This window comes from Harpia harpyja, chromosome 19, assembly GCF_026419915.1.
Source record: "Harpia harpyja isolate bHarHar1 chromosome 19, bHarHar1 primary haplotype, whole genome shotgun sequence".
Lineage (NCBI taxonomy): Eukaryota > Metazoa > Chordata > Aves > Accipitriformes > Accipitridae > Harpia > Harpia harpyja.
Window position 1 is genome coordinate 24,250,430 of NC_068958.1, and position 125,499 is coordinate 24,375,928.

A 125,499-nucleotide genomic window follows, 5' to 3' on the forward strand; every position below is an offset into this window, starting at 1 on the left:
CAACAGAACCAGTTTCTCCTGAGGTAAACTGAGAATTTCTCTTACGCAGAAGAAAAGTGACCTCCTCCTGGAGTTAGTATGTTTGCAACCTGCTGTGCATCATGTTAGGGAGCAACTGTAATGACAAGATACCTAACAAGAAAATGCCCTATCCAAAAGATCACATCTTGTATCTAGGAAATGATGAAAACCTCCAATTGTAATGATTAATGTATTAGAAATTATTAATAATTGAAGTAACTTGGTTTTTTTAAGAATGAAATTTTGCAAAATTAGTGGCTGTTATGGGGGCATGCATGAGCCCTGTGTGTGCTGCATCAACATAGGTATGTCAGAATTAGAATAGGAAGAACAAGGTAAGTGTTTTGTGTTTGGAGATACTGGCCTAATCAAGTGTTTCCAGATTCAATTCTTATGTCGTGTAGATATCTCCAAATAATACTATTGCAGCATTTTCTCTGCCCAGGAAATGAACATTATCCATTAACATTCAGACATGTCAATGTTAAGCAATCAAAATGTGAGAATTTTAAATTCTACCAAGAAAGCAGAATATTCAGTAATCAGACAGGGAGAACTCTGGGAAACAGTGACGTGAGGGTCCCCATGGCCTCTGTCCCTGATGACCCAGTTATTATTTGATTTATGTGGACTTGCAGCTGCCCTTGCTTCGACCCCAGAAAAGGCTGTGTGGGAAGTTTGTGTCTCAGAGCCGTAGCATTGCTCTGCAGAGTGTCTGGAGCCTAGTGTATGCACAGAAACTGATAAATAGGGAAAAGGCCCAGTTTGCTCCAGCTGGACTCAGAGCTAGGATCAGCGCTACAGCCCAGCGGACTCAACTCTGGAAGCAAGAAACTCTCTGGAACTACTGTAAGTATTTCATTTACTTCTCTGAATGCTCTGGGATTATAAATTGTTGCTCTAGCCATAAATCAATTTCCCATATGAAAATATTTCAGGCATTGGGCTTTTTTCTTCCCCGCTTTTTTTTTTCTTTCTTTTTAAATGGCTGACTAAATGAAAATAGAAAACATGCACTTTTGCTTAAATTCGGTATCCTACTGCCAGGAATTTGTTCCAACAGTACTTCATTTGACATAGAGAGTGAAGTAAAATGACTTTTAAATTCAATTATTTCCCTCCCTTCCCCAAAGTACCTGTAAAACTGTAAGTTTCAAACCACCTCTAACCTCTCATTTTACAATGTATAAAAATTATACCTTTGAAGTAATTATTCATGGGGTCACAATTCCAAAAGAAGATTTCAAGATAATTGCAACACAGTCCATTAGTGAAATAAGCCAATTCCTGTTATGGTTATTATATGAAAAGGAAGGAACACATTTAATGAGAAGTGGGGTTTCTTTGAACGGCAGCTTTGGGGAGCTTCCTGGCACATTAAAACTGGGAGAAACAGATAAAACCTTAATAATGCATATAAGCTGCATACAGGATTAATCAAGTGATCCTACAACTTCCCCTGCAAAATCATTCCAGAATTGCTTGAGTGAAACTGACTATATCACCTGCCATCGCACACAGTTGCCACCGATTGTGCTCAGTTAAAATTTTTTTCGGTTTTTGGTTTAAATTTCACAAATTAAAAAATTAAGCTATGCTTTCCAGAAGCAAAAACAGTACAGCAATTAACGCTGAGATTGAAATGTGGTATCTAGTTCCACTACATGATCATTAACATGCCACAAGGTATGTTAAATAAACGTTAAAGACCTTCAGCTTAAGTTCCTAAAATTCCCTATAAACAAGAAATTTCCCTATGACTCAACTGTCAAAATATTTACGATAGCAGTTAAAGCACTGCAAATACCTCTTAAAGAGTTCCCTGGAGCCTCTTCTACAAGAAGTATGTTTTGCATCTTAATAAAATTGATAATTTAAGTTGAGGATATGTTACTTTATGATATGGTATTTTATAGCAATAGAAATTATAAAACCAACATATTTTACCATAAATAACAATAAATAGATGTACAGTATGTATTCTAGTCTGAATGTGTACATTCTACTAAGCGACTGGTTTGTGATTCTACTTTACTTTTCTCAATGGCTTCTTTTTTTCTTTAATGGCTTCCATCTTTGATAAATTGAAGTCTTTCAGTTAGGACTAAAAACTGAATGTTGCTGAATTTCTTTATTAGATGGATAACCAACCCCTTGAATCAACATACATTCCAGTTTATATTGAACGTTATTAGTTCAGAAGACCGATTACTGTCAAAACCAAGCCTGTAAAAGCGCAACATTTTCAAGCGTGCTTAAGCAACCTAGAGTCTAGGTCACATCATCTTCTGGGGGAAAAAAAAATTATTAAAATCTCCTGCTTGTAGAGGCTTTTAAAATTAAAACCAAACAAACACCACCCCCACCCCCAATGATGAGGATTTCACACATGAAAATACCCAGCAGAAATAGCACCTCAGAAGTAACCGAGAAGAAGGAAAAGCAGGGAACAGCATGTGCCTTTATGCAGATGACATTTTCTTTCAGGTCAGTATGCCTGACTAAGGACTGAAGACTTTCATCCTAACTGTGTTACTGCTTGTGATTCTATGAAACAAGTTATTAAAAAATTCACCTTCTTTTTTTTTTCAGTTATTTCCACTTTTTAGGCTAAAGACCTTTATGCATCATCTCTGGGAATATATTTCTTTTTTTTTTGGCTTCCTTTTTAAAGCACACATACACAAAACATATGGCTATATTTTGAGTACCCAGAAAAGAGAAAAATGGGCACAAAATATTTTGGTTTGGGAATGGCATGACTATAAGTGCCCCAAACACCCAAAGCTCTTACTCCAATCTTATTTAAACTTTGTCCAAGTTATGTTTTGAAAATTACAAATGGGCATGTATGCTACATTCCATCAAGCATTCCACAGCTTCACAGTGTGTAGCTAAGCTTTATGTGCGTGCAGAATTGACTTGCCTGCATAGTAAAGGGTTAATGAATGTATGTGTGGGCTGAAGAAGTGTCCTTTAGGTCATGGTTCACTCCCATGAGGTGTGGGAGATGAGTGTGGGCTACTGAACTTTTGAAAGACCAGCATATAATGCATCACAAACTTTCAGCATCTCCAGAAGTTTGGAAGAGGCTTCCCTACTGCTGACTGACTCATATATATAGGGCAAGACAAAGGTTGTCACACATGACTACGACAGTCAATCTTATAAATAATCAAAACTTTCCTGTGCTAGAAAATTAAGTTCCTTCCTTACATTTCTTATTCTGTTCTTTACATTATTTGTTTCAAAAAGCCCAATGCTATTTTATGTCAGAAGAACAAGCTTGTTAATGCTAAATTCTCGAGTGTCAGAAAATGAAACAGTTAACATTCATGCACAGGCATGACCATTAAGTCTCATTTCAAGACAGTATAGCATTCCTCAAATAACGACAGGATTTGCTATTAATACTGTTATAACATTCTCTTAATTTAAGAGTTTCAATTTACAAAGTCTCATTCTAGGCTGAGAATTCTGTGGTTGCAACAGCTAAGTTTTATTAGCCATAAAAATCAGTAAGAAGGGCTAAATCCTCAAATCCATTCTCATACAATACCTAAGTTGAGGAAACTTTGCCTAATGAAAGTCTGCTTCCAAGATTTAGAATGTTTAATCAACTGACAACCTTGCGTTTGGTAATATGTACTTTATACTCCCAATATAGTATTTTTATCAGACTGGGTCAGTGTAATTTTATTTTAGCTTCTATTCTTCTATTATTTTTCTTTGAAGAAACTACTGGAATCCAGAAACACATTTCTTCAGCAAACACACATTTTTGGGGAAAAATGTGGACTTTGCCCAGGCCAAACTGATCTAACTGATAAAGACCTCATGATTCAGTGAGTCATTTCGCTCTCAAACAAATATTTACTAGCAGAGATAACAAAAAAAAATCAGCATTCCAGCCTCACTGCATCTTTTCACCTTCTGCTGACAACATGAAGAGAAAGTGTTCAGTTCCAAAGATATGTCCAGTTTGGGGGGAAGGGACGTGTGTCTTTCACAACATGACTTCAGTTCAGGTTCCCTGAAATGACAGATCCATTTTCTCAGCTGTAGCTAGGTATAGGTATTGCACAAAACCCAATGTGTGAGTCTTTAAGGAAGATCTTTAAATCCAATTTGCTGTAAATTCTGCAAGAGGCATATACAGAGAACCCCATTGCACACATAGGAGTTTGATTTGCTATACTTTCCAAATACTTGCCTTTTTCATCTTTTCTGTCCTTCCCGTCTGCTCAGGGAAAGCCTATGAATATAGTTCACTGGCAAACTGTCTTTAAAGTCCTTACTCAGTGGGCATCAGATACAACATACTTTTAACCAGTGACGCTCTCATACACTCCACACATGCAGAGGGACAAGGGGGCAAGGAAAAGCTTTCCTACTTACTTCTCTAACAACTACTCCGTTACCACGCAATTGCTAAGCAATACCAGAGATTGTCTATACACACACATAAACTCAAACCCAGCTCATGCTAGTGTCCATATAGACATTCTTTTTTTTCCTAAAACTCTTGCAAGTATTTTTAGAACACACTTTTTCACAACCTCTCTGTAAAGTCAAATTACTGAAAAATAAGGTAAGTTTTGAACTCAAAGCACAATAGCTATTCTGCACCAACTGTGTCACTGTGAGCTCTCAGTACACTTGTTACGGTGAATATCAAAGCATCCAACCAGGAGCCCAGGCTCCTTCAGTAATCAAGGGACAGGGAAAAGCTCTCTAGAGGGCAATACATCGTATATGAGATACTGATTTTTTTGGTCTTCACAGGATGCTTTGTACTCTTAAAGGAATACAGGGTCTTAAATCTGGAACCTAATGTAAGTTAGGCAGTGCTTAAGTGAGGCAAAGCTGACTTTACTGCATAAAAGAGTATTTATATGGGGAAGAAGAGATATTCTATGCTGGCCTTTCCTGACTATTTTCCTATATTTACTTGCTTGAAATCTGCATAAAAAGGGAATGAAGCAAATTCATGAAGCCCATCTTTGTGCTGAAACATAACATCCACCACATTCACATTAGTGCAAATGCCCTCTTTCTGAAAGGAGGTTTTTTCTATCCAGTGAAGCTTTTAATCTCTTCCTGAACTAGACAATTTACCAATGATTAGTCTGATTCCCCCACATGGTTTTGTGTAAAATTCGGAGCAAAACAGTTCTAAATATAACTTGGACACTTAGGAATGGACTCTATCCTGAATCGGTACTATTAAGACAATCAAACGTTTTGCAACCTCATTGAAAGTATTATGTAACTTTGCACATACCTCTGATTTTCTTATGATCTGCAAAGTGTTCCATGCTCTGGAGTTTTCTGGTTTTAGCTCTGTAGCTAAACCTACCCAGCAATTCTTTCTCACATGATGTTTCTCTTACTTTTCTACTTCTCTAGGTTGCCTTCTTAACAGTCTATCACAGAGCAAATTGAATGAAACAGTGCAGTTGGGAACAGAATATGGCAAATACATTTGTCACTGTACCTGATGGGTATTGTCTTCCTGAGCCCATACAGTATTATGGTGAGTAAAGCAAAATTTTTATATTATGAAAAAGCAGCATAGTAAAATTAGCATCTGTGAGAATTCCCATTATTTTCTTCATTTTAGTTTACCTTTACAAGCTCTTAGAAGCTACACATTTGTATATCAAGCCCATACTGAAAGTGCATTGAAATATATTAGCATGTTCTCATCCAGATTTTTGTACACAATGGGATTATGCTCACCGATCATTTCATATAAACATTACTGCTGCTGTCTCCCTTTGACTTGCATGAAGAAGATACAGGTTTTATTACAGTATTCCAGATACATTATAAATAGAAAGTGGTTATTCTATATCTTATATAACTATAATTGCAACAACTAATTTGATTCTGGATGAGTAAAAGCAGGACCCAAAGCCCATTAAGAAAAAGACCTCCAAACTGCTTAAAAAAAAACCCTTCCAATTTGTTTTTACAGAGATTTGAACAATCCCAAAGGAAGAATGAAACATGACGCATGTTTTGATGTTGCACAAGCTTTCTTCAGTACAGTTGTGTACATTTAAGGGGGGCTGGATAAAATTAAAATTCTACAGACAGGAAGGCAGGAAGAAGGTCTCTTCATAATTCTGTACCTACATTTTGGTAAAATAAAACTTCATAACTATAAAGGATTATATGTGGAAAAATACTAAATAAAACAAGCCTCTGCTTTTTACTCTACTGAATTTCAACTTTAAGACTCCTGTCACAGTAATTTTTACCACACTATAATTTCTGGACCATCTTTGTCAGACTCTTGTGCAACATTTTCAAAATTATGCCTGAAATATACATCAATAACAAACACTTCACTCATTAACAAATTCACTTACTTATGGGAAAATATTCTTCTGTATTATTAGTGGACAACTAATAAAAACAACCTTTAAGTGTAACATCTAAGGGTAGCTATATCATCAGTTGGCAAGTGATGTTCAATTATGTACTAATAAGGATCCAGCAGCGCGCACATGACATTGCCCAAACTGTTACCAAGCCATTTTTACTACATCTAAGATTTTACTTAAGAACACTACAGGTAGTACATTTAAAAAGAATGTGTCAGACTGCCCTTCTGAAAATGTGTTCCTCTAATATTTACGATTAAATATTTAATCTATAAAACATTTTAAAACTTTCAAGTAGCTGATGTCGAGATACTCCTCAGGTTTTTACTTCATTTTCAATTTCTTCTGTATCTAGATGTTTTACCGGAGCACATCAACTACCAGTTGCAAGACACCGATTTTCAGACTGCGCCTTACTGCCAATACTCAACCGTTCAAATTCCTCCTCCAGTATTACAGTCACAGCAGCCTTCCCAGTCCCAATACAGCACATACGGCCTGGACTCTCAGTACAGCGACGGGCAGTGTATCATCAGCAGCTGTGAATTAAGCAAACCCCCTTTCACAGCTCCCCACATGGATGATGGTGGATACCAAGTATTAAAACGGCCAAGATTAAGTCACTCCTCTTTGAGGCTGAAGGGACAGGAGGAGCTGTGTGTTGTTTGCGGTGACAAGGCCTCAGGCTACCACTACAATGCACTTACCTGCGAAGGCTGTAAAGGTGAGAGAACGGGCTGATCTGTGTCTTACCCAGGACCATGGCCCCACAGTGCTCAAAATAATGTTCCACACCTGTAATTTACACAAACAGATTTCATTATTTTTTAAGTTGACGTTTCTACAGAGGATTTTAATTTATTCAAGGAACGCTTTATCTAACATGCTTGCTCCAGATTCACATTTTTATAACATATTTTGAAGAAATGCTTTCATAGTGTGTATTTAATACAAGCATTTCATGCTTCTGATTTTTGCATTGATTATTCACTAGAATAGTGTCTGTTTAAATAGGTGCTGATTGTCTCATGATCATTTTTTATAGATTTACTTCAGTGTTATTAATTTTACTTATTATTAAAATAAAACCAAGTAATAATTATTTGCTACTTATATTTTAACTTGCTATATGGGAGCTGTCTTGATCAGGTAAGGAAAATAGCGATAATATTAGTCAGAAAGAACAAGACATAACTATGTTGTTAAAAAGCAAATTTAAAATCAAGGTAATGTTTCCACTGTAAAACAAACAAACAAACAAACAAAAACCCCAGAAGACACTTTAATTCTTTAAATCATTATGAGAAAAAGCTCCTTAGATTCCTTCAGTCATAACCTGATCCTTGTCTGTAGGCTTCTTTCGACGTAGCATAACCAAAAATGCAGTGTATCGATGCAAGAATGGTGGTCATTGTGAAATGGACATGTACATGCGAAGGAAGTGTCAGGAATGTCGCTTGAAGAAGTGTAAAGCTGTGGGAATGCTAGCAGAATGTAAGTTCTCCTTCCATGATGGCTACTTTACTAATCAACTCGGATAAAACCTTTCCAAAGTTAATCCCTTCTCCTCGTTAGAGCTAAATGGTATTGGTCTAAACTTCATTTAGCTGTAGGAAAATTTAACTTTGGAGTCTGTAGCACCTCTAGTATCTTCATCTGCAGAAACCACCAATGCTTGGGAAGTATCTCCTGAAGTTAAGAGGACTGCTGTTCAAAGACATTATGAGGAAAAAAAAGAAAGTACGAACGAGAGACAGCTAAATATCCTGAACCTTGACAGGACAGCAGTAAGCATATCAGATGTGCTTTTGTGTTTGGGGAAAAAAAAAAAAATCGCACAAGAGTTTTTCATGAAAAATTCTCACGCCTGTATGTCACAGAGCCACAAGCAAGATAACATAAGAAGACTGCAAACACTTAGGCCATTGGTGGATACTGAACACTAACTTGCCTCATGAATAACACATTGCCATATTCTCTAGGAAGCATAGTTTCTTATAGGTGATGGCTCCTGTGATGCAAGACTCGTGTTATCTATAACAATAATAAAAGTGATTATTTTAAATTGTAATTATTTGAAAATATACATATTGATATATGCTTCCATGCCTTGCAGGTTTGCTGACTGAAGTACAGTGCAAGTCAAAGCGACTCAGGAAGAATTTCAAACAGATGAGCAGTTTTCTTTGCAATGTAAAACTGGAAGATGAGGGACTGAATAGTAAGCATGTATCATCTACAACAAGATCTGGAAAAGTGGGATATTTTTCTGTTTAAAATATCTCTTTTTATCATTTATTTTTGCCCCAAGTAATTGTCACTTTATTGGTTTATTTTTTTAACAGATCCCAGAGAAGATGGAACTTACTCCAGGGGAACATCAGCTTCTTGACCACATTGTAGCAGCACACCAAAAATACACAATTCCCCTTGAGGAAGCAAAGAAGTTTGTACGTATACAGAACAATCAGCCTGCATTGCTAAGTTATTATTATCCTAAGCATTGTATCTTGGTTATATCAGATGTCTAAATTCTCTTTCATGCAGCTGCAAGAAACTGCAAGTCCTGAGGAAAGTTTTCTCCGTCTCTCCGAGACAGCAGTTGTCCATGTACAAGTGTTAGTGGATTTCACAAAAAGACTTCCAGGTAAGTTTCTTCCTTTGGGAAATATTACAGAATAGTGTGGTGCTTTTTTTTTTAAGAGGCAGAAAACATACTGATGGCATGAATCTGAGAAAAATACAGGCTTTAAGAAAACTCTCATTCAGCTGACTATTTTTAATTCCAACTCCAACATGAGGACAAGTTAGAAGCATTCACTTCAAAAGCTTGCTATGATTAGATTTCTTTTCCGTTTCTGACATGGAGTAGAGACATTTTCTGAAAGTACACGGGCTTCAAAATACCATCTAGAGTGAATTACTATTTCAACACATTCTCTGAAATCCAGTTCTGTTTGCAATTTATCATAATCATCAAAGAAAAAACCAGATGTTCCTTCAAAGGAAAAGGCAGCACAGAAGGGACTTAACCAGGTGCTCCTATTCGTATTTTCCTTTAATCAAGAACAAGGGAACATGCAATTAAGTTCACTGCATTTCAATGTAAAGTTGACAAAGTAACATTTGATAGGGAGGGTGATAATTTTTTCACTACTCTTTAAGTTGTAAGACTTATTGACAAAAGTCAATCAACATGTCTAAAGCAGATATTTGATGTAATTTAGCACTACTGTGGAACAGATCTGAAAGAATGGATAAGCTGTTTATTTTCTTAATGTTACATATCCTACTTTGATCAGAATTAAGACAAGAATAAGAAAGTTCCTTTGCTTTTGAATTATAAGTGCAGATAATGGGTTTGTCAAAAGATGAACTCAATTGCAAAAAAGATCAGGTATCAGTGAATAAGGAGAATATCCACAGTCACTAAGCAATGTAGCTAATTTATAAGGTATTAGGTCATGTGATATAAATCAGATATTAGGAAGAAATTTTCAATGAACTCTTGCTTAGTCCCAAAATTCTTACTTGTATCTTCCTGTGAATCATTCTAACACTGGACACTGACAACTGCACTTTGTTTGTTTGGTTTTTGTCTCAACTGCAAACTAGCAAGAAAGATCCCAATAGTCTTTGGTACATGCATCTTTTAACTATGGCTTCTCCTTTCCAGTAAAGGCATTTATTTAAAAAATCATTTTATCAACTCATGTTAGGGGCTTAAAGGCAGCCACAGCCTTCCTTGATTCTTAACATGTATCTTTCTCTGCAGGATTTGAAAGTTTAGCTAGTGAAGATCAGATCGCGCTGCTAAAAGGGTCAACAGTTGAGGCAATGTTTTTGCGTTCAGCCCAAATATATAACCAAAGGATTACTGAATGCCAGCCATCAACAAGTGAAAGTAAGTTTGACTAACAAGCTTTATATTAACACCAGTAGGAGGTTCTGCCATTTTGAAACAACTTCTATTCATTTTAATTAGCTGAATCTCAAACAATTTCCTATTCAAGCATAGTGGTACTTAAAATAGTACTGGTAATGCCTGCATACCTTCTATAGGCCTTTTTTTCAAACAGCATACAAAAAAATTAAAAAAAAAAAAAAAAGGAAATTAATTGGATCTCTGTTTTCCTCCCATTAGTTCCAAACAAAGAGCAACATTTTGGAGTGTTTGCACAAATTGTGGGGTGGATGGATAATATTAGCTATATTAATGACATATTATATATTGTGTCAAGTTTAACACAAGAGACTCTGACCAACAATAATGCAACCAATGAACTTGGTGCTGGATGACATAAAGTACAATTTTCTCTACCTGCATGGATCTGGGAAAAATTCACACATTTTCAGGTATATATCTGCAAAGCAGATGCAGACAAATATTTGAAGTCACATTAAGCTTGGCTGGGAACTGTCATCTGTCTTGTTCCAGGTCATGTAAGACTTTCTGATCATGGGACATGTTGTCACATTCAAAACCTTGATAAAAACAACATTTATTCCATGGAAATGTCTCACAATGAAGAGAGTCCAACTTCCACTACTACCACAGGTAATGGAGGTCTCCAAATCAAAACACTTGGGAGTCTTTTGCTTTGCTGGCACCCTGTTCTTAATCACACTGCACAACACGGTTGGTGTGGCCGCTGCTCATTCTTTTCCTCTTCCTCTGCCCCCCCTGGAGCTGCTTTGTTACATGCACAGACATTACATCCTCATGGAGGGAAGAGGTGGTGTTCATGTTTAATGGTTGGACTCGATGATCTCGAAGGTCTTTTCCAACCGAAATGATTCTATGTTTGCTTACATCCTAGGATAAAGCCTTGAGCTATATATATCAAAAGCTCCACCGTACAACTGCAATACAACTGTTGTTGCTACTTCAGAAATCAACATTGTTTTCACGATGTTTGCTATTTCACGCAATAGAACAGCCTGGAGCCTTTTAAGATTTGGACAAAGATGATTTGTAATAGCAGTGCTTGTTTCTGCATTGAAATAACATTCTGATTATTTCATTTCATTCTTAAGGTATAACCGAGGAGTTCATTACCGCACTGTTTTACTTCTACAGAAGCATGGGGGAACTGAAAGTGACTGAGACCGAGTATGCCCTGCTTGTGGCAACAACTGTGTTTTTTTCAGGTAAACTGGGAGGCGACTAGCTGTTAGGCGCGTTCCAGTACGAGCTTCCACTTGCCCCGGGCGCTGCCCGCCTCCGCCCGTCGAGCCCTCGGGTGCGGTAGCGCCCCGCGCCCGCGCCCGCCGGCCCCGCCCGCCCAACCGCCCCGCGTGCTCCCCGCAGCGCCCCTGCCCGCTAACCGCGCTCTCCCACAGACCGCCCGCTCCTGAGGAACAAGCGGCACGTGGAAGAACTGCAGGAGCCGCTCCTGGGCATCCTCTACAAGTACTCGAAGATCCACCACCCGGAGGACCCCCAGCATTTCGCCCGCCTTATCGGGCGCCTCACGGAACTGCGCACCCTCAACCACACCCACGCGGAGGTGCTGGTGACATGGAGAACAAAGGACCCCAGGCTGACCTCCCTCCTCTGCGAGATCTGGGATCTGCACTAGGCAACGCCGACCGTCGCGGCGACGCGGCGCCGTAGCGCAGCCGCGCTCTCCTGAGGCATGCTGCTCCGCCCCTGCGCGCGCCGCGCCCGCCGCCTCCCCTCCCGCCTCCGCCGCGCGCTTTTGCTTCCCGCCTTTTTGTCCTCCCTCAGCAGCCGGCGAGCTCGGGGCGTTAGCGTGCCCGTCGTGAGGTGTTGGCTCTGAGTCCTGCCCTTTTCTCCGAGGCCATGGAAAAAGAAAAACCGTTTAAACTGTTCGTGCCGCCGCGCCTGAGCGGTGGTCAGGTGTCTGCAGTCAAACCCCAGACGAGCACTCGGACAACGGGGCTGTGTCAGGTAAACGGTGCTGCCGCCTGCCTTGCCTTGTGTTACTCTGGAGGCGACGGCTGACGAGCGGGCGGCGGGGTGAGAGCGGTGGAAGAGGGCAGGGGCCCTTCCACGGGGACACGGGGGGGAGCGGTCCTGCCGGGTGGTCCCCAGGCAAAGTCCTGAACCTCCGTCCTGGAAAGCACGGGCATACGTGCGCGTGAAAGTGTGTGCGCTGACCTCGTTTTTCTGCAAACTGTTAAGATCGGTGCTGGGGGGGGGGGGAACATCTTGATTTTTAATTTCAAAGACTTGCTTTTTTCTATCAAACCCGAAGAGAATCATCTTCTCGAGCGCCTGCTATGTATTTTAACTGTACACCACCGATGATAAATATGTGTTTGATGGGGGTAAATCGAACAGTAAGTGGGAAGTACACCACTTAATACCTTTACTGGCTTTGATTTATTGGTCTCACCAGACCAAGTGTGCAGTGCAAACCTGTCGCTACGCTCTGAGTTATGTGAATTCAATAACATTTTTTCATGTTGAGGCTCCTTGTGAAATATGTTTAGATTCAAATGTGATATTCTGACAGCAGATGAGTTATGCTATTTACGAGGCAAATTTCTGTGACTTAAAACACCTTGTAAAATGAGATTTTCATGCTAAAACATTATCAGATGTGTTTTAGAAGTACTCTTGGGAATAAAGCAAAAAATAAATATCAAGTACTGGACTTGGAAAAAAAATCATTTTGCTTAATGAGTCCTTTACCATGCAACTGTGTATGAGCACGCAATAGCTAATAAGTTCCTGTCATCAAAAGCTTCCACTTTGGCCACAGTGTAGTCTACAAAGCAAGCTACAAAAGACCAACAGTTCCACAAGCCACTGTGAGGTAAGAAGCAAGCAAGAGAGTTCCAAAGCCATTACCAATACCTTAGGCTTTGAAAATTGTACATAGATGATTTATTAATGGAAAATTCTGTTTTCACATTAGCTGTACTTTTTTTTCTGGGTTTTATAATCCTTCATTACAAATCTACCCATAAGAAACTAATTTTTAAATTTGTACAGGGTTTTAACAAATGCCCAGATGATGATTTGAATTTGCCATTTGTAATGATGAGTACACCGAACCGTGGTGAAATCACTGATTCAGGTAAGAGTAAAATAAGCATTTACCTTGCACATTCTTTAAAATTTTTTAATACTGTCAACATTTTTCATGAGTAGTTTAACAATTTCATAGCTGTAACACTGTTAAATACAGTTCCACTGTTATTTTTTTAGAAATACATTGATCAAAATCTCTTCATATTTCAGATGCGATTTCACAGCAAGTAAAACTTTGCTCTGAGGTAGATGAAGAGGTCAGCTAAGTATAAACTCTGCATATCTGATTTCATAGGGCCTCTTAATTTGTTCCCAAAACACCATTCAGTAGATACTTCAGGGCTAAAGGAAGTAGTCAAAGGGAAGTAATAATTTTCTGTCTCCTGCTGAAAGCTGAATCACTTAGAGGAGATATTTGTGATTCAGTGAACGTGCCTGGAGATAAACCTTTAATATTAAGGTGATTTCCAAGGTGTTTGTTTTTGGGGTTTTTTGTTTGTTTTTTTTTTAAAGTGCCTGGGGAGTCTGGGAGTTTTAATCAGAGTAAGATTTAGGCACTTAAATATCTTTGTTAAACTGCTTCTGAATGGTCTGTTGAAAGGCAGAAGGATTGAAGTCAGAGTATTCTTTGGAAAATTGAAGCAGATTATCCCAATTGCCTTGTCTGGCTTTATTTTATCTATAAAACAATTAATTTAGTGGAGTGGTTTCCTCAGGCATTTTATTCCACTCATAGCATCTTTACCAACATTTTTCTCCTTTAGTATAACTCAGTAAAGCTGATTTTTTTTTTTTTTTTTTTTGCGGTAGCTTCCTGTGCTTCCCAGATACGAAATGCTGTTTGCTGCAACAAAATGGAACATGTTTCTTGCAGCCCTCCTAATGATTTTCATATCCCTGAGGACTAAACTTCTTTTAGCCCCAGCAGGTATTAAAGTACAGTCAGGAGTGGAGTAGTACCATGATGCTGCCAAAACAAGGATAGCGTTAGGTGATGTCATACCTAAAACAAACTGCAGAACTGCCATGTGGCCTACTGTACTATTCTTACCTGCCTAAACCACTGATCACGTGCTGCTTGTACAGTGCTTTAAAGATGTTTTAAGAGCACGAGGTTGGTTTTTCTTCCTGCTTTGTGTATGAGTTAACTGCAAAAACATACCGCAGGTAGTCTTGGAGAAGATATCTGAAGCTGCTTTTACTTAGCAGTATCTGTCAGAGTAAGAGGAGGGAAATGGTGTGAAGAACCTTGGAAGGAATCTTGGCTCTACTGATAATTCTAGCAAAACTTTTATTGACTTTCGGTGGAGTGCAGTTATCCATATCATTAAGACTATTTAGCAATGTCACTATATCTGAAGGCAGTGGGGTATTTTTCACTTGTGTTTGTGTAATGTCTGTTGATACACACACAGTGGATGCACAAAGATGTAAACTTTGGTTCCTGATCATATCTAAGCTTGTGTCACCATCTGTGAAAAAAAATTTACTCATGAGATATTCCTAAGAGATAAATAGGAATCTAAAACATTATTAATTAAATAGCATTTGAGATTAAATTGTGGAACCTGTTTTAATAGAATATAGAAACAATGAATGAGCTGTATTCAAAACTCTACAAAGAGGCTGAGAAGATCAAGCGGTGGAAACTAACTGTAGAATCAGAACTAAAGCAGAAAGAAAGAAAACTGCAAGAAAATAGAAAGATTATTGAAGCACAGCGTAAAGCCATTCAAGAATTGCAGGCCAGTATTGTACAATATACATTGAATATGTAAAGTAAAGAGAAAGTTCCTCCTGATTTAGTATGAAAATATTATTCATACAATTAAATATTAAAGAATGTTGCAGAGGTTGAAGACATTTTGAACTGTTCATGTGATGACTTCAAAGAAGCCATTTGTCTAGATACCGATGACCTATGGCTCTACTGTTACTAAAGGCAAAAGTAACATTTTGGTTTTTAAAAATGGTTTTCCTCTTTTTAACAACGTGCATTACATCTTTGTATTATTTACCCGCACACGGTACTGTGGGTATGCAGAAACCTGTTCAAGTCTGAATAAGTTTTCATCCTGGTGTGCATAAAGTATGCTCATGCATATTTCTGTATTCAACACATACAGGAAGTAGTGCACTCTGCTTTATCCCAGTTTCTTATCTAGCTGGTAGTGATGGACAGCTTTGTGACTGAAATTTTAAACAATTTATTGGTCCTTTTTTTTTTTTTTGCTGTTGCTTGTTTGTTTGCGCTGGCTTTGGTAACCTGAGTCATCTTTGACTGACTTTTGCCTTGAGAAAATGGTTATTCTGAGAACTGGTGTGCACTTGCAGTGGGTGAATGTATGTATGAATAACATACCTGCAAGTGTTTCAGTTGCTGGTAAATTATTGTTTATTATTATGTCTTTCATGCAAACTGTAACAAAAGATGGCTCAGCATGTAATATCAGATAAATGGATTTCTGTCTTCTGATGCAGAAAATTACTTTTTCATGTGAGATTTGAGAAGCGAAACTGTATTGCTAGTCTATATTTCAATAACAAGGTGGTTTTGTATTTGTTCCCTATGAAATTAGTTTGAAAATGAAAAACTAAGTTTAAAACTGGAAGATGAGATATGTGAAAATAAAGATCTCTTAAAAGAGTAAGTAATACAGTCAAATGTTTTTGTGACAATAATTAGGTTTTGTGCTGAGAACTGTATTAGTATGGGATATTGCACATAGCTGTTAAATTGTAAAGGTCATGGGGGCATTTACATTGTTACTACTGAGGTATGCAGAGTACCATGCATTCCTATGACAACATATTATGCTATTTTTTTCCCCTCTTTTAGAAACAGTGCTTCAAGGCATCTGTGTAATCTGCTCAAGGACACCTGTACTCACTTCACAGAGAAGTCCACCAAATGTAAATAGTATTTAAATTTTGATTTGCGAAAGTAAACGTACTTCTAGCCTTCTCTAAATTCACAAAGGAAAAAAGCTATCATTCTGTTCCAAATACATTCTCCTGTTGAGATAAACTGTATGTGGTTCTGCATCAGAGCAAAATCAGAAGTGAAGCCATAGGCCTAATACACGTATCTTTTGTAATGCTAAGTCCAGACGTTTTCTGAAGTCAGTATGATTGTTTGCTAAAAGGTTACAAGCCTGAGAGCTGTTTAGGTGTCTAAGCACTGATACAGGTTTAAGGCAGTGTAAGCAAACCTGATTAGCCACTGGCAGCCACTGCAGAGGAGTGCAGGTCTCCTGAAGTCTTGTCAGTCCATTGACGTTTTTCAGTCCCATCCAGATACCTTGAATATATTAAGACATATGTGGCAGCACTTCATGCCTGTGTTTAGCCAGTAGAATCTACTCTAGTTACCTTTCCCAGCTCTCTTTAACAAATTTCCAGAGATGGCATTATCCTGTTTGGAGCAGTTACAGGTTCGTGGGGAAAAAAGGTCCAAAGCCCAAGACACTATGAATAACTAGCATTCTTCTCACTAAATTGACCAAGCCAGGACAGCTGGATAACTTAATGAAGTTTAAATTCTTGAGGTTTTAAAGTATGTTCTTGACTTGGATTTTATGCTATATGAAAGTCAGAATTGTTACTATAATCTTTAAAATTTTACTAACTTGATCCCAGATACTTAAGAAGTGTCTGTTTCTTTTTAGCTTTGCTTCTACAAACACCTGTGTATAGATGTACTGTACTTTGATAGCTGTGTTTCTCACTGTTCTCTTCTATAATTATTTTCTTAGGGAAAAAAAGTATCAATTACAAAAATGAAAGAAGAAAGAAAAAGAGATGGAGTGTTGTTATAATTCTGTAATGACAGTTCTGGGGTGTCTCTGCTGATGGGAAGAAATTTAGTGCTAAAGCTTATATTACAGTTTTTCAAACACTAACATTTTTGATGAATTAATATTCAACAACACTAACACTGTCGAAATTAATAGAGTTATATAAATTGATCCAGAATTACACTATTCACAGAAAAAGTGAGATTGGGAAGGAAATTTGAAAAGCTTAGCTTCCTTGATGTTTCAATGGAATATACATTTTCTCCAGATTATATAACTTCTGGCACCCTGTTTCATAATGATTTTTTTAAATAAGAAAAGAGCCTATAATTCCTTTTTTAATTCATTATGCTGTTTAAGCGTAATGGCTTGGACAGCTGGCATTCTTTTTCAAAAGGAAAGCTATGGTACGTTCTTACTTTGATAGATGAACATGAAAGAGAAGAAACAAGACAACTATACGTGGAACTTAATAACAACGTTGAAGTAAGTGACGTAGCTTGTTAAGAGGCTCAAATGTGATCCAAGTGATATGGATATGTTGAGTTATCAGAGTTAGGTGTACATGTTGAGATGCTATTTGTACAAAGAACGTTCTCTGATAAAGTGATTAGAACCATCATGTGTGATGCAGGAAGTCGTGTTTTCAGTCCCTTTTCAAGAATTATTTTTGTATTGTACAGAGCACATTAATTGGACAAAATGCAGCAGTGTTTGGGACGTAGATTCATATGATCTGCTTAGTGTTAGGTGACTGCCATAACTTCTGTTGCCTTTTTGTACTCTGTTTCACCTATCTGGTGATTTAACAGAATGGCTGAGGTTGGAAGCATCCTCTGGAGAACATCTGTGAACTTCCCCTGATAAAAGCAGGGTCAACTAGAGCAGGTTGCATAGGGCTTCAGTCAGGTTTTGGGGTCAGGTATAGTAGGGTTATTCTATCAGATAATTTTATTTAATGTAAAGTGCAATATAAAATAAAGATGAACAAAAATAATGTATTTCAGTTTGGAGTGTGACACAGAATGAGAAAATTCATTATGGAAGCTGGTGATTTTGTGTGGAACAAGAAGTATAAGCTGTGGATATTCCTTGACTTAAAGTGGGGTTCTGCCTTTTTAATTTGTAAAAGAAGTGCAGTCTTGCCAAATTAATTAATTAATCGTATTTTTGTTATTAATTATTCCAGTGTGGAAGATAAGACCCTAGTATATTTATATATATAAAAGAGAAATGCGAGGCATCGTTTGGGAGTGATGAACTTGATATTGAGCAGAGTCAGGGAGTACATGGTATAACAGTTAAATGTTAATTATAGGTTGTTGTAGCAACTAAGAAAAGCACAACTCCTCCGTTGTGTTAGGCATCTACAAACATGGACCAGTGAAAATATTTTGTCCTAGAAATTGTTTAGATCTTGAGTACAGAAATTCTTAAACTTCGAACTTTGAATAATTATAATATTCTGTTAACTCAAAATATGTTTGTGCTCTGAATTTTATTTTCAACAAAATTTATCCTACCAATATGAATGAGTTTGCAATACTGTTTGTTTACAAATGATAAACGTAATTCTTCACTACTGAAAGTACTTAGTTTTATATGAACGTATATATGGAATTTTATTTTTAGAGAATGATAATGGCATTTGAAGAGCTTCGTGTGCAAGCAGAGAACACCAGATTGGAAATGTGTTTCAAGTGTGAGAATTCTCTTTATTCTGTTTATACTGCAGGCTTAACAATTTTGTACTTCATAGACTTTATTGCATGCAGTTTCAGGCCAGAAAGATAAGAAGTGCTAGAATGGTGAACAGTTAACACTGTGATAGTCTGGACACTCTTTTATTCATGCTACCTGCTGTTAAATGCCTGGGCCCTTTTATTGTTTTTCCACTGGATCAGATTTGGAACTTTATTGTTCAAGTAGTCACTCGAAGTCTAAGTTTTGTCTGTGAAGTACAGTCTAGAGATCACTACTTGTTTTATGTAGTTGGTTTATTTAAATGATAATGCACTAGTGTGGAGCTACAGAAATTTTAATTAAATATTTGCTTTATTTACATTACTGTGTGCCTATTTCATTTTTACATGTGCATTTCTGTTACTTTCTCATAACAAACTATTAAGTAATATATGGAATAATGGACTAATTCTGTGGAAAGCTGGCACAAAAATTATTTTGCCTGATTAGAAAATAATTTCAAACATGACCTCAATAATTACTCTTTAGAAAACAAATTTTACAGCTGTACAATTGTAAGCACTCTTAAACTGGAAATTGTATTTAACTTGGAGTATATTTTAGCTAGTATATTAACTATGGACATTACTGTATCTCAAAAGTAAAAGAAGAAGCAGAAAAAGCGGACAAGGCTGAAAAAGAGTGGAAACTGGAAGTCAGTATGAAGGAAAAACAGGTGTGTTCAGCTTTACAATCTAATAAGTACAGCTTTATTTTTGAAACAAGTCTTGCAGTTTTGTTAATATTTGAACTCTATTTTGCTTTCATGGCTTACTGATGTATCAGATGCAAGTAATAATTTTAGAAGTGCTTGGTGGTTTGTAAAATATTTGTATTTTGGAAGGATGGAAATTAATATTGCAAATTAACTTTTGATGGTGTGTTCCTTCTGTATTATTTATTTGGAATGAAATGTGAATAAGGCTGCTCTATCGTAACAAGGGGCATCTTAGTGACAGGATTTAAAAGCCCCGTCTAAACACTGAATACTCTTTCTGTTCTCTATGCATATGCTTGCCTTTATAAAGTGGCTTGTACAGAAGCATAAAATTAGCAAAGCAGTCATCACTCCTCATAGTGAAGAAAGGTATGGTTCATATCTGGTAAGAAGGAAGGTGGGAAGAAGTATTATAATGCGTATCAGACCACAGGCTGGTAAGAGAGTTTAGGAATCTGAGATTAGAGTAGGTTTTTTGTAGTGGTGATGAGGTAGCCATGACGGAAGACTGATTAAGTTGAAGAAATGAATTGTGATAAGGGTTTTTAGTTTGTAAGCAGGACTCTGAGAAGCTGAGCATCTGTCTGTATCTGGGAAGGTCAAGAGTTGTTGGTTTTCCTGAGGATGGATGTGACATTGCGAAGGGGCAAGGAGTGTTTCTGGGCATCAGTCAAAAGGACAAAAATAACAGCTGGAGCTGCATTTAGGTCAGATTCTGCAAAATTTAGTGATGTTCCAGTATCTTTAGTCTGTTGGAATTCATGTTTTGATTTTGAACTGAAGAGCTTTTTCATCCAGAGTAATATGACTTGATCAATACTTGGCTAAGACCGACCACCACATTTAACTTGAGTGACAGCAGTTCGTATGCTAATTATACATGGTGCACAAATGAAAATGGGAATCTGTCCTTTTTTCTAGACTTCATTATGATATTTTAATTTTGTTAGATTTCAGTTCTTACTGTACAGAGTGATGAAAAAGATGATATAATAAGAGACATCAAGACTCAGCTGCAGGAATCGAGAAATAAGATTGCTGACTTAGTAGAAGCAAAAAGTAAGAGTTCTCTCTGCTATGTTAAAATATAACTGGTTATAGAAGTATAGGAAACAGGATGATGATAATTTTAGCCTGTTATTAGTCAGCAGCAGACTGGGATCTTGCAGGCCATATTTCAGTTTGGAGTAGAAGCTGCTGATGTGGGATCAGGACTGGTAGTGTAATCTGCATATGTATAAAACCTAGGCCTCTATTTCATAATAAAGGTTTTCTCTTTAGGCTTAGGCTACACCCTGGTTTTGTATCGACATGACAGCTTCATCGCAAGGCGTTTTTCTTTTACTCTTCAATAAACTCTAGTGTGAACATGCTCTACTACTGTAAGAGTGTCATATACCCTGTCATTCCTTTTCTGTAACAGAAGTAAGTTTTACCAGGACACTGTATAACCCTGCCTCTGTTCCGAAGATTTTTCTGTTTCAGTTGGACTTCTATAGTAAACATGGCATGATAATAGATAAAAGTGTTTTTCCTGGCTACTGGATTGATCTATGGCATGATAATAGATAAAAGTGTTTTTCCTGGCTACTGGATTGATCTGTTTCAAATCAAGTTAGTGAAGGGTCTTCAAAGCATAATATTTGTTCAGTAGTCCATAAATAGTAGCTTTGTTCTGTGTTCAACAAAACATATTTTCACATCTTTGCCAAATAACCCCCCAAAATGTTACGGATTTTAAATGGAATCTTATTTGCAAATAGGCAAATGATTGACTGGGATTGGAAGTATAACTATTTTTGAAGGGTTCTTTTTCAAGGGTGAGTCAAGCAGTGAGTGCTTTTGAAGATTGCAAGGGGAAAATACATTGCTTGAATTTTTCAAACTTACAGTCAAGTGCCACTGAGGAAACTTACTTTTAAGAAACTTGATTTTCAGTATTTTTAAGCCATTTATATTACAGAATATTTAAAGTATATGATGCAAATACCTTTGTTCTTTAGAACTGAGGTAGCTTTCAGCCTCCACTTCCCTGGGAAGTGGGGATGAAGGTTTTAGTATCGTTTTTATGCCAGATACATATAAGTGGCTGCATTTTGTTAAATTCTATAAATATATGTAATTTTACATTTTGGTTACTGTTACTTAATAGGTTGAATAATCATCTCGGATGCTTTTTCCTTAACAATGACATGAATACATTATGTAGCTTGGTTAAGTTGTAGGAATGTATTTATCTGTAAAATAGAAATGCAAGCATTTTTTAGTAAATATCCTATTTTTCTTAAATGTAAGCATATATCTTTTTGCTTAGGACATGAAGGAGAAATGTTAAAGGAATCCCAGATCAATCAAGAACATTTGAGGGCAGAACTGGAAGAGGCCAAAGTTTCATTGCAAAAAACAGAGGTACAGCTTGCTTATAATTTTCCAGTATAAATAGATTAGATGAGTAATTGCATAAATAATTACTGATACTTCAGATATGAAACAGTTGTAGCTGTTTGTTGCAAAACATGTTTAGAAATTATATAATTTTTTTAAAGGTTACTCAAAAGAGCTTAGAAACCGAATTGCAGACTGCAGTGAAAGCATTAATTCAGGTCACTGGAGAAAAAGAAGCACAGGTGGAAGAATGTGAAAAAACTAAGGCTTTGCATGCATCCCTGATAGAGGAGTTTGAGACTTCTATTTCCAATTTGAAAAGCTTGCTGCAAAGAGAGCAAAATAGGTAAATTAAACAGTTTAAAGACAAAGAATGATCTTATAAGTAAAAAACCAGATTACCGAGCTGCTGGAAATAAAACCGAAACTTCATATGTGATCTGGTGTAATCACATATTTTTTGTAATCACTAATAACTTGTGTTGTTTTTTTTTTTTTTAAGTCCTTCACCTGTCTGGTTATTTGAATTATTAGCACTTGTAGATGTTTATGCTGTTTGGTTTTGTGTGGATGCAGCTCTTAACTAACAGAGCAGTAATCTCATTTGGTACTTGATGGTTCTTTATTAATAGAACATTTAGTGAGCAAGATATTCTTCCGTGTGTGATAATAGTACTGTTTAATACCGATGCCTATTATTAATGTATTTCAGGTTTTCTATAGTTTTAAAAATTATGTATTTGTCAAAGAACCTGACAGCAACTAAAATCAACCTTCCTAAAAATAAGAACAGAGCAGTAAAGACATGTTGTAATACATTATCACAACTGAGTTTTTCAAGAAACAGTGATTTTGGGGTACATGGCATTAAGGTGTCTTCTAAGTAGTTGCAGTTTATGACAAATCCAAGAACAAAGGGATATGAAGCTGAAATTTGTTTTTTTTGACACAGTGGTCTAAGTGCAGAGAATTTAATATAATTTTTTTCAGTTGTGCTGGTTGATACTGTCTATAAGAGAGTAAATTTTTATCCCCTCCCCCTGACTTTCATAATTCTATTTTTAAGAAATACAGATTTATGTATGTATATATTTGCTTACTTTTACGTCTGCTGTTCCGAAGTCGTAAAAGTGAAATTTGATACATGTTGCAGGCAGATACATCATCTGCCTGTTGAAAGGCAAATGTTCTTAAAATGCTTGTGGTTAAGACTTTGTCTTATTGTCTTTAAAGTTTCAAATGCAGAGCTTTGTACTAATACAATTTTTTTTTTTAATTACCATTTTCTTAGATTGGAGAAATATGAAGATGAGTCAAAGCTACTTACCTTGGAGCTGAGAAATAAGTCTGCTGAATTGGGTAAGGTTTGTAGAAAGAAGAAAATGAGCTAGGTAGTAATAAAAATGTTTTCTGCTGTTTTCTGAAAATGGACTGTCCCTATTGCTTGGAAAAATGGTTTTACAGTACCCTGAACCTGTCAGGAATGCCTAGATTTATTTTTACTCATCTTTACCCTTTTCTTTGGTAGTCATTGTAGCTGGCAACAGTCAAACAGCAGTGCTGTGCAGACCCCCAATAGTAAGACCATACATGCATGGCTTCTCCTGGAAGTCATTTTGGTTTCTCTGCACTCTTCCAATTAAGACTGATATAGCACTGCAGACCTGTTTGAGAGGTAGTGTTAGACTGCTGAACAGTAGATTCCAGGAGTGACTTCTGTAGCTTGTAGCAGAGATAACACACTTGCATTAAGCTTTCCTGCAGACCACTCTCCCCATGTCAGATGTAGAGTCACACTGACAGTGGTTAGCTTTAAATATTGCTTTGATATTGTGTGATTTCTAGATATGCACTGCTTAGCCCCCAGAGTAAGAGATCTATCTTTAGCACTGTTTTCCCAGTGTGCAGCATATGTCTCTAGTCCTGATACGATAGATGAGAAGTAGAATCTGATGTGCTTGTATGTATTGAGGGCATCTAAAGATAAGTGTTCAGAAGTTAACTGCTGATGCTTGTCTAGAACAAGGTGAGATGTGACCTGTGAGAATTCCAGAGCAAAAATGAGTTTAGTGTCCAGTACTTGCAAAAAATACCAGTAATGTGAATGTAGAAACACGTAGAAGACACTTTGAAGTTACTAATAAGTGGTTTCCTTTTTCAGCATATCCATGTGAATATCTTCAGCAGTCCAGAATTTTTTCTGGAAAAATGCAGATGTATCAATACTTGGAGATTACTCCATTCTTACAGTCCATGGTTTATTTGAAGCCATGATTGTGGAAAACATAATAGGCTCTGAATTTTATTTAAGACAAATTATTAGTTTCTCTTCAGATACATATTTGCTAATGTCTTTCTGAATCCTTTTTTCAACTCTACATTTAGATTAAGTCATAATTTAACTTTACAATTTCTGAGCTTAATCCAATAAGTTTTGAAAGTTGGGTACTGCAAAGGGATAAATGCTTTATACTGCCTGCTAAATATGTAAAATTATTTCTGTTCAATTAATTTTACATTACATGTGCTGTAGAAGAGATGACTAAACTAAAATGTGACAAAGAAATGCAACTTGAAGAGCTGTCAGAAACACTGGTAAATGTTCATTTTATTAGTCTCATGGCATTTACTTTTCATATGAAGTCTCTCTTGCTTTGTAAGTATCTTAAATGCCATATATAAACGCTGTCTAATCTGCCGTAATATTGCTACTAAACTTTCTTACCTGTCTTTTAGATGATTTTGGTGTTTTCTTTGAAGGTCTTGATTCTTTCCACCGTTTTTCTTGTTTTGCTTTACTTTGTTTTTGTTTTCCTTGTCAAGATTTCTGGTCATTTCCTTCTTCATTCACACCTATTCAAATGCCACTTCCTCTGGACATAAAGATTTTTAGTTATGCCTAGTAATCACTCTTTCCTCATTCTGAACCTTTCTGAAAAATACGGTTGGGTGGGGTTTTTTTGTGATGAACATTAGCTCAAACCTTGTGAGCACCACACATGTGACGTTTAAGGTTGAGGGATCAACTAATTTTCGACAGTAAAGATAATTCCTTGAGTGTCTAGCTTTCTTCATAATAATCTTCTAAAAATGAAGCCTTGTAAAGACTGCCCTCATTTTGGTGTTTAAAGGATAACCAAGCTTCTGACACCATCCAGAAAAGGCAGTGGAATTTGTGAAAAGGTTATGTGTGACAAAATGAGGAAACTAATAAGCAATTTCATAGGTTTATTACTTCACAAATCTGTTGTGATTATTTTGCTGGTTTCGGGGTATTAGTTATGGTGAGGTGTCCTCCATACTGCAGTGTTTGGTATCTAGAAAGCGTTGCGTACTGTGTCGATACATGTCCCTTTTCAGGGAAAACATTTAAGAGCCTGCAGTGTTCTTTTCTTACTTATAGGGAAGTTTCCCGAGGTAATTAGCTCTGGTCTCTGTGAACCCTACAGAACTGTGACAAAGGCCCATTTTCTGTTACAGAAGTCTAAGTTATATGAAGTATGATTTTAATACAGGATTATTGTAGTTATGATCTTGTATTTACAAGTCTAACAAGGAACTGCATCAGCTAAAGTAAGATAGTGTGAAACCAGGTTTGCATTTTACCACATATGTTTGTTCCTTAGATACAGTGCATTGAATTTTCTGAACTGAATTTCATTAATGTTCTTAAACAGGGAAAAGTTGAAGGACTTCTAGTGGAGAAGAAAGATCTTGAGGCTACTGTAGAAAATTTGCAGGAGAGAGAAAAAGAAATAAAAAATGTTCTCCAAATCAGAGAGGTCTGAATAAAGGGTGATAGTAACATGGTTTTATAAATATTTAAGTTGCACATTATCACTTGTATATAAGAACATAAGAAATATCACATAGTCAGACCAGTGCTTCACCCAATACACTGCTCTGCTCCTGATGATGACAGCAGAAGATACTATGTAGTAGAGGAGCCTGATCATTATTTATGGTCCATTCCCCTTACATTCCTACAGTAGCTGTATTAAGGATGTTTGAGGACACATCCCTGTCAGTTGCCTTTGCTATCGATATATGGACTTCTTCATGTTCACCTGTCTCATCTGTTTTTGAAACTCCTTATGCTATTTTCCTCCGTAGCCTTCTGTGATAAGAAATTCCAGAAGTTCATTATGTGCTGTGCTTAAAACCTAATCCCTCTCCCTTCCACCCTCCCTGCTGCTCCCCTGCCCATCAACCACCTGCCAGTGCCTGTGGTATCAGTGTATTGCCAGTTATTTGGAGTATTCAAAGCATTTATATATTATAAACTACATTACATTACAAGGCTTGCCTAATCTTGTAATCACAGCAAATTTCTGAGGGAAGAGTTTTGCTTTGTGGTTTGGGATGCATTCAAAATATGTGCTTATTCTATCATGTAGTACTGGAATTCACATATTACTGGAATTCTGTGATTTTGTTTGTTTTTTGGTTTTTTTGTTTATATAGGTGAATGCAAAAGCTTATGATGTCTGAAACAAATGTCTTTATTTAAAATAATGTCCAAGGAAAGCTAATTTTGTCAGTAATTTTGCAGACTAGTTAGTTAGACTTACCACAGAGGACACATTTAGCACTCATATCAGAGTTCAATATCTCACACTACTTCCACATCACACCAGAGAGATATAAAGATACAGTCTGGGTAATTTATGGCATGTGTGTTGTTTTGTTTCATCTTAAAGCTTTGTGTTGTCAGTTTATTTCTGATAGCTTTCATGACTTGTAGTCTACATACGTATACTCAGAATATTTTCTTTTTCTTCTGCAGAAAGAAATCCATGATTTGAAAGTACAACTGACTAGTACAGCTGAAAAGGAACAAAATTATTTAAAACAGCTTATGACACTGAATACAGATCTTGAGCGAGAGGCGTATGATCGTTTTTGAAAATACAGTATTAGTTTAATTTTTTTGTCTTACATAGAAATTTCTTAAATATACAATGAAATTATCTATGATTGTTTTCTAATGAAAATTTTGGACCTATGCACACAGTATGACATCTGTTACATACTTATATTTATAAATTACATTTACTGTATTTGTACATATGTAATTGTTCCATATCTCTGACTTAGTTGTGTTAACCTGAAGAGAAAGTTTCTGAATTCATTATTAACCCTGCTTTGAGCTGGATATTGAACTACATCGTCTTCAACAACCATTATATTTATATAAAAGTTGACTCCCATTTTCTTTCCTTCTTCTGTTGCCTTTTTGCATCACTGTAACTTTGCCACAAAGCTTAAATTTGTAGATACAGGCCTGGACTTTTTTCAGCATGAAATAACATTTTGTAACAGATAAATTTAACTTAAAAGGAAATTTCAAAATACATGTTCTGATTTCTCTTGACCATTTGTTTTAAATTAGGCTAAAGAATGAACAACTAACAGTGTATATCAATAAGCTTTTATTAGAAAAGGAACAAATAGCACAAGAGAAAAGTGGTATGGCTACAGAACTCAAGAAACTGCAAGAAAGTCACGAGGCAAGTTGTAAACTTCCAGCTGGTTTTAAAGGACAACACTCAATTTAAAATACAAATCATATGGTAAACTGCAATATGACATGGTTCTGTAGAGTATCTGAAGTATTTTTTGTGCGAATAAGGCAGGTCAAGATATTGCTTAAGATGTCTTCGAATTTTTTAAGATGTGACTTTGAATTTTATTCATTTTACTTATGTGGGTCTTTATTTAGGATAGTAGAAAAAAAGAAGAAAATGCAAAGCAGCTAGTTGAAAACCTGGAAGAAGCAAATGGCCAGCTAAGGCAAGTAAAAATAAATACTAATATACAATATTATTAAAGGAAGTAGACTCCATTCCTTCACAGTTAGTCTGAATGTTGTGTTCATATGCTGCTTTCTGTGATTTTTAGTTTAATGGGGTTTTTTAGGTTATATAGCTAAACAGAAACTATTTAGTATTGATGTTGGCCATGTAGAAGTTTCTACAAATTAGTGATACCAATTGTTACAGGAACCATTTTTGCCCTAGCTTCATATTACATACAGAGAGCGATCCTGTTCTGCATTAACATCTTAGATGTGAAGGAAATGAAAATAAGAAGTTAAAGGTTATGGATTAAATGTGAAAAGGTGAAACTGGTTAAATGTTACTCTCTGAAGTAGTCTATGTACCAACAACCCAATAGACAGACAGCCTTCCATGTTTCATAGATGCATTACGATATTACAGATTAGAATATACTTTACTCAGGTAAGGGGAACATCTTTCCATAATTACAAAAAAGTATATACAGGTCAGATATTAACTTACCAGTCACTTTGCATCATTTTAAGAACATTTCCATTGAACAGTGTATGAAGTTCTCATCAATATTAGCAGCTCTTTTTAGAAAATAAAGTATGGGTTTATTTAGCAGTAGTGAAAAGAAGGTAAAGTTATTAAGTAAATATTTACTAATGCTTGTTAACTTGGCATTTAGAAATGAACTGGAGTCTTTGAAGGAGAAGATGGTAAAGAACGGTGAAGAGATTAAAAGTAAACTGGATGAAAGAGAAGAAAATGTATGCCATATCATGTGCTTTATCATGAAAATATATAATATAACATGTAGGACAAAATCTAAATGTAAAACTTCTTTGTTTTTCTTTTCTTTTTCTTTTTCTGCAAAGCTCTACCTGGGGATGTAATCTCTTACAGAGGCTTTCTTCTTTCAGTGCTGCTACCAATTGAGTCAACACATGTACACATGGCTGAGCCCTTTTAAAATAAAAGACAAGGACCTTCACTGGGATGTTTACTCTTTACATGAAGGCTTAAAAGTCCAGATTTGTTAGATTTCAGGCAGAGAACCCTCTTTTTTTTAGCTTCTGTATACCCACTTAGTGACGGATGGGGTATGGATTAGCTTTCAATATGTAATATGAGTTTTAGTTTAAATATGTTCAAATATTTTTACTTTCTTACTGTAGTTTCAGAGCATACCTGTTTTTTTTTTTTAAATATCATAATGGATTTCAAAATTTTATTGTAGAAGTGAAATATTTACAATTATAATTCCAGGCTAAGAGTATTGAAAATGAAATTTCAAGAAAGGAAAAGCAGTTGAAGATTTTAGAAAATAAGGTATGAAAATTCATTTTTTGTCATGGACTGGGGAGAACTTCATACAAGGTTGGTTTTTTTTAAATTGCAAAGTTTTTTTTTTTTTTTTTTTTTCTTTTTTCCTCCTTCTTTCTAAACTCTACAACCACTGAGGAATTGGTTCATTGCTATTAATGTTGGTGACATTGGGCTAGCAAAATTCTTGTAGTACTTTACAGTTAAAACTCCGATCATTGTAACACGTTAGCATGTGTTTCAGTCCGATTAGAATTAATCAGACTCGTGCATATGCATGTTTAAGAACATTGACAGTAATCTCTAACACAGTGCGTAATTTTTTAGGAGTTTATTAATTAATGTTTGAAATATCTCTTTTAGTTGAATAATATAAAGAAACAGGTGGAAAATAAAACCAAATGTATTGAAGAGTTGCAACAGGAGGTATGTACAGTTTTTAAAATTCACAAATACATAAACCATGGTATTTTGTGGTAACTGTTACTTTTCAACAGTTTTTTTCTGATGTGATATCTTTAGATATTCCTATGTAACTTATAACATTTCCTTTCTTATCCTAACTCTGAGCAAATTAAGGAGTCACCTTTGGAATCACATGATTTGTAAAATTGTCCTTTACTTTTGAAAAATGCAATTACAGAAATAACGTCTTTAATAAACTTTTACTGTTTTCATTTAGAACATGGTATCATTGATATACTTGAAACAATGACCCATCTCAGTTTCCAACAGTAGAAAAGAATTGTGCATTAGGACAAATTGTTAATAATGGTACTGTAAAAATAAGTAACTTGTATTTTTTGTCATGACATCTGCACATTTTCTGTCAGCAGCATCTTAGTTTTTCTTCCCATTCTGCACCCTCTTTCGTTTTTCTCTGCTGTTGCCCATGAGGAATCTTTCATAAGGTCATGAAGTAATGGTATTATTAAAGTAAGTAGTTGAGCACTCTTGTTTGGAGAATCTGGAACCTGAACTGCGCAACAGAAAGAGAGTTATTTGCGTGCTGAAAGCTGGAATTTTGAAGACTCCGACCTACTTGATGCAGTTAAATCATTACATAATTCTATTAACTTATTAAAGTATAGTGTTTGTTCTACTTTATTTTAACAGAATAAGTTGCTGAAAAAGAAAATTACTGCAGAAAGCAAGAAAACAAGTATTTATGAAGGAAAGGTAGGTTTAAATAATTTCATGTACAAGATGAGGGTGAAGTACAAAGACTGAATGTTTTAAGTCCCAGTGTAACTAATCATAATACATGTTAAGCACATTTTTAACTGTTTTATGGATCCGGGAAACAGATTTTACAGGAACAAGCCCATAATTTTTGAAAGATGCTTCCATTTTTCATCATTGGACACTGACTGGGCTATCAGACATTTATAAGAGATAGACATCACATCTCAAGGAATTATGTTCCTAATCAGTCCCTTTCCTTTTTGGTTGATAGTGTATGGGACATTATTCAGTAATGCCACCCCATTGAAATAGAAAAGCATTTAAAATAAATGCATATATTATTCACTTTAGGCAGTTCTTTTACTGTGTTCTGCAATGGTAAGTCCCTGGTTAGAATATTGTGTCCAGTTCTGGGTACCACACTTCAAGAAAGATGTAGACTGTTTTGAGGGTATTCTTATGAGAAACTTAAAAAGAAGAATTATAACCAAAATGCACACTTGGGAGGAAAACATACCATAAACCAGTTAAAATCTTAAATAGATTTACAATGGTGGGAATAAGATCTCCATCTGTATCTTTTTTCGAAGAATTCACAGCACTTAGGGGACTGCTTAGGAATAGACTCTTCCTATTTGTTTCATACCAAATTCTCATGAGTATTAGCAGCTAAAAGGAATTAATCTTTTTTAGAACTAAATAAAAATCTGAAAATTAACTGTTTCTTCACTTCTTAATTGAAAAAAAATTTAATTGTAAAATTAGTACAGCCATACTGGTAAGTCTTAGGAGACTATCAGTTACTCTTCATTTTCTTACCTTGTATTCCACGCCAACAGTGCTAAAGAGCCTTTTGTACAAAAGGCGGAATAGTGTCAGAGCGCTAATGGATGGTTCCCTTATATTGGGATGATTTTTGTGATTGACTAGCCTTTAGCTTTAGGACCGTTTTATTGACTGGGGTGCACAAAACTGGTATGGGCTGTCTTTCCCATTGTAGTGTTGCCATTGTTTCTATGAGTATTTTTTAACTCACTTCAGGCCAAAGTTCAACTCTTTATGAAAAAAGCTGAGCATTAAATAGGGAACCGTTCAGTCATACACCTGAAAAGTAACGGAGTGATTCTGCTTGAAAATAAGAGGTAAAAAAACCCCAATCATTGGCATATTTATTCCTGAACAACTAACAGCAATAATTCTGCATTCTCAAAAGGTGAATAAATTACAGTTAGATATGGAAAATATGAACAAGCAACATAAGGAAACAGTTGACATCTATCAAAAAGACATTGAAACAAAAAAAGTAAATGAAAATAAACTTCATGAAGAGGTGAGAGTTGTTAATTTTTACTGCAGTGTTTAATTTTTTTTTTTTTCTGTGATGGTTTTATGAAGCTATATCGGCCAGAGCCCTTGCTCTTATGTAGCAGTCTCATCAACATAAATGGAACTTCTTGTGTATGCATGTGAGCAAAGCTTTAGTACATTAGATCCTTAAGTTCAAGTATTTGTATATATCTTTAAAAATAAGAACTGAGTTAACAATTCTTTTTGTCAAGATATTGTTCACAGAAATTCTGTTCTTGGTATAAATACAGCATAAGCAAATTAGATTATAACTTTTCCCGTATTAATATTTTCCTGCCCACCCTTTTTTTGATGGTAGTATCAAAAAATATTAGGGTCAAGCGCTTGAAATGGTCTTGTGGTTCGAAATGACACTTGTCTGCCATGGAAGAATAGAGGTACTTTTAATCTAGGTTTATTTGCCCATTTTAACAATATGTATAAAAGATGTAGGATTTGAAAAGCATCTTAAAAGCAAATGAGGACTACACTAAACGAGACTATATACACACTATATATGCACCCACAGGGGTGAGAAGAAATGAAACTAAGTTTTTTTTCTTAAATATATTGTTGTTAATTGTTCATGAATTAAATGAAACTTGTTACTAACAGTTAGAAAAGATGAGGTTGCTTGCTGATGAAGCAACAATAACACAGAGAGAAACTGATATCCGATGTCAACACAAGATAACTGAAATGGTGGCACTTATGGAAAAACACAAGGTAAAAGATTTTACTGATTTCTGTGATTTGCAATGTGTGATACTATGTTAAGTAAAAACCTTTCAAAACCAGAATATTATTAATTAGAAAGTGAAACTTCATAATAAAGACCCGAGTCTAGAAAAATGAAGTTGAACACATGCTTGACTTCTTATCATCTAAAAATAAATCCATCTTCAGATTTTGAAAACAGGCCTACTGGCAGATAAATTCCATTTTTCTAAATTTCTAGGATTTTATATTCAGGCTTCCTTTGATACCATCCTAAAGCACTGTTCTTCAGTATCAGTTTGGGCCTCTTTTTATGAGGAGATTACTTAGTGACCTTCAGCAGTTTAACTTAACATATTTTAATTTATGTTCCTTATTACTCTGTTTTGCAGTATATTTAGCAGATACCATTAATAAAAATATGGCAAGCTTTTATGTGCTGGAGCACATACCGCTGCCTAGAGATAAAGCATTCTCTGTCAGCCCACAAAATAATACTGCTTGTGCATTTTCTGTTTTACAGTTTCTGCTGTAGCATCAATGTTTGTTCATAGTGCTTTCTGAATCATCAGAAGAACCTTATTTGAAAAAAAAAGAATAATTTTTTTAAGACTAGGTAGATATATAATTATAATATTTAGTCAAATGTTTTGAGTTTTTTATTTTTTTTTTACACAGCGTGAATATGATAAAATGGTTGAAGAAAAAGATACAGAGTTAAAACTTTATAAAATAAAAGAGCAAGAGCAGTTATCATCAAAAAGATCATTGGTAAGTCATACTCTTTAGCACTAAATAATTAAATGGAGGGGCTGCTGTCCTTAAAGTATAATATAATTACAAATATATTAGACTTCTTCCTATTTAACACTTGGGGGGGTTAAGTGTCTGCTGTAGTGGGACTGAACAGTAAAGATCAACCCACTAATTTCTGTTTACTGTTACTTTCTTACAGATTTTATGATGTGCATTAAAAAAACCCAAATGTTTCTAAAAATAAATTGGAGTAGCTGTCCTTTTCTGTCTACTCTTTCTGATGGTGCATCATGTTTTAACCTCACTGTCTGAATAAGAAACTTTTGTATTAAATAGTTGGAGTCCACCCCCCACTGCCCTGTTCTCACAAGAGTTTTAAGTTCTTACCTTGAACAATTCTGGTCAAGTACCTGTTTCTTAGTAGTACTTCAGCTCTTTTTAAAACAGGCTAAAACAAAACTTAAGTTTAGAGTTGCATTGCTTTTTTTCTGCTCCCCCCCCCCCCGTCCCCAGCACCTTTCTGGGAAGCTTAGCTTTGAGAAATGTTTTGAGAGCCAAGATCCCCTCGAGACTTTCACAAAAGTGTAGTTCTACAGCATCTCCTTAAAATGCAGTGTTTTTTCTGACATTTCCCTTCACAGAATATTTCTTCACAGAGCTTTTTTTCAATTAGATTTTTTAATAGAAGGAGGAGTGACTCAAGTCTACATGTTTTGGTTTTGGTTTTTTAATTTGGTAACTGCTTCTTTGATCATCTGTATTCTAGTGATTGAATCATTCTGAAAATGAATTGTAGATACTGCTCAGCATGCTAACTTTATGGATAAGTTAGCTCAACTGAACAAATGAAATTTTATTTTGTTTATAATGAATAACCTTATTAATTAGTGTCTCATTTTGGACCGTTTTCTTTTTTCCAGGTTAAGCATAGTTAACCCTATCCTTTATCTAATTGTTTTTAGGAAAGTGAGCTGTCATGTTTGAAAAGCGAACTATCATCCCTTAAGGAACAACTTAAAGCAGAAATTGAAGAGAAGGTTTGTTTTTTTTTTTATTAAATGTAGCAGTACGGGTGACATGCTTGGCTTGGCCTTATGCACTATAATAATGACAGCTGTGAAGTGCACTTTTGATTCTAGGTCTTGCTCTCACTTGCTATCTGATTTCAAGAGCTTGATGCTCTCTGAAGTCATTATGTCTCATTTCTGGTGGTAGTGAATGTTTTGCATTACTCCTTAATTGGTAAGTACAAGGGAAGCAGGGAGAAATTGAAACACTATGAAGAACTGTCCAAGCTTGCAGGGATGATGTCAGGAAAGCCAAAGCCAATCTGGAGGTAAAACTGACGAGAGAAGTGAAGGGCAAGAAGAAAGGCTTCTACAGGACCTGCTGCTGAATGTGGCAGGAGTTCTGATGACAAAGGACAAGGAAAAGGCTGTTTTTCAATGGAAAGTCTGGAGAAAGGAAGACTTACCCTTGGTGGAGGAGGATCAGGTTAGGGATCTTTAAACAACCTGGACGTACGTAGTCCATGGGATCTGATGGGATACACACACAAGGGCTGAGGGAGGTGGCCAGTATCATTGCAAGGCCACTCTTGATTATCTTCGAAAGGTCGTGGTGACTGGCAGAGGTTCCTGAGGACTTGAAGAAAGCAAATGTCACGCTTAACTTCAAGAAGGGCAGGAAGGAGGATCTGATGAAACGTAGGCTAGTCAGCCTCACCTCAGTCCCTGGAAGGGTGATGGAACAAATAAGCCCAGAAACCATTTCCAAACATATGAAGGACAAGAAGGTGATTTCAAGTAGTCAGCATAGACTTAGATGAAGGGGCAATTGTGCTTAACCAACCTGATTGCCTTGTACGACTGACTTGGCAGATGAGGGGAGAACACTGGACGTTGTTTATCTCAGCCTTATTAAGGCTTCAACACTGTCTCTTGTAACAGCCTTCTAGGCAAACTGATAAAATATGGGCTAGGTGAGTGGACAGTAAAGTAAATTGAAAACTAGCTGGGCTAGTTTGAACTGCTGGGCTTATGGTTTGCAGTTAGTGTGGCACGAAGTCCCAGCAGAGGCCAGTCACTAGTGATGTATGCCTGGCGTTGATTCTGGGTCCAATACTGTTTAACATCTTCATTGATGACATAGATGATGGGCCAGAGTGCAGCCTCAGCAGATGATACAGAATTGGGAGAAATGGTTGAAACAGCAGGTGGTTATGCTGTCTTTCAGAGGGATCTGAACAGGCTGGAGACATGGGTGAACAGGAATCCCATCAGGTTTAACAGAGCGAAATGTGAAGTCCTGCACTGGGGAAGCAATAACTTTTAGAACCAGTACAGGTTATTTGCTGACAGGATTGAAAGCAGCTTTGCAGGAAAAGCCCCGGATTTCTGGTGAACAGCCAGTTGAACATGAGCCAGAAGTGCACTCAGTGTCTTAGGCTGCATTAGGAAGAGTGTTGCCAGCAGCTTGAGGGAGCTGATCCTTTTCCTATACTCAGCACTGGTGAGACCACATTTTGAGTATTATTGAAATAATGCTGGGCTGCCCAGTAGAAGACAGACAAGGGCATACTGGAGCAAATGCAGCGGAAGGCCAAGATCATTAAGGGATTGTAGCATCTGACAGAAAAGAGGGACTGAGAGAGCTAGGGTAGTTTAGCCTCAAGAAGGGAAAGCTCAGGGACGTATTATCACTGTATATAAATACCTGATGGCAGGGAGTAAAAAAGGTGGAGCTAGACTTTCTCAGTGGTATCCAGTGAAAGGACAAGACAATGGGAACAAAACAAAGTACAAGAAATAGCATTTAAACACAAGAAAAAACTCTTATTACTCTAAGGGAGATAAAACACAGGAACAGGTTGCCCAAAGAGGTTGTGGAGTCTCCATGCTTGGAGACATTCAAAACCCTGTTGGACACAGTCCTGATCAACATACTGTAGTTCCCTCTGCTGTGAACAGGGGTATTAGACTAGATGATCTCCAGAGGTCCATTCTAACCTTACCCGTTCTGTGATTTTGTGGTCGCTATATAGTATTTTTCAGCTGGCAACAGAAATGCAAAACAGAATTTAAAAGACAGCAAAGGAACATTTACTTCAATAAACAAGAATGCTTCTAGTTTCTTGCATGAAATAACAACTAGAAAATAGAGTTCTTTCTCTTTTAAATACAGCTGTGATAAAAATTGTATCCTGTTTTCTCATTAAAAAGGGATAGTATGTAGGTTCCTTAGCACAGATGGGAGAAGTTGTATAAGAAATGAAACTGCGAATACAAAAGTAATGTCTTTTGAATGTTGCAGTTTGACTAAATCTGAGTCATATATTTGTGTGAACTTTGTAACAGAGTATGATTGTGGACTGTGTTCTGTAATTACACCAAGAAGATTTTCAACTGAATTCAAATAAAATATTTACTTCCTATCACATAACTCTTTTTAGGAGAATCTTGCAAAAGAACCCCCCCAAAATACGGCTCCTGAAAATGAAAAGAAGCACAAGGTATCTTTAACCTTATCATTAATTATTTTTAGAATTTGTTAATATTTATACATATGCAATCTAATTGAAGTTCCATGATAAATTATGTAAACTTGAAAAAAGACATTGAAATGCTTTTAATTTAAACCTTTTTTTAATTCTAGAAAATACAAACTCATTTTTCTGAGACTCCTAAACCTCATTTAGATCTAGACTGTGAATCTATTAATGTAAAAAATAAAAAGTCTCCAAATGATATTCCTATAAAATTCAACATGATGGAAAAGAAAAAAATGCCTCCTTTGGTATCTGCAAAAAGTCCCTTGGGTAGTCCATCATTAAAGGTTTGTAATTCATAATAGTGAATTGTTCTTGGTTTATTTTTATGACTGTATTTCTTACTTCTCTGTAGATGCTTATTTATTTTTTGTTGTGATAAGCAGGGATTTAAAAGGTAGATGGCCACAAAAAAAAAAAATATTCCACAGCAATATTAGAAAGCAGCTTGTGTAAGAGCTCCCACTGTGTCATTTTTCTTGCTCAGTTACTTAATTTGGCTGTTACTGATCAGTAACAATTCCTGTCCTAGAGGGACTGAATTTACTGATGTCTCTAGAATTCTTTTACTTAGTCTTAAAAGTGTTGTCTGTTTGTAAAGGCACATTTTTCTCTGTGGAACAGAAAATATGTTGTGTAGCTGTAAAAATTATCGAAGTATTCCTGGCTGCTTCATCGTAACTGTAAAACCTTGTGCTTCTAGCCTGTCAGAAGCTCACGTGTGATGTTTATATCTTAACAACAGAAACAACTACCATTTTTATGTTATCCTTTCTAGAAAAGGATTGCATTGTTCCACTGCAGTGTTTCTGAAAAGTTTAACTTCTCGTGAAAGAACTATTTAAGTAAAAACAATCTTGTTCTTGATATCACTGTCGATGTCTTTCTGAAAGCTTTTTCCTGCAGTTTTGTTTGCGTTTTATTAAATGTTGGTTGTAGTCTGCATGTAGTGACTACAGTTCAGAATAACCTGAAATTCTGCTGCTAAGCATGAAGAAGTTAGATATAGTGTGCCATAAAACTCAGTTCTTCCACAGCTTCCTGTTCATTCTCCTTGTTTGGCAACAAAAAAAAGTTTGGGTTTTTTTTTTCCTTTGTTTGGGTCTTATCTTTCCATCCAAAATATGAAGCAAATTGTTTCACAGCATCTCTGTAGTGTCTTCCTGGATACTCGGTCTGTAAAGTGGGTTATGAATTTGGTTTTAGATTCTGTAATTACCACTGAAAATATAATTTTAAATGCTATCTTTTTCTTTCCCAGACATATATTATAAAGACTCCTCCAATACATAAACTGCAAAGTGAAAGCACAAATCTGCATTCAGAACAGTGCGTGAGGAAAAAGCAAAAAGTGCTTCTACAGCTAGATGCTCAGTCAGATAGCTCTGAACACAGTGACCTCCTGGTAAAAATCAGAGGACAAATTGTGTACTTAACAGTTCTTTATGCACACTGCTATAGCTAAGAATGTATATAAACCATGTGGGGTTCTGTATACAAGACAATATTTATGTATATATTTTTATTTCATTGGTTCTTTCTGGAATTCTATTTATATGTACATAATTAGTAACCATATGACAAACAGAGGACCACTATACAAAAATATATATTTTTATAATGATTTTTCACATTGTTTTTACTGAACTGTTGAGGCTTCATAGTTACATCTTAACTTTTTTTTTTTTTTTCCTCCATACTCTAATATTCCTAGGGGGAAAGAAAATATTTTTTTTTCATATGGTGTGATTAAGTAACTTTTTTATTTTTTATTTAAGAGCATAGTCTCAGAGGAAGAAATGTTTAAAAAATTGTACAAAGATTATCCTCAAGCTTCACAATTATATGCCATGACACCAAAAAAGGTACCTTAGCTTTTCTTCAGATCAGAACAAACAGTTAATCAAATTGGTTGTAGAAATTGATGGATGGCTTTATTTTTCTTTTTAGAAACCAACTTCATCAAACCTGAAAACTCCAGGCTCTGTACTAAAACTAACAACCATGAGAAAAATGCGCGAGGCCGGATGGACTGCAGTTTCTAAAATGGACAGGAAAAGAAAAATTAAAGAAGTTGAAAAGCTCTTCACTTAAAATGAAAAAATGACTAGTGCCCTAGCTTTATTTGGTTAGTACAACCACACTAGTAGTATTCTTTCAGAGTTAGTACATTGTTGCATTTTTCTGTCATACTCAGCATGTTTAATACTACATTCATTTTCTTTATATACATAAACTTTATAGATACGTAACTACATCTACCTGTAGAGCATTTGCTACATTTCATCCCCTACGCTATAAGAAGTCAGGAGACAAATTAGCCCATTTTAAAATTTTGGAATAAGTGTAACTACATAGAAAGCAGTTTCAAAAAGAAAAAAAAAAAGTCTGGCATTAAACCCACTATTTCTAAAGAAATTCAGTTTTGTTCTTTTAAATTTACTCTCTTTTTCTTAATACGTTATTCACAAAAGGATAGTATTTATTGAAAGAAAGACCAAAGCTGTTGAAATGCATGGACTTTTACCTGAAGTCATCTTGCTTTTTCATTCATTTTAAGTGTTATTAGAACTGTCTTTTTAGACTGGTTTTTTTTCAGTCGCTACTATTTGATATGTTAAAACAGTTTTGAAATTTTTAAAACTGAATTTTCAATAGAATTACATCAGTTTAAAAAGATTTCAGCTTGGTAAGGAATAACATATGCACATGTTTTAAGATTGTAAAAACAATGTTAAGATGTCATTAAATTGTTTATCTGAAACAGGAAGTGTGGGACCAAATGCTGTTCCTTTATGTGTTAGAACACAGATTTAAATCACCAGGCAGCCTTCCTAAGGACTAACAGCTTCCACCACATAAGTGTAACAGTAGTTTAGAACAACATATATTTCTGTGTTAATCCTTGATTAATCTTGGTTTCCCAAAAACAACAACCTGCTTCGGAGCCTAGAGATAACAAGAAAACTACAGTTACATCTTAAAATACTATGAAAAATCAAAATCCTGAATTCATCTGAAGTGGGTAGCAAAACATATGTATTTCATCTTTTTGTGTAGTAATTATATGTATAGGCTAGTAGTTTAGGTTCCTTATGCCTTATTGGTTGAGCAGTGATAATGATTTTGTTATTGTATGTAACTGACAAATATTCTCCAAAGATCTGAAAGAATATATGTTTTTTTCATCCATATCTGGAAATGGAATCTGTTATGCAAGCAAATTTTCTGAGAAGTTAGAATGACTTTTCTTGCTGGAAAGCTATTATTTCATATGTTTGCAGAATATTGAGGTTTTATAATATATCTGCTTAAATAGTGTAAATTAGACCAAATGCAGAACAGAGAAGCTTCTTATAACACACAAATTCCAGATGTCTGTTCTTCCAAGACAGATTATTTTACTGTAAGTAGCGTGAAAAAATCGTGCTAAGTCAGTTATTCTTCATTTCAGTTCGGGATGTTACTTACTAATATCTCCTCAGCTACTTTGCAGGGAGAAGAAAATGCAGTTACCAGAAGAGTAACATATATGTGCAGTTTGTCATTTATTTTAATAGGGGGTGGTGCTTTATACAAGATCTAAATACTTGCCAAGGTTTGTTACTTCAGTTCAAGTTGCCATATTTCTAATTTTGACTGTTGCTGCTGTGGATATCTTCAGCAGATATGTAGACTCGACTCCCAGGCCAGTTACTGAGCAATCAAAAATAAAAATTCCAGTTGTTTCTGAGCACAATGAGACTTCTACTATCTAGTCTTCTCAGCTATGGCTTACATACAGATCCATGAACTATAATTTTGCAATCTTGAAGTTAAGATTCAAAATCCACATCAAGCCTAGCCTACCCACATTCATAGCTTTGCTAATTCCAGAATATGTGTTATTTGAATGCCTTACTATAAAAAATAGGATTTAAATGATTGTTCATTGAGACTTTATATGAAAAATAAATGTTTTTTCCTGGTGTCTACCAAACATGATTTGCATTATAGTGGTATAGGTACAGTATCTGACATTGTAGAAGAAATGACAAGAAACTTAAGCAGTAAGAATTAGAAATGCTAATTAACTATTGTAAGTTTCTGCGTATCACAGTGAGTCTTGTAGTAATTAAAATGTCTTGAAGGTGGAGAAAAGTCTTTCCACTTGAACAGGTAAAAATTCAAGTCTCTACTGCCCACATCTAGAGTCAAATGGTAAGTAATCAGTTGGGACCTCATTATTTTCCAGTACTGTTGTGGCAGGGTTGTGAATCCATGGTACGTCATGTAGTCCTCTTGGTATCATGAGTGTGCCATGTGGTGTATTGTATAAATCATCTGCAAAATTACAAAAATACTGTTAGTACCACTATAGAGAGCTTACAGGGAAGTTAATCAACTAGGAAGGATGTAAAATCATATTTGCCTCATACTGTGCCTGTTTCTGTGAATGGACTGTATATAAAACTAAAAACATAAACAACTTTATGTTAGGTATTAATCCAGTTTGCATCAGAAGAGCAAATGAAAATTAATAAATGCATATGCTTTGGCTTGTGAATCCTTCAGGTAGCACACAATTCAAAAAAGTAAAAATTGAAAGCTACCAGTTAGCAGCTATTCATAGTAGTAAATATTGACGTTTTTATCTGTGGAATTTTATTGAAGTTTTAAAGGATATATTCTGACATTAGCCATTTTATTTGTTACTGGCTAGTCCCATTTACTACAAGTAGAGTTACATATATACACACACACACACATATATATATATATTAATATAAACATGCTTTATTTAAAAGTCAGCAAGGTAAGCTTACTTCCAAATGCCTTTTTCACAAGGTTTTAAAATTTATATTAACCTGTGCCAATAAATGTAGCTAACAAGTTATCAAACAGAATATTTCCTTTTTTCAATGTTATTTCCAGTGAAATACATATACATGATATATTTGTCACATTTCTTTTCACTCTGGGTCTTTACTAATCAATTCTAAGGAAGATGTGGCCTTCAGTGTCGGAGGTATAATATCTCTTCCAAGCAAGAATATAATTGATAATGACTGTGCAGACAGATACTGATTTATTACTTCTTTCAGTGGTGCAGCTGAGGACCTGCAGCTTCCAACAGGAAGTCTGTCAATATCAGGTTACCTTAACTTAAAGCAAGCATTTGGAAATGTTGGTATATATTACTACTTTGCTTCATAATATTGCTAACAGTTCTCCAGTTCCTTTTCTGTCAAATACTTCTTCAAGGAGGGTAAGCAATACTCTGGCCTACCACATCTGCTTTCTTTTTTCCTGTCATCCTTATTTACCATGTGTGCACTTGTATTTTTCTCTAGTACTTTAAATATTTTTACTTTTTTTCTAAGGCAGATCCTGTCACTTTCCTGCTCTCACCTCTTCACCCACCCCATTCACAGAACGGTATGTCCTAGTCCTTCAAACATTTATATCGTCATCAATTTCTTGGTACAGCTCTTCATCTGTACTGTGGCTTCAACTAAGACAAACAGGTCTGGCCCCAGCAATTCAAGGAAATGCTGCTGTCATGTGTAGTGACACCTGCCTGAAGCCTGGGTTGTATGATTTGGAGTCAGAGCTTCAAGGATGTTTACTGATATGGTTGTGAAAACTTGATTGCTTGGTTTCAGCGTTTCTGATGTTGTTTGACTCACAACTCTTTTAAATGATAAAAATGGAGGTGGCAGAGTGACCACTCTGAGCCAGCTTGAGCCTTGTGATATCTGAAGACTTCTTAGTGTAGTGAATGGTGTTACATGCAACGTGCCAGATGTGACATGCTTCTATCCATTCTGATCCTTTTGTATTCCAGCTGGTAGCTGCATTTTGCACCTTGGTTTGATTGACTTTAGCTGAAATACGGGATGCTATAAAACTTGTTGCTATTGTTTTTCCAGATCCATTCTGTGTCTTTGTTTGTATGGTCTCTTTTACAAGAAATACATAATCTTTGGCCTGAGCAAAGTACTTTGCCATAAGGTAACAACAAGAGAAGAGGATTAGAAAATGCATAGGTTGAATTCCATTCATTATATTGTCTCACTTTTCTTGTTCAGCAGCGGGTTTATTTGTTTAATCTGCTTTTTCCTCTTTTTCTGAATTGCCTTGGGAACAAATAATAGGATATTGAATTATGAGGTTTCTTTTCACTATTTCCAGTGGTTGTCAAATCAGACCTTACTCATCTTGAGCTTTTAGCCTCTTCCCTGACAACCTCAAGATCTGCAAGTCTGGTGGGGTTAGCAACTGAAACTAGAATTTAGAATTAAAACATTTTTGTCTTTGTGTTTTCTTTTAAAGTAAACGTTCTATTTAATTTCTCTATACATCCTGGGTTTTGATGAGAAGGATTAAATACCTAAAGTAGACTTCTGACTAAAGAGATATTTAAATAGAAACCCTATCCATTTGGATATATTTTAGAAAGAATATTAGAATTTACTTACTGGGTAACTGAGTCTATAGCCCTGGGTCTATAAATTGTAAAATGTATGTATTAAAAAAAAAAAAAAAAAAAAAAGGCACTGATTCCATTTAAATACTTATCTTGGCCATATGTTTAATGCCTGATCTCAAATTTCTGGTCCAGCTACTTGCTTTTAATTGAGAATTATTTTTTGTGTATGATAAGTAATAACTTTTTGCTACACCTGTTTGTTACAACAGCCTAAAACAAAGGCATAAGAGGGGAAAGTCTACAAACTTGAATTGAAAATTCAGTTCTAAGTCTGAGTAGACAAATAATGAGCATTTACCTATTCTAATGCTTGTCTTGGATCTCTCATAAAATATTCAAATGTCAAGTCACTATCATTTGTCCATCACGGCTTTATTAAGCACAGGAAGTTTCAGAACTGTTAGCTTGTTATTTCATTAGTAGGGAGTGTTGGGGCTTTACTCAAAAGTTGAATTTTTTAAATGAACGTTCCAACCCCTCTTACTACACAGTACTTACATTTAACTTCTATACTGGATAATACTGAGAGTTTCAGCAAGAGGGTCACACCTTGTGGTAGCACTGTATAAAGAAAGGCCTTCCCCCAGCAAGTGGTCCAAAAAAATATCTCTTTGGTCTGTTTTCTTTGTTGTTAAATGCACAGCATATTGTGGCAACAGTGGTTTTTATGTCATGAAAAGGAATACTCTAGAATTGTGAGAAAACTTGATACAATATTACAGGTATTACAAGTCAGACCACAAGGTTATTTTGAGAACTTGAGAAAACCCACATTTTGTATCTTACTTAAAAAAGAAGAATGTAACCACTTCCAGAATTTAAAACTACAGTAGGGGGTTAGTATGCAAGCACTACCAGGTACATTGTAATTGTCACTTGACACTACTGTTAGTTACTTCCACATGGTTTGTAAAAATCTGTTTTGGTAAAAGCTGCAAGAGCAGAGCGCGCAAAATAGAATGCGGAAAATAAGAACAAATCTTGAGAAAATCACACTTTCAGGACTCACCCAAGCTGACAAATGCAGGAGCATATAGACTCGCAGGTGGTACTGAGTAACAGTTCCAATGTCTGAGGATGTGCGTGTTTGTTCAGACTCTCCAATACCTCCCGGCAGGGCTGGGCGAAACACGGGAATGTCTCTATGGAAACCAGTGAAGTTGCACTGGGGTTAGAGATTAGTCAGTATACCCACACTAGTGCTGACCTCACCCCACTGAAACTAACTGGGTAATACAAGAGGAAGGGGAATGTTACATGTCGGCAGTTGCTAATCTTACTTCACAGTGGCTTTAAAAAGTAGCTTTTTCAGAATCGGACACTGTACTGGGAGGATTGCTTTAAACAGTATTCCCCAAGCATATGTAAGGAAGATATTAAAAACTTGATTAAAAAGATACATTAAAAAAATCCTCAGGTATGCGTGATTGATAGTTATTATAAAGCACAACTATTTCTAAAACAATAATATTCCTTTAGATTTCTAAACTAAAAGGATTTAAGAAAAAATACTGCTACAGGAGTTAAATGTCTCTAACTAGAAAAAAACCACTACGAATAACAGTGTTATTCCTTCCACCTTTCCTGTCCCAAGATATCAAAGTATTTAATTTAGTTTGCCTTGCTTCTACCAGGATTATCTTGACAGGGGAAGGGTTCATGAGGAAAAACAGTCTTCCCTTTTCCTTCCTTACAGCCACTTTAATTTTTAGTCGGAATCTGAGAGTGGCTTCCTCATTGGGAGGCATTCACTTTGGCAGGCTTCACAGTCTGCCATAGCTGTGGTAGACTCTTCTTTTTCAGGTGGGCATATGGGGTTGCCTAAGAGAGGAATGCATGTTGGGTAAGAGCAGCATCTGACAGGACTGCATGCCCAAAGCCTAAAAGGAGAAACAGAAACATACCCCAGTGTTCTTACTGAGCATATATAATTTAGCTTAAATTCTGATCTAAAAAAGTCAATTGTACACGCATAGTGTCAAGTCTCCATACCAGATCTTCATCAGTGAAGATCTTGTCTGATTACCTACTGACTACTTATCAGATTGCCAGTCAAATCAGGAAAACACTACAACCCTTAGAAACTGAAAAGTGTCTGTGACTTTTACCCCTTAGCATTGTTATGATACTGGGTGGGTATAGTCATTCATCCTTGATAATATTGCAGAAGGCTTCTGGCTTGTCCTTGTTGGTTGTTTGTTTGTTTTTTAGATTTTGTCCTCAGTGTAGCAATTGTATATCTTAGAATAACAGAAATATCTAGCACTTTCCAAAGAAATGAAACCAAATACAAAGTGGTCTATCATATGAGCCAAACAGCAAATAGGATTATGAAGTATTTTCAGACCATAAATGGAGATCATTATCATAGATATGCAACAAAGAGAATTGCTGTTTTAATCTGTGGTTGATAGGAAATGCTGCAGCTAATCCTAGGAAAGGAAGAGAAGAGCAGGCGTCTGTGAATCTATAAATTTAAGAGATGAGAGCTATGTTTCAAGCTATTACAGAGAGACTTGCAATAGACAGATAAGCTTTGAAAATTCAGCAGCCGCAGTCTGTTTAAATGCAAAACCTGGCAAAACACTTGTTTCTATGGCAGCATATTAGGATCTTATTTCCCTTTATCAGTGGAGGTCTGCAACAGGATGGGGTTGGAAGTAATTCCTCTACCAGAATACTAATCTTAGAAATCTGATTGGCTTTGTCTGTTTTTCATCAGCACAGCTTCTAATTCTCTGTTGTCTGCAAGCATGGACATGTTTTTATTTTAATATCCACAGTGCTATGTGCAGTGGAAACAGGAGTTACTCTGCTCTGTAAATTGACCTGCTTGTAAGATCACAGTTTTCATTGTGTTGTACTACTAACAGGGAAAGAGTGAGTAGGAATAACGTGTGATAACTTCTCATTGTTCCTACTTTTATCTTAGGTGTTGGTCAGTGACAGAGAATCCTATTAAATTACTTCTATACATAAGCTTCTGGTATGCACTGAATTTCTCCAGCCCATTACAGAGATTCCTGGGTAATGAACCCAATAATTTTATCATTACTAAATTCTGTTTACAGAGATAACTTAAAACACTTCTTGTAGAACATCAGCATACTGTCTTTCACTTAATGAAAGTGTAAAATAACTGATGTCAGTGAATGGATTGCTTTAGTCAACAGAAAGGTTAAAGATAAATAATTAACAGTGTAACTGGCTGTTCCAGAACACGGCTACAAAGCTGATGGCTGTAAAAGCACATTAAAAATTTCTGTCACTGAATAGTCTGCAGGTCAGCAAGGGGGCAACCAAAGAAATTGATCATAAGCATCAGACTTTTAACTATGGATTTTAGGAAACTGTATGAAAGAAGCCTTTGGCGCTCATAGATTGCCACACTGGACTTTGTTGTCCTGCCACAGCCTTTTGTCTTGCTGCTCCCAGTAGGTAGTGGGATCTTGCTCCCATCAAGTGTTCAGAGAAGTCAATAGTGAATGAACTCTGTGATCATATACAGAAGGACAATCAAGGAAAAGTTTTTCTACCATCTTAATAGTTTGTGTAAATTACTGAAGAGATGTGAATGTGTATATCACTCTGGTGATGTTTAGTGCATCTCTGACACAGATGGGCAGGCTAACAAGATGCCAGCAAAGAAGAGGTAGTAGGCAAGAGGTTCTGTGTCCATATCGGTGTGGAGCTAACCTGAGTATGAGCACCTTAGTCTCAAAGTCCGCTCAGACTAATTAACTGTGCTTCCAGATAAATGAATTTTCTTTCTTCATACTTGGTCAGATATTTCTGTAATGCACTGCAGTGTATTCAGAAGCTGGGTAAAAAAAGTTGCAGTGAATAAATGCACTGCTGAAATTATACTACTTGCTCCAGTGATTAGTAATTCCTGACATTCAGCATACACCACATTGGACTCTGCCTAATAGCTCTAAATCTTCACAACAGTAGGGCTCTGGACAGATGGAACTAAGGACATTGCATCTACGTAGTTGTCTTAACAACAAAATTTGTAATCACCTCAAAGAATGAAATCAGGTTTGTGTGGCATGACCTATTTTATGTAACACCATCTTGACAGGCATTAATTATGTTCTCATCCATTAATTCTTTATTGCTCAAATCCTGTATCAACTTTCTGTTATTTTACCTGATTTATCAGCGATAGATGTCAGGCTAGCTGGTTGAGAGTTACCTGGGTCAACATTCTCTCTTTAAATATTGGCATAGTATTAGCCCCTTTCTTAATGTTTTGAAATTTCCTCAGTATTCCAAGACTTGTTGAAATTAGCATTAGCTAGCTAATGATGTTGATTTAAAAATATTTATTCCTTATACAATTTATTTAATAATTTTTGTTGCAAATGTTTATGTTGGTTGTTCAGCCACTATATTTTCAAATGCACATGTACTTAGTGAAGATGTTGCGCTTATTCTGCATCAACAGCTTGTCTTCATCTAGTAATGTCCCTTGACATTACTGCTGGCCTCTGTCCTGACAGAAGTTTATTTCCTAGTCTCCAGCTTCCCATGCAAGTTTTCTACATTTTCTTACTTCTAACAGTGATTGTTGTTTGTTTTCCTTTTTTTCATTGCTATAGTTTTTATTGTTGCATTCTCTTTCTCATCCTCACTATGACAGACTTTCAAGCATTATTATAGTTCTTTTTTCTTCGCTATTGATGTTTGCAGACATTTCCCTAAATCTTGTTAAAGCAGATTCTTATTCTTTTTTTACCCTAATCTGAATTCCTCCCTGCCCCCCTCCCTGCCCTGTTACACCCATTTTTCTCAAATCAGAGAAATTAGCACTTTGAAGCAGCAAAGAATATATGCCTTCATACTCTGATCTGTCCTCTGCCTATGTTCTTACAGTGTATGCTGAGGACACTTTAAACCTGGATGTGGGGGTCTTCCTGTCAGGACCAGTGTATACACATATAGCTCCAACTGCCTAAAGCTGTGCTTGTAAATCACTGTGAAATCTTTAGAGAAAAGAATCAGCTGTACCTATTTCAGCTGTGCATGCAAGGGTCACATGCGATATTCTTGCTTTAGGAATGCTATTTTTTATTCTTATTTTGGGCACTTTTTGTCCTCTCCAGGATTTAGTTGTATGAGTTGTTTCCTTCTCCTTTCAGGATCATTGTCTCCTTTGAAATACTCTAAAGATTTTCCAAGAACGAACATTCTTTTCTGTCATTAAAGTTTTAAACCACCAAATCCATACGTATGTATGTAATGTGTATGCGTATATGTAATGTGTGTGTATATATATACACAGTATCTACATATGGGTGTGTGTATGTGTATACTCATATAGCCTGTATGTTTAACTGCATTTAAAATATGTCAGAAAAATATAGAGTTAAATAACATACTGGAGTAGTAGCAAAATAAGTGTTATACTTCTGTTGCTAAGTGTAGGTGGACAGATGTTACTGAGAGAACAATTAATACTCTGCTCATGTCCTTAAGCCAGAAAGAGCTATATTTAATTCCTGAGAAGTTATATGGTAGAAATTAACCCAGAATTAAAAACTCCCTGAAAACAGAAAGCATTTGGCTAGTCCTAATAGAACAAGAACTCTATCATGTTATCCAAAAAAACCCCTGGAGAATTAGTCCAGGACACAAAGCTGTGTGCAGCAGTCCAAAACCACAGGAAAAGGAGACAATATTACTCAGGAATTGGCTAAACACCAATCGGGACTGACTGGATCTCTCCTCCAACAGCCCAAAGTGACCATGTTTACCAGCTCAAACTCAACTTTATTATATTTCTTATGGCTACGTAAATCAAGAATGTGGTTGACCTGCACAAGACATACATCAGATTAAAGTCCAAATGGCATTTAGGTGATTAACTGAAAGGGTAGGTGTTAAAAGAGCAGCGGTGAATAAGCATAGTGAGAAGGCTGGCCGGACACTGATGAAGCAGTAGAGGACAGTGGCTTTGTTGACCCTTTCTTTTGTTCCTCCCAGGTGTTCCACAAAGCCCTAAAAGCAAGTGTTTTTTCCCCCCATCTGTGGACATCTCAGTTTCACTGGTGGTGGTGCAATATTTTGCTTCTCATTGTGCTACAAGGAGTAATTTCTTAAAAGTTTTTCAATTAGTCTTTCAGAGTGCGTTGCTTGTTACTTCAATATTTGCTTAGTAGGTTCAAGGCCAGATAATTAGTCAGTGTGTTTTGTTTGAGTAGATAAGTCAGGCTGTACCTAACCATACTGTAGAGCAGTTGCTTTGATTTGAGATATGTCACTTTATGTGTATAGCACTGCATCTCCCAGTTGTGCCTGCCTGGTAATAAGCAAACAGAGTGAACCAGACTTCATTAAACTTTTGCAAAACATAGGTGTAGAATTCATCATATGTGATTCAGGATGACTCCATTTCCATGTGTATTGGGTCTGGCTGAGATGGAGTTAATTCTCCCCACAGCAGGCCCTCCTAGTGCTGTGCTCTGTATTGGTAGCTAGAAAGGTGTTGATAACACACCAGTGTTTTGGCTGCTGCTGCACAGTGCTCACACAGCATCAAGGCTGTCTCTCCAGCATTTCCCCCTCCCTCACCAGCAGGGGTGGGGTTAAACCACGACACTATGCTAGCCTTCCTATCATGATGTTGCTGTCCTATGTAGCGATTAAATTCATCAATAATAACTTTTTTAAAGCAGTAGTTAGTTTAAAAGCCTGAGGAGAGAATGACTGTTAAAATAATTAGATTTCCAGCTCCAGTTTCCAGGTTAGGATATTATGGACACATTTGTTCCTATCACATTTGCTTTGTGGTTCAGTATGAATTTTCAATAGATGACTTTGCGATAAGAAAGCAGCAATTCAGATGCAATTATATAAGCAGTAAGATTAGGCTGGAGAGTATAAAGCACACACAGAGCTTGTGCTGGGTCACTGCTTCTCCCAGCTCAAGGCAGAATCAGGTTCCTGTAATAGGGAAGAATTCAGCTGACAAGAGGTTGGTCTTTCCAGACTTGCATTGTTGCAGCTACAGGGTAAACCAGACTGTGTAATGAATGACTTTTGCTATGGGAAACTGATAGCTGGAAGAGACTAGAGGGTGATGTCCATATGTTTGTAGACACTCATTTGAAGTTTGTAGTTTAGAGGCTACAGAGTAGACCCTGGAATTGTCTCGAAACTAATCAAAGCTTTGTTCTCGGGATCCCCTAGCAGGTCTGAGAAATGAGGTCAGCACAACAGACAGATAAAGTGGGAATTCATTGATTTGAACTCTTTGCTGATGTTCTTTATTGTAATTTGCTTGCATCTATTATTTAATTCTTGGCAGTATTCCCATTTCATCATGCCTCTAAGCCAACTGGAAAGTAAAAAATACAGTGTTATGCCTGATATGCACAGCTGTTTCTTTTTCTCTCTTGAACATTTTATAAGATGCTTTCTTGAGAAAATTATTTTTAAACCAGTGAGATTATTCTAGCATCTTTGGTTAATTCTAGAGCTCATGTTCTCTCACATATGTCACATTTTCAAATCCTTTAGCTCCTGTTATTTTTCTGTGTCGGCATTTCATCACTCATTAGTGAAAAGTTCCATGTAATATGCTTTAGTGGGGAAAAAATGAATTTGTTTTATGTTGTTAATGGCCTGTTTACCCTTCTTTTCTGTTTAGTGGTTAGTACTATTTCAATTAAAGGTCTAAGATTGGAAAGAAGTTGTCAGGCTGTAGCTAAAAAAGTTAAGATTACGTCTAGTCTGTGACTATCAATCATAACTGTTCTTGTCAAATTCTGAGAAAAGGGCTGGAAGGTACATATAATTTTACTTAGGGTTTGCTTTCTTTGTTTTTTTCCCCCATCTAGCATGAGTCCCTTCTTTGTGATGTCTCTCCTCTTTAGCCTGGCTTTCGGTCAAACAGCATCACTTTGTGCTCCTTCTGAGTATACAATCCATGTGGAGAAAAGGGAATGTGCCTACTGCCTGGCCATCAACACCACCATCTGCGCTGGATTTTGCATGACTCGGGTACAAGGCATTACTCTCTTTTAGGCAGTTGTTTCTATAATGGCCATCACTGCAAAACAAGTGCCTGTTCTCACTGGAAAATTGTGTGTAAATGATCCAATTGTAATAGTGTTTGTCACATACAGAAAAATCACACTATCATCATGTTTTCAAGTTAGCTTTTTGCAAAGGTATGGATGAGAAATGCCAAGCCTTCGGAACTACAGAGTTTATAATAACATCAGTGGCATAGCACAGAACTGACTGCTGCTGTCACTGCAGAGCCTCTGTATTCAGTTTGTGGGGTCAGGATGGAACAGGTGAGAAGCAGATTATATTTAGTCACTCTTACTTAATGTGAACAACTTGGGTAACATCTACTCCCACTACTGTTAAGACAGCTAGCTGTGGAGAATTTCTCACAAGTAGGCATGCCAAACATTATGCTTGAGCTTCGCTGTTGAACACAGCATTTTAAGTTCCACCTTGGTCAGCAGGTAGCCAATATGCATTACAAAGCACTGTTAGTGCTGTGAGCCAAGCAGATCAGTTAAAACCATATAAGCAAGGTGAACATCTATACCGCTGTAGAGAGCCCCAGTCACATGCAGATTCAAAATTACAGATCTGAACAGAAGTACGCTGAAAATATCAGAGCTAGTCTAAGTGTAAAGAGTTTTGCTTTCTGCACATTTGAGAAAACATCAAAGGAGGTCTTCTGACACTCATGTATGCTTCAGTGAAACAATGCATTTCTTTTTTCTTTGTAGGACAGCAATGGCAAGAAGCTGCTACTCAAAAGTGCTCTGTCCCAGAATGTGTGCACATACAAAGAGATGTTGTATCAAACAGCACTGATTCCGGGCTGTCCTCATCACACCATCCCTTACTATTCCTACCCTGTGGCTGTGAGCTGCAAGTGTGGTAAATGTAACACTGATTATAGTGACTGTGTTCATGAGAAGGTTAGGACAAACTATTGCACTAAACCACAGAAGCTTTGTAACATGTAAGCTTCCAACAGAATGTGGTCGAAATGTACCTCTCTGCTGACAACTAAACATAAATAAAAGTGCATTTCATAACAGGTTTGCAAGTTGGTGTGCACAAAGTTTTATTCTAAAGATGTATCACTAGTTACTTCAATTAACTGGATACTCTGTGACATGCACAAAGCAGAATCATAGGACTGCAGGTTGGTATTTAGAACCCACCTGTAATTTACTTTGGGGAAGAAGGAGAAATGACTATGTGTATGTATAAGCCTTTCCTCATAAATCTGAGGTATTTTGTGAAAAGATACTCAGACAAAACATTTGATATATTTCAGAGTTAAAAAAAAGCCAATGCATACTCTTAGTATTGAACATTTTAATTAGATTTAGATTTTGACATATACTTACAGCCTTCATATTAGCAATAGTATTTTTCCATATATGTAATGTTATGGTTTTTGAGGGCTCTAGCTTCAGTGTAGTTAACTGGGACTAAGCACATACAGTTTGCTTATCTACATGATAGATCTATGTCATCACCACTGTTGTCCAGACCTGTGTTCATTAGGCATACTTTTCATCTCTGCACTAGTGGAGTAAGTCTCTCTTTTCTATTGAAGTACATTGTTTGAAAAACTTCTATCTCCGTGAGCACTGAAGAATCAATGGAGCTTCAAATCTTGCTACTCCGTTCTGCAGAAGGGGAGTGTAATACCATCAAACTTAAAGTGAAACTCAGAAAAAACTCTTTTTCCCCACACAGGTCAGCTGGTCCCTTATGAGTGGGAAAGTGAGCTGAGCCCCCACCCTATGTGCTGAACATGCACAGGTGAGAAGTGCAGACCCAGGAACAAAGAAATAAATGTAAACTAACAGATGGGTTTTTTTTCACTGAGATTCCCATCCTCTCTGCCCCCCCCCCCAGTGCTATTGTTTCATTAGGCCTGATGACTCTGTGGCAAGCTATGATTGTACAAAACCAATCACTGAGAATGAGACCTAGTTTCCACCTGGTTTAAGTGATTCCAAAACAAAGTAGAAGAGTTTATAGAATCCAGTGACAGAGTTGCAGCTTTGCCCCTCACCTACAACGGGAGTAATGAAATCACAGTTTGATTAAATTGTCCCTGCTCAAGTAAATGTGACATCTGCTGATGCAGGAGTACTGTAGACAGGACAGCAAGACTACACTGAAGGCATGAACAGGGCTGACAAAACTCTCCATGCTTCCTTAACTGAGGAACAGCACTACCATTCTGCATGTCTTTGCAAATGCAGCCAGGGGAAAAAAAAAAAAAAGAAAAATCGAAATCTAAGTATATATATAAATTAAATGATAGTAAAAGGATTTTTAACAATATGTAACTATAAAAAAAACAAAACTATTTCAGAGCTAAGAATTTGCAGCTCTGTGCAGATGCACTAAAGGTTCAAAACCCCATTAAATATAATTTTCAGGTAATACATGCCACTAATGTGTTAAATCACTACCAAAAGCTTTGTCTTTTTTCACCCCTTCCCAGCCTTGTAAACTGGGTTACTTCACTATAGCTCTCTGTTAGTTGTTCAGTGATTGCAAATGTGTCTTTATGAAAAACAATTTTCACTTTTAAAGTGGAGTATTAAGTGGAACAGATTTATCCAGGGGTTCATATCAGGAGAGCAGCATTCATGCTTTTTCCATTATCCAGGCAGAGATTTGTTTTATTTTGGCAAGTAACAGACCCGAACAACCCCTAGAGCCAGGAAGATGAAGACTGACTTGCTATGCCCAGTTTGAACTGTCAACTATACTCAAAGATTGCCATTGTGCCCACAGAGAATTAACCTGCTGATAACCCTCAGAGCCACTGTATACCCAGCTGTTGGTATAGTTCTTTTATTTGTCTGTCTTTATGTTTATTTTTGCTTTCAGCGAAACCATAAGATGGCAAAAACCAATGACACACCTACTAACACACTCCTGCTTTTGTTGATATTAACATAAAGTTTCAGTTTTGATTGTGCAGGAGGGAAGCTGCATACATCTGCTACACATTCTTTGACTTTCTAAAATTCTCTTGTGTGTTACTTTAAACATCAGTATTTCTTCTTGGGAAAAGCCTCATGGTGCTGATAGGTGCCGATAGGTGCCAGTTAGACCTTAAAACTGTTTATCTACCTTCCCAAGAGTTTAACTTCATTACTTTATGCGGAGCAGCATGAGGTGCCATTCCATAGTTAAGCCCAGAGTCAAGCAGGGAACTATTGTGAAGAGTTCATTTTAGGGGTTGACTGTTAACAGCATCCAGAGACAACTACATAACCAGTTAGGAAAAATCCATAGGGCAGGGCTTTTTTTTAATAAATTTTTATAGTCTCCTATACTGTTCAGTGTGCAAACAAGGGAAAGTAGATGACAGAAAAAGGAACAGACCTAAGAGAAGCTGTAGTGGGTTGACCCTGGCTGGATGCCAGGTGCCCACCAAAGCTGCTCTATCACTCCCCCTTCTCGGCTGGACAGGGGGGAGAAAATATAACAAAAGGCTCGTGGGTCAAGATAAGGACAGTTTAATAAAGTGAGAGCCAAGGTCGCACGCGAAAGCGAAGAAAAACAAATGATATTATTCTCTACTTCCCATCAGCAGGCGATGTCTAGCCACTTTCTGGGAAGCAGGGCTTCAGTACGCGTGGTGGTTGCTCCGGAAGACAAAAATGCCCCCCCTTCCGTCTCCCTTTACTTAGCTTTTATATCTAAGCTGACGTCATATGGTATGGAATATCTGTTTGGTTAGTTTAGGTCAGCTGTCCTGGTTATGTCCCCTCCTGAGATCTTGCCCTGCCGCAGCCTGCCATTGGGGGGGGGGGGGGGCCAAAAATGTTGGAGAGACAGCCTTGATGCTGTGCCAGCACTGCTGAGCAGTAGCCAAAACACTGGTGTGTTATCAACACCTTTCTAGCTACTGATGCAGAGCACAGTGCTATGAGGGCTGCTATGGGGAGTATTAACTCCATCTCAGCCAGACCCAATACAGAAGCATATGTTAAGTTTACATAGCACTCCATAGTTAACAGATTAAAAGTATTAAAAAGAAAATAAGAAGTGTCCTATCTTGGCAAGATGGCCCTAAGACTCTTGTAATGTCCTTTAATGGCTTCTGTGTGCATGAACCCAGTTGCTAAGAGTGTGCCATTCTTCTGAGCACAGCAGGTTTGATGTTACGCACTTGAGTTAGCAGCAGGGTGATACCTACAAACTGTCAACCAGGTACTGAACAGCAGACTTTACTCACAAGGTACCGTGATGCTGAAATGAAGCAGAAAGTAACTTATTTCCTTACGTTTTCTCCTGAAAATCCAGTTCTTGCTCTTCCTCATCCCTCATTAAAGATGAAGCTCGAATATTTGATGTTCTTGCCACCATCCATAGCAGCATCTCCATTCACTCATGCAATCTCTTATGAAAAGTAGCAGTTACTAACCTGTACCTCACAGAGGTTAGGCACTAGCGCTCAAGACATTTATGGCCCGCTCTCCACCCTTTCTCATCTCAAGAATTCTCTCTGCCCCCCCCCCCCCAAGACCCATGTGCTGTGTACAAAAAATGACCTACATTGATTATGGCCCTCAAGCAATCAAAGGTACAACCTGAAACAATGCCAACTGCCAGAACACTTAGAGCCTTAAAGTTTTGCATAAAAGTGTAGAAATTAATTTTTAGCAGAAACATCAAATAATTAATATTTAGAAACAGATACTCGAACCAAACACATACTCTTTGAGGATGATAAATAAACGTTCAATTGCCACTATTCTAGTACCCTGTAACTGAATTGTCAACATCTCTGTGGGAAAGGTGATAATGACCTGGCATGTTTCAGCACCAATGTCCTACCACCATCTCTTTACATAGAATAAGCCCTTTCTAACATAGAGGGAGAAAAGACTATGAAATGGTAATATCATTCTTCTTTTGCAGCAGGAATCATAAAGACAAAATAATTTAGTTTGCCATGCTTGTCACATGTAACCTTATTCCCATGTACAGGAGCAAAGTCTAAACGGTAATTTCAGCCTACTGATACATTCACTATCCAGCTCTAATCCTACACTGTATTGCATCAGTTACAACCATGGCAGCACCTGTTTGTGCCACTATCATCTATTAAACAGGTTAATTAATCCCAACTCCATTCAAAGCATGAGAGAGAAATAAGTCAGTCTGGAAACATCTTTTCTGACCAACAAGATGAGTTTTTAATCTGATTACCAAAGTTTACTCAGATTGAAATGCAAAGCATATAATGACAGACAAGAAATTGTCAATATGTGGCAAACTATCAGATTCCTAGTTAATACTACGTACTCTGTTGTAAACTCATTACTGCTCATTTTTACAAAATTCTACTAACTTCCATTTTTAAATTAAATATTACATTGAGAAAGGCCATTAAGCTGAATCAAAGTGCTTAAAACAATTTAATCAAGCTAAAAATCAAAACTCTGACATATACAAAACATGAATGATCTAGAATATTAGAAAAGAAATGTTCCCATCTCTGGCAAAGAAGCATCTGAAATAGTAATCTCCTGTCAGCTTGACTGCATTCTCATGAGTTACCAGGGTCAAATTAACTGAGACCTGAAAATACTACTAAGATGCAAGATATATTTTTTTCTGTTTATGCAAATTCATTTTTAGAAATATGATTGTAGCTCCCAAGAAATTAGATTTTCCATTCACACTTTGCTTGAAATAGTAAATAAAGGAACCAGAATTCACAGGATACAAATAAGAAATCTAATTTTCTTAGAAAAATCTTGCTTTCGATTTTGCAGTTTTCATTAATGTTCCTGGAATCTGATACTCTGTATTCCAAACACCTTCATTTTATTTCAACTACAGCAAAGCCTCCGTGGAAGATGAAGGGAATCTGCTAGGTGGCCCTCCTTGAGCAGGGGGGTTGGACCAGGTGACCTTCAGAGGTTCCTTCCAACCTCAACCAATCTGCGATAATAGCAAAAGCTTTGTCCAAGTCAACTGCAATAATAAGCTGACAGCATTTGCGTGCTTGTCATGGATTCTACACAAGGCATGAACTGTAATTGTCATATGTATAATTTGGTGATAAAGAAATGCCTTTGCAGGCAAGGTTTGAAAATTTAAACTCTCTGAAAACACTGTTTACTATTAATACAAAATCCAGAGGATTTTGCAGAAACAGTAGGAACCCTCCTTCTGTAAGATATGCCCCTACACCTATGATTTAAACAATCCAGTTACAGCTAGATGTATACAAGACTACTTTTACAACTGTTGGACCAAGAGAGGTTAGTTTCAATTAAGATAACAAAAGACTTTCTGGTGGTGAGAAAGTCTGGTATTCCCCAGCCCCCAACAGAACTGCAAAAACCGTGTAGTGACAGGATGCAAAAGAGCTGGGGACTCCCAAGTTCTCAGCAAATAGCTGCAACATGAATTGCTACTCTCTGGTTTGTGAAAAGCATAGAGAATGACAGGAAAAAACGGGGAAGTAGGTATTTACCCAACAAAGCAGCAATTATGTTATCTAGTAAATGGCAAAGAAACAAAACCTTCAGCTTTAAGGTCAGACAGTGCCTTCTCAAGGTGTCTGAGCCTTTGAAAAGGGTATTTAGCACAGGAAAATTTAAGTCAGCTTACTATTAAACAGCACTTGCACTGAGCAAAATAAAAAAAGGGAACTAGGCCTACTTACAGTAATCAGCAGCACTGCAAAATTATCATAATGCTCCCTTATGGCTGGGACCGACAGATTTTCTTCAGTATGAACATAGGCATGCAAAAACCAACAGCCTACTTCTATGGTTAATGCCTACACAAAATCACTGAGAAGAAAATAACTAACGTGACTTCTTTTACACTTAAGAAAAATCCAAATTAAGACAGTTGGGTTGTGTTAACGCATCTATTTAAATACACATTTACACACCCACGGAGCACTTTGTCCCTTTGGCCTTTCAGCAGTATTTGTGTTCAACTTTAAGACCCTCGGGTCCAGTGATAGCAGCCTGTTGAGGTGAGGATTCCTTAGGGTCAGGTGTTTGTTTACATTTAATTTATCTTAAGATGCCTTTTCACACAACTAAGCAATGGATCTGCAGACAATCCTAACATCCTTACCTCTTCTCAACATCTTAATCCTGGTGACGAAGTCACAGAAAGCCTGGGAGCACAGAACACAAAGGAGGCTAGCAGGGGGCTGGGTCGATCGGAATCCGCACCGAGGCAGATTTGTCCTCTAAACATCATCGGCCTCCTCTTCAATACCGATACTATTGTCGCATTAAACGTTAGGCCTCTCTCACCTGGGAGAGGCTTGAAAACTGGGTCATCCTCTCTCTCCAGCTTCTTTGCTGCTAACCGGCTTACAGCCAAGGGCCTGGCCCCCGTTCGACTACCACTACCCGTAAGGAGGAGCACGGAAGCCCCGGGGCTCGGGGCCACGGGGGCCGGGGCGGCCGCTCCCCGCCGCGGCGGCCTGCTCCTCGCGGCCCAGCGCACACGGCCTCTACCGCAGGTGCCCAGCGGTGGCGATGCTGGGGTCGATTTTGAGACGCACAATCCCGAACGAGTGAACGACTCTCACACCGGGGAACGAGAATGCACCCGCACGGCCCGCGGCCTCCCTCCAGTTCGCCCGCAGAGACAAAACTCGCGGCCGGCCCCGGCGCTACGAGCCCGCGGGCAGCGCCGCCCAGGCGCCAGGGGGCGCCGCCGCGCAGCCCGTGCGCGGGGTCCCGCCTGCCTGCACCGCCCCCTGCGGTGTGGCGCGACCGCCAGGGCGGGCCCGCGAGCGCTCAGGAGGAGCGGCCTGAGGGGGGCGCGGCGGGGCGGGGCGGAACCCGGGCCCACCCTGCGCACGCAGCCGCCTCCTACCCGGCACCCGCTACGTCTTAGGGCCCGCCGGCTGCCTGGGCGCCCCGAGCAGCGGGCGCAGAGGCCCGCCGGCGCTCCTGCCTCGGTCGCAACTCTCCCGCCTTTCCCCACCCGCCGCCAGGACGAGGCACCGCCCGCGCGCTCGCGCGCACGGGCCGTAGCGCCAGTAGCCAATGCGGAGCGCGTACTGCCCGCCGTCCCTCCCCGGTGGGCGGGCCCGCTCCGCCGCGCGGGTCCCTGAGGTGAGCCGTGGCGGTGCGGCGGCAGCCGCCGGCTCGAGTCCTGTCCCGGTTGCCGGCGCGGGGCGTCGCCGGCCGAGGCCTGCTCCTTTACCGGAGCCCGCCCGTCCGCGGCCCCGCGCCGGGGCGATCACACCGCCGAGGGTGACGGGCGAGCTCCGGCCAGACTCGCCCCGCAGCCTGCGTTCGCGCCCCGGCCTTAGGAGCCCCTCGCCGGGCGGGGGGCCGCCCCGCGGGCCTTCGGCGGCGCCGCCGCCACCGAGTGACCGCCTGCCGCGGCGCACCGGGTGTCCCGAGCGCCAGGATGCCGAAGGTGAGGCGAAGGCAGCCCTGCCGCGGTGGGAGGGTCTCTGCTGGACGCCGCGGTTAGAGCTCAGCGCCCGGCCGGCCGCCCGGCGTGCCGCGCTCGCGGTGGCGGGGGGGGGGGGGGGTCGGGTCGGGTCGTCGCGGAAGGTCCCCAGCGTGAAATCCAGGAGTTTGTGGGGGGCTGGTTCTGACAGCGCACGCTGGAGGGCACGGAGACAAGCTCTCTCCGGTAGTCGTTTATTTCAGGTTATTTTTATTAGAAAGTTGTTTCAAATTCAAGACAGAAAAGGTGATAAAACGCCACTTCAGAACAGATTAGACTAAAGGGAAGTGAAAGCTGATTTCAGCAACAGAGTACGGTGGTTTTTTTCTCTCAAAGACAGCTGCCATAGAGGTAATTCTGCTACAGACTCTGCAGCATAAACCGATACGCCAGTTCTGTCCAAAATCAGAATTTGTGCTATAGAAGCAAATACATTGTATTGGAAGTGGTTTGTATTTTGGAGAACCTAGTGGCTGGAGCACCAATAGAGAGGAAGAAGTAAGATTGAAAAGCTTTATTTATGTACATTTTCTATGAACAGCATCTGATGCTGTTCATCAGTAGCCTCCAAAGGCTGTAAAATATAGCAGCTGAAGGCTTAAGATAACTCAATTTCTTTTTCAATACATATGAAATATATTTTGCTAAAAAAATATCACTTTCAGTATGAAGAAAAGTGAAATACAAATCTTCATTGTAGGGATATTACAGGGCTGTGCTTCATCAGCTCCTGTGCAATCTCTGCGAGAGATTAAAACTGGCTGAGGTTTTCCTGTAACAAATGAAGCTCCCACTGAAGTCAGTTACTTAGAAAAATTAGACAAGGGAAATGTGAATAATGATATTTAGAGATATAATAAGGGCATCAACAATTTACATCTTTCATGCTTTAGAACAAACTGTTTCACAGGAGAATAAGAACACGTGTGTGATGTGCTTTCAGAATTATCACCTGGAGGGATTTGATCTTTTGTCACTTTCCTCTGAAACAGGTACAAGGGACAGGACTAAATGGGTACTTCTGCTGACTTACACGGCAGTTACTATGTATCTGGTGCACACAAGCATCAGAGTTTGTTAATTAACTCCTGGCATGCAACTTTGGAGCATGAACTGTATTTGAGGAAGTTTAGATACTGGTTTGGATTTAGTTACCTTTGAAAAGCTTTCTTATTGAAGACATATGGTGTAGCTGCTTGGAAATTATTTTGTACTGCCGACAAAGATCAAAGATTTTGTGCTTTCAAGAGCTGAAACGAAAGAGCAGCAGCACAATAAACTGTGGGCACTATATATCTAGTTTGGATAGCCATAACCCCGCCTGTGACATCTAAGCATTTAAAAAAGGCTGCTCAAGCTAGTAAATGAAAATTGGAGTTGTTAACTAGCTATGATCTAAAAGCAACAGGAAAGAATTCTTACAGCTTCGACAGGGAAAGAACAGGTATATTTTCTGTCCCTTAATGAGTTAAAAAAGACTTTCAGTCACTAAGATGCAGAGAAAACTGCAAATATATTATGCACCTCACAACAGCAGACAACAGCAGGAAACAACAAAAGAGGCTGTATCTCTGGATTCTGTTAAAGGCACTAGTAGATGCATAACATTGATTTCCAGCTTAAATTATACCAATAACTTAGCTATTATTCTGTTCCTGATATGCAGTGCAAGTATCCCGTAAACCTAAATAGCAGTAAACCGTAGAGTATAGGCAGTGATTATGCTCAGGAAAAAAAATGCACTGTTCAGAAGAAGAAATAAAAACAAAAAACAAAAAACCAAACACAAATCCAAAACACTTCAGCAGAAAGTTAGGTTGTTCAAGTCTGAATTTATGGAAGGTTTCTTTGTGCCATTCTTCCCTGTTTTCATAAGGCACTTAGATGTTTTTGTACTTCTGGGGGAGTGGGGATCTGGGGAAGCAACAGAAGTTTCTGCAAGCTGCCTTTTTATTCAGTGCATCTCAAAAGCAGGAGTGGGCATCTTCCAACTTATTCAGGAAACAGTAAACAAATAAAGAAGTAAACTCTGGTCCTATCATTACATTCCGGTGCTACAGATTTGAGGAATTAAAACCAATTGTATGAAGATGTGTTTAAAATAAATAAAATACTGTCTTTACAAGGGGGAGTGTAACAGAAGGAAGTGGCTTTATTTGCAATAAATCTCTATCCCTCTAGGGCAATAATCTTGGAACCTGAACTACTGGCTTCCCTACTGTGCTATTCTTACTGGTTTTCCTGGAAAGCTGTCTCGCTCTGAATGGCAAAAATGACACTATACACAGGTTTCTTCTTGCTGTCAGTATTACCTTGGGAGAAAACACCCCAGTCATATACTATCCCATTATCTATTTAGAGCAGAACCAGTTGTAGGGTCAGTCTCAAGTATATCTGGGATCCAGGAAATTGCTTTGGCTATGTCGGTTGTCTGCTGTGAGAAACTTACTTCCTTAGTTTCAGCTTGAGACCCTTATGGATTTGCTGCTAGTGTCATTCTCCCAGTTGAGCCTTCCTTGGGAGCAGACAGCAGATTGGGGCCTTATTTCCTGGTCTGATGCTTGCAGAGTAAGGTCCCAGTTCCTACTTTTACACGGCATCCATAGCTAATCAGCTGTGAACAGAGTGATACAAGCCTAACTCTTCTTTGGTGTAGGATATAATGTCTCCCTGTCAGCTGGGTACCTGAAGCTAGGCCTGGAAACTGCTCAGTTGGCAGTGCCTGCTGCATACCCAGCATTTAGTGCACAGTTGTCTCAGTGTCACAGGTTGTGGTTGAACAATTTGTAAAGACAGCAAGATGTGTCAGTTAAATCAGTTACATGGAACAGCAACACTCTTTCCAATCCTGAAGTAACAGAAAAGTGATGGGAGTTTGAGTTTCTTTGGGAAATGAGAGATAAATATAACGAGAGATGTATATTCCACACAAACATGTGTACTCGAATGCACACGTTTTCTGAAATCCCATTTCTTTCCATTGTGTTTCAGTGGAATAAAGACCCCATGACTTGTAAATGCCAAGTCCTGTTAGACATCGTGGACTGTTTCAATGAGATAGATACATAGTTTAGCTGAACTTTTCCCCATCATGTATGGAACAACTGCATCAGAAATCTGAACCTAGTGATCATCAGAGAGACAGAGCTGCTATGTGGATATTGTTAGCAAAAAGCTGTTCTCTGAAATGGTGAATAATCTCGAGTAAGCCAAAAATTAAGAGATTCTGAGCCTTTGATGTAATTTATTTTCCCCTTCTGGGGACAACCTCTCTCCCTTCTAGGTTGTTTTAAAAGGAACATTCTCTTATGAATAAATATGACAAATAGAAAAATAAAAATATAGAAACAAACTATGTAAACGCAAGCCCTGAGGTATTTCAAGCACACAGTGTAATTTTTCTACCTGACATGCAATCTAAAGGTGCCAGTAAGAAAATTTACTTTATGGCTCTGTAAAAATGTCCCATCTTTCTTTCCTGCCTTACACCCGTAAGAAAAGGTGAGAGGTTGAGGTAAGAGCCCCATGGAAGCTGTGATAGTCACAGAAGCAGAAACAGAGGATATTAAAGTGCTGTGTGTCTTTCCCTGACCATTTTCACTCTTCGGTTGGCTTCCACAGGCCAGTTAGATTCTACAGAGTATCTGACAAAGCTGCTGCTTTTCTGGATATAGGCTCCGCTCCTGCACCAGCATATATATCATATAGAGTCTTGCAGGATAAAGGGACTTCTGAATAAAGATTTTTAGTGGCCCCTTTAACTCATAGATTTATTTATTGTGTGCATGTGTCTCAGGCTAGCTTGGGAAGCTTAAGCACACTTTGCACTGCAATCGCTCCCATATAACTGCATTATCTTGCCAGCTTCCCACCTCTTTCCCCCTCTTCCTTTAGCCTGGATCTCCTTGGACATGTTTCCTCCCCCAGAGCTTTCTGCATTTGCATGAAGGGTCCAGTCCTAAAAAAAAAAATCCAGTCTCTGCATGACAGTGAAGTCAATGGGTCTACTCACGTGAATTAAAGTTTGCTGGAGCAGGCCCTTAGGCATTATTTTTTTTTCTTAATAAAGTCCAATTTTATTAATTCTACTCTGTTTGGGCTTTGGGAAGAACAGCTACAAAATGGATCATAGGTCTTACTTTTTAAAATGGCATTTGTTCCTCCACTAATTCTTGGCAAAAGGGGCTCAATATGAAAGGGTTTCAAGCACTGTATACCTATGGGTGTGTGTACACTCTTGCATAGTGAGACTCTGGAATAATACGCATGCAAATATGTACACACAACATATTCCACTTGCACATACTTACCTAAACAAGGTACTGCATACACAGGTACCTGCTCATGTGCATATATATGTGTAAGGAGAGATATGCATGTGCTTACACAATGTCTATAGATGTGTAAACTCTTAATTCCACATATACAAACATTAAAAATCAAATTAGTCTTAGATGCACCTTTGCTTCTTTTCATTAAAAAGGACATTTTAAAACCCTTTTTTGTTCACTTCGGTTTTACTGTAACTAATACAATTCACCTGCTCACCTAATGGGATATTTTCCTCTCAGTATGTTAAAACACTAATTAAAATGCATTACAATTATTAAATTGGGTAGAAGAGCACTTCTTGTAAAGCTTAGTCTGGAACTCCTGGGACATAGTTGTGCAGTGAAAGTTTTAGATCATATCTCTTGTGTTACGGATCGCACAGCACAGAACCATGCTGAATATCATGCCAAAGATCTAGAAGAGAAGGGATGCAATTTAGGGATCCACTTACAAAACAGTTACAAAATAGTCTGCATGCCAGAACAATCTGAAGGTTCTTATGGCAGAGTAGCAAGTGACTGCTTCCATCTACAAACCCCAAGACATCAGGCAATTAACATAAAAGAGATTTCACTGATACTCAAAGCCAAGATTTTATCTGCTCACACTAGTTTCACTGTTCTTTTTTCTAAATGTTAAGGCCAGCGTAACAGCCTCAAACGTTAATAATATTAACATAAATTTCACTGACATCAGTAACTGTGACTATTGGTATTATGCCTAGTATTGCACCAAAATGAGTTCTGAGTTTCAGAATGCTTCTACATGGAATATTGTATACACACTTGAGTAAGAGCAGAGAATGATTCCAGAGGAACCAGGTTTCTGGAACTGGTGCTGAGCATTGTGATTTTACAGAGAAAGCTAAGCTCTTAACAGTTACTACTCAAGACCAAGACTATACATTAAATATAAAACTCTCTTCATGTTAGGGAGCTAGTTAACTAGAGGGAATGTTAAAAACAGAACAGTGGGTGATGCCAGAGTCTCCAGAAATTTCTTTTTTGCCACAAGTTGATTCTCCAAAGCAGTTAGCAGCTATCTCCTCAGGCCTTATTGCTAATGATGGGAGATGAGCAGTACTATGAGGCAGTTAAACCACTGAGTTCACATCCCCTCCCCACACACCTCCCTAAGCAAGGAGACAGCTAACCAGTCATACCCCATGAAGTGTCAGAAACAAGCACAGAAAAATGTACAGACATGTTTCTGCTGCTAAAGAGGTTATCATTTCATAACTTGTGCTGTATCTGAGGTGGGAAGCCATAGAAGAGATGTTCCTATTTCTAGTGTATGCTTGTTGAGCAATGAGGTTATTGGAACTCTGTCCCACCCATGTTGCTTTTCTGTATTTTTGAGTACACCTTCACGTTCTACACAAATCACAGGATTGTTTAATCCCCTTTACCCACGCCATGGTTTCTATTACATACATAAACCCTTCATCTGCTTTTAAGTGTCCACCCAAGTCCATGAACCTCCTGCTCTTCAGAGCAGCTTAAAGGTGTATTTCTTTACTAATATTCTGGCTCCTCATGCTGCTTCTGACTGCTGCTGGTTTCTTGAGTCTGAAGGAAGTCATGGCACATGCGTGCTGGAAAATGCTTTCTGTTAAAGCCTGTGCCTGACACAGACTGCCCATTCCTGCCACATCTTTGCAGCAGGGTGACATCTACTGGTCACAGCTCTGTCAGGAAGGAGCAGACCGTGGGAATACAACAGTCCACACTTGTGGGAGGAGGTGGACTGTAAGGACAGTTATCAATGCTTTGATGACACAATCCGATGAAACGGCTACCTGTAACTAGGTGCTATGTGTTTAGGAAAGAAATGCTGTTCTGAAAACTATGCAGTTTAAATCCTGTTCCTTTAACAAAATACATACTGATCACTGGATCTGTGACCTAGAAAATCTGTTTATAAACTATCCTTCAGATTGAACCAATGCTACAGCCAGCATTTTCCTGGAAAGCCATTTCTATGCAAAGGGCAGGTACTCTCTATTCCTTGTGAAATCTAAGGAATGGATGCTCAAAGGGCCTAAAACATCAGTCTGCAGTTGTTTTGGAATAGACGAAATGCTGCTACAACCTTTTGCTTTTCAGTTTGGTTCATGTGCACTTTGCTTTCCTATTATTACACCAAAATAAGGTTACCATTACTTTGGACCCTCTCTGAGGACACAAAATGAACTGGTAAAACGAAGTCATGCAAGTCTGCTTGCGCCGACATGGGCAATTCCCAGAGAGAGGACACTCTGAAAGTGGTAAGAATAGCTGCACCTTTGAGGAATCTCACCAGTTGCTGCAAAACACCTTCCACAAAGCTTTGAGTAAGGGACAGGGTACTGGGCTCAAATATAGATTTGAGAGTGAGAACATGGATTTACTCACTGTGATGCCAGCAATTGCAATTCCAACAATTCCAACTAAATGCAGATTAGCATCAATTACATTCTGGATTTCAACCAGGCAGTTCTATTAAAAACAAAATTGAAAGACTTTTACTCCTAGGAAAATATACTCCAACCAACTCTGTCAGCTGTTCTCACTAAACAACAGATAAACATGAAAAAATATTGCAGTCACTGTCCTAATTCTTGCATCTATGCCTTGTGTTTTGTTGGACAATTTTCACAGCATATTCCCTTTTCTCGTGAGACATCTGTACCTCTTGCTTGTACAGGCTGACACATACAAGTTATTTTCTTACAATCAGTTTTCCTGAAATTTAAAACCCTTTATATGATAGGCCATGCTAAATCAGGCAGTTTGGCCCTTCAGCTTGACATTGTACTCACAACCAGATTCCACAAAAGACAGAAATAACAGTATCCTTCTTAACACCAACAAAGTTTCTAGTCAGGAGTCTCCATGCGTGATTAAGGCAGGCACTTGCCAAAATTCAGCCTTCACAGGGCTTTTCATTTAGGATTCCTTTTCTGCTACATCCTTCCCACTTTTCAGATGATGTAATATTGTCTCAGCTACCATGGGATGCTACAAGCAGGCTTCAGAAATGAGGGTTGGGCATGTTTAATATGACCTCCAACTTATTTCTGCCTCCACTCTGCTCCATTTCATATGGAATTTCATGCTGGAATTTGCAAGGTAAAGAGGAAGCTCTTTCTTTCTTTTACTTATAGAATGTATCCAATTTTACTAAACAATTGACATGAAAAAGTGATTAGAACCACCAGAACAGAGGACACTTGCCTTTGGCATCTGGATATTCTCTGGACAGGGTAATCCCATTTGTTGTTCCATATTATCTTTACCACAGCATTGGAGCTAAATGAGAGAGAGAGAGAGAGAGGGAGAGATGAAGAATCGAAGAAGGGGAAACCATAGACTTGTTTCATACTGAAATTAGTTATTACTTTCATATTGAAAGTGAGACAATGAATAACCAAAAAAAAAAAAGAAACAATACAGATCAAGTTATAAATTTATTCCCTATACTAACTGCTACCTCTGGTAGAGTTCCAACTGCGTGGGCCAAAATTCTCAAAAATCGGTTTCAATTGTCTGAAGCCATAGCAAACAGACAAATTTGTATTAACAACAACTTCCAGAAGGGATTTTTATCACACTATCTCATAATAAAGCAAGCAAGTGGATTTTGGAAAAGCAGATCCCTGGCTTACAAGGAAACAGGAGTTGTTAAGGGGAGAAAGCAGAAAGTTCAAATAGCGCATACAGAATTATGGGCAACGCACGAAAGCTACAACAGAGAATGCTAGAATCTTTATTTCTGACAAAACATAGTGCCGGGTTTGGAGACAGTAATAAATCAGAGTGTTTCAGAGGGTTTGTTTTTCCTGTTTGCCTATCTCCCATAAAATGCTTGGAATTCCTCTTTGGGTCAGAAATAACAGCTATGGGAGAAGGACAAAAGGGTCTGAGGTTGTGAAATGTTTGTTCTAAAGAACGTGGGAATGCTGTAAGGAGCAACAAAGCTTGGGCTTGATCTCTGTGGGAGGCAGTGTAGATACAGGATGGACACAAATAGGATTCAGGAAGTCACAGGTTCTAATTCTGATTCAGACACTAACTTTTTGGGTGGCCTGAACTGAGTCACACATGTACTTTTGGTTCTTTACCTACTTGGTCCAGTCAGTGACAGGATCTGCCACACTGTCGGTCCTGGGACACGAGTCACAGTTTTTTCTCTGACAAATGCAAAGAGATTCAGACCTTTCTACCTCTCTCTGCATTTGTGAGTATTTATTCTTGGTTTTTAATATCCAAAAAGGCCGTAATAGTCATATCTTCTGCACAACAGAGACAAGAAGCATCAGCTGAAATTTAAAAGCCTGGCAATTTTCACTTTCAAAGTTACGGATTGCTTGGACTCTGAAAACCAGAATTCTGACAGAGCGATCAGGAAACTGGATTTTGAGCCTCTGGCTCCATTTTAAGTAACACTCAGTTCTATTCTTTCATACCTCAGTGGGAGGCATTCGGAATTTTAAAGGGTAATGTGACAGTAGAGTAGCAGTGCAAGGTATTAAAGTTCAGGAGAACTACTCACAGCCAAGTGGTAGTGATAGATAGTCCTGTTGACCTTCCCCCCTGGGTTTTTCATATAGTCATCATAAATGTCTTCATAGATTTTCTGTGCTTCCTGTATTGCCTGCAGAAATCAGACTTTCCAAGTGAGTGGCAAGTAAGTCTTACCCCCAGTCCAGTGCGGACTTCTAGCTTGTGTCATCAACTTCCAGAGCAGAAAATTATGCCTGTTAAACTGAGGTATCATGATTGGAAAGATAGGAGGTTTTGTGGCCTGCTGGCATTCAGAGGGACTCTGCATGGGTCAGTATGTACATATGCTGTATTCTGTGTTTTGGTTAAACACTGTTAGTTGAAGCTCAGCGCTTGAATTTGCTTGCCCTTTTCCCTAGCAATACCCTCTTACATAGTTCTACTTGATATTCCTTGTGGATGTAAGGTTGAACAACACCTACAGATTTTCTTTAATAGAGGGGGGCAAAAACTGCATCCCATTCTGGACTTGTGACAGCACAAGCTCTCATTGACTCCAGATAAGAATGTCAGAGAGTCTTCCTGGGAAAAGTCTCCTGGAAGGTTTCCTATGCAAGAGCCAGACTGTAGGTCAGTCGGCACTGGAATCCATAACTGCCCCATTCTTACATTAGAAGTTGCTTGCTACTTACCACTTTCTTGCCTATAAAGGCAAATACTCCAGCAGTGACCTCAGCCGCAAATATCACCAACAAGCAAGCAAAGAACTGCAGAGGAAGAAGAGAATCTTATATTAATGTACCTTGCAAAATTCTGCTTTATATGGACTGCCAGTCAGTCCCTCATCCTTGCCCAGGCCTTAACAGCCCACACAGTAACTGAAAGCAAGCTGGTAAGCAGGGTCTGTGACAAGGGCATCAAGTCAGATTTCTTGTAATATGGAAACAAAGGTGGAAATGGCAAAGATGTGGCTTAGATGGTAGCTTCAGAAAAGACAGAAGGTAATTCCAGGAAGTATATCACATGAGGCAAGCAATGGAACTTCTTCATGTATGGAAGCTCTGCAATAGGATGGTGGCTAGAGATGCTAAATTAGCCAGTAAAAGGACATAAGACATTTCAGGTCTTGCACAATAAAGATCTTTCCACTAATGACACAAAACATATGCTTTTGAATGATTTTCCTAAGCAAGCCCAGGCCCTTGTAACCTTTTACTTACTGCTCCAAGTAAGCACTGAGACTCCCGCGCTGCTCCACAGCACCCAAAAAATCCAACTGTGGTCATGAGAGCCCCTGCTCCCACCAATACATAGAGTCCTATGAAAAATCAGAATCAGAGAAGAATTTAAGGTTTCTCTTCCCAAAGTCTGCTACCTATTTTGTCAAAACCACGCATTTGTAAGTAACAATGGTCTCTGGCTCTCACAAAGAACACCTGTTACACAGAAAAGTTTCTCTTGCCCCAAAAGGAGACCAATGATTTCTTCAGAATTCTTGGAGAATTTCATGAAGACAAATGAGAAGACTTCTACCTCCCAAGTTTCCTGTCCCAAGGGCAGCTCGGTCCAGGAAAAACATACACCATACTATCCGAAACCACCTTATAACTCTTCAGTGAGGAATGTAAGGCAAAAAAAAATCCAACATTGCTAGAGGACTTATTTCTGTGAAACCTGGGACTGGAAATGTGCTGCACTGCTATGTAGGGGTGGAACTTAAAAAGCTACCTGGCAGCTATGCTCTGTCAGTTGCCTGGCAGCACATAAAAAGGGACATTTGAAGATCCTCAGGAAAGGTACAGGCACTACAGTGTGAAGTTCTTCTGAAATCAGTGCTTTGGCTGGGGAAAAAGCTGATTGCTATTGGAAAGAAGAGGATGATTGGGGGAACCCGTTGAAAGCTGTTAGAGGAAGTGAATGAAACAATGAATGGGCACCCTCTGGCAAAATAATGAGTAGGAAGAACAGCCTAGGGGAGGTCATAAGTTCAGCAATAGTCCTGAGCTTTGTCACTGCGGAGAATGGAAGCTTGTCTACACTTCAGTGATTTGGAGTGTGGCATCTTCCTTTTACGATAAGTAGGTGCTTTACTGCCTGCTGCGCAGGCATATTCCAGTGTCATTACTTTACTTTTTTTTTTCCTCCAACATACTGATGCGAGTGTCAGAATATGTGATATCAGCAGCTTTTAAAGGCTAGTATCAGTGCACTGTGATCAGAAGCCTTGGAAAAGAGTTGCCTGAAAATGGATAGAATCACAGAACCAGACAAATCACATCAGATATTAAGAAAAGGTGATTCTGTATGAAAGGAGTAGAGCGTCTAAAACTTAGAGGCCAAGAACCTTGCATGCATGGCCAACAAACACCATCTCATGGTGCATGCTGCCCTCATCTGAACTGCAGGATATCCTCCCACCACCTTATTTCAACAGGCAGAATCAGTGGTCCTGCAGCAGTCAGTGGCAACACTACGTTGTCCTCCTGTTCTGGACATGTGCAGTTAAGTGTTATGCAGTTACTGAATCGTTCAGGGGATTGCTCAGACACCTTAGCCAACCTCCTCCTGGGAGTGCATTGCTGAATGGACTTGAGGCTACTGGCACAAGGAGTTACCTGTGTGTAGACAAATCTAATGACATAAAGAACGAACAGCAAATAGTGGATTATCAGACTAAACACATTAAGAGGATAATGAAGCAATCTGGGGATGAGACTGCCAGCAAAGACCAGGCCTGAGACAACTGCAGAACATGGGAGATGTCAGTGTAGCCCCATACATATTTAAAGATCTCTAGGATCTCCAGCTATGTTCAGAACTTGACAGGACAAAAACTGTAGAGGTCAGGGGAATTGCATTCATCTCTGACACCTGTAAAGCTGCTAGAAACACTCACATTCAACAGGGTTGGTTTTTTTGTATGGGCTTTATCTAGGGCAAAAGGAAACCAGAGCACAGAATTTTTCATTCCTCACCGGTAAACTTAGATGCTTGATGATCTGTGCTTAGGCAATACATCTGTTCATGGGCAGTGTCAGTTCCCATCAGGCCACAACAACTGTGTTTGTGCCTTGTCTCTGGGTACCATGTCAGCCAAAGTACAACAGGCTCAGTGCAGTGCCTTGTAATTCTAGTCTTTGTCTTGTGTGGGCAACGTGGGAGACACACAGAAATCTGCCATGCCAATCCACTGCGAGAAAAAACAGCTTCATTTCCCTCATGCCGTTATGAGGAAACAGCGAAGCTACAGACTGTGCACACTAGAGGGCACAGAGAGCCTTGCTCCCAGCTTTGGCTACGCAAACTTTTAATGAGAACGTTTAGTATTCTCAATTACCAATTTAAACATTATTTTTAAATCTGACCCAAATCCTTAGGGTTAACAGAGCTGCTGGCATTTCCTGTTAGCAGACCTTGCATAACCTAGACTAGAAAGCCCTACAAATGACACTTTGCAATGATTGCTAGGAAAATGAAAAAATAAACTATCAATATATGAGTGCAGAGCATCAGCTACTCTGCCTCACAGATGCAGCCTGATTGGAGAAGGCAAACTGCTGCCTGCTGCCCATTCATTGGCACATCACTGTCCAGTCACTGTATATCAGCCAGATATCTATCGCAGCTCTTATGATCCTTCTCCCCTCCACCCTTCTTGCCCTGGTACCTTTCTTGTGTCAAGGATTGCTGCTGAGGAACACATTCTGCTAAACAGCAACAAAACAATTATAATTAATATGGCTTTGTCAGATCTGTGATGCTAGATATGTGGGATTTAGGGCAACCAAGTTGGTGAGGGGCCTGGAGCACAAGTCTTATGAGGAGCGGCTGAGGGAGCTGGGGCTGTTTAGTCTAGAGAAGAGGAGGCTGAGGGGAGACCTTATCGCTCTCTACAACTACCTGAAGGGGGGTTGTAGTGAGGTGGGTGCTGGTCTCTTCTGTCAGGTGGCTGGAGACAGGACGAGAGGAAAGGGCCTCAAGTTGAGGCAAGGGAGATTTAGGTTAGATATTAGGAAAAATTTTTTTACTGAGAGGGTTGTCAGACATTGGAATAGGCTGCCCAGGGAAGTGGTTGAGTCACGATCACTGGAGGTATGAGTAGACGGGGTACTTCAGGGTATGGTTTAGTGGGGATGGTTGATGGTTGGACTCGATGATCTTGAAGGTCTTTTCCAGCCTAAATGATTCTATGATTCTATGATTTGCTGCTGACTGTGCTGGCAGTTCATATTCTGTATTTTCTAGATTTTTAATATTCAGCATCTTGTGACTTACTAGGACTGAGCATTCTTAAAGCTAATACTTGTACACATATTCACACCATAGTGGTTTTTACTGAGGGAGGGACATACAAAGATATACCTGGCTCAGGAGAGAAAGGTCAGCCCTTTGTGAAAGATGAATTGGAAAAACCTAAAAACTCTCAGGTGCCGAACCTGCTGTTCAACTGCCAAACACCAAAACTGCCATTTCCTGAGATCTCCATGGTAACAAACAACGTGTAATTACAAAGATGTTTCCTGGACCCTTTTCTGCGTGTGACTCCGTTACTGCAATCCCTGTAATTAAGTATAAGGCAACTTAGCAGAGAGACTTTTTGATTAAGACAACTGGAAAGAAGTCTTCCCATTTCTTTTTGTTGCTTCCAGCTAGCAAAGGCAAAGCTCTCTGAGGCTCAGGGGTGAGACCACTTTCAGGAATTTGGATTTGCTTTTGTCTGAGAAACAGACTTAACATTTCACTTGCATGAGTCACAGCTAAACCGCTACCTCAATCAGAACTTCCCTTTTAAGGCATGTTACAGGAAGAACTCGCACCACTCACTAAACAAAGCTGAGCTTGCTGTGTGTCTGGCCCCACAACTGAGCCAGCCAAGAGTTTAAAACCACCTTCTTGCATCTTCTGTTCAGGAGAGTTCATTCCAGACTTTGTCCTTTCTGAGCCTGGGTCTAGTAGTTGCTGATACCAAGAGTGCTATTTCTAGATGGAAAATAATGACAACACTTAAAAAAAAAATCCACAAAATTAAAGATGTTTTTACTTGTCTACTATATATACACAGACATCTAATCTTTCACACAGGAATGAGGCACTGAAGAGTAGCTTGAAAAAAATTCAAAGGGACCAGGTTACTTCTCAGCTTGCACTGTGAAGTTTCCTAGCACCCAGATTCAGGTATGCTCAACTGGAAGATGATTTCCAGGCAGGGTATCAAAGCAATAGATTCAGAAACATCCTAGATGGTGTAAGTATGTAAGACAGGGAGCTAGTATTTCTTTTCCTAGTGGGCTATACACAGCAGTGTAGGCATGATCACCTCAAATTCTTAATAGGAATAGACCTAAACTGAAAAGTGAGACTCTCTAGAAAGAAAAAAGAAAAGGGTGACAATGTATGGCACTCCTTGGAATCATAGCCTTACCTAGAGACCTCATGCACTGATAGTCATCAAGTTAGCCCAGTTAGGATCAGCAAAGCAGAAAAAATCCAGAAATTTGGTGGTGTTAAATGTCATACATTGCTATGCAATAGTATCATGTGTCAGAAGAAACTAAGCTTCACTAGAGCCTGTTTGTTTCAAAAAAAGCAGGATGGAAAGTAAAAGCCTTAATCAGCTTCTATTCATAAGTGCTTCCACTGTAAAATACAAAGCCTTGGCATGGCCTCCAATTTGGCATCTACAGCACAGCAGAGAAACAAAAAAAGACGCTTGGTTTATAGTCACAAAATGGAACACATTTGATAACTAGAAACTGACACAAAAAAGTTCACTACAATTCTCAGCATGGCAAAAAGAAGTGTACAAGTCGGGTCAAAGTAGAGAGCTTGTTTTGGTGAATGGAAAATTTTGAGAAGACTGTCTAGCTGCAGCTTTTTGTGCAGCAGAAGTAAAACAGTACAGGGTAGAAAGGAAGCAAATGTTTGTGGCCCGTATTAAATTTTTCCTCTTAACTCTTCTTGCCTCTGTTCATTTCCTGATTCCTAATTATGTCACTTTGATCTGTGTGTGCTAATGAAGAGAAGAGAGAGTTTGACAATACTAACTATTGTCTGAGTTTGTTGGCAGCACACAGCCCACACAGGAGCAGACAACAGATCAAGAGAGAATACTGAGAACAGGCACACTGCCATGGCATTAAGGAGGGCAAACACTGGACCTAATGGCAGAAACCTGCCATCTATGTGACTGCCCACAACATTCAGGACCCACAAAGCAAGTCACACTCAGCCCCTGAACGCAAAGGGATGAAGAGGCACATTCCTAACAATTAGAAGCCATGTGCAAAATGCAACAGAAAATTGGTTGATCTGAGCACACGCAGCCAGGACACCGATGACTGTGAGGGGTACTAGAGGAAATACGGGCTTCTTTGTAAACACAAGAGGATGAAAAATGAAGTGTCATAGGACTGGGGGTTTTTTGTACAGAGCCTATTCTTTCAACCTTTTTTGTGGGGAAACATGCAGTTTTTAGGGTGGTGGGGTTGTTTTTGTCGTTTGAGCTGTGCTAAAACACCCACCCACACAAACAGATTTTTATAAGCTGTGAAAAGAAACCAACACTTCTACTTTTAGCAGTAAATCAAGTGAGAGAACATCTAGTAACAAATTGATTTCCCTTCTGGCTAAAAAATACGAGTGTGAGAAGGGGGGAAGCCCATACTTCAGCCATTGTTTCACTTTGCAAAGAACAAATTTGGAAAGCAGTAAAGCAACAGCTTTTCTATATACTTGATTTTTTGATTCATCCCATGGGGAAATCATTATTTCCTGAAAGGAAAATGGCAAATGGGGGCATTCCCTGTGATAATTCCAACAGGAGGGATTCCCGTTTTCTGGCAGACTCTGCTTTGCAATTACAAGGAGAATTTAAAAGTTACCTGCAATCTCAGAGCAACCAATGGCTCCCAATAGTGAAGAATGGCAAATCCACAACTCGGCAGATATCTCTAGATTGGTATCTATGTTCATGGCACAGAGTTCTTCCATAAGATAGTTTCCTCTGGGTACAAGCATGTATACCCTACTGGGGCTGTACTTGGAGACAGCGGATCTGCAAGTGTGAAGAAGCACCTCAAGAAGGATAAAGGGTATTCTGTGTGTCATTTCTGGATAAACACCTTTGTGATTAGCAGTGAATACAGAATTTCATCATTTTAGGCTAGGTAGAAGAGAAGGATGGAATTTTATAGCTGCTGACTGCAGTGTGTCTTTATGTGTATCAAGAGTGAGGGATCAGCCCCATTTTTAGAAACACAATGAGTGAAATTTGCAAGACATCCATTCTTTGTTCCTTAGAGCAATTAAAAACCACTCTCAAGGTAACATGCAAATCTATGCATAACTAATCTGAAAGGAAATGTCACCAGTTCTTTAGTCTGTCTGTGTCATATGGCACTTGGACAGAGTAACAACTGTGACCTTAGAACCAGAGTCCCTCTATGCTCCCATTGCAAAGAATCACGTGATAGGCAGAAGTGTGTACTACCAATGTTTTATGAACAGAAAGGAAACATTACAACACAAACCAGGCAGGTAGGAACCTAATAAACATTAAAACCATTCCTACTTCAGACAACACATGAACCATCACAACCACAACCAGATACACTCTGCCGGCTGCCTAGCCTGGGAGAGATCTAAATTCAGAGTCTGGGACAACCCACTCCCAGAGTTCTTTTTTGTTTGGTCTGCCCCCCCCCGCCCCAAGTCTTATTAACGGCTTTGAGATACAAATCCCTGTCTAGAGCCTACTGCAAAGAGCAGGAGCAGACAAACGTACACTGTCTCTCTGTCTGGCTTTATTTCACATGGGTTTCTTGTTTACCTGGTTGCTATGGTCACTTTCCATTTGAAATAATTCTACTTTTGATTTTTTGGGCTGAGTAACTTAACACTGAACAAACCACCAACTGTTCATACTCCACTGAGAAAACAAGCAGCTCTATTCCTGGTATAAGAGATCCAGAGGCAGTGATGACAGGAGTCCTAGAACCCAGACATGACTTGAAGAGATTTTCCTGAGGTTGTATGTGCATTACAGTCTGGGAGGCAGATGTGCTTCTCCACAGAAGGACTGAGACTCTCAAGCCCTCAGTAGAGTACCAAGGAACCTGTAGTGCAAATGCACTATTGGAAAAGATGAGAAACACATGTTGGGAGTTGGAAATAACAGGCCAGTGAGGGACAGTTGTATATGTTGCACATGGTAGCAAAGTCAGTTTCTGAAACAGGCTTCTTACTAGAGATTACCATTTTTCTGTTAATAGATTTTTAGTATATTTATCTATGAAATACATCTACAAAACTGAAGAAGAGAGGCAGAGTCCTCTGAAGGAAGATTAATTTCTGGAGAATTGAAATATATCCTTAATTTGAGCATAATGCACAGACATAATTACATGTCTTATGTGAATTCAACAGGTATTTCATGGTGGTTAATCTTCCTGGAACCACAAAAGCATTACAGATACCAGCCAGTTTGTAGGCTTCTGCTGATGCACAAATCCTGAATTTCAATTTAAAAGCAACCTCACTGTAGTGTAACATCCTGGTCCACTGCCTTCCCCTTCCCACAGAATACCAGCGCTTGTTACGTATCTTGCTCACATGCACCTCACAACCCTAAATAATTATGTCCCAAATTCACATAAGCCAAAGTATGTCAGCTATTACCTTCTCAGTAGTCTCCAATGGCTCTGTCAAGATCTACTTCACCCTATACCAAACTTCACTGAAGTCAGATGTAATCAACATACCTGTATTAGGTGGATCTGTACTATCGCGGTTGAACTTCACAGAATCCTGTGGCAATGGATTCTACAATTTAATGATGTGAATAGTGTGAAAAACTTCCTAATATGGAAGTTGTTCATAGTGCATAGTATGATAATAAACTTGCCAAACTTCTTAGTAGTTTTTCTCGTTTTATTGCATCTTTTCTGACCAGAACCACATACGGCATTCAAGACATTGAGTGCACTGGAAATTTGCACAATTACTTTAAAATTTTTCATTTGGATTCTCATTTCCTTTCTTAATAATTCCTGATATTTATATGCCTTTTTAACTGCAGCTGAGCAAGGCACTTTTGTCAAGAGCAAATGACAGTGAGTCTAAGATCACATTCCTGTGTCGTTATAGCTAATTTAAAGTGTATCAGTGTTTATACTGCTTAGATTTTCTGTTACCACTTGTATCACTTTGCTTTATTGATACTGTGTTTCATCTGCCTTTCTAACACTCAGTCATTCCGTATTCTGAAATCCTGTCACAATGCTCTGCAATCCTTTCTAGATTAGGACAGCCTGAATAATCCTGTGTGTATGCCGACATTTCGATGCAGGTGTCAACAACAATTATACACTTCTAATGCTTAAATGCACGGGCTGCAAGCCACCCAAAACAGAAAACAGAGTATGGGCATAATGAATTCACAGAAATCTGCAACCCCCACAGTAGCAAAAGTTAGGACTCTGCAGATAGCTGTCTTTACCCACCCAAGTGCAGATAAAGTAAATGCTGGAACAAAACAAGCCAACTCAATCAAAACCCTCTCTGTAGATGCTTTTGAAAGTGGCACACCACAAAAAGGAGCTAAGGGCTTTTTTGTTCCTGTTTTATTTTTTTCCAGCAGACAAAATGCTTTCTTCTTAATGGCTTCATAGTGGACAGTCCCATTTTATTTCCAGTTCTGTCAGAATGAAACACAACACAGGACATTTCCCTTGAGATACAATGGATTATATTGGTTTTGTTCTTTTTCTAGAAGTGATTTTAGAGACTGGCATCTAGAGCAGAGTTGTTAAAGAGAGCATGTATGAAGACCAAAGCATGTAACAGAAAAAGTTCCTTGTGCCCAAGGAACCAGCACAGACTTTCCTCTCATCCACCAAAAGCAAAGAGGGGACAATAGGTGTCTTGAACTGACCCTTAAAAACTCCATTCCTGGAGTTTTGTGTGCTGCTACAGCAAGAGGAAACACCTTGATGTCTTTTTACTTCATGCAGGACCAGTGACAGGTTTATCCCCAGTCACCTAGGTCACTTGCTACAGGTGGCTGTTTCTGGAAAAGTAGAAGTGTTGAGCCTGTGGTGCTGGGCTCTGGCCTGTGTGCATGGGCAGTCTGACCAGAATCAGATACAACTGCTTGATCGCTTACTGAGGTAGGCTGAGGGAGACCCCACATACTCAGTGAGCGCTATTGTCAGAGTTCAGCATTCACAGCAATGCGACCAGTATGCAGGCACCAGGGTGACTTGCAGCTGCCTAGAGGAAGGAGAAGAGGGTGTGTCAAAGAAGGAAATGTTGTAACTGTGAGTTCAACTGTTGCTGCTGTGTGGAACTGGCTAGCTTTTAGGTAGCTACATGCAAAGAGAGTAGGGTGGGAGAAAGGTTTACCCAGGAGGACAGAGTAACAGGCAAAAAGCATAAAGTGCATTCTCACTCTTAAGTGATTAATTTAAAAAAAAAAAAGCCTCCTGTATCTCAGCATATTGCAAATATAAAACAATCAACCTGAGGTAGATGGACAGATTATTCCATTAAGCTTGATTAGCTTGTTTTGTCAGAATACTAACTTTGTGATGGCCTTGCCCTTACTCTGCCAGGTGGGATACTGACTCTTAGGAACTGATTCCTAGGTTTTATGATCCAGCACAGAGACTGAGGACTTTTGAACAACTTTAATTTTGACTAAGGTTTTTTTGGGGGTGGTAGTGGTGGTGTCATATTTTTTAAGCAGATTTCTGGTGCAGCAGCTTTCCTTTTCCACTCAGGGCACCATCAGCCTTTTCTAAACCACTCTTCCTCAACTGCAGAAGACCTGCACACAACATGACAGGAAGAAAGACAAGTTCATTGCTCAAGTCTTAAGTACACTAAAAGCCTCTCCAATACACATGATGGCAGGACCATGTGATGCTCCACCTATGGTATTGCATCTCTACACAGAGGCTACTTTGCCAACAGCTCTCATTTTAAAGGCTGATAGAGTTTGAGAGGCTATGGATTTGGACAGAAAATACTGTTGACTAAGGGTATAGTGCTTGACTCCAAAATACATGAATAGAACTATAACAAAATGAGGCACAGGAGCAGAGAATTGCAGTTTACATGGATTTAACTGCTGGCCAACTCCTGTTTGTATGGGCACCCACTGCTATGGAGAAAAACGACTAACATCCTTCAACTCCAGACATGACTTCATATCCTAAGGCATGTGCCATCTAACTGTACCTTTCAAAGCCAGAATGATCACTCATGCTCTCACAGACCCCAAGAAAAAGCCACAGCCACCCTGAAACTTCTATCCACAACTGGTTTGGCCCTGATGAATGCCTGGACCACAGATTGTATCGTGGAACTGCAGCAAAGAAACGTAACATAGCAGGAAGTTTGTGAGCTCTGGCTGTGCAAGAGAAGCGATGCTTCAGTGCTGCCAGTTATGAGAAAGAGTAATCCAGACTGATTCATTCACATTCATCAGTTTTTGTCACCATTCCTGATGGGGCTTGTTGAGTGCATACACTTCATTTTTATTGCTACTGGCAGTGATGTGACCCTCTGCACTTCATTTATCAGGGATACAGAGAGTTTGTCCTCCATGTTGCCCAAGGAACCAGCACAGACTTTCCTCTTCATCCACCAAAAGCAAAGAGGGGAGAATAGGTGTCTTGAACTGACCCTTAAAAAGTCCCCGTGTTAGTTTTTACTTCACAAATGCTCAACTTGCACTCAGCAGGCACTTTGCCTTCACTTCTGTGCCTTAGGTATTTTTAAATTTAAGAACAGCACTACTACAAAGAATTAATTAAGGACAAATTAAATGTGAGACAGCAATGCTGACATCTTGGGTTCACACAAGCATCTCTCTTTTCCTTCTGATTGTTGCCGACTTTCCCGCCCAGTAAAAAACTCGCTAGAGTCTTGGTACAGGAGTCTCAAGAAGGACGAGCAATCCAAGGGAATTCCCTTTATTCTACAGATCTTTTCTCCATTTGGTCAGTATAGTGTCACAGACCACTCAGATAAAAGAGGTAACTGCCCAGCTATTGACCTTTGCTGAAATTATCTTTTTTTTTCTTTGTTTTTTCTTTTTTTTTTTTTCTCTCAAGTAAAGCTATGAGAGGACTATATGAAATCTACCAGAGCTGAACTGCAATAGAACAGGAAAGCTAAAGTTTTGCCTCACCACTTGAAGCACAGGCACAAAAAACATACTATGACATAGAGTAACATAAAAATATTGTCATGCCTGCCACTGCAGTGGGAACTCCAAAAGTTGGGGAGCTGCAGAGAGAGGATGTCCAATTTTAGGAGGCCATTACAGTCTAAGATACATCTGGTAAAGTGGATAGAGACTGCATGGGTCAATGAGTTCCAATTCCAACCTTTTATGTTGTAGGTTAAAAAACTGCAAGCTGCAGTGGGGAATATGGATCACTAAACACAAAACCACAAGCAAGAGAAAACTAAGAACACATATGTGCTTGACCTCAGCACTGCTGCCTGTAAGTTGTTCTCAAACCAACAAAAACATTTCAGTGGCTGGAAAAGATGAACAGGCCTGGTTGCCAAGTCATGGCCTGAACTATTCCAGGGGGCAGAAAAGACAGCTGGACTGCTGGTAAAGAACAGGGCTATTTAAGGAGACTCATTCTGGCCTAATGGAAAATGCAAGGATATAATTATCAATTATTTTAAACTAAAACAACATTTCAGATCCAGGAAAAAAACATCACAAGGAAGCACAAGAGACAAGCTGGTTAGATTCAGCTGGCAGCTCAATACAGGTACAGAAAGAGCAGAACGTGCTCCTCTTGAGAAGGAAGAAAATTAGATGTTTTCCACAAGTTGGTGATTCTGGACAGTGCTTCAACCTACAAAGCAAACTCTGAATGCAGCTGCACTGTTGTTCCAAGCACTGACACAAAGCTGATCTGATCACAGGGGCTTGGGTTATCACAAGGCAGCCACAAAAGCAGTCAGTGGAACACAGCTAAAGAAATTATAAATATATATGGCCATATGTTTATATCTCCAAGTCATACTGATGATTTGCTTTCTCTTTCAGCCCTCTGGGCAGCTGCGCCTTGGGTGCTGCAGTGTTCCATATTAAGAATTCCTATGCAAAATTCTGGCTGTCACCCAGAATGCCTGTTACAGAGCAAACACAAAAAACCAAATAAACAACACTCCTAGAGTCGGTGTGAGAAGGGCCCAATATGCAACTGTCAGGGGGGACTCAGAGCTGAAATCTCCTAGAGAGGTAAAGCTCTTGAGCATGACAGTCAAGTGCAGCCTTGTCTGCTGGAAAAACCCACTGTTACTGAACTTATCACCATCCTTTTACCAGTGCCTTAGTCACAGATCGTTAACAGCCTCAGACTTCTGAATGGCTGCCCTATCAGATGCTCAGAAGTCACAACAGCATTTAACATGACTGGTAATGAGGGAGGGTAGCAGAAATTTTTTTGTTTTCCTTTAACAAGAATGCTCCGTTCAGAGCACAATGCCTATTGGAAAAAAGGGCCAAAACTTTGCTTTTGAATTCAGTCAAAAGTGCAAGTTTTAAAGAATTCTCAACATATTTATGTCCTGTTCCTTAGCACTTCCTCTGCTAGCAGTTACATATTATAGCATACAGCTCTATAAATACATGTGACAGCCCAATAGTTGAATGCCACAGTATATGACAAAAACTTTTACAAGAACATTCCCCAGGACTTCCCAAAATTAACAACTCTGAACAGCTTTTGTAATTCCTATTCAGGACTGAAGCAGAATAAATCTTTTAGAGATTTAAATATACATGCATCAAAGGATTATCTTGTTTACACAGTGTTACAGTCTGCACTGCAAAGCTGTGAAACGACTGTGGTGCTTATTCACATCACACGATGTACTACTTTCTAACCAACAGTACTTGATTTTGAAGGCCAGAACATGCTTCTGTCTTGTTGAATCTCCTGGGTCAAACATTAAGTGGATGAGGCAGGGAAGAATTCCAACACAGAGCATAGGAAATTCTTCAGGTATAAACTGGATCTGGAAATGAAGTTGGTGATCTAGTATGCTGCTGACATAGCAGCTCAGATGTAAGAGAAAAAGTAAATCATGCTTCCTGGCTCTGCATCAGTGGAGGTGCTACAGGATATTTTCCAGTAACCCTCAGGTCCCAATCAAATTTTCATCTGAATGATTTTATTCAGCCTCATCAACTCCCACAGAAACTTTGCTGGACATAACATCCTACCCATCTATTCCCACAGTACTATACAGTCAGCTCTGTGCCTCTAGCCTGGTTGCATATATTAAAGAAGCTTGGGGTTAGGACTGCGGTGTATCAGAGTAAAGGTCTCCAATAAGAGAATCAGGGTATTTAAAGTAACTGCACAGCCCAGGCAATATTCCTGTGATAGGTAACTGACTGCTACAGGACATCTTGGGTCAACTTCCATTCCTGGCCACCCTGTCAGAGTGGCCCGATGGACAAGGCAGGACTGGGTATTCATTCACACTTGGTATTTGTAGATGGCAAAAATGTTTGCACCAACTGGATTTTATTGAGTGAGTCCATCTCCAGGGGTGATATATTAAAATAGAAAAAAGCCTGACTCTTCTGGTGTAAAGGCATGTTACAATTGCCAATGGATAGAGAAATGCAGTTGCTGACAGTTCTAGACAGCTGCTATTTAAGGATGTCTATAGGTATGTAACACATGTGGCATTTCCAGAAAACCCAACTGGAAATCCTAGAGAGAAAAAAACTTATCTTAAATGTCTAAAATTAGACATGACCAATACCAATTCTGTGGGCTTGGGGAACTAGTTGATTCCTGCCTAGGTTGGACAAACAGTTCTTGAAATGACTGAACACTGTGTCGTTTTACTTTTCAGCTGTAGAAGGATTTGCTCTGATACTTAAAGTCACAGTGAGGGCCTCTATGCAGACACAGGGAGAACTGGTGAGCAAAAGTTTTGCTGCTGCACTGGTGTTAGAAACATTCAGAAGTGACACTTGTTTTGTTGGCTAGCAGCTGCACAGAAAACTCTGGAAGGTTGCGTTGGTGAGCCCCATGTTCCAGGAGTCTCTGACCCATCTCAACTTCTATTCCAACACTATTAGCACAATTCACTTAAGATATGTGCGGATCGGATCAAATCTGGGAGAAGAGTTCAGTTAGGCCTAAGGAAGTTGATGCCAAGCAGAGAAAGGACGAAAGCCATCATGCACATGACGCACAGCACCAGAATGTCCAGTTTTGTGTAGTTTAGCCCAGGAATTGTTGGCCTTCATATAATTCAGTGCATAAGGTGTGTCACATGCCCCAGGATTAAACCAAGGCTAAAGGTTACTGTCATCACAGGCACTTTAACTTACCCATGAAGAAATACTCTGGAGACTTTTTGTCTGAAGCAAAGTCTGCCATAACCCCACCAAACCGCAGCCACAGACCAAAGGCAATGACAGCCAGTCCTGCCAGCTGGAAGATAAACAGACCAGTCAATACTTTAGTAACAGTTGGCTGGAGAGCATCAAAGAGGTGTCATTGGTACTTTCTGCTTTCTTGAAATCCCACAACTCAGGATTGCACTGTCAGAAAATTCAGGAAGCACTTGCCAGTGTTTGATAAGAATGAATTCCTATTATAGTGCAATGTACTTCTTTCTTTCTTTCAGCTCTTCAGTGTAGTGGTGCTTCTGAACTTACTAGTGACTTTCAAACCTTGTAAGTAAGCTCATTCAGTCATCAAAACTTGGCCTGAATTGCAATAGGGAATGGAGTGGGGTGGGGGTGCGGAGGGGAAGTGAGTGCCCATGAGAAGAACACACAGGCTGCAAAACCAATGAGGAACACTCTGACCTCCTTCCTAACCCTCAGAACTGGACTGTAGTCAGGCAGTATGCAGGAGGCCACTCAGGGCCTGGGTCTGGAGTCAAGATGCTGTTACTGTAGGAAGAGCACCTTATGGGGAAGTGCCACGCAACCAGGAGTTAAGCCCTGCTGGCTTGACACAAACCAAACTTTTAGGACAGAAGTAATTTGACTTTTTTTTCAATGTTCCTAGCTGTTTTAGGGGTAAATAACAGCCTTTTGGGCTGAGAGGTGCCCCTTTCCCCTGTATGTATCACACAGGTCCAGCTCTGGTGTCACGAGATATGTGATGCTGTAGAGAGAACAGCTGGACCTCTAAATCATCATAACAAACTGCAGGAGACCATCTGCCATTTCAGAATTGCTGCTGCTGCTCAGTTGTAAGAAGTGTTCTGTTTGGAGGCTTACCAGAAAGAGATGCTTGTATTGTTCTTAGGGATGTGCTGAAGTTAAGTGTGTTTGGACCAATTATGACAGGGCATTTTTCTTTAAATCACCATGGGACCCCCTATCAGAACTAGGAGGTAAAAGGATTATTACAGTGTACAATATCTTGGATCACAGAAATGACTAAGAAACAAGTGACAGATGCTGTCAAATGCAAGGAAAAATTCCCTTTAACATGAACAAGACTAGATCCAAAAAAAGTGTCAAGGCGTATTGTTTGAGGGGAAGGATCTATAGACAGTGGTCTCGGACCCACGGCATGCCAGACATATTTATAAGCTTGCCAGGCAATGGTGGGTGTCCTGGCAGACAGCTTCAGCATCCTGCAGGACCAGGCATGATGCTCTGCTACTGTTCTGATGGAGGCCCAGAGCCTAGGCCTGTAGCAACTGCGCAACCTGAATGAGGTTCACAAAACACCTGCTGCTTACCATATCCTTGGCAGCCTGGCGTGGTGCTTTTTTAATCTGTCCTGCATTGCCTGGCACTTGATTTTTCTGGCATAGCTACAGCAAGCAAAGAAAGCAGGCAAGCATATGCCTGAAGAGCTAGGGATCACAGCTCTCCAAACAAAAGTGTCACAGTGCAGAGTGTGAGGGTCCCCTGCCACCCTGGTCACAGCATTTGAACCTCCCTGCTTGCAGGCATGGGCTCAGCCTTTGGACTGCCAGAACATGCTAGGAGCCCCCTCCTGTCAGTCCAGGCTTCCAAGTGCCTCTGGTAGTTGGAATGTGTTTGAAATGAATGCCCCCAGTCCAGCTGAGCAGATGGTTTCTTCCATCTCAGTGAAAAGGCAGATAACAAAACACAGCAATTGTCACTTTTGTGAAACAACATAACACAAAGCTTTGTCCTTCTACTGACTTGCAGCTGCAGCTGGGCAACATCACTCTGCCCCTACAGCTTGAGCACAGCAGCACTGTGTACCCGGAGCTTGCAGTGCTGTCACCAAGAGGGAAAAGCATTTGGTTTAACTGTGTTTCAAGCATAAAGGAGACAAAAGCCCAAAACTGCTTGCTCCAGAGAGGCTGAACAAGATTATTTTGTGACTTTTTAAAAAACAGTGAATCAGAAAGAAAAAGACATTTAAGAAGATAGCATTGCTAATTGCTTTCCAGTGTGAAAAAACGGCAAAGCTACTGGAAGGGGGAACACAGCATGAGGGAAAATGAAAGAAAAAAGCAAGCTCGAACTCAGTTGTGCTATGGAACTGTGAGACTATTAAAAAGGTGCAATGAGGGGAGAATGGGCAAAGCATTCTCTAAATCTCTTGAGGGTTCTGCAGTGGACACTGTTCCTTGCCACATTAGGGTAGCTTTCAGCAAAGTAAGTGCAATAGGATACAAGGACTTTCTCTTAGGATGAACTTGTAAAGTAGCAGCTGTTGGCTCACTATTTGACATGACATTATTAGAAAGCATCGTGATGCTGTGAAGAAGTGTTCCGCTGCAATACACTGCATGGAATGCTGGGAGAACCTCTCACAGCCTCCTGTCGTTTGAAATTTTATGCTTGCTGGGGAAATGGTCACTACTTTAAATTACCAGTTAAGACAGACGTTGTCTTCTCTCGGCAATATCATCAAGTACGTATTTCCCCAGCAAGAGCCGTATCTTTATAGAAAGTCGAGTAAAAGTCGAGCGCACTCTTGCAACCCGAGCTCAGGTAGCCCAGCCTGCAGCCCTCCTCCGAGGGACCCGCGCACCTCCTCAAAGATCGCCCCTGGCGCGGGGCAGCCCCGGCGCCCGCTGCTGCGCCCCGGCGCCGCCCCGGCGGAGGCAGCGCCCGGCACCCGGGCACCCCCGCCGGCCGCTGCCCGCGCGCTCCGCCGGGGCCCGCGGCTGCGCGTGCCGACGGGGGCCGGGCCCGGCCGGCCGCCTCCGCGCGGGACCGGCCGCGGCCGCGACCCGGGAGCGCCCGCGGCAGGTGCCGCAGGCGGCGCGGCGCGGCTCGGCCCGGCCCCGGCCCGGCCCCGCTCCGCTCGGCCCGGCGCTCACCCAGAAGGTCAGGTTGAAGATGAACAGCAGGATCTTGATGCAGCGCATCCCCCCGCGCACGGTGCCCATGGCGGGCGCCGGCTCCGGCAGCAGCTCCCCAGGCGGCTCGGCCCGACTCGCCGGCGGCTCCGCGCGGGGCGGGGAGCGGGGCGGCGCTGGGAGGCAGGTGCAGGGCTGGGCGCGGCGAGGGGCGGGCCGGGGCCGGGGCCGGGGCCGGGGCCAGGGCGGCGCTGCCCGAGCGGCCCCGCCGACCTGGACCCGCCTCGGGAGGCGGCGCGGCGGCGGGCGCGGGGCAGCTCTGCGGCGGGGACGGCGCCCGGGGAGCGGCGCGGGGCGGGTTTTGCGCCCAGAGCGATGCCCGGTGCCGCGAGTCCGCCCCCCCACCCCCGCGCCGCCCTGCCCTGAGGGGCCGGGCCCGCTGCCCGCACGGCGGCGTTTCCCGGCGGCGGCGCGGGGCGGTCGGGCGCCCGGCAGCCGCCCTCCGGCGGGGTCTGGCCGTCCTAGGCGGGCGGGGCTGGGGCTGCTGCGGGAGCAGAGGGGGCGCGGCCCGCGGCTCCGCCGTGCGGACTGCGGACGGCAGCGGCGGCTCTGCTCGCCCGCCCGGCTGCCGCCGGCGGCCCGCGGCGGGCCCTGTCACCCTTTTCTCCGCCTGGGCTCGGTAAAATCCTTCTCGGCCTTCTGGGCGTGGGACGTGTCTCAGGCCAAGACTTGACATTAGGCACCGGAATTTTGCAGTTACTAGAATGCGTGCCCACAAAATTACAAGCACGATCGAGAATTGGATGTGTGAAGTCTGAGGACAGCAGGACAAGGGCCATTCTCCTTAAAACTGTTTTCCCTCACACTCATAAACTAGGGGCCCCTAAAGTTCATTTTCCAATCACTAATACTTCCACTTTTGTTCTCAAGAGTTGACCAAAAACGCTGACTCTGTCATCAAAATCTTAGATCCTTCTCCTCTTACAATTTTTTTCAGCTGCTGTTTTCTTTCAGTCTTCAGAAGGTCTGAGTCAGAAGCCGCCTGTGGGGCTTTGACAAGGGAGCACAAGGTAAGGTAGAGTCTCTTGAGAAGTTGTTTTTCTATGTTAAACATTTCCTCTCAATGTTTAACAAATAAAGTAGTTATTTCCTGTTTTGTGCTGTATTAAAGTAACTGTACAGTTTTACCTATCCAGATTGTTTTCACGTTTAGAATCAAATTTTCCCAAGTTGTGGATGGAAACCATGCAAAAAGGCATAGGAAAAGATCCTTGGGTCTTGTTATTTCAAATGCATTTACACTCATCCAATGATCCAGTAATACTGAAGGATGTTGGAGATGGTTTCTGTTTTCACTCACTTTGCTATTTACTTTCAGCTACTTTAAAGCCTAGCAGTATTTTGGGAAAATCATCTCAAATAGTTTATTTGAATTGCAACGGCAGAGTTTTACTAAGAATCTATTGTTCCATTTGCAATGAAATACACTTTATTAGTTTTTTTTAAAAAAAAACATTCAACCTACCTTATGACACAAAGCAAAACCCTGCAATTTCCCTTTTTTGCTTCAGAGTGATGCTGTGCTAAATGGTATTGACCTACCAGGTTCAATGTATTCCTTTTAAAACAACGAAAACATGAATCCATTTGAATTGACAAAATAACTTAATGACAATGAGAGGTATCAAACAGTAGGAAAAGACTTCATTATCCCCTGATACATTTGAAGCAATAAAAAAAATCTAAAAGCAGGAGCAGTTCTGCATTGGCTTATGGCAGCAAAATAGATAGGTTTTGAAAAAATTGTTTTATCAGGCTTCTCTACTTCTCTAGTTTTTTTCATGCTAATCTTCTCTAAAAGTTTAGGAATGGAGCATTCAGCCTTCATAAGTGGCAGGTCTCCTTGCTACATAATTCTTGCAGTGAATGAAATCCAGTTGAACTGATGCTAAATTTATCAGGAAGGTTTTGCTCTTTCCAGCTAGCAGTTTCAGATGGTGGTGTGAATAGTGGCATGAGTTTGATATTCTACTCTACGTGGCTGGGCTCCTCTGGTCATTTGTTGTTGCTGATACATTTATGTTAATACTCCATTGCTTCCGGAAGGAAGTAATTCATGGTGACAAGAGCATATTCTCTTGTTGTCTAGCTCTTTTGACTGTATTCAGGAAGTGTGAGATCACTTGATGTGGACTTGATTCAATCTTTTTGTGATTATTTTTTCTCAAAAGCATTTCAGAAGTGGTGATTTAGCTGCTTCTGCATTGTTCTTTCTCTAAAATGTTTTCCCAGGGCTATGCCAAGGGGGCCAGCAAACAGTCCATGCATGAAATGTTAGCCTGTGAACTGCAGTCTTGGTCCCACTCCCCTCACTAAGCCTCTTAAGCCCAAGTTCTTGTAGAGGTTCCGTAGCACAGAATGTCTCTTCTTCCTCAAAGCAGATCAAAAGGTCATCTTTTAAAACCTGTCCTTTAGAGGTCCACAATTTCTCACAGAGCTCTGGGCAAGATTTTTAGACTCCTCAATATCTGGATCTAGCAAAGTCTGTTCCTAGGAGTTACAGGCAGTTTTCAATAACGGGGAGGCGTGAAGAAAATTCCCTGGTTTTGTTTTTTTTTTTTTTCCCAATTTAAAAACAAAAATCTGGATTTGAATAAACAAGATTTGCAAATGTCTATCGTTGCAAATTGCAATCCAGGTTCCAAGGGCAACAAATGAAATTTACGTTTGGGTTTTCATTTAGCCATCGGCAAAACCTTTTAATCTAGGAGACAGATGAGTAAGCAACAGTGGAAGGCAGAAGGCATCTCTGCCTAAATTAGTATCCACAGCTTTACTGGGTGGACAATGAACTGGATCGTGGGAGGGTCACATTATCTAACCTGAGCTCTGCCATATATCTCCCTGCATGATCCAGGGCAGCTGACTTAACCTGTGAGCCTTGGTTTGTCCCACCTACTCAGCGTGTGTGCTCGTCATGGCAGGGATAGTTACTATATGTGCATGCAGGCAAGAGGAAGGAAGATCTTGGTTCTTCCTGGTGCCTTTGTTTTGGGTAGAGCTAACCAGGATTAAAATTAAATGTGTTCTTTCAGAAAAGTACTTCTTTTTTTTTTTTTTTTTTTTTAACTGGGGCTCATTGTGAGCTCATGAGAGTAAAACAGATTCAGGAGGGCAAAGGGAGAATCTGAGTGAATATATGAGGAGGAGCTGTGGGGACAGGACCCCTTTACTTTGGAGGGGAGAGCTGTTTCCTGACTAGATTCAATGGGTGCTACCTTAATCACCACAGAAAACTGATGTAGGCAGGAGAGCGGATTTAATCAAGTGATTGCACAATCACTCTACAGAAGGTGCAAATGAAGACGAGACAAATTATTCAGAGAGTTAGTGGCAGGGAGTGTGGGGGGGTCTATATCTTGCCCTTTTTCCCCAGCCTTCCATGCTGACCCTGTCAGCTGGGTACAAGGTCAGTACCCACCCGAATTCCGACATACTACTTTTCACCACATAGTTCTTAGCTTCTCTAGGAAGCACTTCACAGCTTCCTCCTGCAGTGCCTCTATGAATAGTCATGCATGGTAAGGTCAAATAACCAAGAGCTTTGCTGACAGCCAGCGATGTTATAGGACCCCAAAAGATCTCTGAGAGAACTATGAAAGTCCAGGTTACAGGACTAGAGCTCTTCTGCTCTCTGTGCTGCTGCCAGCTCAGTCTCAGACCCCTCAGTCCTCCGGGGATCTGAGCCTCGGATGCAGCACAGTGTCTGCTCCCCAGTCACTAGATGGCCAGGGCAAAATGTAGGACAGAAACCAACAGTCTTTCTGCAGCTTTCTCTTCAGAGCTGATGCCAACAACAAAGCAGAAATCCCTGTTCAGGACCCAGCGGGGCCACGTGCCTCCCCTTCGGCCCATCCTCAGCCCGCCACCTGTTTCGCTGGCCGGGCCGGCTCGCGCAGATTTCCCGCCCCGGCCTGTGCGCGGGATTTTGCGTGCAGCAGCGCCCTCTGCTGGCGCCCGCCGACCCGTCCGAGCGGTGCTGTGTGACAGGATCCGCGGCGGGCGGGAAGCGGGGAAGTAAAAGGGAGGCAAGAAGTCAGGCGGCCTGGCGAAAGAGAGGAAGAGGGTGCCTGGCCTGAAACACTTTTCCCTCCTGGTGTTCTTGTGGTAAGTGTTAATGCTGTAACAATGGACTTGGGCAGCTGCCTCACTCCGGACAGGTAGATTTCTACCTCAAATCCAGTGTATTTATTGCTCTGAAAGTACCAACCTCTCTTATTCCACTTTGTGTTCTCTGCTTGTCTCTGGTAATCCATCAGTGGCTATGCAACCCTGACATTTATTACAATAATGTTTGTGATTTCCAAGTTTTTCTATCCATTAAGAGATTTTTGAGGAAAACTACAAAGGCGATTAATATTTTCATTTCAAAGGCCATTATGGAACAAATCAATATACTTAATGAAAGAAGGGACTCATAGTATTTTTGTCAATTGGATTATCAAATTGTGAAGTAAACATTCAGTTGGTAGGCAATTCTCAACATTATTTCATGAGCTGGACTGGTTAGTCGTACTTGCTGTGAAGGCTGATATTATATTTCCATCTTGAACACACCCAGCTTCAAAATGCATGGTTTCTGTTGCTTTATATATTAAAGAGCCTTCTATTATCAACGTGTCCTTTCCTCCATAGGTTCTTACATAGTATATCTTAGATGAAATAAGCATATGGATATTTGTAATGGCTTTCTAACCTGGAAATATCTTTGTGGTTAGATTTACAATTTTGCAGATCCTGGAGAAAAGACCATGTGGTTTTGGTTATTTTCTCATTGCAGAGCATGCTGGGAAGCTTTTGAAAGAAGTGCTATCCAACTGTAGCACTAGATATTTAGATACTGCTAAACATGGTATTACTTTTACTTGCAATGACAGATGGATAAGAAACTATCCTTTCTTGAGCAAGTGCTGTTTAATTTCAATTACTAGAAGAAAGCTTGAGTTTTTAATCCCATAAAGATCATCCCTAAACTGACTTCAGAATTAAAACAGATAAAATGTATCCCTACAGGCCTGAATTTTACTATTCTCCTTCCAGTCTGACCTACTCTTCCTCTGTTTTTCATTGTCTTCCAAATTGTTCTCTGCTAACCCATTGACCTTTGAGAGATTAGGAGGGCACAATATTGTTATTTCTTTCTGGTGTTCAACTGTTTCCTAAGTGTTTTACAAGCATGCACCCACAATTATTCCAGTTTTATGCTTTATGAACAGCAAAACTTTCATATGTTTATGCTTTATGAACAGCAAAACTTTTATATGCATACTTCTTAGCTCTGCAGAGGATTGTTCAGGTTTCATAGAATCATAGCATAGAATCAGAGAATGGTTTGGGTTGGAAAGGACCTTAAAGAACATCTCATTCCAACGCCCCTGCCATGGGCAGGGACACCTTCCACTAGACCAGGTTGCTCAAAGTCCCATCCAACCTGGTCTTGAACACTTCCAGGGATGGGGCAACCTGTTCCAGTGCCTCACCACTGTCACAGCGAAGAATTTCTTCCTTATAGCTAATCTAAATCTACCCTCTTTCAGTTTAAAGCCACTACCCCTTGTCCTGTTTCCTGTTTCTCAGCTCTTTCTATGCATGCTAAGATCAGATTTCCTGTTCAAGGTCCAAAAGAGTCCTTCAGAGAAGCATAGGCCAGGGAATGAGGAGGAGCTCCCTTAAAAAAAAAATCTTTTTTCCTGGCTTAAACATGTAATTTACATGGAACTACAACTGACTTTAAATTCCAAGCAAACAGCCCAGAAACCATAATGGACTCCCATTCTGACAGGGACAATGAAACTTGCATCATACAGTTGGCATCTGCATTGCTGTTTCCACTTGCACTGAGTAATTGCCGGAATGCTACGCTTGGCAACACTGCCTCCATCTCAGAACGCAGCTCAGGAATTGCTCCCTGTACTACAGAGGAGGTTAGAAGGGACTGTGCTTCTCCAACTGTCTGAGCAAATAGTCTGCTCCTTTGTTTCCTTCCACACTTTTTAATTTTTTAAAATATATTTACTTGCTTTGCATCAGGAACTTGCATGACAGATCAGTCTACAAAGCTTAGACGAGGCTGTTGAGAACTATGGTTGGATCCCCTGACAACTGTACTGGCCTGGTTTTCTCTTTAACAGGAGTGTCCAGAATTTGCTGTGCTTCAAATCCTGGCCTATCTCTGAAAGCTGCTTTTCAGAAAAAGCATTGCAAGTCTGTAAAATCACAGAATCCTGTAAACTACTTAATTTCTACAGCAAGCATGATCCAGATATTATTTCTAGCATCTCCTCTTAATGGCCAGAATGGGAATGGGGATAGAAGAATACCTCATTTTCTTTTCTATTCTCTCCAGTAAGCAGCTTTCAGTCCCAGTTTGGCTTTTTGAGTCCCCTCCCAGCTCTCCGCTAAACAAATGAGAGGTATTCGTCCAATTACCGGTTAATGTGCTCTCTGCAGATTCCTTCTGCTCTTTGAGCCTGATTTCTCTCTACTCAGGTAGATTTCCAACTCTGTGAGTTGCACACTTCCACTTTGATTCAGCAACTCTTCCTACTAAGGTAAGTTCCTCTGCAAGGTGCGGATGAGTTGTCCTTAATATTTATACAAATGACCATCCTGTATGTGAGTTCAGTGAACAGGGCATGTCTGCAGAAAGACTGATGATGGCATAGTTTGCAGGCTCATGTAAACAGTCACAGCATACACAGCCCCCTAGGCATGATTACATGTGTTCCAAAGGAACATTCCCACTAAATTTTCCCTAGCCAAAGGAAGAACAGAAATAAGGTTCCATATCATAGCTGAACTATCATCTGCTGTCATTAACTTAAAAGAACGTGTTCCCCTCCAGAAAATCAAAGGAGACAAACATATATTATAGAAGCTTGGCTTGCATGTTTGTGAAGGGCCCCTTTCACACATTTTTGCCATAGCAACATCCAGTTCTCAGAAATGGAGTCTTTCCTTGACTTGGGATGAAACAAAGCACTGCCCAGAAAGGAAGCTTTGTCCCTGGTTAATGTTGCCCCTGGACAAGAAGTGGCTGTTACAAAAAGCAAGTTTAGTTGTTTCTGCTGTCCATTAAGCAGTAGCGCATTCTGGGCAGTTGACGTTGATAGGTCCATGAATTATCTATGATAATGATAACATGTAGTGAACACCCATGAAATGTTTTAATTTGGCTTCATTCCCCTGGAAGGATTAGAGGAGTAAGGAGATGCTTTGTTTCCCAGGAAACCTGGACTAGAGGGTAGTAACATGATCTGTTAAACTGTGAAAAATACTAAAGAAAAACAGGTTATCAAAACTGTTTCTCAAAGCTTAATTAGACGGAATGCTTCTGCTGTGTATGATGGCTAAGATCGTTTTGAGCTAATCTATCTAGTTGGGTCAGCATGGAAAATCAGGTATGGAACTAGTTCTATGATGAGTCATAGGGGGTCTGGAACACCTGTACAGGGGTAAGCTTATTTGGCCTAGGCCTAAGAGTCTCCACTGTGGATTACAGTGTGACCAACAACTGAATATGAGTGCTTAGACCACAGAAGTGAATGGCGTTTGCTTGTGCAAATATACATTTCTTTTCTATCACGTTTTAAAACACAAACCCCTTATATAGCTTAAAAACCATGCCAGCAATAATAGAGTGTGAGATACTGTTTCTTCACATGGCTTTTCTGTCCTTATAAACTGACAATTTCCAGGACATATGTCATATTACAACACAAGCTTTAAACACATAGTAAAAAAGTGTTTTGAAAAGGGCATCTGTAGTATGACTCTTTAATGGGCCTTGATTTAAAGAGGTGAGATGCTCTCCCTGAAGTACAGCATATTCTGGCACTGCCTGCCTGCTCTTTTACTCCCTCTTTCGTATGTGATCCTTAGACTTCCTCTCCCCATTCTCTTTTGAGACTTACTGCATGCTCTTCCACATCAGAACTGAAACTGTTCTGGAGCTGAGGCAGATTTCTTCATGATAATTATTCTAAGAGGAGCCATCTTCATCCTCACCATGCTGCTTTGCAATGGAGAACATGCTGATTTGAAGTAGTGAACAACTTTCCTTGACTAAAAAGGAGAGGATCCAAATGCATGTTTTGTTTTGTTTTGTTCTGTAGTATGTTCACTTATACATGGCATGTTAAAAAATAATTGTGCCTTAGCATTCCCTCCACCACTAATAAGAATGCCCTGTTCAACTTGAACCCTAGTCCTCCAAAATGAAACAGTGTGCTGCTTTTCACTTTGAAACTAAAAATGCCACAAGGTAGAAACTAGTAACCTTGCTGTACGCACTGCTGGGAAAAGCACAAAGATAAATCCTTACCTGTACATCTCATTATAAAGTAAGATCTTAATAGTCCAAAACTATAATATCCTAAAACACATTCTCACAGTGTCAAAGTCAGGTAATATTCAGGCAATGCAAAGAATATGGCCCAAGCATCAAGCCTTAAAAATTAATTTTATTCTTCAAATATGTTATACTGGCCATGGTGGAGAATATGACATAAGTACAAATAAAAGAGTATAGTAGGGAAGGATAGCATGGGATTCAACACTGTCTTTTACAGACTGTGAATTTTTCTTGGACAAGAAATGGATGCATACTTGCACGTGTACTTTTCTCCTGTATTTACAGACTTCTCAGTGTGAAGGACTGACATTATAACCCTCATTCTTACAGACTGAATGCCTTGAGGTACTGCCAGTGCTCCCTGGTCTTAATGCCCAGTGACACATGAAAAGGCTGTTTTTCCAGAGTTTCTGGTTTTTGTATGTTCATTTATTCTGGGCTCAGGATACTTTCACAGGTCTATGAGGCACGTATCACAGCCAGTGTGAAGCGCAGCGTGAAAGTGGAGATTTTCTGCAGACTGGGCTACTGGAGTGATCCCAGAACTTCTTGAGTACTTGTCCTAGCTCAGCCTTGTGGTTTACTCCCATGTAAATCTGTTCTTCTCTTTAGGGCATTAAAATCTAATACATAAAAAAGGGTGTGAGAGTGACTTATTTCATAGTGGTCTGGGACTGTTTATTAGAGAAAGGCTATGAAAAGCTCAGCTAATCTCTGTGCTGTATTGCCATGGTCTAGGGAAGGGTGTGCAGTTCTGCTCTTTGCCTGGAAAGTAACAGGGTTCCTGTACTGTGTCTCAACAGCAGACATTCAGGGTACTGTATGGTACTGCAAGCAATGCCAGCCATTCCAGGAATACCCCTGGGGCAATTGCCTGGGGGCACATGTAATTTCACCCAGTCAGCACGGAGGTCCCAAAGGCCCTGACTCACAATCTGCATCACAGGATGGAACGTGCTGTTGCTGCTGTCTTGATTTGAAAATTGTTTTGAGCAAAGTAGGAAAAGCAAACTGTTCCAAAGGGCAACGGAAAAAAGAGTTACTCAAATTCAAAGCGTATGCCTCAGGATCAAGGAAGTTTACTAGACAGGTTTTAAACTATACATTTCTGTGGTCCTTCAAAAATGCGTCAAGACTGGAATGTGAAATAAGAGAACTGAGTGGTGAAACGTGCCACATATTTTCTGCATTTCACTTTACTGACATAAAAGACAGTGGTGATTTGTAACATTGTCCTGGTTTCAGCTGGGATAGAGTTAATTGTCTTCGTAGTAGCTGGTAGGTGCTGTGTTTTGTGTTCAGTATGCGAAGAATGTTGATAACACTGATGTTTTCAGTTGTTGCTAAGTAGCATTTAGTCTAAAGTCAAGGATTTTTCAGCTTCTCAAGCCCAGCCAGCGAGAAAGCTGGAGGGGCACAAGAAGTTGGCACAGGATACAGCCAGGGCAGCTGACCCAAACTGGCCAACAGGGTATTCCATACCATGTGAAGTCACATCTAGTATATAAACTGGGGGGAGTGGGGGTGGGGGATAGCCGCTTGGGGACTAGCTGGGTGTCGATCGGCGGGTGGTGAGCAATTGCACTGTGCATCATTTGTACATTCCAATCCTTTTATTATTACTGGTGTCATTTTATTAGTGTTATCATTACCAGTTTCTTCTTTTCTGTTCTATTAAACTGTTCTTATCTCAACCCATGAGTTTTACTTCTTTTCCCGATTTTCTCCCCCACCCCACTGGGTTGGGGGGGAAGTGAGTGAGCGGCTGCATGGTGCTTAGTTGCTGGCTGGGGTTAAACCACGACAAACATGATGAGAAATAACAGTTCCACCAGTGAGTCCTGTAAGTTGGGTCAGCTCCTGGGGAATGAATGAGCAATGTATTGCCTGGCATGCTCCCACCGACAGATTCTGGCCTCAGTTTGGATCTCCCTCTAGCTGGCATAATCATTCCGGCAACAGAAGGTGAAGACCATAGGCAGCAGGGATTGAGTAGCACTTGCAGGGCTTGCATCTCATTATGATGGTGGATGGGGTAGCCCAGCAGACATCAGAAGTCCTTAAAGGGAAGTGTCTGCTTCCACAGAACTACTTTAAGCTAGGAATTGATGGAGATTTAGACATTTTTTTGAGTTCACTACATGACAGCAGCAGAAGATAATGCATGAACTGTAACAGGTGCTCAGGATCACAGAGAAATACTCACTAAAAACCAAGACAGGTGGATATCTAAACATGTATTGTTTATTGTCCTAAAGAATGTAAATTTGTTCTTTTTGTTGGTTAAATAGAAGAAAACAAGGGAACTGAAAAAGTCTAGTAAGTCCATTTTTTTTTTCTATTTCACTGAGTGCTTGATGGCTTTCAATCAAGAAAGATAGCTTTTAAAACAAACAGAGAAACAATATTTTGGAGTTAAAAAGCTACACCACTAGTAGTATTTGGTTAGTGTTATATCTGGGGGACCACCAAGCTGCTTGCTATATCCTTACTACAAAGTGTGATTTTTCTCTTGGCACAGAAAAACTCTGCCTGTATTGTATCAGAAGAATATTTGGACACAGAGTTCAGTTATCTAAAAGAAGTTTTGGTTTCTCTTGCAAGGAATCTTCAATCCAACAAGTTTATGGTAAATGATTTTATTGATTTTTTGGAAGATTTCTCTGCTCTTTAGTCTGTTCTACAGATTATGGTAAATGGCTCCACTTCCAATAGTGTGACTCAAGTTAGCCATGTGAAAGACTGGCAACAGGAGTGCCTTTCTCCTCTTCCTCACTCACAGAGTAAATTTCTCTGCTGGGCTGCACATTGACTTCAGTAGTTTTTTACACATATAAGGCGTCTTCAGAGCGTGCCTACTTGGTAGGTCTTCTGGGGGTGTAAGCAGAGATAAGATGCTACTCCTCTGACTGGGCAACTTCTTTACATGCACTATGAATGTTGTGGGACCTTTGTGGTCCAGAGTTTAAGCACCAATTAAATGTAAATATCCCTGCAGGATGAGCTGTTGCTGAGGAACAGAATCCGTCACTCCCTGAGGAATCTAAATAGGTTTTCTGAATTTCACCCTGAGTTACTCCTTTGCAAGGGCAAAATAGAAGGGAAAGGCCCAATATGAGCTTCATTCTGTCATGTAGATGCTTGCTTCTCAAATAAAATGAAATGGTGCTGAGTTTTGCATGCATCTTCCACGGAAATGTACTAGGAAGCAGGTGAACTGAGAAGAGGAGGAACTCTTAAAAATTATGTATCCAGCTGTTCTTGTCCTATTTATACAAAGTTGTTGCATCTGTAACAACTGCTAGCATGTTAGAGATGTACAAAATGTCCTTCCAGAGCAAACATACTCATACAAATTCAGATATATTTGGCAACTCATAAAGGTGTTCAACTGTTCATGTATCTGGGTAGAAAAGTCAAATACTTTTGATTTTAAGACTGAAGTCAGGTGCTAATAGTGACTGATGTTTTTCTCGAGAACTTGCCACTAAGACTAAAATTTCCTTTTTCATCCTACGTCAAATTTGCCCATGTCTATAATCACTATTTATTGTATGCTTAAGTATACAAAACTTCACTGAGTTTTATAACCCTCCTCCCCTTCCCCAATTCCTACTAACCCCTGCAAGAAGTACTCATTGGGGACTGTTAATTTAAAGTATTTGTAGCGTGAAAAAGGAAAATCACAGCGGTACTAGGACATACTTTACTAGGTTGGTCCTATTTCAAATGGATCCTTACTCCAATCGTGACAGAATCCAATTTGCTCTTCCATTCACATGCCTCCCTGAGCACTGCTTTTCTGCTTCTGGCTTGAAAATTTCACATTCACACCAATTTCAGGCATGTCGGAAGAATGAAGAGAAAGCCATTATACATAACAGTCATATAAACAAATTGATGCAAGGACTTACTGCTGAAGACAAGAAAAAAAAAAGAGTTGAATAGTTAAGAAAATGACAAGAACAAGGCATGTTGTGGGAACTTCTATTCACAGTCATGAAGCTAGAAAACAAAAGGGGAACTATAGTCTCACACCTGACTTGCTCAGAATTTTTAAAAAAGGGAAATTTTGATGAAGCAAATGTTTTAAGAAGGCCCAAACAGTCAAGGGAAAAAATCCAGCCTGTTTAATTAAAGTTGAAAACTTATTCAACAGTAATGTTGGCTGTGGGATAGCTGGGCTGTTCCTCAAAAGACTCCCAGTTATCAGAACACACATTTTACAAAGAGGATTCATATCTAAATTATTTTATTCAGGATTAGTTACTAGCTGACTTTTAAAGATGGTTAAAATTCCAATGGCGTGGGGATTCACTTATTTCTGAACTCATAGAGACTACAGGGTGGGCAAAAATGTGTGCATAAAGGCATAAATATTACTGCAAAGGTCATACTGGCACACAGACACATATACAATATGAAAACGGAGCATATGCAGAAGTTCAGGGGAAAGAAGGTATATAAGGCTAAGGATAAAAAGACATGAAACAGAGAATTTGAAGGAAATGTATCGATGCAATCATACTCTGATACTGTATGTGTACAACAAGAGAAAATTTCTGTCAGGGAGAGCTGCTGATCCTAGCCACAGCTGCTACTGCTGATTGGAAAGTTGCCAGTGTTTTAAATAGACTTCTACATTTTCCCAGGTCTTAGAAGTAATAGAAAAGGCCATTAAGAATAGAATAGGATGAAATGGTTAGGAAAAATGGGGGAAAAGGTATTGGAGTTTCATTACCATCTGTGAACTGTAGAGGAGAATTTGAGAGACCCAGTTCTAGTGTTTAAATTTCTTTGTGTAAAGATGAGCCAAATGACAGGACTGTTCCTTTGAAATCATTCCACAGCTGGATAGTTTTGGCTGTCCTTTATTTCCATTATTCTCACTCTATATTTTGTTTTCCTGTTCTTCTTCTTAAAACAAACATTACTGAATTCCAGAAGGCTAATACTAGTAAGAACTCCCCCTATTCTTACACTTACATTCTCAGGCTGTTTCCTTAAGCATTTACTGGCAGCTACCAATAAAAGTAGATGGACCATTGGTATGACTGGAACATATATTTGTATATCTGGCATTTCTTTCAAGTCAGTTCTGAGAATTTCACTACTCTGCAAGATGTCTGAAACAATGCTACTAGTCCACAGCCTACACTCTTCCCATTTCTACCTTCAGTTTGGAAAAAACAAACCCATCTGGTGCCTGAGTCTATTAGCTTTCATGGTGTGCACACTACTGAAGCTAAATAAGTGTATTAGCTTAAACAGGAAGCTTATTTCAAAGACTGTGCACCACAGCCAGGAAAGCTTCCAGAAACGTATGCTCTGAGATGATCTAAGCATGTTCATTATTCAGACTGTGACTAGCTTTAAAAGGCCCAAATTTCTTAGGGTTGAATCAGATAGGAAAGTAATTCAAATAGAAAAGTAAGAATCAATTGAGCAATTCAGAAAATTTTTATTGTGGCCAAAAAGCTACTAAAAATGTAGTAGAAAGAAGAATAGAATTTACTTTGATAAATATATATTAAAAGTTTGGAAATACAAGAAAGTGAAAAAGTAAGTGGAAGGACCGTAATTTTTTCTTCCAGAATGGTGACGCTCTAAACCCATCTATACCAAGAAAAAGACCCCAACAACAGCATCACTTCATAAGCAGACATAATGGTCATGAAAAATTCAGATGCTTAGTAAATTTTGCTATTTTGCATTTTGGGGATAAAACAGGTAATATGCCTGTGAAACTAGCCGTAACTATCATTCAGCAATTTTACAAAAAAATCACAATCATCACCATCAATTTTTCAGTCAAAGTATTTTTCACAGTGGCTTATGTCATAAAATTCTATGGACCTATAAAAGCATTTCAAACCAAATACAAACCCTCTCATTTAGTCCCACAAAAGTGGGAAAAGCATGGACTAGATATTCTGAAACCACACTAGAGGGCACTTGAGCTGTTTCTTCCAGAGTAGGTAAAGGTCAGAATAGTAGGATGCTTACTCAGGAGCAGCAGTGGACAGAATTGAGAATTAGTAGGATTTATCAGCATCAGGTTGGTAGAACAATTATTGATTTCCCCAACAGCCTACTGTGGGGGAGTAGGTGTGAATTTCCAGGTGTAAATTTTGCTTATGGGTAATGTAATCAATTAGTAAGAAATGATCTAAAGATTGCTGATTGATTCTAAGAAGTGTTTTGTCTTTGTACATGGATCAACCACGGAAATGTGGGATATTTTGGGGAGTTTAAAGAAAACCTAGTCTCAAACAGAGCTAATGTCCAAAGAGTTGAGCTGCTCTTTGGAGTCTGCTCCCACTGTATTGCTCTTGCTCCAGTTCTGTCCCCTCCCCAAGTATAGTGTGATGCCCTAAAAAGATTGCTTTTGTGGAAATGGAACAAACAGCATTTGACAGCCTTTCTATAAAGTATCTGTAATAAAACCTGAAGACTAGAAAGATAGTACAGGCCTGCCAGTAGACCCCAATACTTAGTACGACACTTCAGAATTTCAGAGGTTTGGTTAAAAAAATATTGACCTGGTTCCCAATGTGGAAAACACGCACAGAATTTTGAGTAAGGATTTGAGCTTTTGTTTGTATGGTGGCCCAAGTATTCACTGTTCTTCAGAAACATGCAACAAAGACAAGGTCTTTGAGCTTAATTACTGTCCATCTAATTGAGAGACAACCATCCTAGGCCCAAGTATTCCAAACTAATGAGTCAGATCATGATTTATACATGTGGCCCTGTTAAAATTTTTTAAAAAATATTTAGTGGTTATGCAGATCAAATTTTCTAGGTTTTCTCTGTAACCTGGTGTTTGCCTTGTTCACCAAAACGAAAAAGATGCTATCATAAAAGTCCATGAACTGGGCTTTAATAAAAAGCATACAGTGTGATCCCCTGTGTATGGATACACTGTACCATCGAATGGTACTCTGGGCAATGGCTTCTAACTTGCCAGGAGCACGTACAAGTGCTGATAAAGCATCAGCACCTATCAGTTCCCCCTATTTTACACCTCCCCCCCCCCCCCCAAGTTAACCTGTTCACTGCAGTTTTATTTACTTAGCAGCTATAGAAAGTGAATTTACATCTCTCTGACATCACAGCCTCCCTAGCGTTAGCATCTGGGCCCCACCATTTTGAGGCTGTAGTCCTGGAGCTTGGCTCCAGAGCAGGAGAGCTCCCTGGGCATTTTCTCTCTGCTTGTTCATAGAATCCATTGTTAGCAGGTGGCTGACTCCAGATCTTGCTGCACAGCACAACCGAAAATTCATTTCCAGCAGATCATCGTAACGTAGGTGTAAAACAAACTTTGCTTGAGAATTGGCAGCTGTCTCCAAAGCAGGCTGTATTTGGCTGAGTTTCAAACAATTCTCCTTATGCCCTGACAGCAGACACAACTAAACTCCAATTCACAGCATCTTCCCTTGCAGTTATCAGTGAAAGGAAGCTGCAAGCTACAGTTGAGTTTCTGGGCAATTTACAGGCCTTCTGGTGAATGAGATCGCCTATGAAGGGCATAGACTCCTTTTATCTATTAAGGAACATCTACTTTTTGCTAATCACACTCACCCAGTCATAGGGGAACTACTGGCCAATCTAGTGATCTTTCCATCTTTGCCTGCTGTCTCTCGAGCAATCTGTCTTCATCCTTCCCTGCTCCATCCTCCTGTCATCCTTCACATCTTAATACCTGTCTTGTTCTGCTTCTGCCACCACCACTTTGGCATCCTCTGTAGCAGTCTTTGTGTCACTTCAAATCCCACAGCCCCTTTGTTCCTTACGTTTCTCCCTAGGTAATTTCATTTGTTCTTCAGGGCTGGAACTACTTCATCCTCCTCCTCAGCCAGACGACAGTCCCCTCCTATCACAAGCACCACACGCAGCTCCTCAGCTCCCTTCAGATTTTGGAGGGGCTCCCACCAGGAGGTTCTTCACGCCCGCCAGTATGGTGGAGGACCCCCAGAACAGAAGTACTGCAGCAGTCGTACAACACCCTCACAAGTCGAGCCGGGCCTCAGGCGGTTTGTTGCTTTAGGCGGCGGTCCTGCTCGGTGCGATGCAGGAGGCAACGGCAGCCGTTGCCTGTCTTCGGGCGGGCTGCCGCCCCCCCCCGCGCGGCCGCCAGCCGCGGGCAGGCCCCCACGGCCCGCCGGCAGCCCGGCGCGGCCGCTGGCGGTGGCGCCGCAGGGCGCGCGCTCAGCGCACCGGGAGGGCCCGCCTCCGGCTGGCTTCCCGCCGCGGAGGGGACGCACGAGGGCACTGCGGACCCCGCCGCCCCTCGCGCGAGGCGACCGCACGCTCACGTGGTTGGACTCGGCCTGTAGCTGGCGGGCGGGGGCGCGCGTCCGGCCCCGCCCGGCCCGGTCCGGTCCGGTTCGCGTCGCCTCGCCTCGCCTCGGCTACGGCTCGGCGCCGGCAGCGCGGGCGGCTGCCCGCTTGGGAGGCAGGGGCGCGGCGGCATGCCCGGGACGGCGGGAGCCGCGGCCGCTGAGGCAGCAGGTAAGCGGTGGTGGGGCTTGGCGGTGGGGGGCGGCCTGAGGCGCCGGCAGCCTGCGGGCGAGGGGTCTGGGGCCTTCCCCGGAAGGCTCTGCTGTGGCGGGGGGAGCAGGGGCCGTTGGTGCCTGCCGAGCTCGTGCGGCTGGCCTGTCCTAGAAAGTTCTGGGCTCACTGCCGGCTTGGTGTGACTTTGCTGCTGCTGTCCCTTATCGCTAGGCCTGCGGCCCTTCCTGTAGGGTTGGTTCCTGGTTCTAGCTCTCTTTAATCTTTCTTATCTGCTCCTTCCCGTTGTGCCCCTACAAGTCATTCTAGTGTGGCATATTTTAACTCCTGATTCTTCTCGCCCTTAGTCTCTCTTTTTTTCCTCTCATTTAAACCTCTGCTTCTGGTCCTGATTCGTGTCTCCAGCTGTGTTTGCCCTGGTTGCTTTCTTGCATCCGGTTCCTTAAACTCTTCTGTATCCACTCACACGTGCTCAGCTTAGTTCCGTTGGCTAAAGGATGCCCTCCTTAGGGAGAGGAACTTAGAGCCCACCAAATGGGAATTTAGCTTTTTCAGTTCCCAGCTGCATGGGCTTCCAGATAAGACCAGCATCAAACAAACATATGAAAATGCAGCTTTCTGATCAGAGAGGGGTGCAAGAGCCATATTGGGAGCCAGATAAATTGTCTTGGCTGACTGCATTTAGTTAGTTGGCTGCCATTTTGCCCTTATTAAGTTAAATAATTTGAAGTTGGGAAAAGCTTCTTTAAAAAAAAAAAAGTTGTATTGCTGACCTATCACTTTCAGCTTTCTGTACTTGTTTCCTCATGAATATCAAGTCACAGTGGGAGTTTTTCCTGTTCACAGTAGCTTGAGGTAGGACACGTTATTTGACAGTCTGACACACATGCATGATGCTTCTTGTAGGAAGGAAAAACTGTGTGCAGAGGATAAAGCTTTGCTAATAGCTGGCTGAAGGCTGTTGGACAAGCCCTCACAGGATCTGTGAACCAGCTCAGATCTCTTTGCATTCCATTCAAATGCAAGGTGTGCTCTTTTGATCTGACTCCAGTAGCAAGCTAGGCACAGGGTGAAGTAAGAGTACCTCCACCCATTTTCCCATGGATGAGGAAAGAGGGACAATGTCTTGTGACAGATGCTGGTTTTGCTCTTTAGAGTACTATTGGGTTATGCTTGGAAACTGTTAATGAGATTAGTGCAAAAACCTGAGTGGAATAGAGTGGATGGGGCCACATATCTGCTCTCTGCTACAGGCATGTCGATTCTAATCCATTGCTTTCCATGTATGTCCTGTATGCCCATGTGTTAAGAGCACACCAGTAGAAACCCTGAGCACCTGAATCCTCAAATTTTTATTAGCTTTTGTAAAGCTCTTCTTTGAAGTATCTTGCAGGGGTTTTTTTGCAGTTTAGTTGTAATCAGAATTTAGAGCACATGGGTAACGAGGTGTCAAATTGTAGTAACCTTGTGAATGGTTATGGTGCTGTGTACAGGAGAACCTCTCTGTCTACATGCTTAACTTTTTGGGTGCTAGGAGTTACCGCAAGGCCACGGGTAGACTCACACTGCTGTAGTTTGGTTGGTCTCTGGCATAAGAATCCCTGTACTTTATTAAAAGCAGTGCTAAAAAAAAAGTTGTTCTGAATGGGACTTGTAAATGGGGATGATCCTAAGGCTTAATAACCTTTTAGACAGAGAATTGGGTAAGCAAAGAGGAAAGACTGTCTTGTTGCCATCTTGTCTCTTTCTAAAACCAACAACCTGTTTTTACCAACCTGAGAAATTTAGTGTAATCCCCCAGATGCCATCAGACAGAACAATAATTATTGTAACTTCACAAGACACTTCACTATATATTTTTCCTTAACTGTTCTGCTCTGTAATTGTATAAAACTTTAGCTACAGAATTTCTTGTTCCAGAAGGCTGTGTTCAGCTCTCAGCACACTTATATCACATTTAACTGATTAATTTCTAAATTTTAGAACTGAATATGATTATGAGGGTCAGCCGGGAAACAGCTGTCAGAGCTATGTAGGCTGTATCTTTGGAGAACTTGATTACAGAATATGCAGCCACAGGCGTCAAGTGTAGAATCATAGAATGGTTTGGGTTGGAAGGGACCTTAAGGATTATCTAGTTCCAACCCCCCCGCCATGGACAAGGATAAAAGTATGTTCCCTAACTCATCCCAATGTGTAAAGTACTGGTTAATGCTCACCATGTTCTAGCATTATGGTGTTGTTTTATTGCATAATTTTATTACTGCACAACTTGTTCTGTCTGCTTAGAAAAGGGAGCTTATCTTTTAAGACTGAATAGTGTTTACCTCTCTAGGAGGAGCTTTCTATGTCTGGAATAAGAAGGAATTCCCTTCCTTCTACTGAGTGGAGGTTTTGCAAATATATATTTATTTTTTATTATTTTTTTAAGGAAAGAACATGACTTGGAGTTTGTGGTGAACTTCCTTCCTTAGTATTTTTGGGTGGAATGAAAGTTTAGTGAAATTCTGGGGTGCTGCGCTAATGATTTTGGTGTTTAGCTTAAACTAGATTGTTTCCAAGACAATCCTTTAGTTCATTGTACTTAAGCCACTTAATACCACAGTTTCTCTTGGGTCTTCCTGTGTTGCTGCATGTGCGGCCTGCTGCTGTCTGCAGTCAGGAACATGAGCTTTCTTAGAAAAACAGCTGAAATTGGCATCAGAGAAGGCATAGAATATGGAAAGAAAAAGAGAAGTGAGAAAGAATAACAGAACAATGGATAATAAGTATTACCTTGAACAAAATGGCTGGGCTGCACATGCAGCTGGGAGATGATTTAGACAGAAAGGAAGGAACTAGAGCAAAACCTTCATTTGGAAGAAGAGAGACATAAACAGTACTTTCCTGAGCTCTTAGTAAAAACATAGGAGTCCCTCCAATTGCTGAGGTCAAACGTGGAGGAGATTGACTATGTAGAGCAGGAACCTTAGGATGTCTGGAACTGTCGACTTTCTAATTAAATTACAGAATAGTGCTCTGTTGTTTGAACATGGAAAAACATGCAGAAAGCAAGCCTACTGACAACATCATGTGACAACATATGACTTGATTTGGACAAGAGGTAATTAAAATTGTGCCTGGGCAGAGTTGGTAGCAGATCTGGTTTCCAAATTTTAACTTGTTACTGAAAAAAAAAAAGCATTTCAGATTTTATGTATGGTATTGTTTCTCTAAGCTGCATAGCTGAAGAAAATAAGACAAATGTGATCGAAGATCTGTGACAAGTTACTGGAAAGTCAGTCTTTTTCCTTGAATGTTTTCAGTGAAATAACCTGCATCAGTTACTTGTGCTTCTTAGTGCGTACAAGCATGTATCAAGTGAAGTTATTGGGGTAAATGGCAATGAATCTTGTGTTGGCCAGTATTTTCTTTAACATAACCTGGGTAATGTAATGGAAACTCCATAAGCAATTTAGGGATGGCAGCGAGCTGCAAAAAGTTGCCAGAATGGAGGAGGACAGAACTAGAATTGTAAATGACTGACAGATTAGAGAAAACCTCTAAAAGAGTAGCTATAACTTATATGATAACATAAAAGATCAAGCATTTGTGTAGGAACAAGCATCATCACACGTGTAGCATTGGAAGTAAATGGCCAGGTAGGGTCTGTAGTGAAGAATTTGGGAAATGCTGCGAACTGCAAGCTGAGCAGAAAATGCTGTAGGGAAGGAGGCAAACATACTGCTTATTATGGACAGACCACAGTTTGTGAGATGACACATGACAATCAGCACTCACACAGCCTATTCTGGGTTCTGCTCCCCAAGAAAGGTGGGGACCACTAGGGGACAATCCAGACCAACTTTCAGATCTCTTAACCCTCTTTGAGTTGTAAACATGAGAGTGTTCCAGGATATCTCCTGCATATGTCCTACATATGTCTCAAATCTTTACACTGTGAACTCTGCAAACAAATACTGCAAAGAATATTAAAGTGCAGCCCAGATGAGGTATTATCAGGCTCAGAATGTAGACAAAAAAATACAAAAGTGACAAAAGCAGGATGAATACAGAAGCTTGCTTCTTCATAGCATTGTGATCAGAATACTGCTTTCTGTCTTTATTTAGCTGTCTTGTTTTGATTGCTCCGAAATGTGGGAAGTCTAAATCAATTTCCTTGATTCTTACAGTTAGCAGTTTAATGCCTTTTTTACAGGTCTATTCTGCATTTCTAGGCTAGGTAGGTAACTTTTCATGGATGCTTGTGGAAGGTGGTGATTCAGAATGCCTTTGAAAATTATTGTCTGTGGTGCTACTCAAAAGATGTTTGAAATCACATGATTTTTCTTGCTTCTGATGTTGGCTTATATCCAATTTTCTTTCATGACTTTCACAGGTCCTTGAGAATTAAGCACTTCTGGCTATTCTGCTGGAATTGAGGTGTTACGGGAGAGTCACTGTTCCCAAATTACCGATTTGTCTTTACACCCACATTTATGTTGAGTGTTTATGTGCCTGCCTGTTTTATCTTTACAGGCATGCCCTGTTGTAAACAGTTGAGTAGATACAGATCAGGCTTTGTTCTGACTCAGTATGTTGTTTTAATGCTTTTAAGGTAAAGATGATTTTTTTAGTGGTGAAAATGGGGCCATCCACCAGCCTTTCCTGACCTGACTACACAACTGATGACCGCCAGCTTCTCTTGATCCTGCATGGAGAAGGACATGGATATCCCATCAAAACAATGCTTACTACTGAATGTTTTGAATTCTTTTTTTCTGAGCAGTAACTTGGGCACTGGTTTTTGGTGACTCTCTAGTGAATTCTGGACTGAGTTCAGATATCCGAGCTACTCTTGGTCCTATATTACTAGTGAAACTGTTGACTAACATGTAAAAGTATATTGTATCCTGTCTGATAAACCGGACAATTTGCAGCTTCTCTATAATGACACTTTGTATAGCAAATGTTTTTAAAGCAGTGTCATATGGTTTGTAGGTTTTGTTTCTTTCAGGATAACAAAACTCTCCTGTGCTTGCAGAGGTTAGGGCTTTTTGCTCTTCGCAAGAGCTGCAAACTATTTACTAAGGATATAGCCTCCAGTGTGGGCAGAGGTGCAGTAAAAAGAACCATACGCCTAAATTAAGATCCTCCAAGGAGGAAAATGGCTGGAAGCAGCTCAGGTCTCTGCATTGAGCTGTTAAAGTTGAACTTCCAAGTTTCTAGTCAAAAGCTGAAACCAGATGGAAGTAAAATGTGAGGAGTAATATGAAAAATATGTTGCAGAGAAGATCAAATGCAAGAAAGAAAACGAAAATGTTCTCAATTGACTGCAGAGTTCCTTCAGAAGCAGCTTTATAGGAGAGTAACCCTGTTCATACTTCACCTTTATTTTCTCTCTAGGAGCACACAGGTGAAACAAAGTGGAGCCTTGTGGAGCTGGTGGTATGCATTGCAATATTGCTCATGCCAGCATTTCTCAGCTTTTCTGTATTACTAAATTAAATTTAGGAAACTAACAGACTTTCTGTGATCTCTGAAGGCTCTCTTTGCAGTATCCAGCTGAAAAGACAAAAACTGAAATCAAGCGTCTCTGCTGGTAAAATTTTGTTCTCTTTTCTTTTACTTTGAGACAGTAGGATGACTTCTGTGCCCTCATGTGGAAGAGCAAGAGTTAGAAGGATTTGAAGCCTCATGATCCAAAGATCCAAAAATTCAAGGAGAAAGGAAAATAAATAATTAAATCACTCTAATAAGCAAGATGTGTCCTTATTCAGAGAACAGGAATACCATTCTTTCCTTCTTTGGGGAATACATGAGCAGAAAAATGAACCGGGAGACAATAACATAAGAGTGTTGTCAAAGTATTCCAAAAAATAACTGAGACTTGTGCAGATGCCAAGTCTAACTTTGGCTGATTCTCTTTTAGGAATTTTGTAGAGCAATTTTCTGGATTCTATTAATATAACAAGCAAATATACTTTGGGTGCTTTAGGTCCATACTGTGGAAAGTAAAGGTGATTTCTTGGTGATTTTTCAGAGGCTTTTGAAATAAAAACTTAAATGTTATATATAAATGAAAAAATGGTGAAATGTTAAGGGAAGGGAAAGAGGAATGAAAAGAATAGACAGCAAAAGTGGAAACAAATTTCAAATGTAAGAGTAATATAATGATAATATTTGGTATTTTTTTGGACTACATGCCACAGTAGTGGGCAGTAGCAAGTTTCTTTGCTGCCTCCATGCTCAGCATTCTGAGTTTTGTATAAGCTAGTGTTCTGACACTATTTGTATCATAACAGCACATAGCAACATGGTCTGTGCTGCCAGCAATGTGAATGGGGCCCACTGTTGTTTAAAACAGGAAGAGGTTGCCCTGTCAGTTGAACAAACACCCTAATTTTTTGATAACATAATATATGTTGGCATTGTTAACCTATCAAGTGATACAGCTCAAGGAGGTCGGTAACAGAGGTATTAAAGACGGAATGTAAGGCCTGTGATATACGCAGTCCATGGTAAGGGTCGACTATAATGATATACTCTACATATGCCGACCATGGCAAGAAAGATGGTGAGGGGTGGTATGTGCTTGTCTCTGTAGTTGATTACTTTCTGTAGCATTTTGCCTCCTGCTACAGTAGGCTTGTGTCATGCAACTGAATGGACATTGCTGTGTCCTTCTGCGTAATTCAGAAGGGACTGAACTCTTTCCACTGTTGAAGTGCATTTGTCTTTCCCAGACAACGCGTTTCCCAGACTCCTGGTAGCATTAGTGTATCCTCAAGTCCCAGCTCAATTATGACACCATAGCATTTTTGGTCATAGTGCAATGAATAATACTGTATATTGATTGCTTTCACTCTAAGCCTGTTCAAGATGACAAATAATTGCCTGAACATCCATGATCTGTGAGTTCAGGAGGCTAATAAAATTTGTTACCCTGGGTTTTAGCTTATAACTTAATGAATACAAATTTGCAGTTGTTTCTCAGTGAAGCTGTCTCAATGAGGATAATTTAATAATGCAACTGCTAGCTAGAGTCTTTTTCTCCTGCTGTATTCCACTTTTTCATAGATTCTGAGATTTGATGATAAAATTTTCTGCTATTTTCCCTCTTCCTGTAAAAACATAAGAAATACTTCTTTATCAAGTGGCAAGATACATGCTATTGATTAGGTTCTTCAGATCTCATAGATCTCACAACCATAGGGATTTTACAATGTTCTTTTGTTTGGGGCTTAAATTGTATCCAGATCTTTACCATCTATTAAGCAAGTATGCATGCTGGCCTTTCTTCTCCTGTAAGCATCCAGTTTTGGCCGTTGTTGGAAATGGGCTGCTGAAATAGCAAACTTTTGGTGTGACTTGAATACATCAGATTTTTTTAATGGTCTAAATATATTCTTAAAATGTGCATTGGAGCTACAGGCAGCATGGAATTTTCAGGGAGGACTCTTCTTTCAGTTAAAACAGATTTTTTTCTATTCGTTTTCTTTCTGCTATGCATATGATTTCACTTCAAGCAATTGTATTTATCTCAGAAAAAGATCTTGTAATTGAGTTGAAGAGGTGGTGCCTTTGTGTGTCATGGTGCTCTGTTTATATAAAACGAGGCCTCAGTTGTGCAGCCCTGGAATATGTTTTTGTGGATGACTAAGGTCAACTCTTGGTAGTATCTTGATTAGGTCTTAGTTTCCAAAGGTGTAAGAAACGGTCTTTTAGAATGATGAGTAATTCTTTGATGCTCTGGAAATAGACTTCTATTCATGTTCCTTTCATCTAATGTAGAAGAAATGAGATGCATTGGATGAGCCACAGTGGAATGAACTGCCCCACTAAATTATCTTAAGTAGCCACTGAGCTTTAACTGTTTTTACATGTTACTTTTTATCTAGGGGTATAAAAATAGCCCATAGCAATACTGCTGAGTCATACTAACCAGCCTCAAGACCTCTTTGCAAGAATCCTCTCACTTTCACTTCTTATGTCTTTGTGTATAAGAACATTGTCTGCTTCATAGAGACGCTGTCTGTGTTCCAGAACTGGCATGGTATACTAATGGTGTTTCTCCACTCCCTGCGCCTGCCCCCCCCCCCCCCCCGGGTATAGCTCATTGCAGGGCTGGCAGTTTGGATGGTGTGGTCCAATATAGGAGGCTGAAATGTTTATTTGATTCCTTGTTCGTTCCCAGCTCCCTCAGTGTCTTACATTTATGCAAAAGGAAGAGGCTAAATAGAGGTTTAGATACTTTCACAGTAATGCCAAAATCCTGCTTAGGTCCTAAAAGCTGTAGAAACTGTTTTTGACAAGCTTAAGAAGGTTTTTGGTTCTGCTTTTGTTGGCTCAGAGGTCCTCCATTTCTTGTCTCTATTTTTTTCTAATTTCTTTTCTCGCCCTGATAAAATGAACCATTCTGCCCATGGACCTTGAAGTTTAGCCCCTCCTTCCTGGACCAGACTGTCCACAAAGGCACCACAATTATCAGCTTCCCAGGTTGAGAAAAGTGGTCTCAGCTTTATGCTGTTACTGCTTCAAAATACACCTCAGATAACGTCTAAGCCATTGTTTGTAATGTAAGTTAACATGATTTGTCATAAAGTAACACCATGACATTCTGCTTATTCCATCACACTGAGAAAATAAATACATGAAATTTCACTTTGACCTCTGGCTTAGAAATGAAGTGAATTGAAACACCGAGAATAAACATAAAATGAAGGACATACAGTTTAAGAACTAGTAAGTCATTCCTATGTATTCTGGCTGTTTATCTTTTGCTGTTGATTAGTTTCTGGTTTACAAAGGATCTTTTGTGCATTCACAGCAAAGATGTGAATGAAAGTAACTAGTACTACTTCTAACAGTAATTTAACAATAATAATAGTGAATTAGTTTTTGTAATGTTATCTGTGATCAGTGGCTGACAAGAAGCTGTCTCCAGATGATGTCCATTTCTCACATATTCTAGGTTCTAAACAGCTTTAGGTAACGATCTAGCAAACAAAAGAGTATAAGAAAAGCTGAATAATGGTGTCACCTGAGTCAGAAAATACATTCATAACCATACTATCACAAGATGACTGCAAGAATGTAGTTTTAATGAACTTCTAACAACATGTGTGTCAAACTTACAGACATAATTCATTATTTCTGTGTTGTATGAATGTGCACATATAGTTAACTGCTATTCAGAGCAATCTGCTTTACAATAAGGGGAAAAAAATAGATAAAATTCACTTGAAGGGACTGAAAATGCAAGGCTATGCAGCTTGCATAGTAGTCTTCAGGCAAATTGAAGGCAAAGGCAAAAATGCCTTTGAGAGTAGAAATGTTTTGAGTGAGAAGTGTTATAGAAATAACTTCACTGCCTTGAGCGGAATCTGCACAAGTAGAACGAGTTCAAACGACTCTAATGCAAGAAGGAGGAGGAAACCAATAGGAAGGAGAAAATAACCAAAACCAAAACCCAAGCAACTGTTTGGAAATGTTGTTCCAGACTAGTCGGTGCGAAGAAATTAATAGAGGCATAGGCTAGGTTTAAGTGTTGGGAATTGAGGAGGCATAGGCTAGGTTTAAGTGTTGGGAATTGAGAAGGCAAAGGCTGTTAAGGAGCTGAACTGTAGTTAAGGAAGTGGAGCTTCTGTAACTGCTGTCTCATTGGTTCTTGTTGCCAGATATATTTTGGTAGAAGTGTTTTATCATTTTTACTTTCTGTCTGTTCACAGTGGAACAACTTGTAGCCTAAGTTGGTATCAGAGCTAAGTCTCTAAAATACTTGAGACACTAAAGGAGCCATTAGTATTACTACAGAATTATAAATTGTGATGGACATAAACTCTCTGCCCCCAACCATTATACGCCGTGTCGCTTCTGACTGTGCAAAAGGAGCTGTGGTTGGACTTCAGCTGTTCCAGCACAACTCTGCAGTGAACAGGATGCAAATCTATTGCAACATCTCTATGTAAAATGTGAGTGCAGACAGAAACGTTTGAGGCGGCAAAACTACTGAGGTGGCAGACTGGCTATGCCTGGCATCCAAAGGCAGCCACTCACTGAGTTCCATTTTTACCTAGTAACAGTGACCGTGTACTGTTGGTACTTTCCTGTGATGGTTTTGATCACAATGGTCTTGCTTGTCATCTTTTTTCCTTTGCTGTGGAAGCTATTGCTATTGTATATAGGGAACAGTTGCTTCTCTCAACCTGCTGGTTATGCTCTGGCTAGTGCAGCATAGCAGAGGTGCTAAGACCATTTTCGTGCTTCCAATTTCATGCTGCATTTGCGCTTTCCAATTCCCAGTCCCCACATGCTTACCTCTCATGTTTGATCACTGAATGAGTACCGTCTTTTTAGCTAAATATTTACTAAGGACTCTGGAAACCTAAAATCTAGCAGGTCATGAGGGAGAGTGTTTGGAGGAGACGGTTAAGTGATAGCTTCCTTTGCTAGTCTCCCCATGTGCCTCCTTTCTTTTTCTGGTTTCCATTTCTGGACTGTCATGATATTTGAGTTATACAGAGCTGAACCAAATGGTTGGTGTTAGAGATCATGAGCATGACTGCACATTTGCTGGATGCTCAATTGTTTTGGCCTGAAATCTCTTTGGAGTATTACTCCCTGTGAATTGGTCATTCACTCTGAAACATACTATCATAGCATGACATTTTTTAGTGTCTTTCTGTAACCTTACTTTCTGTTAGAGGCAAACCACAGGCACATCTCTCAGGAGTGCTGTTTGGTGCAGTACTTTGTCTAAACATTTTCCCACTGGATCTAATCCAGTCTGGGATCGCAACTGTCGTGAGAATGCAACAAATCATTCTGGGAAGTATCTAAATTTGCCTGTATTGGTCAAAGCAATGTTTATGCACGGCCAGAACCACATGACAGAGAAGAGGGTACTCGTGAACCCTGTTAGTAATGTGTGCTAAAAAAATACCAGAGCTCCCAATTTTTTGTATGAGTAAACCGCAAAACTACTGTTTGCTAGTTTGAACAACCCTGAATTGAACATCGCTGGAAAAAAGCCAGGAAAGCAACTGGAGTCAGCCCAGAAACATTTTTTATCCTCGTAGCCACTTTATTTATTCAAACAAACAAAAAACCTAAAAAACAAACAAAAAAAAGCCCACAAAAAAGCCTTTTCAAAAATGTACATTTTCTTTGAAAAAGTATTTTAGGGCTTTACAATGATTGCTTGAGATGAGGTACCTACATGAAGACTGCCAGTAGGAAACTGTCAAACATAAAATAAATGCCAAAAGCCTACACATTTTTGGTCATTTTCAGTCCTGCCTCAGATCAGCATAAATCATTGTTTATTTCCTATATAGTAGCTTCGTTACATCTGCAAGGTATCTGAAAATGGTCAGCCTCACAAAGAGGTATATTTAGCAGTTTTCCAGTGGAGTAAATTGCAGAGCTCTCATACAAACAGGGCAAATGACCAAGAAAGTCTACTATTTCCATGGGTTGCTCTGAACACTCTAGAGTGGTAGTTTTGTCTCTGACTGTAACTGATGCTCAAGTTGCAAAATACAGCATTTAATACATATCTGAGGGAGAGATCTAAGGTACTTGGATGACAGAGGCTCTGTCAGGCAAAGAGTGAAGCATGTTGGCAGGAGCACTGGTGGTGTTGCAGCCTGTTCTGCATGACCTTTGGAGGGTAAAATGTGTGTTCATTCCTCCATCTACTACTTTATCATGAGCAGCTAAAACTGTGGCCTAGTTGCTCCTGCCTCCAACTGCCATTTCAGCTTAGGGTATTGACAGGAAAGATCCTTTAGGTAAGGAATGATACCTATTTTGAAGGTCCAGATTGATCAACGGGGCCCCGCTATGTGTGGTCACCTGCCTGGTGAGTGAGTTACGGCACCTTCTGTGCCTTATTAATCAGGGTGACAGTTTGAGAAACAAACAGGCAGCAAAATAGAAAATGAAGATTTATGGGATTAGGTGCAAAGTAGGTAGGTATTGTGAAAAATGGGCAAGAATAGAATGAGAGCTGCTGCTGTTGAGGAACATTTCAAAAATAATATTAATAAGCTAGATCCTGAGCACAGAAAAATTTAGTGCATGAAAATAAAAGAGAAATAAGAATGGGATGGAGAAAACTTGGTAAAACAAAATGGAAACATGCAAACTGCAAGACAGCCTATTTGACTTTAAGTTGTTAGCTTCAGCTGGGTACTTAGCAGTACAGTCGTTTCCTAAATATGGCAGCATTATTAAAAAAGGCAGCAGTTTGTAAGTAAACATAGGGCGATGCTGAGAAAATGACAGTATTAAATATTTGTCGAATCACCTTTTATGCTCAAATATAAGATCCTGTTAGAATTAGCTAACAGAAAACCAGAATTCGTTGACTTGTCTTGCAGTGTAAGATCAATGGCAAGACTGCTGCAAGTGTATACTTTATCTGTAGAATGACTGGGTGTTGTGAACGTAAGGAAGAAACTCCTACAATAAACATCATTTTTCAGCCTAGTGCTGAAGAAGCTAGGAGCAGTTCCAGTTTGCAAAATCTTATTTATTAATTTGATTACACCTATTTGCCCTTGCATAGCTTTGATGTTCAGAAGTCAGTGTTTAAGCCTTCCTGCAGATGACAGCTGCATTGGAAGTTATTAATCACTGAATGAGTCATCTGTTCACCTGCATTAGACAATGTCTAAGCAGTATGATAAAGTTGAAGATGACCTGAGTTTAGGGAAGATGGGATGAATATTATTTATTTCAATTTGTCCCAAATCAGTTGTAGGTAAGACAGCCTGTATGTTAGATTCTCCAAAGAAACGTCTGGTTATTTTTAAACAAATCAGAAAATTAGGACCTGTAACGTCTTTAAAACATTGGTGAAATAGAGGGTAATTCAGTATTTCAAGTGCAAATTTGAAGGAAATTTCAAGTTTGATGATAACTTAAGTTGCTGGGGACACCATCTTCTTCCAATTTCAGGAAGATAAATCTCTTGATGTAACTTAATTAGATGGAAAGTGGTGCATTTATCAGTAGTGCTGAGCTTATACAGAAGTCTGCCACTCCTGGACTGTATGTCCTTAATTTTCATAGTGCCACTCTCCTCCTCATGCTGGCTGTGGAAATTGTAATCAGAGTAACTGATTCAGCTTGGGACATGGCAGAAAGCCTTTAGCTTTTTTCAGAAACTTATTGCCACAGTTCTCCTGGCTCTGGGGACTCTTACAGCAGCAATGAGGAGGAAGCATGAAAACTTCAACAGAAGGTTGTCACCTGCAAGTAAATGAAACTTTTTTTTTTCTCTTTCATGTGTCAGCAGTTAGTCATTAATTGTAACTACCTTCAATACATAGTAAGCTGCATTACATGTAGGTCAATACTTATGTGGCAAGGAGTGAAGCAAGAAGAATCTGTTATAGATGGCTTTTCTGCATCAGCTAGTATGTAGCGGTCTTGTGGCAAAAAGTAGTTGCATGGTGTCTGGTTTTTGCCTGTTTGTTACAGTTCAGTGATACAGTTGTGTGTAGTAATTCTAGTACTGTAGTTGGCAAATAACTCTGCAAGAGATACATGTTAGATGGCTGTTGAAAAATGGTGTTAGTGCCTAACTGTTCTGAATTTAGCTTCTCTAATAACTTGCTTCAGTCAGACATCTGAAGAGTTGTTTGCTTCAAACTAACAATAGCCCTTGCAAAGTTTGTTGTGTTTGGCTTCAATGATCTGCTTTGGGAGTGCGCTTTGAAAGAGAACTTCAAGAACTCTTGCCTTCCTAGAATGAGAGAACTGGACTTCCATCATTAGTCATTAAACAGTCCAAGTTTAGAACAGCACTTTCCCATTAGATACTGCCTTTTCTGTGTTACTAATCACCTGAATTTATTTCTATGATACTAAAATCTTCTTGCTCTCCTTGTCTATTCTGATTTTATAGTCTTAGGAAACTGATGGAGGACAAGGGATGTTTCATACACTTCTTGCATTCTGGTCAGCTTCAGTTCTTCATCTTAGCTAGTTACATACAGCTGTTCTGATTCAGAATATTTTTAACCTAAGCCTCTGGTTTACTGCTTGCTAAACAATATTTATGGCTAAAATTTCTTGTTGTCAGTTGATGTAAAAGCTATTGAAAAATTTGTACAAAATCTATCTGCTCATATCTTTACTGCCTTATTAGGAAATTGTTCTTCATGACTTCTGAAAAGTATTCTTAACTTTGTGTGGGAAAACAGAAGAAAAATTTGGATCTTACAATTACAGGTTTGCTGTATAGGGGACATTGTCTAGCGAATTGTACATACTCTTTCATTATTTACCTATTCAGCGGCTCTTTCCTATGTTCAGCACGCTCCATGCTGCCTAAAATGTCATCCCGTGGTGTCTAGAGACTCACAGTGCATGTGTTTTTAGAAATTTGAGTTCCAGTCTATATGAAGAACCTAGAACCAAAGCAATCATTTGCAGTTGGTGGCATGAACACTTTTTTCCCCTTCCTTTTTTTACTGTGCATTAAGTCAATGCAAATTCAAACTGAATTAGAGCTTGAATGTTACTGCAACATACCAAACTGCATTTTGGAATTAGCACACAGTTTAACTCCTAAATCAGAAAAGTTCTGTTTTAATTAGAACCTGTAATAAAAGTCTTGTTATTTATTGGTTAATAGATCTCTCACAAGGGAATTTGGATTGTGCACGTTTGTTCCTTCCTTCCTGCCACAGCTTAACTTGTTCTCAGAGTTGGATTCTGTGCAGTAGAACTGGAATCTAACCAAATCAAATGATTCAAGAGGAAAAAGGAAAACAGAACAAAATCCCCAGAGGATGCCTATGATCAGTAGCAACAGCAGATGTGCTTTTCACAGAGATGCCGGGAGCATCTGCGCTATGTTCATCAGAGGCTAAAGGTATTACCTAGGTTGAATGTTACTGCATAGCTTTATAACTGTATGATTCATTTCTCAAATGATCACACTTTGGATCACAAACTTAAGGGCAAGATCTTGCTAAATGCCTGAAGAGGGGCCACTATGTATGCTGGATTATGTAAATAGAAGTGATACAAAAGAGACAATCCATGAGTCAGTGCATTCAGTACAGGCTTGCCTTTTCCAGGCAGAAGGATGCATCACACAGTAACTGAATTTGAGTATTAAGCGAAGCACCAGTTTGCAGAGTATGGTGGATTTTGTGCTTTAGTGCTGGCTGGCAATATTCTATTTAAAAGCCATGTGTGCCAAAAGCAATGCTTCAAAAGAAAAAGCCATATGCATTTAAAGCAGTAATCCATTTAACTGATTTAGACATGGACATTTTTCAGGGTTTTTTGTTTTCTTTTGGTGTAAAGCAAGAAAAATTTGTCCTCCAGAACAGTTTGTCAGAAGCACAGTGGAAGAACCTCCTACTCCACCCCGGTGACTTTAATTATAGTCAGATTGTAGTGTCCCCATCACTTGGACAACACGTAGCAAAATGATGGCTTTCCTGAACAAAGATGCACAGTAAAACTTTGCAGCTTCATCATTCCTCTTAATTTCTTGAAGAGTTTAAGGAATCCCTCCAAAAGCTATGAATTCCCAATTCCATTGGGAAATATTTGGTGCTATTTGAAGTCTGGAAGGACTCTGAGGAAAACTCGAAGAATACTGAGGAAGTGCTTACTAGATTGATAAAGTAAAAATAATCATTGCAGAAATGGTTATCAGTGGAAGGATAAGGACAAAATATTTTATCTGATAATTTGAGGCCAGTGCCTGGGATCTGCTGTAAAATTGTGCGCACAGGAAAGGGATGAACCTCTGGTCAGAGAACTCTGTCCTGGAGAAATTAAGAATTCTCAAGCAAGGCTCCCTACCTTCTTGTTTGCTGTTGTCATGCTTGGGATGTCGTATTCTGTTCTGTGCTGCATGTTAACCTTACCTTTTTCTTATTTGAATCAAAGAAGTACCGAAAGCTGTCAGCTGAATGGCCTGAGGAAAGCACATCTCTGAATGTTAGCACTAAGGTTGTGCAGCTAATGTCACAATTTCTTTGAACCATTATGGAGCTGTTTTGCTCTTTAACACCAACCAAACCAAAGGAACATCCATTTTTCTGTTGAGATGTTGGTCCTGTCGTGATTCCCTGATGCTGTCTCGTGGCCGGATTGGAAGTTGGATAATTCTGTCTTGTATTTTTTTGGTTTCAACCCTGCCCCCTGTGCCCAGGTGTTCTGCTGGATTGTTTTCTTTAAATATTAAACTGCTGTATAGTTGTTACTCCATATTTTGTTCTACTCTGGGCTGCGACATTCAGTGTTCCTTAGTTTTTCCTAGTTTCTTTTCACTTCATAAAGCAGCTAGGTTGAAGGGTGCTACTGAAGCGTCAATGTACAATCTTCAATGGTTATACAGACCAAGTACTGGAATTCAAAACTGCGTATCAAGTCCAATGACTTATATAATGCTAGAGATAGCATATTAGAATAGCTTATTTGTAGGCATCTAGAAGCTGACTTTTCTAGAGCAAAGAATTCCTCTAGAAGACAGCCAGAGAAAAGTGAAAATACAATACACAGTGATTCCAAGCCCTACAAGTAGGTTCTCTGACAGTGGTTGTAGTTGCTCTAATGAAAGATGTTGCTTACTAAAGAGAAGCTGGCAAGGGTGTGGCTTCTACAGCGTTTCTCTTTAATTGCATGTTTAAATAAGGGATTAGATAATGAAGCAGCAGTGTCATGTAGGGGATGAAAGGAAGCATATAGAGAAAGCATGACTGTTATGTAACCTGGCGCTCTCTCTGTCAAAATTTCCTGCCTGTATTGCAGTTGAAGTGAAAATAATCAAGGCAAAGCCCAGTGAAGTATAGCCTGATTGCAGGTCTAGGCATTAGAATGGCCTTTCTGGCATTCCAGGCTTTTGGCATCAACTCAGCAGTAGGAATGATTTGCGTAACCAGTAGGATTTCAGACGTGTTGTCGTTGCTGTCCCCTGCATCCCCCCCCCAACAAAAACTACCACCAAACCAAAACTGTAATAACAGCAGTGATGAGAGGATGAGTCCCATGTTAGGTGATGGAAACTGATTATGGTCCACACCTTCATCTTTCTAGAGGACGATCTGTTTTCCTCCAGGCAAAATTTAACCTGCACTCCTTACTCGGACCAAATGAGCAGTAGTGAAATTGTTGGTGTAATGCGTGTGGCATTTGGCTAAAGGTGAAACCAAGTCTGGTCTGATTTGCTTTTTAAATGCAAGGATCTTGTTTTTCTTTCATCAGAATCTGAAGAGATGAATTTCAGATTCTTGTAATAGTGACTATGCAGTTCTTCCAATAAATCTCTTTCATAGCAGTCCCTCTAGTGGATCTTATCTTATATGAAGTAGCTTTCCTTTTTCTTAACCATAATAGTTTTCAATCCTTATATTTATAAGTAAGGCTTTAAGAAGAAATGAAGACACTTCATCTTTAGGGAAGAAGTTGGTTGTCAGCTTCATATAAATAATTAGAACTTGGTAGACTTTTAAACAGTCAGAAGAGAATCCAGCAAACAGTGTGTAGCATTTGTTTCAAAAGAAGTGGAGAAGCTGTGGGTACCAGAGGCGCTCTTGAGAAGTGGAAGTGTGCTGCAAGCTAGCAGTTACATTGAACAAAGTTGTTTTGTAGAGATCCTTCCTCACAGGTTTTTCAGTTATTGTTGCCTTATATAAATGAGTGAGTGGGGTTATCAAGTCCATTCCGTTGCAGAACTTTCCATGCTGAACTGCAGTCATGAATCAGCATATATGTTCAAACTGCAGCTATTACAAATGAAAGTAACTTATCCAAGTATGGATACTCTTGTCATTCCTTGGATACAGTGGAAATAAAAGCAAAATAAGCTGTTTTGGGTGCCTTTAACAGTGTTTCAGCAGTGTAAGTTGAGCTATGATGTCACCTGGCTCTTCAGTCTCTCATCCCTTCTCTTGCAGTTGTGGTATAGGTTTGATCACATGACCAGAGCAGTAATCCTGTAATTGTTTTCCTCTTTCCTTAAAATCATGTAAAAAAGCAGATTTCCACTTTTGTTCTACTGTGTAACCTCTTAGTGTGATTTGCTGTAACTGCCATCAGTCAGTCTGATTTCTCCAGCAAATGGGTTTGTAACATACTGCCATCTCATCCGTAGCTCTAAGCCGCTGAGAGAGGGCACTGTTGAAGGTAGTTTCTCAATCAGTAAACATAACACTGATATTACACAGGAATGTGTATCAAAAAAAAAAAAGAAAAGAAAAGAGAAAGGCATTTAAGCAAGGCACTCAAGTCTTTTTGCACCTGACTTTGCAGCAATACAGGATTCTGTACACTGATCATAATCTGAGTTGCAGACAGTAAAATGGCAGACTACCAGAAAGAAAAAAGCTAACCATGATAAAGGACAGTTCCTGAAAATATTTACAAGCTGCAGACTTAACACAACTATGTTGACAGTTGATAATGGCTGTCATAGCTTCCCAAACAGCAGCACTGAATCAATTCACATTAAGTATTTGGAAAATGACTTACTTCAACACTGAAAATAGGTATTTCAAATTAGAATACACAAATTTGCATTGTTGTTTGTATTTAATCTGCATAATCTATCCCTAAAAGTTCTATCACTCTTACATGTTGGTCTGATATTCCTCATGGGTGTACTTTCCAGAAGAGCAAACTGAAGACAAGTGTTTTTGTTCCCTTTTCTGTACTCTGGCTAGAAAGCATTGTGTACAACAGTCTACTGTAACCTAATGATTAAAAGATCAAGTCACTGCAACTGAGACGATATCTCAGGCATCTCTAGCTGGATTTTATCTCTGGGGAAAAAAAAACAAACCAACAACAGCTTGGCACTGAGTTAGTTTTCTAATTAAATCTTGATGTACCCCTTTGCTTTTAAAGGAAGCAGAGAGCAGTCAGGATAATCAGTGACGAATGCATACACTGACTCATCTCCTGGAGGCATTGCATTCTGAGACCAAGTTGCTGGTATGATATGGGGAACACTAGCTTCTAATAGACCGTCCCAATGTGTTTTGTGTAGAGGAGTTTTTCATGCAGTTCACCTGCCTGATGTGGTATGCTGAGAGATACTTTTTATTGAGAAAATTGGAAGGTCTTTATGAAAGATGTCTTGTCATTGGCTTCACTATGGTTTGGAAGGCTAAGCCTCCAGAGTATCAACAACAGTGTCAAAAATGCTCTCCCAGGTTTTGTTCCTTTTCTGATTTTATTAACCCAGCCTGCTGTGCTGTAGACCGGTAGCATTTGTGAGTTTCTACACAGCAATTAATGCATGAATTTTGTGCTCCTTCATCCATGTATTGAAATCCCAGAAGTACGGGGCCATGTTTAACAGGGTCCATATACATAACTGAAAATGTTCAGAAGTTCTTTCTTGGCATTTCTGTAGATGGGTGACAACTGTGAGCGTGACTTCAACAAAAAGAGTTATAATTTAACTCTTGCCCGGAAGCATGCAAACTGTGGTAAATGTCACTGAAAGCCACGTAGTCCTTGCCTTTCACTCAAGGCAGAAGCATTTCTGGCAGATATTTGTCTCATCTGTTTTCTGGCGTGTCCAGAGATGACAATTCCTTATACCTCCAGGCAGTCAGTCCTGTACTTAATTTTTGGCTGTTCAGGGTATCCTTATCTTATGATACTAACCTCTTTAGATTGCATGAAACTCTGTGCTTGGGCTTTATCAAGAATATTTCTGTGTTGCTGGAGGTAACAGGGAAGTGTGATGCCAGTTACTGCAAGAATGGCTAGGACTACTTGTTTAAAATCCTAGTCTTCAAACGTGGCACAGACATCTGTAAGTGAAATGAAGTTTGAGTGCTGCAGGGGGAACCTCACAAATTGGGTTTGTGTAGCTATGGTCAGAGATGGAGCCTTATCTTGCCATCTAAGCGCACAGTTAATACAAAAATTTGAAATATGGCAGTAATTCTCTTCCTAAGAATGTACTTTTCCAGGTTTTTCTTATTTTATAATCATAAAACACCACGTTCTCATTAAATTAGTTTCTTGAAATACTTCACCACTTCCCAGTAGATCATTGGTCTCATCAATGTGTCACACAGGCATAATAATAACATGTGCAGGGAGAGAAATGATGTATACCCTTAAAATTTAAGTTACAGGCTTGGGTTGGTAGCTCTAAGTCTGGAATTCCAGATTCTGCAATTAACAGTAGGATCAAGGTCAAGTGTGAATGCGTTGAACTGTCCTTTTCACTCTTCCACCCGCCCTTTTAGGACCTTTTTTATGAACAGGCAGGAAATGTCAGTAATACAATATGTCACTGTCATGAAGGATGAAACAGTAATCTAGTTTCAGTCTTGGGAGCGCACAATAGAAATCAGCTGAAGGGATAAATGTGGAATAGATCACATCAATATCTGCAAGACTAAATAAACCCTCCCCCAATAACGAATAGCTAAATGTTTATTAATAGAAATTTTAGTCAAGGTCCAGATTTATAACAGTAGTTCATAAAGCTTTTAATGATAGCTTGTTGTCCCTCAGATTGGGTGTTATAGGTAGTAGTACCTTGTTTTTGGCAAGAATGTGCTTTAATGTGTAGTCAGAGGAACTCCTAAGTGGGCTGGATGTGGAAGGAATGTCAGCTCCCAAGATTGCTTTAAGGAGAAAGTCATCAGTTTCAGGGCTCTTTGAAGAAATGCCAAGTCTTACACATGTTTGGAATTACCAAATGTATTCATGAGACACTTTCAATTGCAGTTTTGTTATGTCAGTGGTAAAACAATGGCAGTCTCCATAAACCTGGAAGTCCTGGATGAATAGCAGCTTCATTTTTCCTTAGTTGCATTGTGTGATGTATGGTAAAGAGCACTTCTAAAGCAGATTTGTTACTTTGTCCATTGCTTCAAGGCCACCAGAAAGCACAGGCGAGACTGCTCCAATTCTGCGTTTTTCTTTGCTTCAGAATACTGTGTGTTTCACTGATCTCCCTCCATCTCTCCTGTGATGACTAGCAGGTGGCTGCCACTGCTGTTGTGTTCTGCTGCTGTGTCGGAGCATCTGATGCCTACATGATTGCACTGTAAGTATTCCTTAGTCTTCATTGCCTCCCCCTGCTCCAGAACAAGTCGTCATTATTTGGAGCACACAGGACAGTCAGGAGCTTGCCCTCTCCTTGACCTTTCAGATAACTGACTATTCATGCAAATATTGCAAATATGTCGTTCTGGAGAGAGCAAAACATTCTCACTGGAATATTGCTGTCCCACACCATAACCACCTACTAGAGGGGGCTGAAAAGGGGCATACCAGTGATTATCAGGAATGGTATCTGTCTCAGCGGCTTCCACTTTACACAGACTGGCACTATCGTACCAGGAAGCATATTTTGCCTAGGTTTGGTTATTTCCATTGGCACTATTTTACCACAACATGTTTTCTCTAGAGATCTGCTGCCCTTCTTTGCTGTTTACATGGAGTAAGCAAATGTCAGGTCTGCTTTTTTCGTTAAAGAAATAACTGTGCATGAGGGAAGGCAAGGGTGAAAGTATGCCCTCTAGGATTTGGAAGAAACCAAGCTGAAAAACCTTAATGGTATTTGTTTTGAAACAGTTTCTGCAATGGATAACAGCTGCTCTTCCAAAGGAAACAGTGAGAGAAACTGCAGCTTTATTCCGTGTGCAATGACTGAAACACCCATCACAGGCCTCAGGCTCCACTGTCTACTTCTAGAGACCAATGTTCTCCAAAGCACAGAAATTATGAGCATGGGATTATTTTGGGACTCCTTGCTAAAACACAGCCTCAGTGATTTTTTTTCTTTTTTTCTTTTTTCTTTTTTTTTT

At 39.7% G+C, this 125,499-nt stretch overlaps 5 protein-coding genes and 2 long non-coding RNA genes across 14 annotated transcripts; 4 read left to right on the plus strand and 3 right to left on the minus strand.

The window, feature by feature from the left end:
- The first annotated feature begins 452 nt into the window (after positions 1-452).
- Positions 453-13,052, plus strand: LOC128154182 (bile acid receptor-like). The gene is made up of 11 exons (XM_052814411.1): positions 453-870; positions 5,431-5,557; positions 6,769-7,137; positions 7,767-7,907; positions 8,530-8,669; positions 8,759-8,863; positions 8,961-9,060; positions 10,189-10,317; positions 10,852-10,971; positions 11,451-11,564; positions 11,757-13,052. Exons 2-11 carry the CDS (start codon positions 5,467-5,469, stop codon positions 11,993-11,995), a joined length of 1,548 nt encoding a protein of 515 aa, XP_052670371.1. The 5' UTR covers positions 453-870; positions 5,431-5,466; the 3' UTR covers positions 11,996-13,052.
- On the plus strand, positions 12,220-38,814 carry SYCP1 (synaptonemal complex protein 1). The gene is made up of 31 exons (XM_052814415.1): positions 12,220-12,327; positions 13,378-13,462; positions 13,627-13,673; positions 14,997-15,161; positions 15,996-16,063; positions 16,256-16,329; positions 17,641-17,699; positions 18,846-18,915; positions 19,559-19,632; positions 20,625-20,733; positions 21,989-22,083; positions 22,221-22,405; positions 23,351-23,418; positions 24,593-24,654; positions 25,737-25,841; positions 26,846-26,949; positions 27,452-27,569; positions 27,782-27,852; positions 28,531-28,612; positions 29,112-29,174; positions 29,532-29,594; positions 30,285-30,347; positions 31,567-31,683; positions 32,316-32,426; positions 33,096-33,188; positions 34,136-34,210; positions 36,625-36,684; positions 36,828-37,007; positions 37,982-38,125; positions 38,499-38,585; positions 38,671-38,814. The coding sequence occupies exons 1-31, from the start codon at positions 12,220-12,222 to the stop codon at positions 38,812-38,814; spliced, it is 2,949 nt and encodes a 982-aa protein (XP_052670375.1).
- Positions 27,477-35,019, minus strand: LOC128154186 (uncharacterized). Its single transcript, XR_008239279.1, has 2 exons — positions 34,648-35,019; positions 27,477-30,147 (listed from the first exon to the last, which is right to left on the minus strand). It is a non-coding gene; the product is annotated as an uncharacterized LOC128154186 (long non-coding RNA).
- TSHB (thyroid stimulating hormone subunit beta) lies at positions 38,740-52,265 on the plus strand. 2 transcript variants are annotated; one of them, XM_052814412.1, is made up of 3 exons: positions 38,740-38,848; positions 51,037-51,199; positions 51,949-52,265. In XM_052814412.1, the coding sequence occupies exons 2-3, from the start codon at positions 51,038-51,040 to the stop codon at positions 52,189-52,191; spliced, it is 405 nt and encodes a 134-aa protein (XP_052670372.1). In that variant the 5' UTR covers positions 38,740-38,848; position 51,037; the 3' UTR covers positions 52,192-52,265. The 2 variants fall into 2 exon arrangements, with proteins under 2 accessions (XP_052670372.1, XP_052670373.1); XM_052814413.1 differs by lacking the exon at positions 38,740-38,848 and adding an exon at positions 42,012-42,138.
- LOC128154185 (uncharacterized) lies at positions 41,477-58,878 on the minus strand. 3 transcript variants are annotated; one of them, XR_008239278.1, is made up of 5 exons: positions 58,316-58,878; positions 58,125-58,203; positions 55,380-55,459; positions 46,588-46,684; positions 41,477-45,072 (listed from the first exon to the last, which is right to left on the minus strand). It is a non-coding gene; the product is annotated as an uncharacterized LOC128154185 (long non-coding RNA). The 3 variants fall into 3 exon arrangements; XR_008239277.1 differs by lacking the exon at positions 58,125-58,203; XR_008239276.1 differs by lacking the exons at positions 58,125-58,203; positions 58,316-58,878 and having other exon boundaries at positions 55,380-55,716.
- A 142-nt stretch (positions 58,879-59,020) lies between these two features.
- Positions 59,021-98,578, plus strand: LOC128154411 (nascent polypeptide-associated complex subunit alpha, muscle-specific form-like). 3 transcript variants are annotated; one of them, XR_008239333.1, is made up of 4 exons: positions 87,322-87,457; positions 87,776-87,848; positions 93,328-93,389; positions 97,713-98,578. XR_008239333.1 is itself a non-coding variant. In XM_052815008.1 (2 exons), the coding sequence occupies exons 1-2, from the start codon at positions 59,245-59,247 to the stop codon at positions 87,832-87,834; spliced, it is 438 nt and encodes a 145-aa protein (XP_052670968.1). In that variant the 5' UTR covers positions 59,021-59,244; the 3' UTR covers positions 87,835-87,848. The 3 variants fall into 3 exon arrangements, 1 of the variants encoding a protein (XP_052670968.1); XR_008239334.1 differs by lacking the exon at positions 93,328-93,389; XM_052815008.1 differs by lacking the exons at positions 87,322-87,457; positions 93,328-93,389; positions 97,713-98,578 and adding an exon at positions 59,021-59,623.
- Positions 59,850-87,166, minus strand: TSPAN2 (tetraspanin 2). 3 transcript variants are annotated; one of them, XM_052815004.1, is made up of 8 exons: positions 86,800-87,166; positions 83,861-83,963; positions 69,696-69,793; positions 69,168-69,242; positions 68,525-68,626; positions 67,207-67,281; positions 66,385-66,468; positions 59,850-63,617 (listed from the first exon to the last, which is right to left on the minus strand). In XM_052815004.1, the coding sequence occupies exons 1-8, from the start codon at positions 86,866-86,868 to the stop codon at positions 63,471-63,473; spliced, it is 753 nt and encodes a 250-aa protein (XP_052670964.1). In that variant the 5' UTR covers positions 86,869-87,166; the 3' UTR covers positions 59,850-63,470. The 3 variants fall into 3 exon arrangements, with proteins under 3 accessions (XP_052670964.1, XP_052670967.1, XP_052670966.1); XM_052815007.1 differs by having other exon boundaries at positions 59,850-60,909; positions 86,800-87,161; XM_052815006.1 differs by having other exon boundaries at positions 63,416-64,405; positions 86,800-87,153.
- Positions 98,579-125,499: the final 26,921 nt, after the last annotated feature.

What these genes read in the sequence shown, in the direction of transcription:
- LOC128154182 (XM_052814411.1), top strand. Translation starts at nt 5,467, where the DNA reads ATGAAACAGTGCAGTTGGGAACAGAATATGGCAAATACATTTGTCACT. An exon ending in TTGAGGAAGCAAAGAAGTTT is followed by an intron (nt 8,864 to 8,960) that starts GTACGTATACAG and finishes TCTTTCATGCAG; the next exon opens with CTGCAAGAAACTGCAAGTCC. An exon ending in AACAACTGTGTTTTTTTCAG is followed by an intron (nt 11,565 to 11,756) that starts GTAAACTGGGAG and finishes GCTCTCCCACAG; the next exon opens with ACCGCCCGCTCCTGAGGAAC.
- SYCP1 (XM_052814415.1), top strand. Translation starts at nt 12,220, where the DNA reads ATGGAAAAAGAAAAACCGTTTAAACTGTTCGTGCCGCCGCGCCTGAGC. An exon ending in AAGAGCTGTCAGAAACACTG is followed by an intron (nt 24,655 to 25,736) that starts GTAAATGTTCAT and finishes GTTCTTAAACAG; the next exon opens with GGAAAAGTTGAAGGACTTCT. An exon ending in ACAGATCTTGAGCGAGAGGC is followed by an intron (nt 26,950 to 27,451) that starts GTATGATCGTTT and finishes GTTTTAAATTAG; the next exon opens with GCTAAAGAATGAACAACTAA.
- TSHB (XM_052814412.1), top strand. Translation starts at nt 51,038, where the DNA reads ATGAGTCCCTTCTTTGTGATGTCTCTCCTCTTTAGCCTGGCTTTCGGT. An exon ending in CTGGATTTTGCATGACTCGG is followed by an intron (nt 51,200 to 51,948) that starts GTACAAGGCATT and finishes TTTTCTTTGTAG; the next exon opens with GACAGCAATGGCAAGAAGCT.
- LOC128154411 (XM_052815008.1), top strand. Translation starts at nt 59,245, where the DNA reads ATGCGGAGCGCGTACTGCCCGCCGTCCCTCCCCGGTGGGCGGGCCCGC. An exon ending in CGAGCGCCAGGATGCCGAAG is followed by an intron (nt 59,624 to 87,775) that starts GTGAGGCGAAGG and finishes AATTTTTTTCAG; the next exon opens with CTGCTGTTTTCTTTCAGTCT.
- TSPAN2 (XM_052815004.1), bottom strand. Translation starts at nt 86,868, where the DNA reads ATGGGCACCGTGCGCGGGGGGATGCGCTGCATCAAGATCCTGCTGTTC. An exon ending in TCTATCACTACCACTTGGCT is followed by an intron (nt 67,282 to 68,524) that starts GTGAGTAGTTCT and finishes TCTCTCATTTAG; the next exon opens with CTCCAATGCTGTGGTAAAGA. An exon ending in TTGCAATTGCTGGCATCACA is followed by an intron (nt 63,618 to 66,384) that starts GTGAGTAAATCC and finishes TTTTTTTTTTAG; the next exon opens with GACTGGACCCTTCATGCAAA.